At 35.7% G+C, this 127,150-nt stretch overlaps 4 protein-coding genes across 9 annotated transcripts; 3 read left to right on the top strand and 1 right to left on the bottom strand.

Annotated features, from left to right (window-relative positions):
* Positions 1–7,650: 7,650 nt before the first annotated feature.
* Positions 7,651–53,289, top strand: LOC126977224 (protein O-GlcNAcase). Of its 6 annotated transcripts, none has more exons than XR_007732176.1 (23): positions 7,651–7,944; positions 8,043–8,094; positions 9,306–9,534; positions 13,281–13,385; positions 16,154–16,316; positions 17,176–17,304; positions 18,312–18,455; positions 21,493–21,607; positions 23,827–23,912; positions 25,718–25,908; positions 26,880–27,192; positions 29,354–29,496; positions 32,943–33,031; positions 34,632–34,812; positions 35,676–35,850; positions 38,557–38,610; positions 39,458–39,660; positions 40,420–40,508; positions 42,787–42,929; positions 43,825–43,973; positions 45,702–45,867; positions 48,064–48,298; positions 49,156–53,289. XR_007732176.1 is itself a non-coding variant. In XM_050825948.1 (22 exons), the coding sequence occupies exons 1-22, from the start codon at positions 7,878–7,880 to the stop codon at positions 48,186–48,188; spliced, it is 3,102 nt and encodes a 1,033-aa protein (XP_050681905.1). In that variant the 5' UTR covers positions 7,651–7,877; the 3' UTR covers positions 48,189–53,289. The 6 variants fall into 6 exon arrangements, 2 of the variants coding, with proteins under 2 accessions (XP_050681905.1, XP_050681904.1); XR_007732175.1 differs by having other exon boundaries at positions 49,048–53,289; XR_007732174.1 differs by having other exon boundaries at positions 48,524–53,289.
* Positions 53,290–55,399: 2,110 nt separating this feature from the next.
* LOC126977272 (leucine-rich repeat-containing protein 27-like) lies at positions 55,400–62,256 on the bottom strand. The gene is made up of 4 exons (XM_050826026.1): positions 62,056–62,256; positions 61,261–61,982; positions 58,030–58,372; positions 55,400–55,514 (listed from the first exon to the last, which is right to left on the bottom strand). Exons 1-4 carry the CDS (start codon positions 62,179–62,181, stop codon positions 55,446–55,448), a joined length of 1,260 nt encoding a protein of 419 aa, XP_050681983.1. The 5' UTR covers positions 62,182–62,256; the 3' UTR covers positions 55,400–55,445.
* A 2,006-nt stretch (positions 62,257–64,262) lies between these two features.
* LOC126977240 (negative elongation factor A) lies at positions 64,263–85,986 on the top strand. The gene is made up of 10 exons (XM_050825971.1): positions 64,263–64,472; positions 69,796–70,050; positions 72,092–72,269; positions 73,689–73,841; positions 75,525–75,632; positions 76,513–76,649; positions 79,364–79,534; positions 81,082–81,288; positions 83,315–83,414; positions 83,672–85,986. The coding sequence occupies exons 1-10, from the start codon at positions 64,263–64,265 to the stop codon at positions 83,929–83,931; spliced, it is 1,779 nt and encodes a 592-aa protein (XP_050681928.1). The 3' UTR covers positions 83,932–85,986.
* A 17,918-nt stretch (positions 85,987–103,904) lies between these two features.
* LOC126977286 (uncharacterized) lies at positions 103,905–106,766 on the top strand. The gene is made up of 2 exons (XM_050826051.1): positions 103,905–104,348; positions 105,776–106,766. Exons 1-2 carry the CDS (start codon positions 104,270–104,272, stop codon positions 106,732–106,734), a joined length of 1,038 nt encoding a protein of 345 aa, XP_050682008.1. The 5' UTR covers positions 103,905–104,269; the 3' UTR covers positions 106,735–106,766.
* The last annotated feature ends 20,384 nt before the right edge of the window (positions 106,767–127,150 follow it).

Here is a 127,150-nt window from a genome sequence, read left to right as displayed (position 1 = left end):
GCTCTAACGGCCATCTGTCCGTCGCGCTATGTGCCCTGCCCACTGCCACTTCAGATTCGCATCCATCCGCGCTATGTCGGTAAAGAGTTACCGAACCAAAGGGTTAACCCGTAGATCTCCTCATTTCTGAATCAATTTCGCAGGGAAGCTCCCAGCATAGCCCTCTCCATTGCCCTCTGAGCGACAATGAGCTTCCTCATAAGGCCTACAGTTAGCGACCACGTCTGCGTTCCGTATGTTGATGACATATTTGCAACAGCAGACTAGTGTAAGGTCTTTGAATTTTTATGTTAACATGACCCTTTCTGGACACAATGTATATTAATAAGATGTATATATCTATGTATAAGTTATGTAAAATAGGTAAACATGCTTTCTAGTCACTGGTACTTAAGTCTAGCACAGCTGGTTGTATTTAGATTATAAGAACAATGACATTATAAAGGCCGGATCGCATTAGCGCGGCGCTGCGCAGCGCTGCACAAAGTGTCTAAATATTATTTCCATCACTTTGTATGGTGCATGTCGCACTAGAGCGGTGCTGCACTACGCGTCGCTGACCGCTGCGCGTCGCAGCAGAGTTTCCTCCGAGAGAATATTTTGACGCGCAGTGCGACGAGCAAGCGGTGCGTCGCTTCAGCATGAATACTGTTAATTGTTAAGTTTATAGAATTTTGTCTTTGACATTCTGAAATTAGTGTGAAATCGTGTAGAGACATTAAGAGGGTGAGGAAATAAATAGAGATATTCGCCTTCTTGAAAGCGTGACTTCCATAACTCATTTTTCTTCTGCACACAATAAAGAAATAAAGGCCAAATTCTCGTCACTATCGCTCATCTAGTATGGTGTCTCGCACTGCGCAGTTGTAATGCGATAGGTGCCGTCTAGCAACGTGGAGCGACGCGCAGCTCAGCGCCGCTCTGATGCGGTCCGGCCTTAAATTAACATAGTTGTTATAGAGAAAGTCTACGTTGTTAGTAGGTATACCTATTCACGTAAAGTCTTACCATCGAGTTGTGGCTCTAGCACTCGTAATTAATTTTGTGTGGATCCAGTTTATTTTTCATTCAATTTTGCTCCATTATTTTAAGGTGCGTATAAAAATCTTATGTTGCACTTTTGTTTGGAGAGAAACTGGTGTTTGTGATAGACCGTTGACCTATGTGTCAGCCTCATTGAGAACAAATTTCCAATCAATATTCGCACCAAACAAAAAGTTTCTCCGAAGACAGTCTTTTTAACTGAATCTCAGTAAGTATTTATAAATATGCGACACAAAAGGCCAAAAGAAACGGCCATTACAGGCCTAAAATGAATTTCTAAATATCTTTTACTTATCTAAGTTATTATTAAAGTAAAAAGGTGTGCTCTGTAAGCTCAAAAATGTTTTAGACATAGTCTCAATGTTAGTTATCTTTAGTGTTCATTCCGATAATATGTTATAGCCTAAACACATCGCCGGATTTGGTACGGCCGGACCATCAGACGGTCTGGTGGGCGCGTCGCACCAATCAGTCCGGCGTCGTACTCGGTACGGTCCGGGTGGTTATAATAATAAATTCGTGCGATGGGAACTATGAGAAACACTCGAGTATGATCAACTTCATGACCGCGTCCGATAGTTCAGCCGTACCAAATCCGATCGTGTGCTTAGGCTATTATACGCATCAACCATCGAAGGATCGGCTCACGCTGGTGGCTGACCCGTGACGCGACCGTGTTAATCGGCAACGTAACACTTTGCTACAACTAATTCGTAACTCTAAGCCGTGCGGATGGGCTTTAGTTGCAAACAAAGAGGATGTAAATACTACGTAATATGAGGCGGGACTGCCTAACTAAAAATTGAAATTTAGTTGCGTGAAACGTGCAGTGATTTGACATAAGTTTGAAATAGTAGTCATTACAGTATCGCGATTGGCAGCGAAGTATAATTCGGCTAAGTTTGAAAGCGAACAGTTGGTTATAACGTAGTGAATTTCGTCTATCTTCTTCATTTACAAGATTATAGCCGTCATCTGTCAATCTGTTAATGACTGCACGTTTCATACAATCGAGTGAATCGCTTTTTTCTTAGAGAGTTTCCCTAGGCTGGTTGCTGCATGTAAACTAAAGAATCTCAGTAGAATTAAACTAAAGATTACACATAACATTTAGATAATTATGGATTTCCGCAAAAAAAGCCTAATTCAATAAATTTTCATATAAATATAATAGTGACAACTCGCTGGCCAGACATCGTGAACAACAATGGAATACTTGTGTTACCAAAATATCACTTGGAATAAACATTCGAACAAACAATTAAAGTTGTTTTAAATGCACCCCGTTTTTTTTATTTTACCAGGCTATTGTTTCAACAATGTAACTCGAATCGACTGAGGGAATGCAATATCTGCGGAAGAACAACTAACATGGAGTCCCGCTTTCACTCGTTGGAAACCTTAGCGGTTGTTCGAGCGTTGGAGCACTTTAGGTACCTATTACTTGTATAGGCAGCACTGTATTTACGAACTGCAACTCCTTGAAAGCCTCGAAGTCTAAAACTGATCTCACACCCCGTGTCCACCGATGGTGGGCATTCCTTCAAGCCTACGATTTTGGTATTGTGCAGAAGCAGGGGAACAGCATAGAGCATGCTGATTTTCTAGAGACTTAATCGATAATTCAATAAAGGTGCACTTCCCGAATCGCTAGCCTCTACTTAAAACGACGTCCGCAAAGGGTTGCTCTACAGGAAAATTTATTTATTTATTTATTTGATAGGTACACACAACAGAATTACAACAAATACATAATAAAAAAAATAAACTATCAGCTAAATACAAGATAGGCTGCAACTCCATCAACTCCAGGGTGTGTACTCAGCATGTTTAGCATAAATTAATAACTATGCAAGTACAACAGTAATAGCGATTTTAAAACTAACTTTAGGTAATGTAGTATTATAAAAGAATAAGATAGAGAGAATATATATTTGGACAAATAGAAGTGAATAATTATGGTAGTTATATTAAGATGCTTTTTTAAAAATTTAAACTAATTAAGGAATTAACTAGATTTCCATTTACAAACAGATGAACTGTTGATGTCAGGTACTTCACTGATTTCGAGTAGTAGTGCATTGTATTGACGACATATTCTATAGATAGGGTTATGGAAGGACACGTTATTATTGCAGAACGGAATGATAAAAGGCTGTTCATGTCTTGAAGACCGATTGGGAACTCTTAGATGAATATTCGACAAGAGGGAAGTAGAAATTGTGCCTTCGAGTATTTTGTATAAAGTCGTAAGGCCATGCAATTTGCGACGGCTCTCGAGGCTCAGTAACTTGAAGTGAAATAGCCTTTCCTCATATGTAGTCAGCTCCCTTTTTAGACCAAACCTAATCGTCAATACGCAAAGAAGACGTCTTTGAATAGACTCAAGTATATCAGTATATGTATTATATTGAGGTGACCAGACAATGGAGGCGTACTCGATTTGGCTCAGGATTAGCGACTTATAGAGTAACAGTAAACTATTTGGTGACTTGAATTCTTTAGTAGCTCTGCATGTGAAGCCAGATAGCTTATTACATTTCTTGGCTATTTCTACATAGTGATATTTAAAAGTTAGTTTCAAGTCAAAAGCAATACCTAGATCCCGTAAAACAAACTTCCGCTCAAGTGGTATATTATCAATTTTATAGTCAAACAAAATTGGGTTTTTAATACGAGTGAAAGATATAATGGAGCATTTTTTTATACTCAAACTCATACTATTAGCACTACACCAATCGAGTAGAGTAACAAGATCCAATTGTAGATCAATACAGTCACTAACAGTTTTAATTCGACTAAACATTTTAAGGTGATCCGCATAAAGCAGGGAAACATTTCTTAGCCTAGGGATCAGATCATTAATATATATAATAAACATCAATGGGCCGAGATGGGATCCCTGAGGAACGCCGGATATTACAGAGACTCGTCGTGAGTAGAATCCCTTTAGAGCTACTAATTGACTACGATTGGATATATAAGTTTTTTTCCAACGTAAGAGGCAACCATGCAGACCCATAGTCTCCAACTTACAGGCCAATATTCTATGATTTACTCTATCAAAAGCCTTTTGGAAGTCAGTATAGATAGAGTCAACTTGACCATGATCGTTGAAAGCTCTACAAATAAAGTCTGTATACTCCATCAAGTTACTGGCGGTTGACCTTCCTTTTAAGAAACCATGTTGCTTCTGAGTGATATGCGGGATAAAGTGGTGGTATAGGTGGTCGTAAACTAAGGGCTCTAATATTTTGCCAAAACTGGATAAGATGCTTATAGGCCTATAATTAGTACAGTCGCTAGGGTCACCCGATTTGTGTATTGGTATGATGTGTGCTTCTTTCCAAGCATGACGAAAAACACCAGTTTGTATAGATTTGTTAAAAATCTATCAGAGCCTCTGAGCAATGCTTAATAAAGTAGGGAGGAATGCCATCTGGCCCAGCTCCTTTGTTAGGATCCAATGCATTGAGTTTCTTTAAAATATCCTCTTTAGATATGTTCACTGAAAATAGAGGATAATTAATAGTAGGCTGACTTGATAAAGAATCGTTCATGTGCCTATCTGGTTCAAAAACTGATGAAAAATACTCGGAGAAGAGTTCGGCTGCGGCTTCACCACCAGTTGCAATTTTGTCACCAAACTTAATGGTCTCGGGGATTGACGGTCCAAGTCTTTTACTTTTAATATAAGAAAAGAATAGTTTGGTTGAATTATTAAGCGACTCTTCCACACTTAAAAGGAATGAGTTATAACAAGCCTTAATCAGAGCCTTGGACCTAGAGCGTAATAACCGAAACTCGTTGAAGTCCCTCGGATTATTGGTTTTTTTATATTTTTTATGGATACGATTTTTCTCTTCTATACAGGCTTTCAAAGATTCTGAAAACCAAATAGGATAGTTCAATCGATCAATTCGCTTATATTTTGTGTTTCTTTTTATTGTGTCGTTAAGTATTTCATAAAAACATTTAACACTCAAGTTGACATCACTATGGCTTAAAATACTGTCCCATGTGTTATTATAAAGTTGTAGTATACAACTTTTTGTGTCACATTTACGAAAGTTAGGCACCATAATTGAACGAAATAAGAGAAGTTTTTGACTACCATTTGTAGTGTAGTTCTCTCACTTGGTCCCTCATCAATCATGTCCATACAGAAATCAAATATTTATATGCTGACAAGACATTAGACAAACTTTACGAACAATATTGTCAATAACAGTAAGCGTCTCATAGCCGATCAAGACAGACGCTAGAAGTGCTGAGTTTAAGTAATTTTGTAAGGACCATTCTTTAAAGCTCCATTTCATTGGCACAGGCTTGAGTAGAACGAATGGCCAAGTGGAACGAGTAATGCTTTCCTTAAATAGTTTACTCACAATAGTTAAGAACGATCCTAACAAAACGTGGCGTGATGAACTTTTTGATTTCCAGTTAGCATTGAACAGTACGAGGTCGAGGATTACCGGACTCACGCCAACGGAATTGAAGTTCGGGATAAAGGCACAATCACTGGGAATTGCTAAAATAGCCCCACCTGCCAATAAGGCAGCTTCATCAGAAATAAAGCGATGCAACCGCGGTAAAGCAATCGTGAAATCGTTCTCTAAAAGCGTATAAAAGTAGATATGTCTTAGAATAACGAGCGCAATCAAACAAAAGTGGACCAAAAATTTAAGGGAACATTCATAATCACTATAATGTTTTAGGTACGAGTTGAACAGAATCGATAGGACCAATAGGACTTACAAATACGCGCATTAAAAATCTGCGTTTAGTGCTTGGAGGTTATGATGGTTTAGTAGAAATAGCTACCTCATCATTATTGATCAGCGAGATCTGACCCTGACTCACCGTCAGGGTATACAAATCGAGCGGTATCATCGGACGACGATACGATCTGTGTGTCTAGGTTCACGCAATTTCACTGCCAGATCGGCAACCCTCTCAGCATCGGAGCGTGAAGAGGAGCTTTAAAAAGTGAATAATGCAAAATTTTGTGTCATGTTCAACATCATCACAACGCGAAGTCATGAGGGTTCACATCATGTGAGATGACGCTGGGTAGAGATGCGGGGGTGACTTCGGTATTATATGCGCAAATTCGGTGCGGGGTCAATCTGGCCGTGACGGCGTGTTTAATAAGAGTGAATGTAGTGTCAACTGTCAACTGTTACTAACGTCAGATGGTAGTTGACACTGTCGTTTACTCTGACACAACACCCAGTGCCAGTTCAGTTCCTACGCTTCTAGGCTTGAGTCTGCGATCGGTTCGCATCGAACACAGAGTACATTTGTATAAACTAGTAATACAGACATTTCTCAACTGTTAAAATTGGAAAGACAGAGTGACGCCATCTGTTAGCGTGTTTTATAGCTTTTTAAGTCTATAGCCATTAAAATACTACTATTTGATCTTACTACTGCAGTATTTTGGTAATTTTTAATTTTGAATAGTTATGCGTGTACTTTAGTACCGATGCGATACTACTAAGATTGTATACCCATCGAATTAATGCGCTACGTGTTTGGTGGAGTGTCCATCGATTCGGTGTCTTTAATTATTCAACTATCAAGTCTAAGCTATATTTGCTGTTTATATTATAATAGATTAGAGAATATTAATAACGTTGAACTATATGTTGTCTTTTATTTTCCCCGCTCGATTACCTACGCCTGTCTAAGATTACCTATAGTGATTAAGATTATATATAGTGAGTTATCTTTGATTTCTCTACAAATATACTTATGCGAATGTGAAATTGTTTATTCGTTTGTTTGTTACGCTTATACGCATTGACTACTCAACCGATCATAAAGAACATAATATTTTATACATATGATGTCAGGGCTACAGAAAAGCACATGCAGAGGGGTTGGCAGGGATTAAGGAATTTCATTTGCCACGATCCTGAGATGCTTACCTGGCTTCTCCAGCTTACAAATACTTCTTGAATATACTCTCTTGTTTTTATTAATCTAGACCTTACGAATTTAAATAATTCTTCAAAATTGAAAGTAATTTTAAAAATATTATTTTATATATATATACCACTAACCTAACTAAACAAGAATATTAAACAAAATAGATAACAAGAAGAAAAGTTTAAAGTGGACGAAAGCAATTAGCAAAGTGCTATTTGAGATCTTAAATGAAGTGAGTGCGTCTGGTTGATCAAAAATGTACATTTTAACTAATTTATTTACAAATAATAAAATACCTGACCACTAGTTTGTGGAAACTTCTTATTTTTATTTACCATGGTGGTGAGTAACGAATTACTTCTTAATAATTACACCAACAACACGTCATTATACAATTAAACAATACAAAAAAAATATGTAATCAAATTATAATGATATAAATTTATAAAAAATTAATAGAACTAAGCGTGCTTTGTAGATACATAGTTATCAAAAATGTTATGAATGAAAAAAATAGTTATTCGGCTGTGGAGCATTCTGTGTGTGGACTGTGGAGCTTCAGTGTCTCAAGGCCGATAGACGTGCATCCGGTACCATTAATAAAAAAAATATCCATATTCGATTCTTGCTCAACTTTTGATGGGTGCAAAAAAATTCCAATGTTACCTACCTACGAGTACGAGGTATATGGAACGTCAAATTACAGTTTTGTTATGTAGATACTAAATACTTTTAATGATTATTGCTTTCGGCGTTTTCTTATAAACAGTTATTCGCTAGGAAGTGAAGTTACCCATTGTAAATTCTACTTAGATTAATAAGTCCCTCTCCGTCAGTGAATGTAGAGTAATAAATTACTTTCATTGATAAGTACAAAAAAGAAGTAACAGTATAATAAAATGACGGCAAGTGCAACTGATGATGAGAGTTTTATACGGAAGGAATTCATTTGCGGCGTTGTTGAAGGTACGTTTATTTTTGGAAAACGGTTTATACGTGTGTCATAAAAGTTTGCCGCACTGTAGGTACCAAGTGTCATTGACTTTTGTGTTTCTATTTTCCAGGCTTTTACGGTCGACCATGGACTACCGAGCAAAGAAAAGATCTATTTCAAAAGTAAGTTAAACTATTAACTTGTATGCTTGAATACTGTTTTAAAATAGTCATAAAATGCATTAAGTATGTGTATTATTTTTAGTTTTACCATATATCAATGTTCTGTAGTATATATTTTCTAATAATATTAGGTAAGAAAGTATATTAGTTTTAAGATTGAATCCCTTTGTTTATGTGAACATAATTAGTCCATATTTTAAGTCAATACAGTTTTGTTTTTTTTATGATGCAGAAGAGAGCTGTAAGCTATATTTATAAAATTTGGCACCATTTTGGTCAAAGTAGTAATGCTCATAGGTACAACACAAGAAACAAGCAATTGATGATGACTTATGCCCGTAGTCTCCATAAAGTTCCCTATTAAAGTTTGTTCTAAAAGACACCAATAGTAGATTGTAAACTGAGGGTCAAAAGAATCAATTCCCGAGGTATTTCCCGAGTAGGAATTGATTTTTTTACCCGTGTTAAACACTCTACATTTCATTTTGAATATGAGGAAAATAAAACTATTTGTTTATTTAAACTATTCATGGATAATATGTAATAATATTAGTAGTACCTATTTAAAATTAATTGTCAAATAAGGACAATGTATGTCGACTTTTTTAAATATAGAACTCACCACATAATTGTTGTGGCTTATTCCGCTCAAACAAGTTTGTGCTAAGTTCACACTGGCTGTTTAGAAAGTCACATGGCCGCAGCATTTTTTTTATTAGTTTTTCTTTTACATAAAACTCAACACAGCTGACAGCAATTCTATTTTTAAAGTTCATTCTGGCCCTTGGGTGGGAAATAATTTGTATGAGTTTTTCCCTCTCTGTGGAGAGCAACATTTTATACCCAATAATCTGATCAAAACAACAATACTTTCCGAGTATGAGAAATTATATTATTAGTTTGCTTATGGCATTTCGGCGGCCCTAGTGTTATCTTACCTTTTAAGCCGTGTCCACATGCATTGTTAGAAATAGCATATTGTTAGAAAGAGTATGTGTGGCACGGTGAATGAAAGAGAAAGAAGCCCTTTCTATTGCAGTTATTAAGGCCGCTGTTGTAAACGTAAATTGAGATTGAGAGAACTTTATCACTATAATTGAGTAATATGTACTGTAAAAGTTAAAGTTTTGACATTAGCCACAAATTAATTTATACTAATAGTTTAGATATCTAGTAAAGTCCTGTGTACTTATAACGTCAATTTATTTCAGGCTAAAGAAATGGGGACTAGATATTTATGTTTATGCACCTAAAGATGACTACAAGCACCGAGCATACTGGCGTGAGTTGTACACAGTGGAGGAAGCAGAACACTTAACATCACTGATATGTGAAGCTAAGTCTAATGGCATCATGTTTTGCTATGCCTTGTCGCCTGGCCTTGATATAACATACAGCAACCAGAAAGAGATAACAGCACTGAAACGGAAACTTGAACAGGTTTGTTTTTTTTATTGATAATTCTAAATTTATTTTACAAAAGAGTTAGATTTAGGTAAATACTCAAAAAACATTGTGGTTGTCTCATCTTGTACACTAAGATCTATTGCAGTTCCAGACACTGTGGGAGAATTTTAACAAGGTCCTAAAAAACAACTGATAATAATTAAGTGCTACCTATTTATGGTTTGGTCTTAAATAAAATTTACAATTTTAAAACACAAGGCCTAAAGTTCATGTGAGAAACTGCACCGACGGTCGTGAGCCATTTTTTTATAGTTTAGTATTAATTTGTACCTGGTGTAATATTTAGTGGTCCGAGGGTCGACCTATCCCCCTGTTGCCAACACTTGATTTATTTTATGTGACTTGCTTTTATTATTAATATAATATTATTTAATTAAGATGTGTTGATTAGTTAGTTAAATATTATTATTTGTTAGTTAAGTAAATATTGTATCAGTTTCATAGTTTTAATATTGTAAAAAGGGTTCGCCCGTATATAATAAATAAATAAATAAATATATTGTTTCCTAGTGAGTCATTCACAAAAATTTAATTCATATGAAATACAGTTAACAAATATAAAAAAAAAATATAGGAATGTAATCTGAAGTTCCTGTATTAATTTGAATGATGGTTTATGTACATGTAATACAGTTTAATATGGAGATACATTCTCATTGATGTTAGTATATATATATACAGGTTGTCCCAAAACTCAACGATAACCTGGTACCTGGTACCTGGTAAAAATAAGAAAAAAAATCTATGTCACTTAGTCAAGCGATGACAGACATTTTTCGAAAATGTTAAAAATTTGACACCCTTTGTCGCATTTTTAGGTACTGTGATCGCAATTTTCACAATTTTACAGTGATTTTTTTAATAATGTTATCTCAAATAACAGTGCTATTAATGGTAACCACAAATGAAAGTAATAATCATTGTTAACTAAGTAAAATAAATTAAATTTTGACGAGTTATGGTTTATAAAATTTATGTCAGTCAACTTTGACACTCTATGTTGGGAAAAAAATGTACTACACTACCTATGGCAAGTTTTTTTAAAAGATGGCCCATTTAGTCTAGATTTCAAAATAGTACAACACTTGCCACTTTTCTTGCCAATAAAACTGCTATTTCGTATTTTTGCGAAAGGAACTCATGGAAAATTTAATCAAAATAAAACGGTAAATTATCGTAACAGTTTATTATCCTAAAATTAAAGCAGATGCTCAAATTGTTTCCCTCCAGCACGAATACAAGCTCTGCATCGCCTCAGAAATGACCTGTTCACCAGTCTTGCAAATCTCCTCGCATTGATTTCTTCTGATGCTGCATCAATTTTTGGCGCAATTCTGTTACATTTTGAATTGGTTTTGAGTAGACCTTTTCTTTTATGCATCCCCAGTAAAAAAAATCTACTGGATTCAGGTCTGGGGACCGAGGGGGCCATGAAATTTGTCCAAGGCGTCCGATCCATTTACCGGGACATAATTCGTTTAAATATTCTCTTACAGGCCGGGCATAATGTGCTGGGCAACCATCTTGTTGATACCACATTTCTCTGTAGATGTTGAGTGGTACATCTTCTAGCAATGTCGGCAAATCATTTTGAAGAAAATGCAAGTAGGTGGCGCCATCTAAATTTTCAGTGAATTCAAATGGTCCAATTATTTGACCATTTAATATTCCTGTCCTCATGTTGACTTTAAATTGGTATTGGGATCGATCCTCACGCATCAAATGCGGGTTTTCCGTATGCCTACTATGAAGGTTATGTAAGTTTAAATAACCATCTCTTTTAAATGTCGATTCGTCAGTCCACAAAACTTTATTTAGAAAATCCGGATCTTTCGCAAACATGGTTCTGCAGAAATCAACTCTGGGTGCGTGATCACGTGGTAACAAGCTCTGCACACGTTGTACATGGTAAGGATGAAAATCGTATCGTTTTAAAATTCGATGTGCGGTACTCTTCGCCACACCCGTTGCAATTTCAATCGAACGTACTGAGGTACTGGGGTCATTTTCAACTTCAGCGTCGTAGTTTCCTTGAGGTCTCCCACCAGATGTACGAGCACTGGGTAATCGTCCTTCCGAGTATGATGCGTGCACGTTTTGGAAGACACGATAATCTGGGTGCCGCTCCACATTCGGGTACCTCTCCCGATACAGTCGAGCTGCCGCAGAGGCATTACAATGGGACTCACCGTAGATAAGATGCATATTTGCATACTCTTGCGGTGTGTACAAATGCGGCATGTTGTTCACACACAGTTTGCACAGCACAAAGTCCAAAAAACAAAGCCAGAGTCGTCAAGTACGGATAGAGTATCAAGTCCAGGGTAACACAAGCCAAAGTCGATAGTACGAAAGTTACACGATTACGAGAGAAGCGCAGTAAACGAAGAAACGATGCGTACTAAATGTTATTGTTTAAATTTTATTATGAACGACTGATGAGTCGTTGTGAGTGAGATGGATAGTGACGTCTCGTTTTGACAAATACCATAACTACATTTCTTTTTATCATTTTTGTTCATTACAAACAATGGAGACTTCGAACTTTTCAAACAAAAGAATATCAGGTATTTTTTTTACTGAGGGATCCCTACGCATATCATACGAAATAGCAGGTTTATTGTCAAGAAAAGTGGCAAGTGTTGTACTATTTTGAAATCTAGACTAAATGGGCCATCTTTTAAAAAAACTTGCCATAGGTAGTGTAGTACATTTTTTTTCCAACGTAGAGTGTCAAAGTTGACTGACATAAATTTTATAAACCATAACTCGTCAAAATTTTATTTATTTTACTTAGCTAAGAATGATTATTACTTTCATTTTGTGGTTACCATTAATAGCACTGTTATTTGAGATAACATTATTAAAAAAATCACTGTAAAATTGTGAAAATTGCGATCACAGTACCTAAAAATGCGACAAAGGCTGTCAAATTTTTAACATTTTCGAAAAATGTCTATCATCGCTTGACTAAGTGACATAGATTTTTTTTCTTATTTTTTTCATAACTGGTATATCTTGGCCTCTCGCCCGGTTCCAGGTTATCGTTGAGTTTTGGGACACCCTGTATATATATATATTCCCCTGGCACATTCCCTATTTCGGGTTGGCCCTCCTGATACAAGATCGCCACTGTTTGCGTTCTTGGGTCATTGCTGGCATTAGGCCTAGCATCGTCATGTCTTTGTTAACAGTTCTAGTCCAGGTAGTTGGTGGGCGGCCTCTGCCTCTCTTCGCCTCATCCATATCGATGACTTGTCTCGTCATGTGGTGTTCGTTCGTACGCATTACATGCCCATACCACCGTAATCGGCCTTCCTGTATTTTATGATGTATAGCTGCAATTTTAAAGGTGCCTCGGATATACTCATTACGAATTTTGTCTGACCGAGTAACACCCCCAGACCAACGCAACATTTTCATTTCGGTGACATGCATTTTTTGTTCATCACATCATTCTCATTGATGTTAGCATAAATTAAATCTGAAAACAAAATTTATGAATGATGCGGGACTCAAACCAACGACCTCTCACATTCCGTGCAAGCACTCTTCCACTGAGCTAACAGTTTGAGTGACGTGTCTTGTTCAACTCTCAGGTTGTGGCTTCAACTTAAATTAATCCCAGAATTAGGTTAGCATCACCTTAAAATAATAACAAATTGTTTAGATATTATTGTGGTTAAAATAATATTGTTGTGAAAATTGTTTATTTGTAGGTGTCTCAGTTTGGCTGCACCTGTTTTGCTCTGTTGTTTGATGATATTGAGCCAGAGATGAGTGAAGCGGACAAACAAATATTTCAAAGCTTTGCACATGCACAGGTGAGTGTATTATTTGCTTTTGTAATATTAATAACTAGCTGACCTGACAGACATTGTTCGGTACATATTTAATTATATACTACTAGCTGACCCGACAGACGTTGTTCTGTAGATAATAAAAAAAATACTGTCTAATAGGAATTTGCCAATAATACTTCTAAACATCAAGAATTATTTCGTAAAATATGCTCCCTGTTGTTATAATAAAATTGTTTCACAGCAGAACTGTCAAACCTAGCGTCAATAAATTCTCTCATAGAAAATATCCATACAAAATAAGTATTGGAAATAAAAATAATTATGGGTCCCAAATCGAAATAAAAAGTACCCTATCTCTCAAGTTGGACAAAGCTGCACTCCATGAAGTAATCCCCATTAAAATCTGTTCATTAGTTAAGGAGTCCATCGGGGACAAACAACATGTCACATAATTTATATATATATATATTTTTTTTATAAATAGTTTCGTAAAATATGCTCCCTGTTGTTTTTATGAAATTGTTTCACAGCAGAACTGTCAAACCATGTGTCAATAAATTCTCTCATAGAATACAAAACAAATATTGGAAATAAAAATTATTAAGGCCCAAATCGATAATAAAACCTATCCTATTTCTCAAGTTGGACTAAACTGCCCTCCATCCATAATCTCCATTAAAATCTCTTCATTAATCTAGGAGTTCACTGGAAACAAACATCAGGAAGTTAGATTTCTTTATATTAACATATAAGGCTGATACTAAGCCTCACATGGACTGTTGTGTGATTTGATAATTTTATTTATGGAAAAATAAATGGAATAGGAATCACTAGATGGTATGTGATCGTTGTAGCACATACTCTATTGTAACACCAGAAGAAGCAAAAGGGTGCAGCCTGTGAGTTAAGTATACACAGAAGATGTAGAATGATCTCCGAATCCAATACAATAAGGCAATCAGGGTGATTGGGACTCCCCCATCATTGTAGCACATCAGCGATGTTTGTGAACGCACTTACAGACAACTTTAATACAGTCATGCGAAAACGAGTCCCATCGTCATGCACAGGGTGAGGGGGAGCACCAACACCATGGTGATGGTGGTTATTGATAAGCCTGACTTCCCCATACTAAGGCATTGGATACACACACATGTACACATAGCGAGTGCCTCAGTGTGTCGTGGCAAGTATTTAAATTAAATTAAAGAAATCAAATTAAAGACCCAACAGACGTTGTCCTGTACACACGTCTTAAATTTGAAAAATCGGTCCAGCCGTTTGGAGGAGTTCACTAACATACACATGAGCAGGAGAATTATATTATATGGACAGAATTGAGAATCTAAACCAATCTCAAATTCACTGAAACAAAAAAAAAAATCATCAAAATCGGTCCAGCCGCTTAGGAGGTAGTTTAATTGTGAATCTAAACCATTCTCGAATCCACCTGAAGACACACACCAATCTCAAATTCACCGGAACACACAAACATATCATCAAAATCGGTCCAGCCGTTTAGGAGGTAGTTCAATTGTCAATCTAAACCATCCTCGAATCCCCTTGAACACACACAAAGAGTTCAGTGACATACACACGCACACAAGAAATATATAGTATAAAGATAGTTTCTAAGAAAAACTAACGCTTACGGGCCAACAGACTGAAATAAACAGATTTTATTTATTTATTATTTATCTATGTAATGTTTGGTGGTCACCACAACACCGCATTTATCTGTCGTTAAGCAGTATTGTTTCAGTTTGAAGGGCACCTTGACATATGGGGCTAATCTAATTAACATCTTATGTTTCAAATAGACGAACCCAATTGCAAAACCGCTCTGAAATATCGTCTTTTTCAATAATCTTGAACAGAGCACTACATTTATTTATGCATTTATTTAATACTTTAATAAAACGGCGTGATCCAATTACACTATCAAAGTTAGTAATTAATTATAAACAAAGAAACTAAACATATTTCACAAATTATAGTAAATAAGATTTACTGTAATTAACTAATAATTATTAAACATCCAAATACTGTTCATCCATTCCTCTCACAAAAACGAAAGCACTCTGTTAAAATCGTTTGCTATCCATCCTCAAATATATCACGAGCAGGTTTGTGAATCTTGAGAAGATCGAGAAGAGTTGAGAGCTTCGAGAAGAGCTTAGAGAGCAGAGAGAGACCGCGGTATAGGTGAGTTGGTGCGAGCCACAGTATAATCTGCCGGTCTCGCGAACAATCTATGCCTGCGCCTCGAACAATAATTATCCGATACAAAGATTCTACATAACTCATCCTACTAATATTATAAATGTGAAAGTTTGTATGTCTGGATGTATGTTTGAACTTCTTTAACGCAAAATCTACTGAATAGATTTTGATGAAATGTTACAATAATATAGCTTACACACCAGAATAACTAATAGGCTATAATTTATAAAACTATAGTGTGAATTATACAAAATATAAAAGAAGTGTGATTGTTACTAATGAATACAACTAGCGCCATCTCTTATCAACTAGCAAGGAAAAGACCAATACAATTTATATGGCAAAACAACGTTTGCCGGGTCAGCTAGTCATTCATACTCGGTGCATCTTTATCACCTCTGAGAAGTTTGCACATAATTGTGAGCCACTGTTGCTTTCGCCTAACCTGCATTGTAATGGGCAACACATTCACTTACCAACAGATGAAGGTCTTGTGGTCTTGTCATTTTTTTTTTATAAACTTTGAGTGCAGTATAAATGCTGAATTGATGACAATTTTCCACCAGGTGTCTGTGACAAATGAGGTCCATCAGCATCTGGGTTGCCCGCGGTTCCTGCTGTGCCCAACTCAGTACTGTTCCACCAGAGCTGTTCCCACCGTCCCCAACTCGGAGTACCTCAACACTCTGGGCACAAAGCTGTCTCAGGAAATTGATATTATGTGGACTGGTAAGTTACCAACACTTCATTTATTCTAGTATTAGATAAATTTAAAAAAATAATATTGGGTAAATGCAATTCTATTTAATCTAGATCTTTACAAATCGGATCAATAGAGATAGACAATACTTCATGTCGGCCCACATTCCAGCGCTCTATAACACACAGGTTCAGTCACAAACTCTTAAGAGTAATACTCTCATCTCTGGTCTGATGCATCCCAGTTTTAGCTCGACCAGTTTGACCACAGCAATGCAAAGCTGGTTAGATTATTAGGGATACAGTGCTCTGTGTTTCATTCCACAAGTTATATATCAATTATTATTATATGAATAGGATAATATGTTATTTTTATACCTCAGTAGTGTTTGAGTGGCCTATAATTTATAAAGGTATTTTTGAAGTGACAACTTCTTTAGCATTTTGAATTTGAAAGTAGATGAAACGAAAAAGCGCGACAGTAATTCATAAGATTTAACGTGGGAGAAAATGAGATAGATATTGCATGTTTTGGTACCAGGCGATCATAGTTGAAGAAGAGATTATCATATATATGACGCGAGTATACCTTAATATATTCTGACGTCATGCGCACGACGTATTACTACATAGCCACCAGGAGAACATAAATATGGTAGCGGCGATAGTAATGTCTTTCATAGCGGTTGAAATCATGTGTCATCCGAGCAACATGTACCAGGACTTCATATGCAGCTTGGAGGTTCATGCAGAATGCAGATTTCACTTTTGACGTGTGAACTTGGTACGCACGCATTTTTTTTCCAGTTCACTTATATAATTGTAGTCTAAATATAGTATTACGAATCCTTTATAGACCTCGAAAGTTAAAGAATATAAATGTTCGCAGGTCCAAAGGTTATCAGCAAAATTCTCACAACGGAGTGTATAGAGGAGATCACACAGGTGCTTCGAAGACCTCCCGTCATCTGGGACAACCTGCACGCTAATGATTATGATCAGAAGAGAATATTCTTGGGTAACCCTTTTCAATATTCACTCTTAAATTTCTTGACCTTTCAGTTGTGTCAGCCATTGAAGATAGCCAATTTCTTGTCTCACCTACATTTCAACCCATTATCACGAAATTTTGTACCTGTCAGGGGTACAGGCACAAAGAAAAGGGTAAAATTATTATCACAATGTTGTCAGGAGTCCCCGAAGGAGAGCGATACGAATGAAACGCAGATAAAATCGCGGACAGGTTGCTAGTCATTTATAAATAAAATTAATGTTGTGTTTTTTATATAAGATAGGGGCAAACGGCTCTTCGTTTGCCCCATCTCATATGAGATGGGAACTGCCCATGGAATTCCGTTACACCAAAAGTCAATAAATACGTTGTCAGGCTTTATGTTGGAAGTATGGTCTGAGCTTGAATGTCCCTAACGTGTATCGTGATTGGTATCCTGCTCAACTCAATAATTCCATGTTAGGAAATTGACTTGAGATTTCGCTCTTTCAAATCTAAATCATTCAAACGGTTGGTAAGAGCTGTGGGACGGAACCCGAGAGGTGCAGTTTCGAGTCCCTTATCACAGTTCATAAATTTTGGTTACAAATTTAAATTGGGTAATCCGAGAAGTGAGAAATATCAGCAAAATCTGACCAAAATAACCTTTAATACACAAATAAAATTTGAAAAACAGAATTTTATGAACGATGCGGGATTCGAACCCACGACCTCCGGCGTTCCGTGCCGGTGCTCTAACCAACTGAGCAAACCGTTCGAGTACCGCCTCGTTATAAATTCGTTCAAATTTTATTTGTGTATTAATCCTAGAAGTGCGGGTTTATCACTTTAAAAACATAACATATTGTTTAAAATAAGCTATTTTTCGGTAGAGTTTGTGATGAAACGAAACTAAATCTAACAAAACTAAAAAATTCAAAATGGCTAAAGTATCATATTGACTTTATTCCCGCAATTAACTTTATGTACGTGTATATGTTTGAGCTGTCGAAATTAATATTTAATTGTGCCAGGTCCGTACTGCGGCCGGTCACCGGAGCTGATCCCGCTGCTCCGCGGGGTCCTCACAAACCCCAACTGCGAGTACAATGCCAACATGATCCCCATCAGGAGTCTGGCTCACTGGGCCAGTTGCAGTCTGGACGCGCCAGTTCACAGTAACTATCACTCGTATTTAACCAGGGTTTTCTATCTAGGGCACACAGTAACGGTGTTAATACAAAAGTGTGTGTGTACTTATGTATGCACGCAAGAAGTTATACTTCTTTGGCCTAACGAAGCAACAATCATTAAATTCTAGGTTTGTAGGAAGAACAATATTGTAAAAATAATCTTGCAAAGATGGCTTTGACAATTAATTATTAAATAACGAATACGGCTGTGTGGGCTTGCCTGTTGGTTCCTAAAATTTTCTGACGTTTGCGACATTCGTTTTTTTTTTTTTTGGTTTCTTCGTCCATTATTGGGACAGGCAAAGGGTTCAAGGTCGTACAGCCGTCTTCGTTATTTAATAATTAATTGTCAAAGCCATCTTTGCAAGATTTTTACAATATTGTTATTTCTATTGGCTTGATCTAAGAGCTTATTAAAAAACAGCAATAAGGTTAAGATGGTGATAGTAGTCATAAAGATGGTTAAATGTAGCAATATTAATATATTGAGATCTCGAATCAGAGAGAGAATAAGAGAGTCTCCAATGCGTGCCTCGCATTCTGTGTCAGTATGTAGCCTGTGAGACCTTGTTCTCAACATCCATCCACAGGTAACACAAATGCGACAATGGTGACCACTACCAGCAGAAGGAAGGAAGTCGCAGTAGATGTAGAAATAAAATTGTAAACGAATTGAAGTATGCCGAGTTAAAACATTTAATATTATTGTCGACTAAAGTAGTTAAATAGTGAAAATTTCAACAACTTATGTTGTACAAAGTAATGTAGTACATATAACCTTATAGAGTTAATATGAGAAAACGTGTAGCTAGAGTGATAAGTATTATTTTAAATTTGGCGCTTGTTTTAAGATGTACCCTGATGCGACTGTAGCGCCCCCACATATACACAGATGATTCTCTTTGCGTCTACCCTCCAAACAGAATACGAATAAATGGATGGCTGAAACACAACATAATAAAAAAATTATAAATATTAGGTGATATACAAATATGTGTTAATAATAAATATATTATTCTTTATAAATTTATTTATTTATTTATTAGGAAGCCAACGTGCATACGACTATCTTAATCTATAGATACATTTAAAAATTCTTTTATAATGTTGTATACTCCACTTACAGGCTAACTCGACATGCTTAATAGTATTATATACATCCTTTGTTAAACTAAAACTTTTGAAAACAATTTTTGATAAAAATTTTACAAATTAAAGCCACAAGCAAAAGGCTGATAAAACAATAAAATAACTATGTTCTTACTTAATAACCAAGAAAAAACTAAAGAATAAAACAATAACTACGAACAATGACTAACCATCTTGCAGTACTTTCATAATTTTTTTGATTTCTTTTTTGAAACATGGGGCAGAGTGCTGAAAAATATCTATACCAGCTCTTTTAACCAAGTTGTTGTAGGTGACAACTATTCTATACAAAGGGGCGGATCTGCCTAGGTTCGATCTAGTTAATCTAGGCCTGAACGTTAGTTTTTTGAGAACATGTGACCTAGCATTACGCTTTGGTACCGCCAATTGAACCCTACTCAACAGATTTGGGCAATCGACACCTCCATCTATAACATTTTTTAGGAAAGAGAGATCAATTAAGTCCCTGCGATCAGACAGTGACGACGCTTTCTAAAATTTTAAAAGATCAGTGTAGGTGTTACCCTTTTTTTAAATTTAGATGAAGAGAATAATTATTTTCATCTAAGAATCGGATGCTTGTTTGTATGTTTCTGTAGGTAAAATGAAATGAAATTTCATTACTGTTGTCAGGTCATATATCAGTCATTCGACCACGGCAATGTCTTGGGAACTTTGTGAAATTTCACATTTTATTGTGATTAACTCGGTATACATATACTTATATACATGTAACTTTTGTACCATGTACAACATCTACAAGTATATAAGGAATCCTAATACTAGAATATAAAATAGTTGTTCATTTTCTTTTTTAAATTTGCAACACTAGTAAGGAGGATGGCGAGAATGAACTTGTTTTGGGACCCACTGAAAGAAGTGGCTTACATCATGGAAACTTATTTATAATTGTAGAACGTAACAAAACTAAGAAAAAAGCAAATCGTAAGTAAGTCTAAAAAAGTGGGAGAAAAAAGATATACCCAAAAGTAAAATGTAACCTTAAATTATAATACAAATGATTTAAGTTTTCTTTAGTGTTAATTCCGCCAATATTTGTTTTTAAAACAATTCGACACGTGTTTCGCCTCTACACGAGGCATCCTTAGGACGTGTTGCCTCGCCAAAATCTGGCACGAGACTGCCAAGCAGTTATTGGCACACGAACACGAACGAAACACGTGTCGAATTGTTTTAAAAACAAATATTGGCGGAATTAACACTAAAGAAAACTTAAATCATTTGTACAATTATGGATTTCCTCAAAGTAACGTCTAATTCAATAAATTTTCTAAAATTATAAATCAGTATCTATTGTTCAATCAATAATTTGTATCTCGTGCCTAAAAACTGTCTGCTAAAAGATAATAGAATATATATGTGAAGATGAATGTTTTCTAGCAGGTATCGTCTTTTAAAGATACTTACGTACTGATTTTAGTATCTAAAAACGATAATAATCTTATTGAATCATATTTTGAATTACTACTGAATTACTGATTTGAGTAGGTATAGATTGTTTGATGGTGTCGGAATATCCATATAGAAAATTACTATCATATCAAAAAAATATAGATGTCAATTGCGCAAAACGTTCCGTTATTGCAAGAAGACTTATTTTTTAATACATAATAATAATTTATTTATTTTAACTCCCATATATTAGCGCCTCAATATTTTTTTTTTATAAACATCGCATAAAATTAAGTTTATAATTAATTTCTCTCCATCGTACTTTACAAAATTACACTCATACAAGTAGAAATAATCAATTTGTGTGTTCTTGATACCTAAGTTTTGTTAGTAAATAACATTAAAATGCATGATTTTTGTTTTATTGCCATTATTAAATATTAGTATTTGGTTATTGCAGACGAGGCTGTCTCGTGGGATATAAAACTGGAGCGGGAGAGCGACCAGGGCGTGTGTGACGACGACCTGAACCTCTCGCTGGGGAAGCACGTCTACCATCACCGACAGACACTCAGGTATCAGACCTGAGTAACTTACACGACCTGGATAACAGCGACTATTGTTTTATACAAGTGTATAAATTTTCGTCTTGACAATTATTATTATGATTTGGGGATTTCAATGCACTTTAATCCTAGGATCTATTGTGTCCCCTTCTTGCGCAAGCGCCTGTTCTCAAACTTAAAAGTTAAGGAGTAGAATCGAGTCTAATAACTAGGATACGTGTTACTGTGCCGAGATTTAAATGATATCCTCGAGACCTATTACTTTTAGAAGGCGTCGGATCCTCAGAGGGTCCAGGCATGGCACGTCCTCTGCTTTGAGTGAAGGTGTTTTGAGACATCCCAGCCTGATTCTGGCAATGGCTTCGCATTCCAGAAGAATGTGTATGGGGTCTTCAGTGGGGCTCTCAGTTGTATTCTGTCCAAGCCTATGCAAGTGTCGTGAAGCTAGTTAAAAAAAATTAACAAAAAAAACCGACTTCAAAAACACTATTCCAAAAATCTAGATATAATAATATGCACTAAAAAGTATAAAAATAATGGCGTATTTTTATACAATCTAATTAATGAATCTAATTCTAATTGCAATTATTGTTATTTTTGAAATCGGTGTCCTCCCGCCTCGGCCTCGCTCACGCCTCTCGACTCCTCACGTCGCGCGTACCACTCAAGCACATCTCACTTTGCATGTATGTAGTTTGCAAATCTACCTTGACGCCACACGAGAAGCACCAGATAAAAAAACAAACAAATAAAAAAGAATTATCGAAATCGGTTCACCAAGTCGAAAGTTTTGAGGTTACAAACATAAAAAAAACATACCGACTAATTAAGAACATCCTTCTTTTTTAAAGTCGGTTTAAAATAATAATATTTTTAATGGATGGTAATCCAGCTTGAAACTAGGCATACGTATGTAGGTAGACAGACAACGGTATATCAAGTATAAATAAATACACATTGAATAACATTAGTGAATTAGAAAAAAATACTCAAATCCATTATTTTTATATACGATAGCGCATTAAATGAAATATCCGGACGACCGAGCCTTGCTCGGATTTTTAAGAATGTACAAAACTTGAACAAAAAAAAAACTAATAGGACATCTGGATTCGAACCGGGGTCTTCTGCTTTCCGGATCACCCAATGTCCCATCTGAGCTATAATAGTCTTGTATATAGTGGCGAAATTTACCTTTGTATTCTAATGTTATTGTAGCTGTTTCTCATTCAAACATGGATAAAACCATTTTTTTTAAATTGAAACCTAGCTAGATCGATTTATCACCCCCGAAATCCCCTGCATACTTAATTTCATGAAAATCGTTGGAGCTGTTTCCGAGATTCAGATTATATATATATATATATATATACAAGAATTGCTCGTTTAAAGATATAAGATATTGTATTTAATTACATAAATGCTACTACTTTTATAAAAGGCATTTATTTTCTCAAAATTGATTCCTTTAGAATTCTTTTTGATGTCATTTCTAATATACTAGACACTACTACCGCTTCGGAAAGAAATGGCGCTCTGAGAGAGAAGCGGCGCAAGAAACTCTCCCAGCATTATTTTTTTGCGCTCTTTTCAATAAAAATATACAATATTGTACAGTCATTTCTATCGCTATAAAATAATCACAATCTAGTCCCAGGCTGTCCGATCTTTTAGATATTCAGCTGTGGAGTAATAGGACTTACGACAGATCCATTTTTTTTATAAAACATTTAATTTTATTTATAGATAATGCCTTAACAGTGGCTGGGACTTTATTATAGAAGTGTATACATTTACCCTTAAAGCTATTATGTATCCTATGAAGCCTACTAGAATTAGTTACAAGCAATCCCTTATTTCTAGTGTTATAATAATGAAAATCACTATTAAGAGCATAAAGATTTATTATTATTATTATTTAGATTATTCTGATAAATAAAGCAATTTTTGCGAAATTATTCCCTAACCATTCCAAAATATTCAAAAATGCCCAAAGTTAATGTTCAAGTTTTAACTATTGCCGGCACTCCCGCTGTGCAACCCGTAGTTTTTCTTAATATAACCTTTTTAATATCAGCCATACAAAAATAGTACCTACAGCAAAGGGATTTTAATATAAATTACATAAATATTAATTTTCAAGGCAAGTTAGATTTTGTAACCGCATCTCAAGCAGAAAAATGTAATATTTAAAATGAAAATATAATAGATTTGTTTCTCCATTTCAGACAGGCCATAAACGAATGGTTACCGGAGTTTTCAATACCAAAGACAGCTCAAGGTCCTGTGATAAAGCCGCAGCCACCAGTTACAGGTGATCTTTATAATTATATCTAATCTTTTTTTTTATGAAAATAAGGGACGAGACATGCTGGAGGTTCAGTTGATGGTCGCCTACGCCCTGCCGATTACAATGCAGTGCCAATACAATGCTTTGCACAGAATACCGGCTAATTATGGGTACCACAATTGTGCCTATTTTTGCCGTGAAGCAGTAATGTGTAAACATTATTGTGTGTCGGTCTGAAGGGCGCCGTAGCTGGTGAAATTACTTGGTATACGAGAATGTCTCAAGGAGACGAACGCAAGTGTGGTGCCGCTTAGAATTTTTGGGATTTTCAAGAATTCTTAGCGACACTATATTGTAATAAGCAGGGTGTATCAATTACCATCAGGTGAACGTCCTGCTCATTGCATTCCTTATATGAACTATAGACTGGCTTTCGTCTAGTCCAGATCTGAACCCTGACTACAAATAGTGGAGAAATGGCCTGCTCTGAACAACAGGACGCCATCGTCGCATAACCTTAATCTCTAGATCAAGCAGTGACTTATTGTCCCATGGAAACAGTCAAAGTCAAAATATCTTTCATTGAAATCATATTTGATCATTTTTAATCGTTAATTTTCAGTTTCTTATAATAATAAGAGCTACATAATGTAGTTTGTAAAAATAAATTACTCTAGAAAATTATAATGTTTTGTTTTCACAAATTTTAATTAAAACAGAGTTGGAGCAAGTTCATTCACAAGCATTTTTATCATCTAAGTAATCCGTTATTTTCGATTAAGCATATCATTGGGAGTTTATTATAAAAGCGTACACATTGTCCTTTAAAAGATTTTCCAACTTTATGGAGTCTGGTAGTGGTAAGAGCGAGCTTATCTTTATTCCTAATATTAAACTCATGACTGTTGCTATTTTTCTCAAACAAGTTAATTTTCATGTGTACATACATCAAACTGTCATTATACTCATCTCTTTAAAATTTTCAAGCAGTGATTCTTTGGGACCCATATTGTAATAGTTATTTATGCAACTGTTGTGTAATAAGGGGTATTAAAACATGAATGTGATAATAGTATCACACGAGTGTTTTAATACCTAATTATCAACATTTGCATACAAGACTTTATCTACGCCCAGAATATGAATCCTCTAAAAGAATCTGAAACAGTTAGCTTACAGCTAACATTAAAACACCAGTCCTAGTAGTAACCTAATATCATCCATTACTGATTATATACAAATAAACTAAGTATTAATGAAACAATTATTTACTTTAATTATTACATTTTGTATAGTTCAATAATTAAAATTCACTTGAATATTATATTCTTTTGCAACGCTTAAAATATCTGGCGGTGTGCTGTCAAAACTTGAATCGCTCATTTTTTGTAAACAAAACAATAAAAATATCGAAGAAAAATGGCGGGGATTCGAATAACCTACATTTATTTTTACGGCGCGCAACGACGTTCTGGTAGTGTGAAACACGCGTAGACGAAACTGTTCTTTTTTTTTTTAATTTATACAGATACCACGCATCGAGCAATAAGAATGTGGCTGTCTGTTGAAACTCTTTGCGCATGAATGGATCGAAAAAAAAACATAGGAGTGTTGTTATGAAATTCAGTACAACATTACAACACTCGTTTGGATGATGTAATGATTATTAGAACATTGGGTGTTTTAATGTTGGCAATATGCTAACTGTTTCAGAATCTTTAATAGAGGATTTAAAGCATGGGTGTAGATGTGTTGTCAGCTATTTGGATATCGTGAGCTAGTACACGATGGCGCGTGTTTATAAAAAATAACGGTCTATACTGTGGCAGTGCCGCCAGTGCCCATCATCCCGATCGTGCCGTCCGTGAACACGTGCATGTCGCTGGTGACGGGTGTCACTTCCACCTGCACCGTCTCCGCCGCGGACATGTCGGGCGCCATGCCCGCGATCCCCACTCTCAGCAGTACTCAGCTGCAGGCGCTGGCCGACACCTGCGCCGTGGACAGCGTGTGCTCGCCTGTGAGTATTGCTCCTATACATTAAAAACGTGGTGGCCATGGCCCGGTAATTTTCACTCTACCCTCTCGCGTCCTTAATACATTTATATCCAAGGTAATTCACGTATTATTCCTCACCACTGACCTCTACTATATACCACTTGATTGGCGGCTGTCAAAGTACTTTTGTGCCTGTTTGATATTCGCCATTTTGGCGCTGTTGGCCATGTAGCGAGAGTCTGCGGTATTAAAACTAGTATAGACAACCTTAGCAAACATCGATAGATGGTGGGAAACTATTTACAAAAAAATGTGTACACTATTTAAGTTGATTCTTGAGGTATAAATAACACGGAAAATGAACGAAATAAATTCAGAATGCAAAATACCTCAGATTATTGTACGTTCCTTCGCAGCCATTTGTATAATAAGTACGTTAAAATTAGTTCTCTGGACGCCCGCGAGTGACGCTGCAAAAAGGCACAAAAAATTTGCTGTCAAACATATGGAACAACCTGTCCAGTGGAATTTATACAGGTCAGTGTTCCTAACACATACTTTGGTATCACCTATTTATTCACTAAATATCAGTGCAAAATATTGAGCTCCTCTTTAGTTTTTATTAAAGAGTCTAAGGTCGTGAAAAATGACAAAAGTTTTATCCTATGAATATTTTTTAAACAAGGCAAAAATGTTCCAACCCGGTATTTTATTTTATTGGCCTGGTGCCGGGTCCCGACCCGTCAAATGAGAAACGCTGTTCTTAATAATTCTACCTAGGGCTAAGACAACCCAATGTGAACGTGACTTTGATCCAACAGAGTGACCGATTTCCCAAAAATACTCTATACCTCAACACAAGGCTTTTACTGTTCTAGACGCAAGCTAGACACAACCGTACGTTTGATACGAGTCTTCTTTCCTGATTCAATCCAACAGCAAGCCTTGTCGATTGTTGTCGAGCAATCTTTCTTAATTCGTTATAACTTACAGGTGTCGAGCGCAGAAACCTTCAACCCCGTAGCCAATCCCGTGATGAACTCCCTCGTGTCTCCGACGAAGGTGATCCTCAACGAGTCGATACCGAACCCCATCATACCGATGGTGAGCTCTAACATATCGGTGCCCTCCGAGATGCCGGTCTCAACCCTGCCCATCCCGATCCTCGGGCTCAAGTCCATGGACGACTCCGCCATGGAGAAGATCGAGTGCGAGCTGTCCAACGACAGTGTGGGCTTCATGAAGTCCGAGGAGCAGATCATTGTTGATGACGAGGAGCAGAAGAACGGAGATATGAGTGTTGGTGGTGAGTGCTACCCTGATTTATGATTGATTATTTACTGGTGGAAATACTCTTATAAAAGCATTTAAAGCAGAAACACTTGTAAACAGATTGGATGAATGTGAACAATTACCACAGTGTCTGAATATGAAGGTTTTCAACCAGTGTGCGTTGCTAGTGATGATTTACGGTACGCAGACGTGGTCGCTAACTATGGTCCTGATCAGAAAGCTCATAGACACTCAGAGGGCAATGGAGAGGGCTATGCTCGGAGTTTCCAAGTCACGGTCGTAGCCCAAATGATTGCGAAACTGAAGTCGCAGTGAGGAGGCACATAGTTCGACGAATAGATGGCCAGTGGGGCAGAAAAGTCCTCAAATGGCGACCACGTACCGGAAGACGCAGTGTTAGTAGGTCCACAAGATGGGCCGACGATCTGGTGAAGATCGCCGGATTACGTTGAAAGAGGACAGCACAGGGCCGATCGTCGTGGAGATCTTTAGGGGAGGCCTTTGTCCAGCAGTGGACGTCTTCCGGCTGATGATGATGATAAGGATGAACGTGGCGTCAGTCAATGTATATTTACGTGATCTATACACGCAATTACCGGGTAAAGGCGACGAGCTGGTCATGTAGCCGAACATGCTATCTGATGAACGTTAACAATCTGTTTGCAGTCTTAGAACAAACAGAACTCAGCTCACATGTGTAGGCTGCGGGCCTTTTTGCGATAATATAATGTGTAAAATGTTACGATTAGCTCTGTACATAGGAGTGAAAACATATCAAACAAGCAAACACTTATAATATTATAGTATTTTATGCAACAGTTGTATAAGAAATGTAAAAAAACGCGAGTGTCGTGGGTTGCGAAGTGAGCAGCAGACAAACATCGCAATGAAAGACGTCCCGAGCGTTTATTAACTTAGTGTATTAACAACGTGTGGCAGTTTACTAACAACGTGTGGCATACAATATTTTTTCTACGGCTTGGAAATTTTCGAGTTGCCATTTAAATGGGCGGGAAATGTATCGTATATACAGGGTGTCTCAAAGTTATGGGATATGAAGGGAAAGTACCTTAAATATCGAAGATAGGCTATTTTACTGAAAGAAGACTTTATGTTATTTTTAAAAGTGAGTAATTCTGCATTCAAAGATTTTCTAAAAATTACTTGCCTCGTCTGGGAATCGAACCGACTTAAATGTAAAAAAAAACACCCCTACTCTTATGATGCCAATCGAAATAATGGCCAAAAAGTAATATCTTCGATATTTAAGGTACTCTCCCTTCATGTGCCATAACTTTGGGACATCCTGTATAAGTACTTATCTCTGGTGAGTGGTTTTATTTCTCCTACAAGGAATGGCAAAGGTATACATACATCTATACAGCCAACGCGGGAAATGTGTGAATTACGTAATACCTTATGCTGCACATCTTCGCAATTTTTTATTAACAATTTTTTTTCGAAAGTAGACATTTAAATGTTTAGTCTAATGATATGTACCTAATATTTCTATGAACTTACCATACCTAAACTAGATTTAGTTGTCTGTGGCACTAAAAAAACTGTGCTTTTTTGGCGAGATAAAGTATGGTAAACAATGCTTTTTTTAGGCCATAGAGTACAGACTTTTTCAAAGACTCAAGGTTGTATAAATGATAGATAAAAATAGAGGAGTAGAAAAATTATTTTATATAACCACCGTCAATAACAAAAAAGGCACCTCTTATTAAAATCTATCTAGAGATATATGCAGATCATTATCTACTACAATCTACAACATGCTCGATTAACGATCAAAACAAAGGGTGTTAATTGTCCTGCATGCAAATAAATGCAAAAAAATGCAACATGCAAATAAAGACATATTGCGTTTTGTGTTATATTAACATGCCAAGATAGATTTTAGTCCACGGAGACGAAGTAGTGGGCACGGCTAGATTTACTAGAAATGCTCCTTATTTTACTATACAGCTTACATTTGTAAGGAGATCCGACTCCTCTGGGCCTCTCCTCCATCTGGTTTCTCCTCTGGTCTCCATTTAACAGCTTATTTCAATGACTGATCGGTCAGTCAGCTATAACTGAACTATTCTATGTATTGAAAATCTTGATTTTTAATTAAATTGATTGTGACCCATTTGTAGAAGCTGACACCTAATATTTTGAACTTACAGGCACTCCTCAAACGCCGAGCCCCGGGTGTAAGGTGGGGGCCCCCGCGCCTGAGGGCCCCGTGGCCCCCGAGCCGCTGGACGTTGACCCGCCATCCGTGGCCCACACGGACTCCGATGTCGTCATGAACGATGGTTGTAGCGAGGTCAGTTCGATTACGCAGTCTGACTTTAAAATAGGTACAAGAGGCGGAATAGAGTGCCCACTTGATTGTGAAGAAGCGTTTAAGTTTCATCGGCTTCAGTCCAAAGAAATCCGCCACTTACACTCCATCGTATGTCCTCAGTAGAATCGAGGAGACCTCTATCAAACTCATACGTTTTGACTACCTATTACTATGTGCTAGATGACTTAAATATCCGGATACCATAAAGATTCGGCCAAGTTTCGTTAATTTGCTCCTAAGAATTGAAGAGTTCCGTTACTTTGTCATGGATTCCATTATCAGAACATAACCAAACTATCTTTGAAGTATATCTTTTCCATTAAAAAAAAGCGTTGGCGCGATATTGAGTTATTCGTAAATTTATCATCCACTTTGCTATACGTATGTATAGCAAATTTAAGACTTATGGTTTTCTCATGGATGCCATTGTCAGATCTGGACCAAATTACAATGGGACCACACGGGAAGCACCAGCTTTCAAATAAAAAAAGAGTTATCAAAATCGGTTCACCCAGTCGAAAGTTTTGACGTAACAAACATAAAAAAACCGACAAATTGAGAACCTCTTCCTTGTTTGAAGTCGGTTAAAAATAAACACCACGAAGTTAGTATTGAAGAATCAGTTTTTATCTGTGAAATGTTTCTTTATTTTGATTGTTGCTATATGTAACCGCACAAGCTAATACAGAACACGACACCATTATATTTTTTCATTAATATCTGTTTAAACACAGTATAATAACGATAAAACACTAAAATTAAAACGCGGTCCAATTTGACAGGAGTCTGCACTCGATCTTCTGATCTCATATTTAAATAATAGCATTCAGAGGGTCGAGGTGAATGGCAGGAGATCTCCTGGGACTCCTCTCGGTATGGGGGTACCACAAGGGTCTATTCTTGGACCCTTCCTCTTCCTAATTTATATAAATGATCTACCTAACCTTGTAGAAAAAAAACACAAGGTGATATTGTTTGCGGATGACACTTCACTTATATTCAAAGTGAAACGAAGCCAAGTTTTATATGACGAAGTAAACAATGCTCTATCTGAAATCGTGTACTGGTTTAGCGCCAATAACTTATTGTTAAATAATCATAAAACCAAATATATTAAATTCACCGCGCCAAATGATAAAAATGTAGATGCGAATATTTTATCAAATGCGCGGGGGTATGAATATTTTATCAAGTGGTAAAACCAGTGGAATCTGCTATTTTTCTTGGCATTACTCTTGATTCCAAATTGCAGTGGGGCCCCCATATTGAAGGATTGGCGAATAGGCTTAGTTCTGCAGCATATGCGGTTAAGAAAATCAGGCGGTTAACTTACATAGACACGGCGAGATTAGTATACTTTAGTTATTTTCATAGTATTATGTCCTATGGTATATTGTTATAGGGCTGTACGGCCGATATTAATACTATCTTTGTGCTGCAGAAGAGGGCTATTCGCGCGATTTATAACCTAGGTCCTAAAGAAGCATTAAGAGAAAAATTTAAAGAAATAAACATTTTGACTGTTGCTTCTCAATACATTTTTGATAATGTTTTGTATGTTCATAAGCACATTGAGGAATTTTCTAGAAACTGTGGCATTCATAATGTTAACACGAGGAATAAACATAAACTTGTTATGCCTACTACTCGAGTGGGTCGAGTTAGTAAGTCTTTTGTTGGGCGATGTATATGCTTCTACAATATGATCCCAGAAAATGTTCAAAACAAATGTGTTACGAAATTTAAAAGAATTGTTAAAAAACGTTTGTGTGGGAAAGGTTATTATAGCATAAACGATTTTTTTAATGACACCACGGACTGGGATTACAGCGAACACCCTCAGGCTCTTTAATTATTAATGTTTATTGTACGATATTACATTGTAATCCCTATTTTATATAAAAAATAAAAAAAGCCCGCTGAGTTTCTTGCGCCCATTCTTCTCAGGTCTGAGGCAGTCTCTTTTGAATGGGTGGTAGATTTCGACGTTCAATAAGTGATTATAAATCCTATTTTGAATAAAAATATTTGAATTTGAAAACTAATGGTCACTAAATAGTTTCGAAACGGTTTCATGGTCTTCATCTAATCCGTCTCTTTGTCGCACCTACGTTTATATGTAAGGATAGTTATCTCACTTTCACACAGGGTTCGACTATTACGGTAGTATACTAAGTTTATGGTAATTAGATACGATGACGTATGTTTTAGTTATTTATGCAATTGTTGTGTAACAAGGGTTATTAAAACACGAATGTGATAATAGTATCACACGAGTGTTTTAATATCTAATTATCAGCAGTTGCATACAAGACTTTATCTACACCCAGAATATGAATCCTCTAAAAGATTCTGAAACAGTAAGCTTACTGCTAACATTAAAACACCAGTCCTAGTAGTAACCTAATATCCTTCATTACTGATACAAATAAACTAAGTATTAATGAAACAATTATTTATTTTAGTAGTAATTACATTTTGTATAGTTCATTAATTAAAATTCACTCGACTCATGTTCTTTTGCAGCGTTTAAAATGAATTGCTATTTTTTTGTAAACAAAACAATAAAAATATCGAAGATAAATGGCGAGGATTCGAATAACCTACTTCTTTTTTTAGGGCGCGCGACGTTCTGGTAGCGTGGAACGCGCGTAAACTAAAATGTTCTTTTTTGAAATTCATACAGATACCACGCATCGAGTAATAAGAATGTGGCTGTCTGTTGAAACTCTTTGCGCATGAATGGATCGAAAAAAACATAGGAGTGTTGTTATGAAATTCAGTACAACATTACATCACTCGTTTGGATGATGTAATTGTTATTAGAACATTGGGTGTTTTAATGTTGGCAATAAGCTCACTGTTTCAGAATCTTTAATAGAGGATTTAAAGCATGGGTGTAGATAAACATACCAAATGTATTAAGTTCAAATAATTGTAGTTAGGTACTCGCTGGTACATGTATGAAGGGATATTATTTTTTTAGTACCAGCTATATTATTTTTACAAAACAAGGCATCCAAATCCATTGGTGATAATGCTACTGTACTCAATAACTTTTGTTTTGTATAAATCTACATTTACTTTTTTGACTTACTCGTATAAGGCATAGACTATTTGACGTTTGAGTACTTATATATGTTGCATCACTTTTCATATAATATTGTTATTGAAATGATTTGTACAACGATGAAAATGTAAATCTCGATTTAAAAGAGTGGCAATCAGTTTCTTGCTACTCCTTCTCATTAGCTCAACCCTTTACGAAGTAACAGAAGATTCAATAAGAAAAATATATTTTTTTGACATTCATAAGTATCATTTCCGCGACCTACATGAATAAAGTGATTTTGATTTATTATTATCGATAGTAAAATAAAGATATGTTATTTCGTTGTTTTATTTAATGTAACGATTGTTTTTAGAACGGTTCAATGCAAGTGGAACCCAGCAACAGCCCTCTGAGTGGAGACATGATGGTGGAGGCTGTAGACCCCACCGATTTTGTAGATGAGTAAGTTGAAGTATTATAAGACATTAATTTATTTAAATGAAATGAAATTTATGTATCTGTATCTTAGATCATTTAAATGACTAGATAGACAGCTGTGAAAACGAGAACTACCCTCTATTTTGAGCAATTCACGCACACTAACACAAAGTGTCATACAAATCGCGAGTGTAAGACGTAGCTTGTCACGCACACTCAACTAATATTCCTGGCCTGTTTTTATCGGTAGTCTAACAGCAAGAGACTCTATCTAGACCATAGTTTCTCAACCTTATTTTGGTCACCGCCCACTTTTAGAATATGTTTTTTTCTAGAGCCCCCCCCCCCCCTTATCTTAATTTTACTTACCATATGTCGCGAATTTAAAACAGCTATTGCCACGATTATATTTAAACGTAAGATATTATATTATAGTATATAGTATTATATTATATTCTTTTGCATATCAATGATATGCTGCAAATCAGCAATATTCATTGCTATGCGGACGACAGCACGGGGTATGCTTCCTAAACCGGCCGTGCCAACATGTCCCGGGATAGCGTCGACGAGAACCGGAACAAACTTGTGTCTGAAATCGAAACTATGCTTTGCAAAGTCTCGGAATGGGGCCGACATAATTTAGTCCAATCCAACCCCAAGAAGACACAAGTTTGTGCGTTCACCACTAAAAAGTCTCCCTTTGTCGTATCCCCTCGATTCGAGATCACTCCTCTAACTGCCACAGCCTGTATTGGCATACTTGGCGTCGATATATCGAGCGACGTTCAGTTCCGTGGTCACTTGGAAGAGAAGGCCAAACTGGCCTCTAAAAAGCTTGGTGTACTCAGTAAGGCGAGACAGTACTTCACTAAAAGCCACCGCCTGCAACTTTATAAGGCGCAAATTCGGCCTCACATGGAGTACTGTTCTCACCTCTGGGCGGGTGCTCCCCAGTACCAGCTTCTTCCATTTGACCGCATACAACGAAGAGCGGCTCGAATCATCGACGATCAAGTCATCGACGATCAAGTCATCTCCGATTGCGTAGAGATGTGGGTTCTCTCTGCATCTTCTACCGCATTTATCACGGGGAGTGCTCAGAGGAGCTGTTCGGGTTGATTCCAGCGGCCGAATTCCACCACCGGACATTACATGCAAAGTACCATCCGCATCACGTAGACGTCTGGCATTCCACAACCGCGCGTTTTGTTCGAAATTTCTTGCCTCGCACAGCCACTTTGTGGAATCAACTACCGGCAGCGGTCTTCCCGAACAGATACGACTTAGGGACCTTCAAGAAAAAAGCATAAAGGCACAACCTTAAAGGCCGGCAACGCATTTCTTGACACACCTGTTGTTGCGGATGTCCATGGTTGCCTCACCTCTCCCCATCCCGTGAGACTCTTGCCCGTTTGCCCCTCTCATATAAAAAAAAATACGCGAACACTGGTACCCATAACACAAGTTAGTTATCATGGTTAACAGAGTTTCAATTCAACATTGCATTTTATTTAAGATAAGTTAATTTTTAAGATGTACATATATATTTAAGAGTTGTGAACTTCTGTTAGTAAAATAAAGTTTTTTATTATTATATTTAAAGCTATCTCCTCATTGACAGGCCAATAGATGAAGCGGCCCCGCTGCTGGACAAGCACAATCTCACCCATGAAGACCTGCTCCTGCTGTGCGACCTGTTCTACTTACCGTTCGAGCACGGCGCACGGGGACTGCGGCTGCTGCATGACTTCCACTGGCTGACCAGCCATGCGGCCACCATCCTGAGAGGGAACAAGCCCGAGGTTAGTGCAGCCCCGTGCGTCCAAGAATGCTTCTTATTAGCACATACCAGAAGGCCTATCATCAACTTTTAATTAGTGATTCTAAGATTCGTACCATGAAGTGCCCATGACTGGCGATTGAATCGCATATGGAAGAATGAACGAATGAAATTTGTCTTAGGTCCGCGGTGTGAGAAAGAGATGACGCTACAATCGTTGTAAGTCTATCTCTCTTACTCGAACCATATGCGTTGCGTTTCGAAACCTATAATGATACGATTGTAGCGGTTTTTTTGCGTAGAAAGTTTGTTTAGGTGTTTTCGTAAACATAAACTGATGTAAAACGAGTTATGAACGCACCTCCATTCATGTTGGAGTACAGAGTACTTTTTTTTAATTCGTTTTTGCGAACAGGCATCTTTAGTATTTTCATTTTCAATTTCCGACTTCATTTAACGTCAATCTATATTGGAGAGCTCGAATGACGTCGTGGTATGAAATATCAAACCAGTTCATTTTAGGTCGTCATTTGAATCGCAGTGAAATAAAGGGACGAAACGAGCACGACGTTCAGCTGATGGTAATTGATACGCCCCCCCCCCCCCCATATAGTGCCGCATAGGATAGGAAAAACCCAAAAATTCTGAGTGGCACTACACTAGCGCTCGTCACCTTGAGGCATAATTAAGATGTTAAGTTACATTTCCCCAGTAATTTTACTAGCTACGGCGCCCTTCAGACCGAAACAGTAATGTTTACACATTACTGCTTCACGACAGAAATAGAAACCGTTGTGGTACCCATAATCTAGCCGGCTTCCTGTGCAAAGGAGCCTCGGACTGGTGAAGTGAACGTTATATGGAAAAATATTTTATTTTGTACAGACAAGCGAGTGGCGACGACGGCTAAGGCGGTTCTCCTGGTGGTCGGGCCGTTGCCGCCGGCTACTGCGGCGGCTGGGAGCGGCCGCCAACGGCGAGTTGTACGCAGAGCTGCGGCCCTACGTGTGGGACGTGTGCGCCGCGTTGGCGCTACTCACCGCCCTGCTCGACTGGCTGGGTGATGCATAGCATATCATTATATCTACACACATGCTTTAAATCCTCCATTAAAGATTCTGAGACAGTTAACGTATTGCCAACATTAATAAAAGTGTGTGCGTGTAATCTTTACGCGCGATTGAAGTAAAACTTAATTATAATTATACATATATATAATATACTTTTTTTGCTTATCTGAAAGCTCATAGATAAAATATGTTATTTTCGTTTGCCGTTGTTCGTCCCACCTATTCTAGGACAGAAGATTTAATTTATACCATTAAATATATACTTACATTAATTAAAGCCATCTTATTAATAAATAATTGATAAAAATAATTAAATTATTAATATCACACGTTATCAATATAACGTTGTTATTGAATATTAAAGGAATATGGTTCTATGGACTGGAACTTTTGCCTGTCCGATGGACGAAGAAAAATTAACGAATGCCGCAAACGTCAGACTGAGAACTTTTATTTACTATTTATTACAAATTAGTCATAAATGAACAAATACACTTGGAGATTTTCAGAAAATGTCACTGAGCAATTTGAAATAATTTTTTAAACTATTAAATTATAAAGGTTAAAAATTGTTTCAATTGACTTTTTTCTACCGGAAGTACTTATTTCAAAAAGTCACGCCGAAAGACGTTTTACTTCAAAACACCCAATGTCCTAATAACCATTACATCATCCAAACGAGTGTTGTAATGAAATTCAGTACAACATTACAACACTTGTTTGAATGTTGCAATGGTTACTATATACAAATAAATTAAGTATATGAATATATATGAAAGAATTATTTATTTTAGTAATAATTTACATTTTGTTTAGTGCAATAATTAAAATTCACTTGAATATTATCTTCTTTTGGAAATTAATCGCTCATTTTTTGTAAACATAACAATAAAAATATCGAAGAAAAATGTGTGGAACGCGCGTAAACCAAAATGTTCTTTTTTTGAAATTCATACAGATGCCACGCATCGAGCAATAAGAATGTGGTTGTCTGTTAAAACACTTTGAGCATGGAGGGATTGAAAAAAAAATTGTAGTGTTGTTATGAAATTCAGTACAACATTACAACACTCTTTTGGATGATGTAATGGTTATTAGAGCATTGGGTGTTTTAATGTTGGCAATAAGCTAACTGTTTCTCTTTCTCTTTAATAGAGGCTTAAAGCATTCGCGCGAACTGATTGTAATGGGGCTTCCACTATAACGGAGACGTCAAACTACAAAATAGACTCAGCAAAGCGAGTCAAAGTTTTGTAAATAAACACAAACATCGCGCTTCGGACTTGCTTCGCGTCTCGAATTCGCTCTCTGTTTGACGTCATGCATACAAAGCTAGCTAATACAATTATCTCGCTCTTGCCTTTGTTTTGTCCTGGCGCGTTTCGATTCGCCACGTATTCGGTTTGCTTTCGCTTTTCTATGCGAATAGATTCAAACAATCCTATACATAAAAAAATGAAAACGCTTAGCTTTCTGTTAGCTGTCTGTTTGGCAAAATAGCATAAGACAAAGTGTTTCATGAGCAAAGTAAGTTAGGTGTATTATACTCCTGTTAAGGAAAGCCTTAGGAAAGCTCGTTTAAAGATATAAGATACACCTTTGTGTATCTTATATCTTTAAACGAGCAATTCTTGTATATATATATATATATATATATATATATATATATATACAGGGCGTCCGAAAGCTATGGGACATGAAGGGAAGGTACCTTAAATATCGTAGATAGGTTATTTTACTGAAAGAAGACTTTGTGTTATTTTTAAATTAGTAATTCTGCATTCAAAGATTTTCTAAATATTACTCGTCTGGGAATCGAACCGACTTAAATGTAAAAAATAAAAGCAACCCCTACCTTTATGATGCCAGTCGAAAGAATGGCCAAAAACTAATAACTCTTCTTAAGTAACATAGTATTTTAAAAGAAAGGAACAACGTAAAATGTTTGAGTCAATTTCAAGAAAGTTATTTACTGCCGACGACGCCGTTCGAAAACTAGCGATATTATCATTCCATACATAGCATTGATTATTTGAGGCAAGTTATTAGAATTACTAACTTTTAAAAATAACATAAAGTCTTCTTTCAGTAAAATATCCTATCTACGATATTTAAGGTATTTTCCCTTCATGTCCCATAACTTTCGGACGCCCTGTATAAAATCTGAATCTCGGAAACGATTTTCATAAAATTTTGTATACAATTTAAATAAATGTAGTTTTATCCGTGTTTACCGTGTTAATACAAAGGTAAATTTCGCCACTATATACAAGACTATAATAGCTCAGATGGTACATTGGGTGATCAGGGAAGCAGAAGACCTCGGTTCGAATCCAGATGTCCTATAAGTTTTTTTTTGTTCAAATTTTGTACATTCTTAAAAATCCGAGCAAGGCTCGGTCGTCCGGTTATTAGTAGTTGAAATATGACAATGATTGTTGAACATGTCTTAATAAACCTATTCTAATTTTTTTAAATAATATGGTTACATATATTGTGTTATTGGAAAGCTCCAGTTTTAATCCTTATCAAATTAAATACATTAGTTACTATAGGCATTACAATATCCCTACACAATTTAATTAAATATTAACATAATATATCTAGTTAGCGGATTGCTGCGTCGTATTTCGTCCCATGAACGAGACATACAATCTTTGTTTCACCAATAATTGATAATTTGTTTCTACTTTCAGAGCTCGGAAAGTTCCCGTCGAATATAGCAACCAATATGCAAGGAAGCTACACGTGTGAGTTGGACTCGTTGTTATTTTTTTAATAAATATAAAAGCTATTCTTTATCTAATAAAAAAAAGGTGTAGGTTTTATTTAAGTAGAATTTTTCCAGAAGTTTTTAGCGTGATTGTTGTTGCAAGTGTCAAAGTCGATCTTATAGTAAATTCCACCATTAGATATACTGAAAAATGGCGAATCAACGGTAAATGAAGTTGAATTTTCCAAGAGTGACCCCAGGGAGTAAAAGAACAGACACCCCTAGGCTGAAGATTTTCGTAAGGGGCGACTAAGGGCATTACGTTCCATCCGCAATTGAAGACGGACTTTCACAGATCCAAACAAGTCAAGAGACAGAGAACAACAAGACAAGTTTGAGGCTCCTTTGCACCGGATGTACCACAACGGCGCCTATGTCTGCCGTTAAACAGTAATGTGTAATCGAAATGAAAACCAGAGTTTATAACTCGTCCACAAAACCATTTTATCCTCGACATTGCTAAAAGTCTCGAATAAAAATGGTTCGTTTATGCAGTCGTTGTATAATCTACTATTTCGCTTTTTGACGTTACGGCAGTTGTTTTTTTTTTATATGAGAGGGGGCAAACGGGCAAGAGGCTCACGGGATGGGGAGAGGTGAGGCAACCGCCCATGCACATCCGCAACAACAGGTGTGTCAAGAAATGCGTTACCGGCCTTTAAGGTGGGAGTATGCTTTTTTCTTGAAGGTCCCTGTTCGGGAAGACCGCTGCCGGTAGTTGATTCCACAAATTGGCTGTGCGAGGCAGTTAATGTCGAACAAAACGCGCGGTTGTGAATGGTTTGGTTAACAAGTGATTCTCTATATGTAATGAATGGTGGCAGGGTTCTCTAAGGGATGGCGCGAGGCATTCGAGAGCGGCGCACAAGAGCCGTGGGTGTTTCGCGGAGGACTAGCGGCTGATCTGCGGCGACTGGTGCCGCTCGACTGCGGGCCCGACCTCCGTCTGCCGCCGCTGGCCTTCACCGCGCTCCACGCGGGCGCACCACACCTCGTGCGACCGTACGCGGCCCCGGACCACCGCGCGGTACTGTCTTAACAGCGCCACACACCCTTTGTTCGAATATCGAACAAATAATTCATTTAATATTGTAATTTAGGTCGATTGCTATTCGCCCGATCTGCAATCTTAACTGCGTAAGGCGACCGAGTGCTCTCTCTCATTATATCCCGCTCATTTATATCATTAATTTAGCAGCAATGGAATTAATTCTAATTATTTCATGTCTAGTAGCGACCTAATACAGTCCATTGATTAATAAGTAAACCGTACACCCTTAAAAATGTGGTTTCTTATTTTATTTATTATGAAATGTAGAAATATTAGTTACTAATATATAAAAGGTCCAGAACCACGGAAGATTGTCCAGTATAATTCTAAATAAAATATAGTATTCTCTAAGAATAGAATTTAAGATTAAATTATAAATATTTTAATTAATAATTTGCAATTAAAAAAATTAAGTAACAATAATCCGGCTCGAAGGACCATAAAGATACACGAATTTAAAATATATATAATGAACTATGAAGCATACGCGACGAACCACTGTGCGATAGATCGCGAGGAGCGCTGTATTGCAACTGATACTAAATATTTGAAATATGTAAAGTTTTATATTGAAGTAATATATGTTTCGCTGCACGTCTAATGCTAAACTACTGATTTGTATGAGTCTGGAAATGAGTTATTAGGGCATTGGGTGTTTTAATGTTGGCAATAAGCTAACTGTTTTAGAATCTAGTAATCTATCAAGTTAGTAACAGCATAATATGTAATTTGCAGGTTTGCACGATCTGCCACAAGACGTGTCGAGACGGCGCGGATTGCAGCGACCTGTTCCCCGCCGACCTCCAGAGCTTACCGGCCGATCGGTAACTATTATTGTGTCTTTATTTGTAAAATACACGGCAGACTTATACTGATCATACAGTGGCTGATAAGGCTGGACAATTAGAATTTTTGATTGTGAATTAATATAATTGAGGACAAAATTTAGAGAAACTAACTCCTTGACTGTTGCTTTTATATGTATCTCTATTTAATAGAAATACATATAGGTTCATATAATATTTATCATCTTTACACACACTGAAAAGAGAATGAAACTCTCTTGGAAGCATTCATAATCATGCACAAATGTATATACACACAAACATATTTGAAATTTAGTCTAAATAATATAGACAGTAAAAAGCAATGATATAATTAGTTAAGAGTGGGGGGGGGGGGGGGGGCAGGAGACTTATAGCACAGGTTTTACCTAGTTTGAGTTCCTGTCTCCCAACTGTAATTCTAACATTTTAAGAATAAGTATTGCTGTACTATTGTAACTCTACTACATATTGGGAGAAATATGCGTATTTGATTTGATTTGATTCTTCGAAGATGTACAAGGAACCGCGATAATAATAACTGTTAATAGACAATGATAACAATTTTTCTGCCTGCGATGATCGGAGCTTACAATCATCTGGGGGCCTACTCCTAAAATCGATATTCGATAAATCGTGGCATTAGTCGTGTCGAATCCTACTCTTAGTTACATCGTATTCAATGTCGAAACGATGATTGAACGAACGAAACATTATTCGATATTATCAGTCGTAACCCTACTCTTAGTTGAAAATGTCAGAGACGAATATTCGAATTTCACAAATAATCAAACGTCACTTTTACGATAATCTCAACGACACCTTCTAGGCTGTCGATGCTATTATCGTTTCAAGTTGTATAGATATATTTGCCATACAATATACTTACTTAATAAATATTATTGAAATAATTATATGTGATGTACTATTCAACAGGATTTTTTACTACTAAGTCATTTAATTTATTTTGTTGATCGTTTATGCGTAGAAATAATGCAAATGGCCGCCTGATAAATAGTAAGTCGACGAGAAGGGTTGAGTTACTTTTTTTTACATTTTATTATCCGCGAGTTTTGTATTATTTATTAAATTTTTCATTACATATTTTTTTTAACATTTACATTATGTGTTAATGATCAAATTGGTTTTGACTTTTGACACTTAACAGCGACGTAGCACAGATACTGTTTAGGTTTGAACATATTTCATTCACACTAACATCGTAAAAAAATCAAAATATTAGTCTATGGTAACGATAAACGATAAGGAATTCGAACATTTGTTAGAGTAGGATAGTTGCGATATATTCGGAGTATTATCGTATCGTTCCGAATGTATCGTTGTCGATTTAGACCTCCTGGTTCCAACCGACGGCACGGAAAATTGAATTTAGCAAACATTTTAAGAATAAGTATTGCTGTACTATTGTAACAATACTATATATTGGGAGAAAAATACGTATTTGATTTACTTCTCAATATATTCTTGATAATGTTCTGTATGTACATAGGCACATAAGTGAATTTGATAGAAACTGTCATAACCATAATGCACGATCGTGCGTTGGTTTTCTAGCAAGGTAGGCACTGTACATCCAATTAGAAATATACCACTTTAGTTCGACAGTATGACATAAGTTGTATGAAACGCTGCTTGCTTCGTATATGTAATCTGTAGACTTCCTACCCCAGGTAGTAAATTAACTTTTACACTAGTGCTACATTTATTTAGGTTCACAATGACGTAGGCACTGCCTAATTGCCTATATGATATGTACGCCCCTGCCATAATGTTAACACCAGGAACAGACGTAAACGTGTAATGCCTACTACTCGGCTAAGTCGAGTTATTAATTCTTGTGGGGCGTGTATGCTTTAACAACAAGATCCCAGAAAATGTTAAAAACAAATGTGTTACGAAATTCAAAAGAATTGTCAAAAACGTTTGTCTGGTAAAGGTTACTATAACATAACTGACTTTCTTAATGATACCACAGATTGGGGATGAAGCGACCGCCCTCAGGCTATTAAATAATAGTTTAATTGTACGATATTACTTCGTAAACATATTTTTTCGATTAAAAAACAGCGCGGTGAGTTTGTTGCGCCCATTCTTCTCATTTCAATCAGTGATATCATATCCTATTCTAAATAAAAATATTTGAATTATTGAAGAATGAACTAGAGTATTATCAATTGTAAACTGTTTTATATTACAGTAATTTTTTTTATATAAACACAACTATCTTACAGCACTGAAAATATATTTTGTTTGGCAGATTAGTGGAGCCGTTCCTAACTTTGGCGCCAGAATTGTGCATGGTGATTGAGGATGATGATGGGTGTGTGATGGATGATGGAAACGACGTTGATGACGACTCGGAGAGTGATAAGCCTGCTTCGAGCGATGTGAAGATCAATGGTGAGTTAATTTATATTTATTGAGACGAAACTATTATGAGAATGTACAAACCTTTTCAGTTATGAAGTGAATTAATATTTTTTTATTTTCAACTCTAGGTTGCGTACTTGCCTTACTACGTTAATCTATATTTTGACATATCCTTGCTTTAAATTTAATTGATTCAATATTTATGGATGTTAAACAAGAAACAGGCAAATTGTCTATTTTTGTTACAATTACTGACACTTACTGACATTCGTTTAAGTTCCAGCTGTATTTACATATCTCCTTGTACATTTATTAAATTTATATACTGACGTGCTCATAAACATAGTATACTACCGTAATAAACGAACCCTGTGTGAAAGTGAGATAACTATCCTTACATAAAACGTACGTGTGAGAAAGAGACGGAATAGATGGAGCGTGAAACCGTTTTGGAACAATTTACTGTCCATTAGTCTCCTGTAAAATTGAACCGTCTTTTAATTTTAGTGTTTATATATACTAGTGTCGTGTTCTGTATTAGATTATGTTGTTAGATATAGCAACGATCCAACTTAAGAAACATTTCATAGATAAAATACTGATTATTCAATACTACTTTCGTAATGTTTATTTTCGTAGAACATATGCACTAAAATACTAAATATAACATTTTATATACACAGTAAACACTCTATTTTCTAACGATTATATTAATTAAAAAAATATGTGATATAGAAAATATAATATTGTATACGTAAATATGACGCCGCTTATCAATATTTGTCATAGTAGTCACTATAGAACTAGCACACACATGAACATTTTAAGTTTAATCTCGCCGTAATGAGGAGAGTGTTTGTCTATTACGCTAGTATACTAAGTTTATGAACGTGTTTCACTTAGCAAAATCATGTTTATAATACAGGTGTAAAGCCAGAAATAATTGGATACGCCTGCGCCGCGCTGAACAGCAAGGAGTTCTACAAGAGACAGGAGGTGGCCTGGGTGCCGGAGATGTGCGAGAAGTATCCAGAGCATCTGATACAGAGGAACGACCTCTCACCCGCAGCTAAGGTACTGGAGGGCTAAGATATTGCGTTGAGTTCATCTAACAACAAAAAAAATTTGTTCGGTAATTGTTGGGTTCTGCTAGTCCTATATCAACGCACTTAAAATAACCCTTAATACTTCTATATTAAAATCCTTCTGTACCCAATAAGTGTGTAAAATTTCATGAATATCGTGCAATAGTAATTATAGAAACTTTTTTGCACTGTTATCGTTTGTAGACGATTCTCTACCAACTAAAGTCGAAAGACTGGGTTTAGGGCGTTTTTTATCGTTATAATAATGTCACTTATTAATATTGCTAGGAAATATGTATATATAGATACACATATATTGTGAGAACGGTGTTTTTTTTTTCTGTCGTCTGAGACAAACACTTTTGTTGCTTCTTAAAATAAAAATATATCTTCTAAAATCTTTTTAATTCGAAAAAATATCAAAACAAAATTTACAAATAACTTAATAAAAATTACAAAAAAAAATATAAATCGCCATTTAATTTCGATTTCCACAAGGTCGAAATTTCGGCTTTCGAAAGGATTCGCAATAGAAACCCGAACAACTACTTCCCGCGACGAATACCACTAGTTTAGGCCCTCTATCCTTTTGCCAGTGTTACTGTTGTCATTATTTAGTGCGTAGTAACATAAATTTCGAAAAAAAAACCATCAGGAAAAACACAAACCTTACAGATGTCCTTGAATATGCACTAAAAATGAAATGGGCAGGACATGTGGCTAGGGTCCCAGACCAAAGATGGACTTTAAAAGCGACAAGAAGGAGTGGTCCGTCGGGAAACACATACTGGGGTAGACCTAAAATAAGGTGGAGTGATGACCTTTTAACAGTGGCAGGTAAAATCAGGCTGGAGAAAGCAATAAATAGAGAGTTGTGGAAGAAGATGGAGGAGGCATATACCCGGATGGGATCAAGATTATAATTTAAGTAATAACATTAGTTTAAGGTATATTTTTATGTTACTAACACATTAAAATATGTAATCTATAGTCTTGAATTAATATGCTTATTATTATTTTATCTACACCCATTCGTTAAATCTTCTATTAAAGATTCTGAAATAGTCAGCTTATTGTCAACATTAAAACACCCAATGTTCTAATAACCATTACATCATCCAAACGGGTGTTGTAATGTTGTACTGAATTTCATTACAACACTCCTTTGTTTTTTTTCCGATCTTTTCATGCGCAAAGATTTTCAACAGACAGACACATTCTTATTGCTTGATGCGTGGTATCTGTATAAATTAAAAAAAAAGAACAGTTTCGTCTACGCGTGTTTCACACTACGTCGTTGCGCGCCGTAAAAATAAATGTGGGTTATTCGAATCCCCGCCATTTTTCTTCGATATTTTTATTGTTTTGTTTACAAAAAATGAGCGATTCATTTTAAACGCTGCAAAAGAACATTATATTCGGGTGAATTTAAATAAATAATTGTTTCATGAATACTTAGTTTATTTGTATATAATCAGTAATAATTGATATTAGGTTACTACTAGGACTGGTGTTTTAATGTTAGCAGAAAGTTAACTGTTCCAGAATCATTTAGAGGTTTCGTATTCTGGGTGTAGATAAAGTCTTGTATGCAACTGTTGATAAGTAGGTATTAAAACACTCGTGTGATACTATTATCACATATGTGTTTTAATACCCCTTATTACACAACAGTTTCATTAATAACTAATCATTAACATGTGGTTGTTGTGTGCAGGAGAGCATCCAGCACTTCCACCGGTTCAGCGAGATGGAGCGAGCGCCCGACAGTGTGTCGGCGGCTCATCCCGCACTTATCACGTGCTGCGTGTTGCCCGCACCGCGTGACCCGCACGCACCCGCACGCTTGCTCACCTGTCTGCTGGCAGCGCTACGAGCCAGCGGTTCGTAATTATTTTAATTGCGTTACATGCGACATAGCCATAGGATATAGGAGGCTCCTTTGCACAGGATGCCGGCTAGATTATGTACCGCAACAGCGCCTATTTCTGCCGTGAAGCAGTAATGTGTAAACATTGCTGTGTTTCGGTCTGAAGGGTAGTCGTAGCTAGTGAAATTACTGGGAAAATAAGACTTAATATCGTATGTCTCAAGGTGACGAGCGCAGTTGTATTGCCTCTCAGAATTCAAGAATCCTGAGCGGTCCTGCATTGTCATGGGCAGGGCGTATCATGTACCATCAGCTGAACGTTCTGCTCGTCTCGTCCCTTATTTTCATTTAAAAAAAAACCTGGACGTTTCCTTTAAAAACGAGAAACAAAATACAGACTACTCAATGCAGAATGGAGAGAAGCTGTCTAGGTTTACATTCGAAGTAAAACTAAAATGACCGATGCGTTTACTTTCTCCCTTGAAAAATTGAAGTCGGCGGGGCACGTGGCTAGATACACTGACAACAGATGGACACACAGAATAATTAAATGGTCCCGACCTCGTGGCATTAGAAAAAGAAGCAGGCCTTGTGGTAGGTGGACAGATGAAATAGTGGCGGTGGTGGAACAAAGTTGGATAGAGACTGCAAAAACCCTAAACGAAATGGAATTCTTTGTAGGAGGATTTTTCAAAAATAATCACTAACGTTTAAAAAAACCGACTTCAAAAACTGAAAAATATGAAATAACAAAAAATTAAATTTAATACACCTCTTATGCAAACTTTTACCTTTAATATTAATAAAATACTATTATTTATATGTGCTGCCTATTGATAGATTTTAAGTCAATGCCCAGCCCTAAACAAAATAAAACTTAAAATTATAAACTTACTTTTATCATTTAGGTTGTCTGGCCACGTGTGTCTGTCCGCTTGGTTCTAGACGAAGCTATCCCGCTCAGTCATGCGACGTTAGGTACCTTTATTACATTTGGCTTGGCACCGACTTCAAAGCTATCAATATGTAGCACATACAAATAATAGTATTTTATTAATATTAAAGGTAAAGGTTTGCATAAGAGGTGTATTAATTTAAATTTTTAGTTATTTGATACTTTTAAGTTTTTGAAGTCGGTTTTTTTAACGTAGTTTTTTTTTTATTTTTTAACAAAAAAGAATTACGTAAATCGGATCATAAATCTCAGAGTAATCGGTGTAAATACATAAAAAAAAATACCGATCGAATTGATAACCTCCTCCTTTTTGAAGTCGGTTAAAAAGGGGTTAACATACCAGGGATAGTACCTAAGAAGTAATATTAAACCATTGTTATTTTTGCGTGGAATCAAATGAAGCTTCATTATTATTATACATGCGACATAGTTACTAAACAAAATTGAAGTACTAAATTATCACATGCACCTCGTTAGGTGTATCAATGAACAACAAAGGCAGGCGTACATTCAAATATTTTTTTTTCCTCTGAGTGCCCATTAATAGAATAGCATCTTTTTCCCATTTTTTTTTAATAAAAGTTTCAGCTCAATTACTCAACTAGAATTAAAGTTCTGTCTACTTTATATAAATAAATAACATAACTTACAGAGAGCCTGCCTATTGTTGCCGAACGCATCGAGGGCCCGGTATCCACCATAGCGGATGACTGTATTTTGATAACTAATCAGATTTCGTTATTTCCACATATCTCCGCTTACTTTCGTTGGAAATGGATCAAGCGGAGAGGAGAGGAGATGTCTCATTTTTCTAACGCGGCACAAAATTGTGCCGCGTCGAGCGATCAAACGGCGCCAGCTCGCGTATATTATATATGATTTCTTTCCAGAATCTAAGTTTCCCTCGATAGTTTAATTATTAAAGAATTAATTAATTTTGAAACACAATTGTGTTTCTTAAACCTCTAATTCCTCTTCCTCGTGCAAGTTAAAATGTTACTTTTGTAACGACATAAATATAAATTAACTGATTTTAAGCTCTCACAGCTCACATCTCCTGCTTTGGTGGAAATAACCTGACAGCTTCGCGACTAATCTCCTCTCATCTCCTCTCCTCTCCGCTTTGGTGGATACCGGGCCTTAATGTTACTCAAAACATACGAAAAACGGACCCTATTACTTCGCTGTGCTCCCTCATTGTAATTTATTGAAAATACATTTCAACACTTTTTGCTGAACACTGTACCAATCCAGGTGCGAATGGCGTGCACGCGTGTATCAACGAGACGGACCATTATCTGCAGCAGTTCTACAACAAGCTTGGCTTCGTGGAAGTGTGCAGGGATGGTGGCCGCGTCTACCTTGGACGGTCGTTCTAGCGGCACCACGGACGGACCACCTGACGGACATTTCATCGGTGACTGTTAATGTTAGTTTAGATAGGACGTCACAGCGGCCGTGTCTACTTCCGTCGGATGTTACAGGGACGTCGTAGACGACGTACTAACTGACTGAATGTTGATCGGTGACTGTTAATGTTAGTTTAGATTGGACGTCACAGCGGCCGTGTCTACTTCCGTCGGATGTTACAGGGACGTCGTAGACGACGTACTAACTGACTGAATGTTGATCGGTGACTGTTAATGTTAGTTTAGATAGGACGTCACAGCGGCCGTGTCTACTTCCGTCGGATGTTACAGGGACGTCGTAGACGACGTACTAACTGACTGAATGTTGATCGGTGACTGTTAATGTTAGTTTAGATTGGACGTCACAGCGGCCGTGTCTACTTCCGTCGCATGTTACAGGGACGTCTTAGACGACGTACTAACTGAATGTTGATCGGTGACTGTTAATATAAGCTTAGATTGGACGTCACAGCGGCCGTGTCTACTTCCGTCGCATGTTACAGGGACGTCGTAGACGACGTACTAACTGAATGTTGATCGGTGACTGTTAATATAAGCTTAGATTGGACGTCACAGCGGCCGTGTCTACTTCCGTCGCATGTTACAGGGACGTCGTAGACGACGTACTAACTGAATGTTGATCGGTGACTGTTAATATAAGCTTAGATTAGACGTCACAGCGGCCATGTCTACTTCCGTCGCATGTTACAGGGACGTCGTAGACGACGTACTAACTGAATGTTGATCGGTGACTGTTAATATAAGCTTAGATTGGACGTCACAGCGGCCGTGTCTACTGCCGTCGCATGTTACAGGGACGTCGTAGACGACGTACTAACTGACTGAATGTTGATCGGTGACTGTTAATGTTAGTTTAGATAGGACGTCACAGCGGCCGTGTCTACTTCCGTCGGATGTTACAGGGACGTCGTAGACGACGTACTAACTGACTGAATGTTGATCGGTGACTGTTAATGTTAGTTTAGATTGGACGTCACAGCGGCCGTGTCTACTTCCGTCGCATGTTACAGGGACGTCTTAGACGACGTACTAACTGAATGTTGATCGGTGACTGTTAATATAAGCTTAGATTGGACGTCACAGCGGCCGTGTCTACTTCCGTCGCATGTTACAGGGACGTCGTAGACGACGTACTAACTGAATGTTGATCGGTGACTGTTAATATAAGCTTAGATTAGACGTCACAGCGGCCATGTCTACTTCCGTCGCATGTTACAGGGACGTCGTAGACGACGTACTAACTGAATGTTGATCGGTGACTGTTAATATAAGCTTAGATTGGACGTCACAGCGGCCGTGTCTACTTCCGTCGCATGTTACAGGGACGTCGTAGACGACGTACTAACTGAATGTTGATCGGTGACTGTTAATATAAGCTTAGATTAGACGTCACAGCGGCCATGTCTACTTCCGTCGCATGTTACAGGGACGTCGTAGACGACGTACTAACTGAATGTTGATCGGTGACTGTTAATATAAGCTTAGATTGGACGTCACAGCGGCCGTGTCTACTGCCGTCGCATGTTACAGGGACGTCGTAGACGACGTACTAACTGACTGAATGTTGATCGGTGACTGTTAATGTTAGTTTAGATAGGACGTCACAGCGGCCGTGTCTACTTCCGTCGGATGTTACAGGGGCGTTGTAGACGGCGTACTAACTGACTGAATGTCATAGACTAAGCCCGATAAAACGTGACCAATTTTGATTTGTCAGTGTGTATGTTAGCTAATGGTTTAATATTCAAAATACTGACGATTTATTGCCAAGCGTGTGTGACTGCTTACGAATTGAATGAATTGAATTAGGTACTATATCTCTGTTTGAGATATTCTTCTCTGTCGCGCGCTTTGTTTGTCTATACTCTATACGCTATTATATTGTAAGTCTATTCTGCTCAATGTTGATCGGTAACAGTTAACGTTAGTTTACACTTTATATAAAACGTCACAGCGGCTGTGTCTACTTCTGTCAATCGTTCTGTGATTCTAATGACGCTGAAGACTATGGCATAGCTGACTTAAAGCTGGAATCTTAGATAGAGTCTCTTGTTGCTAGACAACCGATAAAAACAGGCCAGGAATACTAGTTTAGTGTGCGTGAATTGCTCAAAATAAGAGGTTAGTCCGAAACTCAATTTTGTCGACGTTTTCACAGCTGTCATAGTCTATCTAAAAATAATGTAAATATCGAAGGTAGCTTGTTTGCTATTACAAAATACTGGAACATATATTTTGGATGAAATTATGGTTTTATTTCGATTTATCGAATAAATTTTTTTAATTAAATTTTCGTTTGTCGCCAATATATTACTTATAAGTGTAAGATGGAATATGTATGTGTTATTATGGGCTTATATTACGTCACTTTTGTGGATATCATTTTGAATATTTATTTTTACTAAATTTAGGTGCATCTTGTTACTTTAGTCATTTGTAACAATCCATTGTCCATTGAAACTTATATGTCATTATTTATTTATAATTACATTGTACATTGAATTGATATAAATAGTACATTTCATATTAGTACCTATTTAGATATAAGGGTAGTGAAGGTTTTTACATGTCATGGTGTAGCAAATTCATAAAATAACGTAAATTTTGTATGATTACAATAGAATTTATTGTATGTCATTAAAATTATTAAAATATAATATCTAGTCTTTTCGAAACATTGCTACATCATCGAAATTAATTATTTAAATGGATATGTATGTATTTTGTTAAAAATATCCATTTCATTTTATTGAATGTATTTTTAATCGAGTCGTATGCGATGTTTTATTTATAATTTCTCTGAATAATAAATAGAAATAGCAGAAATAGGTTTAATGATCACCATAATTTTGTTTTCAAATTTTATTTGTGTATAAATCCTAGAAGTAAGGGTTATCACTTTAAAAACATAATAAATTGTAATTATTATGACGGGTACGGGTATCTGTAATTTTATATATTTGATTCCGATATTTCGATCCAATTGCATGAATCGTGGTCACGGCGGAATATCGGCATCAAATATATATCGTGAGTACCCGTCATAGTAATTACAATGTTGAAGTTCCGCGATTATAAAAGTTTAAAAACAAACATAACAAAAATTATTTAGATTTGCAAGAGCGACAAGTCAAGTTCCTAATATGCAAATATTAGGGTTATCAACTGTAAAGTAGATCCTGTAGATGAAGCCACAACCTGAGAGTTCAACAGAGCATACAAGATTTTATCAATGACTCGAAACGGCTGGCACAGTTGGAAGTGCACTCGCTTTTGTTTTCAAATTTTATTTGTGTATTGGAATTAATGTTTAGTAAAAATAATTTAGAGAAATCTATAACTTAACAGAACATCACAAACGGTGCATCGAATATCTCATATATAAAGTGGCTAATATTATTTATTTTATCGCTAGTTATCACAATATGTCTTTGTTTCCGTCAGACTCAATATTTAATATATAATAACTAACATTTGTTAAATTTAGGAAAATATATACATATTACATAGCAATACTTGTCATGTATGTATTAGATTTAAAATTACATAAGATTTTTGCTTATTACATAAGGTTTAGTTTCATTTTATTAGTAATTTCTTGATTGTAAATATTTGTGCTTAGAAAGTGTAATTGTGTACCAGGTTACTGCCAATATTAGATAGAATGATAATCCAGCTTTCTCATATGCCGTTCTCAACATGAAGAGACATAGGTGAATGTACAAGTTACTTGTAAATGTTAGAAAGGCTTTCTGCGTTGTATAACCCCGAAAATCTTATTAAACGGTCCATAGAAAATTTTTAGTTGTAGCACTTATTAAAAACTCTTAGTTATGAAGACAGTATAGCATTGAGAAAAGCTAACGAAAGTCTTTCGCGACACACTTGAAGCGACGCCACATAGCACAATTTGAAAGTCGTTAATGATTTGCTATTATTGTGGGATTAACATTTTTTATTCTCATAAATGTGTCCAGTATCTGAAACTGATAAACCAGTTTCTTTTTGTTAGTTTCAACATAACGTTGTATTACCCATATTATAGTGATGTCCTATAATTGTCGATAAAATCACTCTTATCTCAAGCGACACCCCATTTTATAATTCATGTTTTTCCATTAGCAGCTTCCCTTTAGTAAGGTAAAACGTAAGTAAGACAGCCGACATTGTTTATTACAGTCAACGTTCTTACGACAAACACCCGACATTGTGCCCTTTCTTTAAAATAAAGGATTCGTGGGCTGATTGATCGGTTCAAAGTGAATCATAAACATTATAATTTGTAAGAAATAAACGTTAAGAAGACTGTATTTTGTATGATAATTTTGAATCTTCCATATTAAGTGACTCCTTGAAGTATATGTAAAATCAATAAATCATTTTATATTTTAAGGAGAGTTGGATAGTAGGTGAGTTTTTTGCGGAAATCGTAGTATGTTTGCATGTTCTTTTAGAATATTTCAAAATTTAAAAAAAAGTTTAATGTATATTTCTGAAGCTCACTTAACTAATATAGTGGTTGAAATTATGAGATAAAGAAGGTTGTGACTGAAAAGATCAAACAAAAAATTTCAATACAAATATTAATATCTTACTAAATAGACGAACATTTGTGTATAAAACGTAAAATAGGAATTTAGCAATACCCATAGATTTATCTAGATCATAGGAAAATTAATTTAAAAATAATATGAACGATGCGGGACTCGAACCCGCGACCTCTCGCGTTCCGTTCGAGCGCCCTTCCACCGTTCCGTTCGAGTTATCATCTGTAAAGTAGATCCTGTAGATGAAGCCACAACCTGAGAGTTGAAGAAGACATTAAGATTTATGAACGTGACGTCACTCGAACGGTTGGCTCAGTGGAAGAGTGCTCGCACCTAACGCTTCGTTCATAAATTTAATTTCAAATCATTTGTGTAATAATCACTTTAAAGAATTACAAATTGTTTAGACTTTGATTGTTCTCGTGTGGTTTTGCTATTGAACTGTTCACTGTGAGACCGTATGTAGTAGTATAAGTGCTAAAATAATAAACATTTTTTATGGATGTTGTGGTTTCGTTTTCCTATAATCATTAAGTTTAATCTCAACTTTGGCGGCGTTTTCGTGAAAATCTCTTGTCTATAGAATTAATAGTAACAATGGGATGTTTGAAGTAAAAATCAAATTTATTGCTTTTATTATTGAGTAATTTAAAAAAATATCAAAAATTGAAACAATGTCATGTCACGTGGTCGTAAATTGCTAACGGATGGTTTTGTGGGATGGAAGGATTATCAGGTACCACGTGGTTAAACCACACGTTTCAATCTATTTTTTATATATGCCCTTAAGTGCTACAAACCAAAACATGACTAAACTCAGTCTATGGTATGTGACTTGGCTCGCTTGTGGATATCCATGGGCGGTTGGCTTATGATTTCCATCGGGTGAGTCGCTTGCCCATAAAAATTAAAGTGCAACAGCTCAAAAGTGGGAGGCTTCTTTGCACAGGATGCCGGCTAGATTATGGGTACCAGATCCGCGCCAATTTCTGCTATGAAGCAGTAATATGTTAGCACTATTGTGTTTCGGTCTGAAGGGCGTCGTAGCTAGTGAAATTACTGGGCAAATGAGAGTTAACATCTCAGGTCTCATGATGACCAGGGCAATTGTAGTGCCGCTCGGAGTTATTGGGATTTACAAGAATCCTGAGCGGCAGTGCATTGAAATGAGCAGGGCTTGAAATAACCATGAGCTGAACGTCCTGCTCGTCTCGTCCCTTATTGTCATAAAGAAACTGGAAGGTAGGTGATGGAATTCCTACTAAGCCTCATAGAGAGCCAGTTTGTGGGCCCTCGAAAATGTTGTCTGGTTCTATTGATGACACACAGTTTATTCGAAGTCAATATAGTAAATCAAATCAGTTTATTCATGTCGGTCACGGAAATGACACTTATGAATGTCAAAAAAATAAAATATTTTTCTTATTGAATCTACCGCTACTTCGCAAAGGGTTGAGCTAATGAGAAGAAGTAGCAAGAAACTCATTGCCACTCTTTTATATCAAGATTTACATTTAAGTACATCGCGATTTACAAATCATTTCAAATTATATAGAATGTAAAATGATGCAACAGGCACACTCAAACGTCAAATAGTCAATGTCTTACACGAGTAAGTCAAAAAAGGTAATGTAAATTAATACAAAAGTTATTAGTACAGTAGCTGCATCATCCACATACACCATAAATAAATAAATAAAGGTATTCTGTGAGCATTTTATAAGCGATTATAAATAAATAAATATGTATATATCCATATATATACACACAATAACTTTTAAGAATCTGAAACCGAGTTCCCGGCAACAGGATCATCCTGCCACCACAAGCAGCGCCCGTTCACGAGCATGACGCATGAGCCAGCCATCGCCTCCTTTAACCATATTTTAGGGTAGGGGACGACTCGTCCCATGTCGCCGCCACAAGCAGTGACATTTAAGCGAGCATGACGAAACCTGTTACGAGAACTCAGCAAACAACAATAAAATAATCCTAATGTACATATCATGCAATACTCACCAAATACATAGTATATTTGTCTTCTTGCCAGGTGACTAGTACTGGCAATCTCTCCACATTCCAATACTAGGCATGACTCCTAGGGCTGTCCAAAGAAGCAACAGGTGGAATCCCAGAATATAAATGGCAGATGTTGAAGTACCTTACTATAGCCTAAATTAAAATTTAAAAAAAAGTGTGTGTTTACTTATGTATGCACGCAAGAAGTTATACTTCTTTGGCCTAACAAAGCAAAAATCCTTAAAACTATTTATTCCTCGTGTTATTCTACGTTTATAGAATGAACAATATTGTGAAAATCTTGCAACGATGGCTTTGACAATTAATTATTAAATAACGAATACGGCTGTACGGGCTTGAAACCTTTGCCTATCCTAAATTCTTATAATGGACGAGGAAACCAAAAAAAATAACGAATGTCGCAAACGTCAGAAAATTTTAGGAACCAACTTCACCCTGTTACTTTTGTGTTACACTGATGCGCGCGCTTCCTAAAATTACACTCTCATATTTTTGTCATAAGGCGCCAAAAGAAGTATAACTTCAAAATAGATTAAATTTCCCGACAAAGGTGGTTTTCTAATTAAATTTAAGTTACTTTAAATAAATAATTTTATTTGACTCAATCATAATTTATAAGTTAATCTGCTGGAACTGTTCTAGAGTTTGTCAGTGTCAGCTCCATTAGCTTTTGTTTTATTTCCGTTATCTGAAACAAAATCAAATAATTTTATTCATAATAGGATGTGTCATTATTGAAAGTCAAAAACTACCAAACTTTTCAAAATAGACTGCCTCAGACCAGAGAAGAACGGACGCAAGAAACTCAGGGGGCCGTTTTTTATAAAAATATGGATCACAATGTAATATCGTACAATAAACATTTATAATTTATATCGCTTCATTCCCAGTCTTTGGTATCATTAAGAAAATAGTTTATGCTATAGTAACCTTTCACACACAAAGAATTTTTAACAATTCTTTTAAAATTCGTAGTTAACACATTTGTTTTGTACATTTTCTGGAATCATATTGTCGAACCATATAGAGACATCACCCAATAAAAGACTTAGATACTAACTCGATTTACCCGAGTAGTGGGCATTATAAGTTTATGTCTGTTCCTGCTGTTCACATTTTGGTTATGACAGTTTCTAGCAAATTCACTTATGTGCCCTATGAACATACATTACATTATCAAGAATATATTGAGAAGCAACAGTCAAGATGGTAATTTCTTTGAATTTTGCTCTCAATGATTCTTTAAGAGAAGGTATTCATCAAAAAATGCGACTGCAGTAATTTTCAACGTGCTGTGATCATTTCAATTAGTCATGAAATTCGGCAAAATAACGTCTTATTTAAGGCGAAGAGAAAGCAGAAAACACGCAAACATGGTGTTTTTTTACTAGTTTTGTGGTGAAAGTATAGCATTTCGAGCTATGAACACTACTTAATCCTGTTACACATATCCTTAAGTCTTATTTGTAGGTTGCTAATGCTTGCTGTTGGTTATAGTTAACACTGCCGAGCCTTTTTGAACTACTACTTTTCTTTGAAGTTAAACAAGTTTTTTGGCATGGCGTGACACATTTTTTTGGTACTTCTCTCAGAAAAGTTATTCTTATAGCTTGTACTTTTTTGTGTAGGTTCATTTATTCAGATTAGTAGTGAATAACGAGGATTGTAAGCATATAAACTGTTTTCCATGCAAGAATTTTGAAAATATTGGCTTTGTTACATAGATGGCGGGTCGGCAGCCGTGAATTCATATCGCTTAAGGTCGCTGGCATTTAGTGTCGCCTTAATAAGGAATTAGTGTAACTATACAATAAAACTTAAACACACTTAACTTGATCTGTAGGTATAAATAAAACTTATAACAATATGTAGCAGACAAGAAATTGACATTTTTTTTTCAAAAATTAGTTTAAAATAAATATAATCATTACAGATTCATCATTTTTTTATATGCATCCGTGAAAAAATTAAAATATAAACAAATGCAGATAATACAGTATATATTATGTAGATGCATCAATAGGTCAGTTTCATCAAAACTAAATGATGAAAGTATGTTATTTATAGTGTTTTTAACCAACATCAAAAAAGGAGGAGGATCTCAATTAGTCGGTATTTATATTTGTTACGTCAAAACTTTCGACTGGGAGAACCGATTTCGATAATTATTTTTTTTATTTGAAAGCTGGTGCTACCCGTGTGGTCCCATTGTAATTTGGTCCAGATCTGATTTGGCATCCATGAGAAAACCATAAAAGTCTTAAATTTGCTATACATACGTATAGCAAAGTGGATGATAAATTAACGAATAACTCAATATCGCGCCAACTGATTTCGATGATTCTTCGATTCCAAAAATAACAATAATCATAGCTAGAATTAGATTATATAAAAATACGCAATTATTTTTATACTTTTTAGTGCATAATATCTATTGTTTTCGAATAGTGTTTTTGAAGTCGGTTGTTTTTTTGTTGAAATATTTTTTTGCCATTAGAAATACGAATTCAAAACTAATTTACTATAAAAACTTGAGAATTATTTATATTTTCCATATATTTCAAACAAAAACCTGTATGTCACGTGACCGAAAACGCCGACCACCATTTTGTGACGTCACTATAGCAGAAACAATTTAAATTTTCAGCAACACACCAACGATACGGACTATGAAAAGTCATTTTTATTTTTAGAAAAATCAATAAGGATTGCGCCGCTCATTTGATGTTTCTTTGTGTTATTATGACGTCACGAACATGGCGGCTCCCTGTTTGCACGACTATTTAACCTTTAAATTTAAAACTCTTTTTCTTAGGATAAAGAGTTATTTTGAAGAAATAAAAATACCCACTATTCGAATCTTTGCGATCGTAATAGAATATATTTTAAAAAAATATTCCTACAGACTGTAAATAAATAAAGGTATTATGTGAACATTTTAAAAATACAACTTGATTGACATTCAAGCGAGCTAGGCATAAGCTGTTATGAGAGCCTTGTTTGTAGATCTACTATCTATTTAAATATATTATTAATCCGTCCGTCTGCCTGTCAACGTGCTGTTTCTCGTAAACTGCAATAAGTACACATCTGAAATATTATTAGTGTACTAACAAAATAATATAACAGAACCAAAAAGCCACTGAACAAAGAGGCCACCATAATAATTCCCTTTTTTTAATTAATCCGAAGCCCATAATTACCTTCTGTATCTCGTTGAGTAGGAGCCTCTGTTCCGTACGTGGCGTCATTCCCTTCTTGTCGACATCCAGAGCTTCCAGATTCTCAAACAACTGCTTGATCTTCATCGCCAGGTGCACTCCCTCGTTGCTCTTCCTGGCAACGCTCGGTCTGCATCTCTTCACCAGCTTCTTCTTGTACTTGTCCGGGAGGTCCTTCTCGATGTCCTCTCGGGTCAGGAAAGTCATGTAATCCGGGTTGGTGTCGAACGGGATGGTACTTCGGTCCATTTTGTATGACCGCTCGCCACCGAGAAGCTGGTGGTTGCGGTAATTTGTGCGCCATTTACGAAGACCTTCCAGGTTTCTATAAACAGGCAATTTATGATGGAATTTAAAAAGATACATTACCTTTCTTTTAAGTGATCACCGCCGCCCACATTCTCTTGCAACACCAGAGGAATCACAGGGGTGTTAACGGCCTTACAGAAAGGTAAACACGCTATTTTTGAAGGTATCCATGTCGTATTAAAATACGAGAAAATTTTGTACTATTAGGTAAAGAATGGTAAATTAAATGCGATGGTAGAAGCCAAATCGTATCAAACTGTCAAGACAGTATGGTATGATAGTATTTTCTTTCATTAATGCGAGTGTTACACATTTAAATAAAACACTTTTAAAGAATTAAGACGCGTGTAATTGTAACTGTGTTTTTATACGCTTTATATTAGCTTCACCTGTATGTTTGTACCAGACTTCTTTGGGCGCGATTTTGACCCACTTTAAACGGCTAGATTTCGTTCAAACTTTGTAGATTTGTCGAGGACCGATGACATTACACTAATTCAACTAAAAAATAGAAAATAAATTTAAATAGAAAATAGTGTAAAAAAAATATATTTTATTGCAAAAAAAGCGTGGGGTGCTTTTTAAGATATTATTAAAATAATAATTCTTCTACGAATTTTATATAAAGCGTGTTTTTAGTTTTTTTTAACTATTATTTATTTCATTATATTTTCGTTTTCAGAGGGACAGTTTCAGACACGATTTCAGTCCCCCTGAAAACTAGATCTGGAAAGGTCTTGAAACGTTGGATTAACAAAAATAAAAATTTGATTTTTAGGCAAAAATCTAATGTAAAAACACAGTTACAATTACAAGCGATTTAATACTTTAAAAGTGTTTTATTCAAAAGCATGATTTGATGTGGGCACACCCACAACAGTGACACACTTGCATCAAATAATATAACTTTGAACTTTGCCTTGCAATGTTGAAGCGGGCCAGATACTAAGACACTTTGGGGGGAATTATGACGTATTATAAAGTGTATGTTAAATGATAATCGTAAGCGAACATTCACGAGTTAAAAGCCACAATAACGCCCCGAGGAAAACCTATAGAAAAGGGATGTCTGGAGGAATGTTTAGTGGTCACTGCATGGGGACCACCAGTGGGAGGAAATTACGAGAAAAATTTAAAGAAATAAACATTTTGACTGTTGCTTCTCAATACATTTTTGATAATGTTTTGTATGTTCATAAGCACATTGAGGAATTTTCTAGAAACTGACATTCATAATGTTAACACGAGGAACAAACATAAACTTGTTATGCCTACTACTCGGTTGGGTCGAGTTAGTAAGTCTTTTGTTGGGCGATGTATATGCTTCTACAATATGATCCCAGAAAATGTACAAAACAAATGTGTTACGAAATTTAAAAGAATTGTTAAAAAACGTTTGTGTGGGAAAGGTTATTAAAGCATAAACGATTTTCTTAATGATACCACGGACTGTGATTAAAGCGAACACCCTCAGGCTCTTTAATTATTAATGTTTATTGTATGATATTACATTGTAATCCATATTTTATATAAAAAAAAAAGCCCGTTGAGTTTCTTGCGCCCATTCTTCTCAGGTCTGAGGCAGTCACGGGTGGTAGATTTTGACGTTCAATAAGTGATTATAAATCCTATTTTGAATAAAAATATTTCAATTTGAATTTGAGTTTGGAGGCTCCTTTCTATAGGATTTCTGCCGTCAAGCAGTGATATGTGAATAGTGTTTCGGTCTGAAGGGCGCCGTAGCTAGTTAAATTACTGTGCAAATGAGACTTAACATCTTTTGTCTCAAGGTGACAAGCGCAATTGTGGTGTTCAAGCGCTCAGAATTTATAGGTTTTTCAAGAATCCTGAGCGGCAGTGTATTGGCAGGGCGTATCAGTTAACATCAGCTGAACGTCCTACTGCTCGTCTCGTACCTTTATTTTCATAAAAAAATGGTGTTATTCACTACATCTTTCTCAGATCTGATCAAGCAATAACAGCTTAAGTCTATTGTACTGAAGTTAGAACAATGATGGCGAAACAGGCAGAAATAGCCAACTCGTCAAGCGATCTTCACCATTATCCGTAATAACACAAGAGCTCACGCAGCCAGAGAAACGGTTATAAGACTACAGAAAATATGTTTAGAAGCCCTTCAACATCCTCCACACTAGTCCTGGGTCCAGCGATACTATAGGATAGATACTATAGGTATGTATTATTTCGCGAATTGAACAAGAATGCCTTCACAGATTTAATGAGTCCAGGTGTGACACCAAGAGTGATACTGCAATGTGACCTTCCCTTGAGATGGCAGAAATGTATAGACGACGATGCTTCGATTAAATATATATTTTACCATATAAAACAATGTTTGAATCGTTTAGTATCTAGGTTCTCAACGTGGGCGATAACGCCCCCTTGTGGGCGTTTGAGACTAATAATATAAAATAATACTATATAATATAATATAATATCTTACGTTTAAATATAATCATGGCAATAGCTGTTTTAAATTCGCGACAGATGGTAAGTAAAATTAAGATGGGGGGGCTCTAGAAAAAAAACATATTCTCAAAATGGGCGGTGGGCAAAATAAGGTTGAGAAACTATGGACTTTAGTACAAAACGGTAATTTCATATAGGTACTTTAATCCCTTATATTTACGAAAAACTGAAGTGGCAGTGGGCAGGGCACATAGTTCGACGGACAGATGGCCGTTGGGGCAGTAAAGTCCTCGAATGGCGACCACGTACCGGAAGACGCAGTGTTGGTAGGCCCCCACTAGATGGACCGACGATCTGGTCAAGATCGCCGGAATATGTTGGATGAGGGAAGCGCAGGACCGATCGTAGTGGAAATCTTTGCGGGAGGCATTTGTCCAGCAGTGGACATCTTCCGGCTGATAATGATAAACTTACTTTCTACTCTGAAGTATCTTCTCCGTTTTCGCCATAAATTCTTTACGTTTTCTCACGGCCAGATCACTAACACACTTCTCAATAATCTCTCCGTCCCGCGCGGCCTTACTACCGGTCACAATGGGCTTCACGTATTTTGCACTCTGGCAGTGAGGTGACAGAGTCTTGTATCTACTTCTCGCTAGCTTGGGACACTTCCCCTTATTCTTTCCATAATATTCTTCCTCCGAATCGTCATCTTTCTCACTAAATCTGACAGATAAAGTTTTCGTAATCTTATCCATATCATTAATATCCAATACGGAATTATAGCTTCGAGCTTCGGCTCCATATATTTCATAGTTATTAGTTTCGTTCGTTGTATCGCAAGTTTTATCAGAAACAGCGGATGTCGATCGTAATAACTCACTTTCAATAAGTTTATTATTGAGAAATCTAACAATCTTACTTGTTCCCCCGCTTACAATATCTTTTGGCGGATAACTTAAAGGGTTTCCGTTCAGTTGGAGCACTTTTAATGTACCTAAAGACCCCAGCTCGTTTGGTATTTCTTGTAATAAGTTATTTTGTAATAATAAATGTGTCAAATTTTGATGATTTCTAACAGATTTTGGGATTTCCATGAGTCGATTATTACGTAAATCAAGCCATGTTAAATAAGGAAGAGTTGGAAAAAAATCGTTGGGCAATTCTTCTATTTTGTTATCTTGTAAATATAATACCTGAAATATTTTAATAATTACCAAATAATATTCTCAATTAAGTATAGTTAAAATCGTAATAGCAATGACCTACATGCAAGTATTTGATAGTAATATCTGGAACGGACTCCAATTGGTGTGATGATAAATCCAATATCGTGTCTTCACCAGTATCCTTTCCATGCCGTTCAGCACTTAAATATAAATTAATGTAAGACATACTTATGTAATTCAATTATTTATTATAAAACTTTGGTAATTAATTTCATATTCATATGTTAGATCAATAAATTGTCAAGTAAACAACATCAAAATTAAAAAACGGCGCCACTGGTTCAACCGAAGAGAATTTAACCACTAGACTATTCACCGTCAGAAAGCAAGACCGAAGACACCATAGATAAACAATTATTAGGTTCGTGAATGAATCATACTAATAAAATGACTAATTGTTTTGAAAAGTGTATTTGCAAGGACGTAGGATTTATTTTTGAGATCTATAAGTCTACTTTACGCTAATCCATGTCGAAAATAGGACTGTTGATAAAATATCGAAAGTATTATTTAGAAATATCGATATTTATTATTAATATGTTTTGGATAATAATATATCGATAGTTTGAAATGTAGATACTTATCGATGGTCGATATTTTTTAATATTTTCTGGTTTAAATTATTTTATAGATAATTTTATCTTCAAAATAATCATAAACTTAATATTCTTATGTACTTAATTTACACTATAAATTATGTTTCTCCTTTTTTTCTAGTTTATTGAAAATCAAACGAAAGTTTATATAGAGCATTCGGCATTCGGTAATATTATGTATTCGGCAGTTAGACGCCGTGCATGTAGGACGTGCGACTGCGATCAGAGTTCAGTGTAGAATGGATACTTATTAGCTTAGTTTGTCGCGATAGTCAAAACTATCTTAAAAGTTTACTTGCAATATCAGATCTATCAAAAGAAATAATGACAGGTCACAGGACAATAAATGAGAGATAATCCTACCTAACTCTTTTATTCATTTATAATTTTATTTGTGTTACAATTATACTGAACTACCTATGTGATAATTATTATGATGAATATATATTTTAAATAATATCAACAGTCCTCAACTCCAGAAGAACAGCTTGTAGATATCTCTTAAATATGAAATATTGTCAGCCTAAAAATATACAGGGCGTCCCACACCTATGCCATGGAGGGAAAGTACCTTAAGTGTTGTAGTTGTAAAATTATATTGAAGGAAAACGTTATTTTAATTTAAAAGAATAATTTATACTGCTATCATAGATTTTTGAATAATTGCCTGATTGAACCGGGAATCGAACCCGCTACACGAGAAAAATACCCTGTACCTTCGAAAAAAATATCCTATCGATTGTAAGGCTTCATCATAAGACTTTTTTTTAAATAAAACGAAGACCATGAATTTTAACATTTGATTTAGGTAAAATTTTGGTTAGCGTTGCCTGACGTAGCCGTAAGAATGAAAATGCCGTAAAATGAAAAAAGTAAGCGAGTCAACATCTGATGCGTTGTGTAGGGGCGAAAAACTTCTTCTGATGTGAAGCAGTAATGTGCAAGCATTATTGTTTTTCGGTGTGAAGGGCGCCGTAGCTAGTGAAATATTGGGCTAATGAAACTTAAAATCTTATCTCTCAAAGTGTCGGGCACAATTGCAATGACGTTTGAAAGTTGGGTTCGATCAAGAATCCTAAACGGCACTGAATCGTTATGCAGATAACTCCTGTAATAATTAACTAATTAACTTATTACTACGGAATGAAAGAATGTTATTTACTTCCTATAAAGAGCCTAGATATATTATTCAAAATAAATGAGGTTCGAGCTTCGATGAGTTCGATGCTTCGAGCAAATCATAAAAGAACTTGTTTTATTACTTTGGTTCCTAAACAATACGTGCGTAACACTAACACTTTTATGCTGTAAGTGGAACGTAACCAATAGCTATGCAATTTACAGTGTTTTGGAAACGTCTCTCTGAATGCCACCCGCTACATTTTTTAATTCTTAAAAATAATATTAGAAAAATATAAGATTATATTTTTTTATTCTTAAGAATGACGAGTAATTCTAATAATAATATTAACAGTAATCTCGAAGCAATAATTGATACATTATTAACTCTGAGTCAGTTATGCAAAATATGCATTATAATAAAATGTAATTTTGGTTAGTCTTTGTACAATGACAACTTGAACTGTATCATAATATAGGTAATCTAAAGCGGCGTGCGCCGTGCATAATACGTCACAATTTCAGTTGCAAGATGGCGAACGTTCGGGATAGTGACACATCTTTGTGGCTTCACAATAAACTCGGAACTTCGAATGATTCGTGGACTACTGGTTCAATTTGTACACAATTAAATCCAGAAGTTTTAAAGAACATCAAGGACTGTTTTCCGGATTTGCAAACACAAGTGAAACTCAAATTGTTGCTTAGTTTCTTTCATATCCCGCGCAGAAATGTTGAAGAGGTAACTTTTCCAATGGTTTTGCGTAACTGATGGTTCTAGCGTCTCTTTCATTAATTCAGGAGGAGATAGTGGTGGAAGTGAGAAAAAGCATTGCGAACTATTTGTTGTCAAATATTTAGTTTATATTTTATTTTAATGAGACAAACTTACGTCCACGCGATTATATATATTTATTAGAGTTTTTAGTGCCACAATTAAAGAATATTTTTAATCTTATTTATACTGATTTTTGTAAGGCCGACTGTAAAACTCCATCCAATATGCACGATATTCATTTAACATTAAGTTGTTAAACTTCATATTATTTAAAAATAAATATTCTGTCTTCAGATATCTCAATTCTTCTATTTATGTAAATATTTTCCTTTCCCGCCGAGTTTCTTGCGCTCGTTCTTCACAGTTCTAAGGCATAAATTTTTCAAATGGGTGGTAGTTTTGATGTTCACTCACGTGCAACTCCTATCTTGAATTCATCATATTTGAATTTCTTCTAAATAAAAGAAAATTTTCGTTTTCTTTCTTGTGCTTTGTATGTTTATTGAGTCAAAATATACACATACTCTATATTTTTAGTATTTGTCTTTAGGTAAAAAGGGCTGGTGATCAAGTTAAGATTCACTAGATTATTCAGACATAAATTATATCTAGTACATCTTTATTTGAACTTTATCCTTTGCTGAAAGCTAGAAATAATCTTTTTATAATTAATTGTTTTGTACAAGATAAATACTTTACCCACATATATTTAACATTCACAAATAATTAAAATATTGTTTAAAATTATCACCACTCGCCCAAGAAAGTGATTACTATACAATAATTAATGCTAAGTGCTTAAATTAGACACTTTGACCACAGTTCTGTGTTTTATAAAACAGAGGGTTTGTAAAAAACACATAAATAATATTATGTTGTGTTTTCTCAATAAATTTGTTCAGGGGAAGTTATGAATTCATGAAATTAACAAGTCAAAAAACTCTTACTTTTTTAATTTTTCCTTGTTATTGATATTTAATACTATATATATAATGCCATTCTGTTTTTTACAAAAAGTTTAAAACTATAGTTTATAATGCCTTCAATTTATCTCAAGTCAGTGGTAGTTTTTAGGGTTTTATCTCCTGATCAATCAGTGTTCCTAAACATATATGTTTTGAGGCTTTCTCAGACAGTACTCAGAATATGATGAATTTATAAAGACATGCAGTTGGTGTGAGGTGGTCTTTATGATCTTCCATGTAAAAATCCTTGGTTGATTAGTGAGTTAGTTAGTTATTAGTTATCTTATGAGACATGGTTAACAAAGGCAACCACATTAGTAGCTGTAGACAAAATCCATGTTGATTCAAAACTATAATATTTTTGAAGTGCAAGGAGAGTATTTAAGATAGTAATTATTTTTCAAAATCTTAATAAAATTAATTTTGCAATCGAGTAGCAATGTCCTATGGTATATTATTATGGGGCAGTTTGGCTGATATTAATACTATTTTTGTGCTGCAGAAGAGGGCTATTCACGCGATTTATAACCTAGTTTTTTTTTTTTTTATGAAAAGAAGGGACAAGACGAGCAGGACGTTCAGCTGATGGTAATTGATACGCCCTGCCCATTACAATGCAGTGCCGCTCAGGATTCTTGAAACCCCCAAAACCTCGTCTCGTCACCTTGAGACAAGATGTTAAGTCTCATTTGCCCAGTAATTTCACTAGCTACGGCGCCCTTCAGACCGAAACACAGTAATGCCTACACATTACTGCTTCACTGCAGAAATAGGCGCCGTTGTGGTACCCATAATCTAGCCGGCATCCTGTGCAAAGGAGCCTCCCACAGGTCCTAAAGAATCATTAAGAGAAAAATTTAAAGAAATAAACATTTTAACTGTTGCTTCTCAATACATTTTTGATAATGTTTTGTATGTTCATAAGCACATTGAGGAATTTTCTAGAAACTGTGACATTCATAATGTTAACACGAGGAACAAACATAAACTTGTTATGCCTACTACTTGGTTGGGTCGAGTTAGTAAGTCTATTGTTGGGCGATGTATATGCTTCTACAATATGATACCAGAAAATGTACAAAACAAATGTGTTACGAAATTTAAAAGAATTGTTAAAAAACGTTTGTGTGGGAAAGGTTGTTATAGCATAAACAATTTTCTTAATGACACCACGGACTGTGATTAAAGCGAACACCCTCAGGCTCTTTAATTATAAATGTTTATTGTATGATATTACATTGTAATCCATATTTTATATAAAAAAAAAAGCCCGCTGAGTTTCTTGCGCCCATTGTTCTCAGGTCTGAGGCAGTCTCTTTTGAATGGGTGACATTCAATAAGTGATTGTAAATCCTATTTTGAATAAAAATATTTGAATTTGAATGCTTATATTGATCATTTTTTTATGGAAAAGGAGGACTAATGAGCATATGGGTGACCTGGTGTTAAGTGATCACCACCACCCACATTCTCTTGCAACACCAGAGGAATCACAGGACTGTCGCTAAAGGAAGGTGTACACACTCGTTTTTTAAGGTACCCATGATGTATCCTTGTGGAAACACGGTAGAAGGACGCTCATTCCACAGCTTTTTAGTATGTGTAAGAAAGCACCTTGAAAACTGCTATATTATGTAAAGTATTCAATTGTATTGATGGTAACTTCCCTCTTGTTTTATGACCTGTGTGTATAAGCATGTTTTTTGACAATTTTTTACTATTAATGAATAAGTTTAAAGCTGTCATGCATAAATAACAAAATAAAGTAGTTCTAAAATTATTACCAAATATAGTATATTGTTGTTACAAAAAATTGTGAATAACGAAAAGATGAAAAAGAAATATAGTAGGTTCCAAAATAGGTACATACTACCTACTTACTTCATTTCATAAGAGAATCATTTTTGCTACTTTAAGCTCATAGCTATTGATCGTGCCAGTTGTTGTTAGGATGGAAAATATATTAAAAGAAGATATTATTCTGTTATTTTCAAAATATTTGTGAAATCTGCATTACTGAGAATTTGTTGCCATTCTTCAACTGTAGTAGCGTCTAACAGTACCACTGCTTTAATTTACATTGTTATTCATTTTAGAAATTTTTTTTTGTATTTTAAAAGATGACCTAGGACTTGTTAGTTATAGGCTATAAGAGAATAGGGTGTTAACATCGAAACAACTACTGAAGTGGTGTGCAAAGGGATGTCATAGAATAATTTTGGTTATGAATGAGAAAATTTTTACAATTGAGCACTTAGAGCTGAAGACTGGCCGACGTCTAGTGCCAGTCTTAATCCGCTCGATTATGATTTATGGTCAGTTTTAAAGAGTACAGCTTGCTCTATCGCATGATAATTTGGAGTCCCTAAAACAATCCATAAGATTAGCAGTGAAGAATTTTCCCATGGAAAGAGTGAGTGCTTCTATTAAATCTTCTATATTGGTCTCAACGTTTAAAGGACTCTATTGCAGCCAATGACGGAGACCACTTCAAATAAGCTTTTTATATATTTTTTTATATTTATGCATTAAAGTAACACACTGTGACAGTAATAAATGTTATTATATATATATATATATATATATATATATAGTATTTATGGCAAGAATAGGTATAATAGTAAAGAATATACATTATACTATACAGTTTTTGAATTAAAAGAAGAAGAAATTATGAATTCAAATATTTTTATTCAAAATAGGATTTAAAATCACTTATAAAACATCAAAAACTACCCCATTAGTTCAAAAAAGTATGGCTGAGACCTGAGAATGAAGAGTGCAGGAAATTCCACAGGCTCTTCTTATATATAAAATTCTCATGTCACAATGTTCGTTCCCGTACTCCTCCGAAACGGCTTGACCGATTCTCATGAAATTTTGTGAGCATATTGAGTAGGTCTGAGAATCGGCCAACATCTATTTTTCATACCCCTAAATGTTAAGGGTGGTCCACACGATTTTTTTTTTTTTTTTTTTTTAATTTATTTGATTATGAGTCAGCATTAAAAAATACATACAAAATAATACTACGATCAACAGTTACTTTTGTAGTTGTCTATATAATACTAGCTGACCCAGCAAACGTTGTATGTAGTATTGATATTAAAATCGCGATACAAAAGTAACTGTTGATCGTAGATGGGTGAAAATTTGAAGTTAAAGCTGACTCATAATCAAATAAATTAAAAAAAAATGTAAAAAAAATTAAAAAAAAAATCGTGTGGACCACATTTAAAGGGATGAAAAATAGATGTCGTCCGATTCTCAGACCTACCCAATATGCACTCAAAATTTCATGAGAATCGGTCTAGCCGTTTCGGAGGAGTTCAAAGTTTAACACCATGACACTAGAATTTTATATCTATATATATAAAAATGAATTGCTGTTCGTTAGTCTCGCTAAAACTCGAGAACGGCTGGACCGATTTGGCTAATTTTGGTCTTGAATTATTAATGGAAGTCCAGAGAAGGTTTAAAAGGTGAATAAATAGTAAAATGCTGCTAAATTAAATAAAATCAACAAATTTGTTTTTCCATTGATGTGTCCATACATAATTTCTATGAGAGAATTTATTGTCGCACGGTTTGACAGTTCTGCTGTGAAACAATTTCATTACGACAGCAGGGTGCATATTTTACGATGTAATTTTTGATGTTATGATATATTTAGAAATTCATATAAAAACATTATTTTATTTATTATATACAGAACAACGTCTGTCGGGTCAGCTAGTTTTTTTTTATAAAATAACATGAAGTACAATGTAATGTTGTATAATAAAATTAATTATTTAACCTCAGGGTGGTCACTCCATTGCCAATCTGTGGTATCATTAAGAAAGTCAGGAACCTTTTTTAATAATTTTGAATTTTGTAGTATTTGGTTTGTACATTTTCTGGGATCATGTTTTAAAAAAGACTTAGTAAGTTTATATTCCTGGTGTTAAAATTATGGTTATGACAGTTTCTAGCAAATTCACTAATATGCCATGTACATAAATAACATTATCATGAATATATTGAGCTGCAACAGTTAAAATGTTTATTTCTTTAAATTTTTTTCAATGATTCTGTAGGATCTAGAATATGGCGCGAATAACCCTCCTCTGCAACACAAAGATGGTATTGATATTAGCTCACTGCCACATAACAATATACCACAGGTCATAATGAATGGATGGAATTAACTATTTAACTTTACATATTATAATATGTACATGTTGAATAACAAACTACAAGAAAGTATATTTATAAGAAAATATTAATTGAACCTTAGTTTCTTACATAAAAAAAATTAACTATCAATAATTTATTTCCAGTGGAAAAATGAACTGGAGGAAATCATTGAAGTGGCGGCAGTTGACTCAGATCTGTGGGTGGCGATGCTTGCCGAGGTCCTCAAAACATTCCCCTCCTCCGGCACCCTGAACACGGAGATAGCAGAGTTTGATGAGACGCGGCCAATCTTCAGTGATATGATCAGTGAACTCCGACGAGCTTTGGCTAAACATTCCGACCTTGGACTGTTACCTCTTGAATGCCTTTATTTAAATAAGAATGCTTTAGTATCTGTAGTAAGTACTCTTTAATTTATTTATTATTAGCTGATGCTCGCGACTTCGTCCGCGTAGATAAAGGGTTTTAATAATAAGCAAGTTTGGAATTGTAGGATATCTCATGTCCTTTTTTTTTTATGGAATAGGAGGACAAACGAGCGTACGGGTCACCTGGTGTTAAGTGATCACCGCCGCCCACATTCTCTCTGCAACACCAGAGGAATCACAAGAGCGTTGCTGTGTACGCGCTTTTTTTGAAGGTACCCATGTCGTATCGTCCCCGGAAACACCGCACAAGGAAGCTCATTCCACAGCGTTGTAGTACGCGGAAGAAAGCTCCTTGAAAACCGCACTGTGGAGGACCGCCACACATCCATTTGTCCTTTTCCAGTTCCGGTTCCCGTTTTCGCTCTCGGTCCCATATTTTATGAATCTTATTTCCAATAAGTTTGCTATGGCAAATTTAACCTTCTATTGGTATAGTTATTTCCCAAATCATTTTTTCACAAATCCCGCGTGAAACATGGATTTTTTCCGGATAAAATGACCTTCCCCAAGCTCCAGGCTATTGCTGTACCAAATTTCATCAAAATCGTTCGGCGTTCGTAAAAGCGTAACAAAAAAACTTACATTCACATTTATATTATTAGTCGGGATTTTTATATACATACTAGTAGACCCGACAGACGTTGTCCTGTACACACGTCTTAAAATTGATATTCGGTCTAGCCGTTAGGAGGAGGTCATTAACATACATACACATGGGCAGATTTATATATGGACAGAGTTGAGAATAAAAACCATTCTCAAATTCAATGGAACACACAAAAAATCATCAAAATCGGTCCAGCCGTTAGGAGGAGCTCACTAACATACGTACACATGGGCAGGAGATTTATATATGAACAGAATTGAGAATAAAAACTATTCTCAAATTCATTGGAACACAAAAAACTCATCAAAATAGGTCCAGCCGTTTTGGAGGTAGTTCAATTGTCAACACATGAACAGAAGATTAGTATTTGTGATTAATTTCTCTCTCAGCTCACCCATTAATATAAAGTATTATGTGTTCTCTATTTTCATCACTGGGTTCACAATCACTTTTGAGAACAACTAGTATATGGCTATATACCTGATCGCTACCAGGATCATTTAAACAAAACAGTGACAATATCATCTTAATTCTCAAACATCTGATTTATAAAACAACCTTTGGTAATATCTATATTAATGAACATTTGTTTATTGAAAATCTTCTGACTCATTCCAAGAAGCCTGGCCCTGACAGGGTTCTTGGAATGCTTCTACCAATATTTACCAAAAAATTTGAAAAAAGTCCTAAACCACAATTAGGTGAAAAAAGCGAATAAAAGGGGAAAAAAATTATTATCTCCTAAAACCTACGCAAAATTTTAGAACATACATAGGAGTGATTCGGATACTCATCACCATAAGGCTTTCAAATTTTAGCTTTGGACGTAAACTTCACGGCCATTCTGTATAATGCTTTTGTCCAGTCTGTTTGATATGATTGTGTGATTTGGAACCTCTATTACATAATTCATATTGAGTGGCTGGTAATATTTCAACGGTCATTCACTCGATTTCTTGGTATACAATTTCATGAATATTGTAATATATGAACAATAATAATATACGAATTTGTCTACTTACTAAATAAATCATAACAAACCTCATATAATTAATTCATTAATCCATGAACAAGACATTTATAAATCCAACGCCATCCCCTCTCTCCTCTACTCGCCTCACACTCCTTCTCTTCTCTTCTCTCCACTTCTCTTTACTCGTTACAATATTATTATGGTATTATGTGACCATTGTCACAATATCTGGAATATTTTAAATTTTTTTATTATTTTTTTTACTATGAACAAAAGCAGAGTTTCCGATGATAGAATAAAAAAGTGCTAGCTTCTGAGCATGACGCAATGACCAGCTATCACCCCTTTAACCATTACTTATGTATTATCAACTTTGAAGCACCACCAAAGACAGCCATATTATTGGTATTAAGTGGTTTCCATGTTTGCAGGTAGGACAACAACCCAATCCAGTGAAACATTTCACACTGAAACGAAAACCAAAGTCTGCAACTCTACGGTCAGAGTTGCTGGCCAAGGCAACCGAAGTACAGGCCAACCAGAAGAAAGCACAAGCACCCACGGTGCCTGTCCGGAGTAGAGGCATGCCGAGGAAAATGACAGACACAAGTATGTTCACTTGAATAAAAACTTGTATGATCATCATATTTATATAAAAAGGATGGAGGAGTATGAATTGAGTGTGCTGATTAAGAGTCTGGAATATCTGTGAACATTTACTGGAGACTATTTTTTACTACTAAAGGGAACATTTTTATTAAAAAGAGCGCATAAAAAGAATGCAGGGAGAGTTTCTTGCGCCGCTTCTTCTTTCTCAGAGCGCCATTTGTTTCCGAAGCGGTGGTAGTATCTAGTATATTAGATATGTCATCAAAAAGAATTCTAAAGGAATTAATTTTGAGAAAATAAATGCCTTTTATGCCTTTTTAACTATATTATATTAACAAGAGTATGGGGCAGTGGCTATCACTTACTAACAAAAGACCAAAGTGGTTTTGGTTCTCTTTTTTCATAAAAATGGTATAACTATGGAAAAAATTCTTAAGACATAATATATACCATGATATGCAACTGCTCCTGAGTTCTTTCCGGTGTTGCAAAAGAGTATGGTCAGTGGTGATCACTTAACATCATGTGATTTCATTCTAGAAAATTTATTGAATTATCTGTTATATTGCAGAAATCCATAACTATCCGAATGTTTTTAGGGTACAAAATAGCGGTTTCTGGTTCATTTAATTAAGTCTCGTGTCAGAGTTTGGCGAGTCAACATCTCCTGAGGATGTCTCGTGTAGAGGCGAAACACGTGTCGAATTGTTTGAAGACAAATATTGGCGGAATCATCACTAAAGAAAACGCAAAACATTCGGATGACTTCATTCTTTTTGAAATTTCATTTGATTTCATTCAAATGCACAATGCTTTGTTCAACTCCCAGGTTGTGGCTTCAGAGTTGAACAAAGCATACAAGATTTTATGACGATACGTCACTCGAACGGTTAGCTCAGTTGGGAGGGCACTGGCATGGAACGCCATAGGTCGTGGGTTCGAGTCCAGCATCGTTCAAAAAAATTTTTTATTCAAATTTTATTTGTGTATGTATCCTAGAAGTGAGGGTTATCACTTTAAAAACATAACATATTGTTTAGATTTAGAAGAGCGTCATCTCAAGTCAAATTCCTAATATGTAAATATTGGGGTTGAGCAGGTTATCAACTGTAAAGTGGATCCTGTAGATGAAGTCTAACTTAAAATTTCAATGCCAATTTGTCCTGAATAGACATTTCCCAGTCTCTTCTTTCATTAGGTTTTTTATGACATTAAGGGATGAGACGAGCAGGACGTTCAACTGATGGTAATTGGTACGCCCTGCCCATTACAATGCAGTGCCCAGGATATTACATAATACCTCAAAACAGAACCGACCAGGCATTGCAAATTTTTAACTTAAAATCTAGATCACGTAGATGCCTTATTAAGTTATCACTTAAAAAAAATGATATTAATATTGGTATCAACAATTTGCAGCCCCTCTGAAAGGACTTCCGTCCCGGTGGGCGGCTCGCACGGGGGCTCGAGTGGCCCCCGTGGGTCGCCCTCCCGCGCGCACCGGCATCAAGTTGCTGGACATCACGGAGCAGCCTGCCACGCATGCGCAGATCAAGAAGAGGAGACGACTGGGTACGTGCCCCCCCCCCCCCCACTCATTACGGCCTATCACAGACGACAGACTATCCGTGACGCACTTTTTAAGCACGGGCACGCCATCGCTCCAAACGGCTCGTGAACTCTCAAAAATCCGCCCGTAAATGTCAAAATCCCAGCAATCCAAATGGAGTGTTAAGAAAAAATGGAATTCCAAACGATTGAAACTCCATCGCGCCACGCCAATTGGCGCGGCTCGTCCGGTCGCTGTGGCTTGCTCGTGAGTGTCAAAACCAGGCGGTTAGCCGAGCCGTTAGTGCCGCTCGTGAATGCGAAAACCCGCGCGCCATTTGTCTCATACCGCTTCGAGCTGTTGAATAATACGCGCAGTTATATTAAACTCATCAGCAGAATCAAAACTCATTTTTCAAAAGGGAAATTATTGATACGAAAGCACCGACCGCTAGTGTCACTGTGTATACGAATCGGCATGGTGCGTTGGCGCGCCCGTGAGTGTGTTAAAATTTTTACAACGCTCCAAATGGCGTGCCCGTGAATGGGGGGCTTTAAGTCTGTGATAATAAAACCGAATTATATGCAGTACCGTATACGACGCGAAAAAAGTCTGACCCACATAATATCCTCGTAGATCTGACAGACCGCGCCGTACAAAAAGTGCGCCAAAAAAATATAATGTTCGCGTCAACACGCGCTAACGCAGACGACGCTCGCTTTAGTCCAGGGGAGGGACAGACGCCTTAAAGTAACGTTTTCAGAAGACTGTAGTGCCATCTGTTAGTTGGCCCGAAAATGAAAGCTATGTCAGCTGTCACTCGCTTCGTCGTCATAAAATGGCGGCTACTTACGATATGCAATAGGCTTACGTCTGTTGTATCACTACAACTTAGGTGGGAGGCTCATTTGCACAGGATGCTGGCTAGATTATGGGTACCATAACGGCGCCTATTTCTGCCGTGAAGTAGTAGTGTGCAGGCATTATTGTGTTTCCGTCTGAAGGGCGCCGTAGCTAATGAAATTACTGGGAAATGAGACTTAACATCTTATGTTTCAAGGTGATGAGCGCAATAGTAGTGCCGCTCAGAATTTTTTGGGCTTTTGAAGAATCCTGAGCGGATGCAGTGGCATTGTAATAGGCAGGGTGTATCAATTCTTATTTTCATAAAAAAAAACTAGTGTGCCGGTTTACTTGAAAGTCCGCCGTCGGCGGGCGGCCGACATTGCTCACTACCTTTTTTTATTTTATGGAGAAGGAGGACAAACGAGCGTACGGGTCACCTTGCAATAAGTGATCACCGCTGCCCACATTATCTTGCAACACCAGAGGAATCACAGGAGCGTTGCCGGCTTTTAAGGAAGGTGTACGCGCTTTTTTTGAAGGTACCCAAGTCGTATTGTCCCGGAACGCACAGGGAAGTTCATTCGTGGAAGAAAGCTCCTTGAAAACCGCACTGTTGAGGACCACCACTTGAGGATCATATCCTAACTTGTGGCGTGTCATGCGAAGGTGGAATTTGGTTAATTGTGGTTAATAAATTATCAAAAAGTAAACATAAAGCGCACAAATGATATTGTGTTCTACTTGCTTTATATCACTTTGGCTTTATATGTTTATTAGCCTTTATTTTTTATAGCCTAATAAAACACGTTAAAAAGATCTTGATTATAGAGGTAATTTAATGTAACGTAACATGGTTACAGAGATGGAGGAAGGTGCGAAGAAGGCTCCTCCCGCGCCGGCAACCTCTCCCCCGCCGCCTGACATCAACAAGAACAACTTGCCCAACAAGACTGAAGAACAACCTGCAGGTAAGGATCTGTCACTTGGGAGTAAGAATACGAATATAAACCAAAATGTAGCTTCCATCATGAGTACAACTCTTAAACAGCACAAGCCCTCATGGATACAAAAGCCCCAGTTGGATATTATTAAGAAAAATTGCGTGCGTACAAAGTACATATGTCAGAAGGGAAACCGGCACAACACATACACCTCTAAACGTCATATGAAGTCCTGGTACATGTTGCTTGGATGACATATGATTTCAACCGTTATGAAAGACATTACTATCATCGCTACCATATATGTTCTCCTGGTGTCTATGTTGTAATACGTCGTGCGCATGACGTCAGAATATACTAAGGTATACTCGCGTCATACATAAGACAATCTCTTCTCCAACTATGACCGCCTGGTACCAAAACACTGTATAATGCATCCTATCTCATTTTCTCCCACGTTAAATCGTGTCTGTCTTATTACTATCTCGCTTTTTCGTTTCATGGACTTTCAATAAGTGATGTCACATCCTATTTTGAATAAAAATATTTGAATTTCAATTATAATAGAACTTACATTTAAAATAGTACACTTCTTCACATAAACCCACCCATTCCAAAACGAATGCCTCAGACCTGAGACGAATGGGCGCAACAAACTCAGCGGGCTATTTTGTTCATCAAAAAAATATGTTTATAAAGTAATAATGTACAATTAAACTTATTATTTTATAGCCTGAGGGTGGTCGCTCCATTCCCAATCTGTGGTATCATTAAGAAAGTCATTTATGGTATAGTAACCTTTACCACACAAACGTTTTTAACAATTCTTTTGAATAACGTAATACTTTTGTTTTGAACATTTTCTGGGATCTTGTTGTAAAAGCATATACATGTGTTTGTGTTGCAGCGGGCGCTACAGAGGCGACGACGGAGGCCGAGCCTGAAGCGATGGAGACTGAGTCCTCGCCGCCTCCCGCGCAGACCGCGACTCCCGTGCCACAGCCCTCAGTGCAGGTGCCCGTGCCGCCGCTTATCGTGCAGCAGGTAAAGACATGCTAACAATAAACACACACACACACACGCACAAACACACACACACACACACACACACACACACACACACGCACACAAGCATTCTTAGAAGTTATACTTTTATTAAGCTATTGCATAGCTTCTATCCCGGGCTTTGAGCGTGGAGACCGAATTCAGAAATTCCGTAACGAAAATAACCTAACACTTACTTACTAGATGTATATAGATATTTCGGCACAGGCATTACAGTTGCCGTGGAACAGCGGTTATCAGGTATGCTTTTTGTGCAGAAGGTCCCAGGTTCGAGCCTGGGGTATTTTCTTGATTTTTTTTTTTAATTTCTCTATATTTTTTTAATTTTTATTATTATGACAAGCATTTTTATTTAGTTTCACCTGTCCCGTTGTCTGTCTGTTATCAAATCTTGCAAGTTAAATTTTACTCACTTCCCGTTTGCTTTTTATAAAATTGATTTTATCAAAAAAAAAAAAAATACTGCATAAATAAATAATTATAATTGCATAAGTTGATAAAAATGCTATGCAATAGCTTTACCGCGGCAGTTCCCGAGTGCCACACGTCTTTGACTATGTATAGGTAATTATGTCTGGTACCGAGAAGTCAATGACAGCTGAAAAACAGTTCATACTAGTTTAGCTGTCTTTGCTCCCTGTATTGTATGTAAATTATTAATCACTTGCTGACCCGGCAAACGTTGTTTTGCTATATAAATTGGATTGATATTTTCCTTGCTAGTTGATAAAAGATGGCGCTAGTTGTATTCATCAGTAACAATCACACTTCTTTTATATTTTGTATAATTCACACTATAGTTTTATAAATTATAGCCTATTTGTTATTCTGATGTGTAAGCTATATTATTGTAAAGTTTCATCAAAATCTATTCAGTGGATTTTTAGTTAAAGAAGTTCAAACATACATCCAGACATACATACTTTGACATTTATAATATTAGTAGGATAATTTAGAAACATATTTTTATTTGTTATACTATTATTTATTGCAATGTTTGGGATATTATTATAATAATTATTAATTATCTGAAGCTATTGTTCTTCCATTCATCTTCATCCATATCAGTCATGACAAATCATTCTCATAGCCAGGACTGTCTCACTCCCCGTGTCGGTATCGAAATTATAAGAACGCGCGGTGGCTAGAGGTGTGTCGTTGAGGGTTTTTAAATTAATTTAATTTAACTGTTTTTTGTCAATGGGTTGAAAAAACTGTTAAATCGTCAACGGGTTTTCAATAATCGGTTAATGCATTGATTAATAATTTAATAGTTTCATATTATACTATTACCATTGCTAAATTTAATTTATACCAATTAGCTATTTCTTCAATATCAATATCAAGTTAGTTTACGCTTGCAACTTGATCACCTTTTTTAAATTTATTACAACAAAATGTTAAAGTAAACATTTTCAAATGAAATGAAATTCATTCTAAATTCCCTTGCAAATTTGCAAGCAATAAAATCTGCTTTTGCGAAGCATTATTCATTCATCAATTTACTGGCGGAAATGCAACTGAGAAAGAGATAGGTGCGAAAGAGTCGGAATTATGCTTCATTTGTTTTTTTTTTTATGAAAATATGGGACGAGGTGAGCAGGGCGTTCAGCTGATGGTAATTGATATATGCTGCTCAGGATTATTGAAAAGCCTTAAAATTCTGAGCCACACTACAATTGCGCTCGTCATCTTGAGATATAAGATGTTAAGTCTCATTAGTTAAGCCCAGTAGTTTCACTAGCTACGGCGCCATTCAGTCCGAAACACAGAAATGCTTACACATTACTGTTTCATGGCAGCAATAGGCGCCGTTGTGGTACAAATATTCTAGTCGGCATCCTGTGCAGAGGAGCCTCCCACTGGTTGTGAGTTACGGGAAGACGTTGAATTTATTAGCTTATTATTTCAACGGATTTCTTCGTTGAAGAAAAACAGTAAATTCGTTAACGTTATAAAACTATTTCTATAATAATAATAAAACTTTATTTCAAAGTAACTACAGGACTCGTAATAATGTTAGTTAGACTTAAAAACTACGTTAGTACTAAAACATAATCTGAACTAACTACTTATTACAATTATTTGAGTCACTATCTCTCCATACCATCAGAGATAGAGCAACAGTGACTCATATATTTGCAGTCTAACCTGCTACCAATCATCTTCAGGCCACCGTTGGTGCTGAGTTTCATTCTGCACACCAGGGAACCACATCTTTTACGCATCGTTGCGTAAAAACAATCTCCCACAACCTGAGAGTTGAACAAAGCAAACAGAATTTTATAACGAGGCGGTACTCGAGCGGTTAGCTCAGTTGGTTAGAGCATCAGCACGGAACGCCGGAGGTCGTTTCCAGCATCGTTCATAAAATTTTGTTTTTCAAATTTTATTTGTGTATTAATCCTAAAAGTGAGGTTTATCACTTTAAAAACATAACATATTGTTTAAAAACAATGTATTCGCGCTGTCGCGAACATCCCCGATGCACTTCGGAAACGAGGCAAGCCCAGTAGCACCCTGAAGGCATTGTTATAATGGACGCGGTTGGCGCTGTAGGTTCTTCGGGTGTATTTGGCCTACAGACTGCCCGTTCATAAAAACAGTTTATTTATTTAACGATTTCTAAAAATTATAACATTACATCGGAGACTTTGTCATAAAAATGTTAACAATAACGTTTTACACGCCAGGGCACGGCGAAGGGCATAGTGCTGGGAGGGACGCCTCAGAACAAGCTGGTGGTGTCTGGTGCCGCTCCGGGTGGGAAACCGGTGCTGCTCTCTGCACAGAACCTGCTCAACTCTTCAGCCCTCATCCTGCACCAGTCCGGCAAGACGGTGCTGCTACAGAACATCAAACCGGTAACTCACTAACAGATTTTAAGATATTTAAATAGAGTTAAATAAGTAACACAGTGATGGAGTAATCCAGTGTACTAAATACATTAAAATATCAAAAACAATGGCAACCGTTCTTGGCTAATTGGCACCATGCTGAAGTTATAACAAAATATTCAATAGAAAAGACATGCTACAATTGTACGTTTTTTTTTATGAAAATAAGGGACGAGACGAGCACACATTCAACTGATGGTAATTGATACGACCTGCCCATTAAAATGCAGTGCCGCTCAGGATTCTTGAAAATCCCCAAAAATTCTGAGTGGCACTAAAACTGTGCTCGTCACCTTGAGACATAAAATGGTAAGTCTCATTTCCCCAGTAATTTCACTAGCTGCTTCACGGCTGAAATACTAATAATGGCTGTTGTGGTACCCATAATCTAGTGGGCATCCTGTGCAAATCAGCCTCCCATTGGTTACCTTATGTAATTATATATTCATACTTGAAATCAGGAGGGCTCTTTAACACTGATAAAAACAGCATTTCTGCTTATAGTTTACTGATTGCAGACACAAACCAAACAAAAAAATGGCGTAGCCTCGTAAGACCGACAGTATGTAGAGAGTGGGTTGTAATAATGACCGACGAATAACCCCAAGCACTTCAACTAAAGATTTTTAATAGTTATAGATATTTAATTGGCTTGAAATTACTATCTACTTAAGTAGGGGCATTGATTAAGATGTTTTGAAGAGATTTTTGATAAAAACAAAAGAGTAAAAAAAATAGTTCTTTTAGAAGAACTTCAGGTTTTAACCACTGCTTTATGCAAAAAAAATCATTTGAAACTCTTAACGCAAAATTTTAACTTCAAATTCATATATATTTAAGCATTATAAATATGGTTATTTTAATGCATTTCTAAGTATGGATATTAAATAATTCTTTGAATTTATTATATGGCAAAATTTATTAGAACCTTTGGAAGTACTAGGAAGTAGTAGGATCAAAATTACCTAGTTAGCTCTAGGTTTTGTATGAAAATGTTGTAGAAGCATATACATCGCCCAACAAAAGACTTAATAACTCGACCCAACCGAGTAGTAGGCATAACAAGTTTACTTTTGTTCCTCGTGTTAACATTATGAATGTCAGTTTTTAGAAAATTCCACAATGTGCTTATGAACATACAGAATATTATCAAAAATGTATTGAAAAGCAACAGTGAAAATGTTTATTTCTTTAAATTTTTCTCTTAATGATTCTTTAGGACCTAGGTTATAAATCGCGCGAATAGCCCTCTTCTGCAGCACAAAGATGGTATTAATATCGGCCGCACTGCCCCATAACAATATACCACAAAACATAAACTACAATATAAAGAACATTATTTCTCTTATACAACCCATGGTCAAATATGTTGTAGTAGGTTAAGGTCCTAAACAAAGTGTAGTGGAAATCTTAATGTGAGGGGTAGTAGTGTTAGAAGCATCCTAATAAATCTCAAATGTACGAAATATTATTGTCGATGTGCGGTGGAATTCATAAGTTAATTTGTGTTCCAGGTGACGCAGCAGCTAGTACAACAACCTCCGCAGCCCCTGCAGCAGGGCTCCCTGCCCGTCCAGCTCCAGCCCACACAGCCCGCGCAGGCTCCGCCCCCGCAGCCCCCGGCGCAGGCGCAGCCCCCGGCGCAGGCGCAGCCCCCGGCGCAGGCGCAGGCGCAGGCTCCGGCGCAGGCGCTCTTACCGCGGAGAGGACTGTCACTTACTGTTAGTCTACCAAAAATATATTCCGTACAAAAGTCGTGCTTAAACATAATTTATGAAAATAAGGGACAAGACGAGAAGGACGTTCAGCTGATGGTAATTGGTATGGTCTACCCCATTACAATGCAGTGCAGTCACCTTGAGACATAAGATGTTAAGTCTCATTTGCCCAGTAATTTCACTAGCGACGGCGCCGTTCTGACCGAAATACAATAATGTTTACACATTACTGCTTCACGGTAGAATTAGGCGCCGTTGTGGTATCCATAATCTAGCCGGCTTACTTCTTCTTCGTCGGATTACTCTTGACAGAGCAGTCGTGGTCGCTTCGAACGACGAACGATTCCACGCCAGTTATCCCTGGCTGTTGCTTCTCTGGCACATGTGTTGACGGGGGAGTGTTGGTTAGGGCTTTGATCTGGTCTGTGCAGGGCATAGGGGAGCGTCCTCTTGACCTACTGCCATGGACCTTTTCCTGAACAACAAGTATCTCATGCTCTCCACGTCACGTGATATATCCTAAGTGTCTGAGGATACGCGCTCTGACTATAGATGTAGAGTTCTTCAGGTATCGAGACGTTTGTGCGGCGTTGTGTCCAAGATACTCATAGCATTCGTCACCAACACCACATTTCTAGTGCGTCAATCCTTTGTATCTCTCCTTCTTTGACTGTCCATGTTTCGGCACCGTATAATAGTATGGGAAACACTAGAGATCTCACTAACTGGACTTTAGTAGCTTTGGTGATATTCCTGTCCCGCCATATCCTCGTCAACTTCCGCATTGCAGATCTGGTAATAGCAATTCGCCTTTTAATTTCGTCTTCCGAGCCACCAGTATTAGCGACAAGTACTCCTAAGTATATGTATGACTGTACAGTGTACAACCTCGCAATAAGCAATTGTTGTTAATACACATAGTTTATTATTCAAGTGAAGAATGTTATATCTAGAGACCGAATTATATGCTTTTGCATATTTAGTACAAATTAGAGTATAGCGGTAGTTGCATATTTTAGAAATAAAAATTTATTAATTATCGATCTTGCTCATCTTTGATGCTTTTCATTGTAAGCCCAAACATTGCACTCAAATTTAAATTCTACCCAGTAGACGTAGAATGCTCCTTTTCCGCTTACAAAAATTTACTAAGCGACCGTAGACACAATTTGTTCACAGAGCCTTTAAAACAGTTCTTAGTAGAACATATTTTAAAGGTAAATCTTAAATTTCATTGTTACCTAAGAAGGTATATCTTGTAATAGTTTTTTTTCACAAATACAATTACCAGTACAAAGCCTTTATAAAATAAAAATAAATATCTAAAAATATGACTTTATTTTTTCCAGTTTAATTGTATGCATATTTTGGCCCTTTTTATGGATTTTCGTGCATATTTTAGCTATTTTACTTGCATATTTTGGGCATTTTTTGTAGCATATAATCCGGTCTCTAGACTGTACCTATGTCTTATAAACCTATCCGATACTCTACCTACCTACTTTAATAAGAATGCCGAGTTCTAACGGTCTGGCAACTATTACCGACTGTTCTTGGTCGACGCCGCACCCAAATATGTGCTATTATAAAATGAAAAATTGCCTTCGCGAAACGTCAATATGCTGCTCTCTCCTTTGCTCTACAATAAGAACCGCGAGAAGACTTTTCTCTACACACTAAGCAATTTTGAGTCTTATTATCATATTCAGAAATGGAAAGTCTACTGTAACCTACTTACTAAGAATTAAACACACACACATTTTATTTTTACTTATTATAAATTTGTTTCACTTGTCATTGTCATTTGTTGAGGAATCACTGATCTCTCAAGATACAGTTTTAACCAGTTTCGGGGTTTTAAGTACTCTCAAAGCAAATGCTGACTACACATAACTAAAACTTGGCATTGCAGATATCCATGGGCAGCATTTTTATTGTTCTATCGAGTACTTAATGCAATTTCCCCTTTGCCCCATGTCATATAATATATACCAGTGTTGTTTTCTCATAAAACTATGTATTATTCCAGCGAGAACAAATGTTGGAAGCGCAGGATATGTTCCGGAACGCCAACCGGGTCACTCGACCAGAGAAGGCGCTCATTCTGGGCTTCATGGCGGGTTCCAGAGGTGAGTACGACGTGCACTGATATTGGCATTGTAACTGAGACGAAACTTATATTTTTTCATTGATAATTTTTACACCTATACACCAAATTGGCGCCAAAATGAGAAAACTCAATGAACCTTCATATAAAAATGACACATTCCAAATTCAAATGTAATAATAATTTGTTTGTTTTTAATTGTAACAGTATTTATGGCCAGACTAAGTATAAAATGTTTGGCCGCAAATCGTATTAACTATCATCTATCTATTTCAACAGACAACCCGTGTCCGAACCTCGGCAATATAGTGACGATAAAGCTGTCGGAAAACATCGAGAACGTTCTGCAGTCGGACGACACGTACCTCACTATGCTGTCGGAGATGCACTTCCAAATGAACTACAACAACGGCCAGTGGACCAGGCTGAAGAAGTACCGGCAGATAGACGGCATGGTGCCGCAGAAGATCCCGCCCGGCTCCACCGTCATCTCCGCAAACAACCAGCAGCCAGTCGTCTCCATAGCCAACCAGGGCTGAGTTCAGGCAGGTTAACAGGCTGGTCCCGTGTTAGATCTCACCCGGTTCTACCGTCGACAGTCGGCCATGTTGGTAGTCGACCACATCTGATCAATTTTTACCCGGGCTTAGTTAGTTAAAAACATGTAAATATAGCAGTAAACGTTACAAGAAGTACACGGCGTATCTAAGATGACACCACCTTGTTCTAACGTCATCATCAGTCATAAGGCTAATCAGCAGCTTTCCCGATAGCAAAAAATAACTTATAATATATGCTTTCCGTTCTGGGAAACTGTAATCGCGCGATATGCCTCAGATCGGTGTGATTTTGGTACGTTCTGTCAATGCATGTTATTTTACGTGTAGCAATAGATTGCTTATAATTGGGATGATTTGAGTGAATGTATCTGAAAGCTATTGAAACAAGCTTTAAATCGATGCAAAATAAACCATCTTATAAACAAAATAAGGGTCAAAACTTGGTGAGGGAATAGTGTGCCGTACGGCACTGAATTTGTGTATCTGAAAAATTATTGTTCGGGGCACTGACGATTTGTCGTAGGGTACATACAACTGATAAGGAAATCGCAACAGATTTTTTGAAAAAACAGAGAGCTAAACAGACTGTAATGTAACTTTCTAGTTAATGATTAGCTAGGGTAAAGAAATTGTGTGGCCTTTGGAAATATTGTAGTACAGTTTTCATATGGTGTACAAACAGGGCCGCAGTTGTTTTACTGAGGCGTGACGTTATTAAGTTGGCATGAGGGTGTACTGTCTACCATTTGGTAGTATTTCAACCATAAACTTAGTATACTAGCGTAATAGATAAACACTCTCCTCATTACGGCAAAATTAAATTTGAAATGTTCACGTGTGCTAGTTTTACAGATGTGTTTGTGTAGTATTTTACTTTTAGACAATCCCTATGACAAATCTTGATAAATGACGTCATATTCACGTATACAATATTTTATTATCTAACACATAACAAATTATTATAAGCTTAAGAAAATATAGTGTTTACTGCGTATTTAAAATGCAATATCAAGTATTTTAGTGCATATGATCTACGAAAATAAGCACCACGAAAGTTGTATTGAAGAATCAGTATTTACCTATGAAATGTTTCTGTAGTTGGATTGTTCCGATTTGTAACAACACAATCTAATATAGAACACTACGCCATTATATTTATTAATTAATATCCGTTAAAACACAAAGCTCTACAAAGCACAGGTCCGGCCACACATAGAGTATTGCTGTCATCTCTGGTCTGGTGCACCCCAGTATCAACTCGATCCATTTGACCGCGTGCATCGCAGAGCAGCTCGAATTGTCGGGGACCCAGTGCTCTGTGAACGGCTGGATCACTTGGCGTTGCGTAGAGACGTCGCTTACTACAAAGCTACGGAATGAGCTTTTCCTTGTGCGGTGTTTCCGGGAAGATACGACATGGGTACCTTCAAAAAAAGCGCGTACACCTTCCTTAACCCAGATAAGCCTGAAACTAAAATTTCCTGAAAATTTTGAAAAAAGTTACATTATTAAGTTTATTAGATCTTATGCAACATAAAAAAAATTATGAAAAAAAAATTAAGTGTAAGGCTTTCAGGGAAACAGCCGTCCTATATGTAGGACAGTAGGATAATAAGAGGAAATAAAAGACCATTTATGACAAAACAGAATGTAATCAAAAAGTGTAGTTTATTAGATAACTATTGATTATATTACCCATTGTTATATGTAATTTACTAGATTAACACTATTTATGAATGATATGTTTCAAAACACTTGACACACACTCCAACATCACATTTCTTGCAACGTGTCAAACATTTTTTGTGACATTGACGACAGTGTGTTTGCTTCGATTGAGGAATAACCAGATGATTCATTTGGTCTTTACGACTATCAGCATGTTCATGATGGGAGGGTCGGCTAGGCCCTCTTTTGGCATTTTTTCTGTTTGATTCAATCAAAGCAATTGCTACCCTTCTGCGAAAGCCAAGATGATCCAGTTTTCCATGATTTATTTTATATAACTGCCATGCATTATGTTCGGCAAGATCAATCATGTGTCTGAGCAACGGCATGTACCATTTCTTACCTCGTATACCAATTCGGTAATGTGAAATATTTTCATCAGACCGATCCACTCCTCCCATATATTTGTTATAGATGGACACCATATGTGGTTCTTCTATGACAATGTTTCTCTTTTCACTTTGTGAGAAGCGTTTGGCAGATTGTTTAGGATTTATTCCTACAGCATTAGAAGCAATACTGAATATATTATTGTCATGCCATTTAGCAATAATGAACGTGTTGTCATGTGTCGTTCTGTAATCGACAGCACCACGTTCCTTTTTTTTCAGTAACTTCGATGTAATCAGAGGACAACTAGATGTCCTGTTTTCTCGAACTGTCCCAGTGCAACGAAGGCCTTTCTTTGATATCTCTTCCAGCAAGGGCGTCCCAGTAAAAAAATTATCAAAAACTACGTGGTAAGGAAGGTCGAAGCCACGTGAAATCAGCACATCGCAAAAAGTGAGAACAACGCTTGCACCCAGCCCCAATTCTTTATATATTGGATTGCACATAGTTGTAGCACCTTGGTATGGTTCCATCCATAAAACATAACCTAACCGTGTAGCACCAACCCAAGCTTTGAACCCGTACCTAATAGGTTTACCTTTTATGTGCTGTTTGCAGCCATGTCTACCATAGTAGGGGATCATGGCCTCATCTACACTGTAATGCTCTTCAAGAGGAGAAAACTCTAAGAACTTTTTATTTAGAAGTGTAACTAGGGGGCGTACTTTTGTGTATTTGTCTTGCAAATCCAGATTATCATTGACATGAAGGTGGCGAAAAATAAAGTCAAATCTATCCCTAGTCATAGCCGAGCTGATCAATTCATTCTTTGTATCAGGGGAGTTTTCCCAATACATTCTTCTACGGGGGAGCCATGAATAACCACTAACCAACAATATGCCGATGAAACATTTCATATCTTCAGTGGTTATGTCTCCAGGCAAATTCTTTTTGACAGCATATTTATTGCTCTCTGACACCAACAACGAAATAACATCTTCATCTAAGAAGTTTTCAAACCACTCAATTGGGCGCTTATCTTGGCAAGCGGCTTGAACATCTGGCCAATTCACGGGATTTTTTGCCAAGTCCCGTTTTCTCCATGCGTAGGTACGCCTACGTTTAGTTCGACCTGTAGAATCAGAAGGTTCTTCTTCTGTATCACTCACCATAATCTGCCCTTGAATCATTACTTCAGCCGGTTGAAGCAGAATGTTTCGTGGCAAATTATTCAAAGTTACATTATCTTCTTCACCCGAATCTTCGTCAGTGAGACAGTCAGGATCAACAGGAGGAGGTAGAATACATATCAGTCGTTCACTATAATCTTCTTCATTATCAGAAACATTTTCTAAAGCATCTAAAATTTCATGCGCAGCTAACGGTCTGTAAAGAAAAAGTTGTATTATTGTACTAAAATCATGTATATTATCCTACTGTCCTATATATAGTACGCTAGTATTTGTAACAAGTTATACGTAATTTATTTATATTATTTTGATAGAATATTTATTTAGTACAAAAGTTAAGGTTATCAACTAGATATTAACACAGAAAAAAACAACTCACGAGTTAAATATAACTTTTTATACATACCTGTCATTTGCCATGTCTGCAACGCACTTTTATTACACACTTATAAGGTAAAATATAAGGTAAAAACTGTTAAAATAACTGTCTTTTTATTTTTTCTAATAAAGCTGACACGTTTCTTACTGCAAATCATAAGACTAAATAATCTTAGATAAAGAGGGTATTCTGATATTTTTGTTTATTTCTACTGTCCTAAATATAGGACAGTAGGCATATCTGGGTTAAAGGCCGGCAACGCTCTTGTGATTCACCAGGTGACCCGTACGCTCGTTTGTCCTCCTATTCCATAAAAAAAACACAGAATAATAACGATAAAAATACTAAAATTAAAACGAGGTCCAATTTGACAGGAGACTAATGGACACTAAATTGTTTAACGTTTTCATGGTCTTGATCCATTCCGTCTCTTTGTCACACCTAGGTTTTTATGTAAGGATAGTTATCTCACTTTCACACAGGGTTCGTCTATAACGTTAGTATACTAAGTTTATGATTTCAACACCTTGTAAATCTTTTTGTACTGTATTATTCGTAATTAGGCTCTTTGGCCTCAATTGTGTAAATAACACGGCGCCTCAATCCTCATACATAATGAGAGCTCGCGGGTGAAATTGCTAAAAAATGCCACGTGTTGGCGCGTTAAATGATTGATTTCCGCCCTACAATGGGTTGAAATTTGTTTTTTTTTTGTGTGCAAACGGCACGCGTTTAGCACCACCGACCATAATAATTTAATGTTTTAAATAAAACACTTTAAAGGAATAAAACGCGTGCAGGTGAAATTAAAGAAGATAGTATTTGTCACAACAGATAGTTGTCACGGTAGTTGCCTCAACAAATGACGCTAAACTTCATAATTACAAATATTATCTTGACTCATTTCATCTGCAGTCCGTTAACTAAAATAATAATGAAAATATTACAATTGTTCGCGTTTTAATCTTTTAAAAAGTGTTTATATTTAAATGTGAAACAATCGCGTTAACCAAATAAGCTGAGCGGATCTCCCATCGGGTGAATCGAATTGATTTCTCTGTTAAATTGTTTCTCGGCCATTTCTGGACCGATTTAAAAAAAAATTATAACAAATAGAAAGCAAACATGATTTACAAATTATCCTAAATTAGCACGCGCTGTTTTTATTTATTAAAAAAAATATCCTGTGACGAAATAAGGTTCTAATTCCTCATGTTTAAACATGGCGCCAAATTCCAAAACATTATTTTAATCGTTTTTGTTTGGATTTTTTTGTTCTGTTTTTGTACACAGACTTAGATTATCTCGCTTCGCTCAAATATACGCCGCAGCGAAGCGGTACGACGAGCGATCTCGGCATTCTAGTATTTGGTATTTTGTAATAACTGAAATGTTGACCAATTCTGTGAATGAGATTTTAATTTTAATAATGTAGAGTTAAAGTATCGACTGGTTTGGAAATGTGATCTCTTTTCCCCACGTTGTCACGAGCTGTGGCCTTTTTCTGCAGATTACTTATATCAGTGTTGCTTAACCTTTTTAGGCCATGCCCCACCTTAACATTTCTAAAATTTTTATGCCCCCCATAAATACCATACATAATTTTTATCCTTTAAAAGTTGTTTTGTGAGTAAGAAATATAAATGATAAGTTTTAGGTAGAAATCACTATAAAATTGTCATCAAAACATCGTAAGTAGAATTTCAAAACATATAATGAAAAAAAAACATCATAATAATTTTAATATTGATTTTTCCTTGTTCATTTAGTGAGATTTTATATTAGGTTCCAATGTCTCAAGTCTCCGCATTGTGTTATAACAAGTCGATTTTTTTTTAGTAGTAAGTCATTTACAGCACTAAATCTACATTCAGCTAAATATGAAGATGGAAAGGGTAGTAAAAGTTTATTGCACATTCTTGGAATTTGCCTTTTTTATATATTATTATATCATCGACATCTAGCATTGCATTATAATAACCCAAAGGTTTAGAGTCGTGTCGAGTATTTTTAAATTACCCCCCTTAACTATCAAATTGCCCCCTTTAACTATCAAATTGCCCCCCTATAGCTCTCCACGTTACGAAATACTAGCTTATAGGATAATTATTAATTCGATACAGTTTGTTATTTTGTATCAACAGTGTGCCAAATTCGAAGTATTTAAATTATTTATAAAGATTCTTCTTGAATCATGATTTTTCTAAATTTGACGGAACATTTTTCATGTTCAATAAGTGAATTGTTAATTTCGACATTGAACTACACATTGTAACACTCTGTATACAAACTACAGTGGCAACGGTCTGGTTAGAGGTGTGTCATTGAAGGTTTTTAAATCAACCTGTTGACCATTGACAAAACTGTTAAATCGTCAACGGGTTTTGAAAAATCGTTTAATGCATTTATTAATAATTAATTCGTTCGCAAATTCGTCAACTGTTTTGTATTACGCTGTTTTAGTGAGGCATTCAATTTCTTCATTTATTGCGAGTTACAGGTTAAGACGTTGATTGAATTTATTAGCTTATTATGTTCAACTGGTTTTTTCGTTGAAGAAAAACAGTTAATTCGTTAACGAATATAAAACTGTTAATAAAAACAGTTTATTGATTTAACGACCACCTCTAGGTCTGGTGACAGCTACTCTATACTATCAGAACTTGACTCGTTGTCAAAGCTAATATAGCTTGTCAGAGAGTTTAGATTAAGGATTGGTCTCCGCTGCGCTCCAACTAGATACCGCACTACCTAAGAACAATTAAGCTTTTTTATTACGGTAACTATTAGATGCTTGTGTGCGTGGCATCTTGACACTCAATGGCATTTTCCAAATTTTGTAACATACGCTTCGTGTTGTTTTACATTGAAATTAATAAAATACAAAATACTTATTGATGATATGTGATCCCAGTGTCTTTCTTCTTTCTTGTAGTATTATGTTTTTTGTAAGGTTTACTACGCAACCCGGCATTTGAGTTTCAATTATTAGTCAAGTTTAACAGAACATGTGGCGCGTCAACGCCACACATTGTTCGAGACGGGTTCTTGAGTACGCCCACTTAGGCGTAGCATTATTTGCCGCACTTTTTCGTCTACGCCTGCGGTATATAGTTGGAGCGCAGCGGACACCAATCCTTAATATAAGTTGTCGAGCTTATTTATAATTACGTAGACTCTTTCTGTATTGTTATTTATTTTGTTAAAATGTGATTAACTTATATAATTTATATGGATATAACTGCTTGCTGTTAGACAACCAATGAAAACAGGCCAGTTTTAATACTTTACTGTGCGTGACAAGCTACGTTTTACACGCGCGATTTGTATGTCACTTTGTATTAGTGTGCGTGCATTGCTCAAAATAGAGGTCAACTGCCAACCTCAATTTATTTCGACGTTTTCACTGTCGTATCTTAACGTATAAATGATCATAGATTTTGTAAGTATTTTGTCGTTCACGAAGCCCGCTTTGTATAGCAGAGTCTAACTCTTCATTGGCCAGATCTAAAATGTAACGCCATCAACTCAAACAATAATATTTGCCTTATTGTTTTCTTTGATAACATCAGAAGTATGTGTGTTTAAAGTAGCAATGTTTATATTTTTTCTTTCATTTTTCACCAAATATTAACACGGGTGTTCAAAACGATTACTATAATGACTACCAGTGTTGTTCACAACGCTGTGGCTTGCGTCCCACGTTGGACTGTGCGCCACACAGACACAGTCTTATCTCTGAAACACTCTCGAGACGCTAACACAAAGCGATGTTCTCATTACCAGAGTGTACTCGTATGACTCTTCCCACACTACCTAACTAGTACGAGCGCTTTCACTTTACCAGTGGGAGGCTCCTTTGCACAAGATGCCGGCTAGATTATGGGTACCACAACGGCGCTTATTTCTACCGTGTAGCAGTAATGTGTACGCATTATTGTGTTTCGGTTCTGAAGGGCGCCGTAGCTAGTGAAATTACTGGGCAAATGAGACTTAACATCTTATGTCTCAAGGTCTCAGGGAGACTAAATGGACACTAAATTGTTTATTGGTCCATCTATTCCGTCTCTCTCACACCTTTTCATGTAAGGCTAGTTATGTCACTTTCACACAGGGTTCGTCTATTACGGTAATATAATAAGTTTATGGTCGTAACCCATCGTCGTTGGACTATTGTTGCTTATCATAATAGTTATACCAAAACGACTTTTTAGTCGCAATTGTGTGGTTTTATGAAACCACGATGCAAGTGAAACTTTTTTCACAAAATAACATAGGTATTAATCAGCATAAAAAAAAACGAATTTATATATTATGCTTTACATTTTCATAAAATAAAAAAAAACTTTATCATGTGTGTGGGGTTCGAACATACTCTTCCGATACCGAACTCCAATTGCATCCAATATGCGAACTATAGGCTCCGCCCGACCGTCACGCGACATGCAACACACAGACGAAAAAGTTTGAGATGATGTAATAAAAGTTTCACTTTAAAAACACTTGCCTTATTGTAGCAAAGTTATAGATTTTATCTGTTAGGGTGTGTACACACCAGACAGTCTCAATAGGAACACGGACTCGCAACATTGTGCGGGACATATTATAAATGAATAATTGTTAGCTAAAAGTTCACTAGAGATTAAATAATAAAAATCGATATTAATAGAGAACTGAGTGGTACCTGGGTCCACAAGATATAGAGATAATATTAACAAAAGCTCTCATGTTTTTTTTAACTTTATTTAATTAGGCTTAAATCCTAGGCGCTTTTGAATAGTCACAATAAGTATTTCTTTTAAATGTCTGAATCTGCTATCTGTTCGAAAAAAAGTTGAGCTCGTGAGAAGAACATACAAGAAACTCAACGGCTACTCTTTTAAATCAAATTGTGTGAAAATATTAAAAAAAATATTCAAAATAGGATTTAAAATCGCTTATTGAACGTCAAAAACTACCACCCTTTCAAAAGAGACTGCCTCAGACCTGAGAAGAATGGGCGTAAGAAACTCAGCGGGCTTTTTTTTAATATAAAATATGGATTAAAATGTGATATCGTACAATAAACATTTATAATTAAAGAGCCTGAGGGTGTTGGCTTTATTCCCAGTCCGTGGTGTCATTAAGAAAATCGTTTATGCTATAATAACCTTTCCCACACAAACGTTTTTTAACAATTCTTTTAAATTTCGTAATACATTTGTTTTGTACATTTCTGGGATCATATTGTAGAAGCATATACATCGCCCAACAAAAGACTTACTAACACACATATGACATATAAGTTAGTATAACGATCACTTATGTAGGTACCGAGTGAATCACAGAATACAATTCGGAAGTTACGATTACATTAAAATATAACTCTTAACGGATTAAAATAAGTATTGTAAGAATTGCATAATTTTTGTACGTTGTTAACATAGAGTTTTGTACGGAAGTATTTAAATAATTGTCACCGCAAGCGCCTTTGATAGTCCGAAGATTCGCAGTAAAGGTGCTTGCACACTTGACTGGAATAAGTTCATAAACATTTGTTTTTATCTGATTGTAGTTTTTGATGTTGTTATTGTCTAACGTTTAGCTTAGCGTTACTTAAATTAATTAATTGTTATCAACTCTAATCGATCATATAATAATAATAATATTGACACACATTTTACACAAATTATCTTGCCCCAAATTAGGCATATAGCCTGTGTTATGGGTTGCAAGACAACAATATATTTAATACAGTATACTTACTTAAACATACATAAATACATATAAACATCCATGACTCGGAAACAAACATCCACATTCATCAGATAAATGCTTGCACCTACCGGGATTCGAACCCGGAACCCTCTAGCTTAGGTAGGATCGCTAACCAATACAGGTCGTCATATATGTCGGACATATGAGAAACACCTGAACCATGCAGTTGGATTGCATTTTAAGAGTTTTCCACCTATATTCACTCATCACGATATCTCTGACGTAACCTGAATGCGTAGTGTCTTGAAATTTGGTAGGAATATTCCTTTTGCCGAGTAGTAGCTGAGAAATTCATTCTTTTTATGAAATTCCACCCGCAAGAGTTTTTTTTATTATGAACAGAGCGACGTCTGTCGGGTCAGCTGGTATATTTATATAATACATCGCTCGTTTGTTCCATGAAATAAATTAGTAGTAAAAACCAGTCCAAGTGTAGGATTTTTTACAATCGCGTGAAAGTTAACTTCGATTTGTATGATGCTATGATGCTTTCCACTACTGTCACTAGATGGCGCTCTATCGACGCCATACAAATCGAGGTTAACTTTCACGCGATCAAATAGGTACAAAAAAACTCACACTTGGCACTTAAAGAGAAATGGAGAAAAATAATCATAATTTTCTAAGGCGCCTCTTAATTCTGACATGAGCCACGCCCCAACCCCCACCGCTAATTGTGATAAAAGTGTGATCGAATCTCAAACATCAATTATTCTAAAGTTATCTATCATTTTGGCTGAGTATTGAGTTTTTTATGAATTTATTGACAGACATAAAGTCAACACAGGGCGGGCTTGAAAGCGAGACAGTACATTAACATCAGAATAAATCCAATTTCCAAACATTTTTTATGTTTTTTAAAGTGATAACCCTCACTTCTGTGATTAATTACACAAATAAAACTGAAAACAAATTTTATGAACGATGAACCTGAGAGTATGCACAAAGCATACAAGATTTTATCTACGATACGTCACTGGAACGGTTGGCTCAGTTGGAAGAGCGCTCGCACGGAACGCGACAGGTTCGAGTCCCGCATCGTTCATAAACTTTATTTGTGTATCTAATATCCAGTTTGATTATGTATACAGTGCTACAGTAGATACTGTTAGAGAGTAGTGCGAGTTGCGTGTAATACTGTTAATTGTTTTGTGATGACTACCCCCTCGCACTAATTAAATATAAGTCTCTACACTTTCCACTTACGTGTTACACTATCAGCGTGCTCTAAAACAATTATTCTGTATGTAAATAATGTTTGTTAAATGTGATATTGACTTGGATAATATATACGTCTAGATAGAGTCTCTTGCTGTTAGACAACCGATAAAAACAGACCAGGAATATTATTTTAGTGTGCGTGACAAGCTGCGTCTTTCACTCGCGATTTGTATGAGACTATGTGTTAGTGTGCATGATTTGCTCAAAATAGAGGTTAGTTTTTTCACAATTATAAAAGTTTCATAAATTGCAAAGGAATGACAAAAAACAACGAGAGAAGTCACTATTTTTAATTAGATATACATGCCGCTACGAGGTTTAAGAACGCGGCTGGAATAAGAACTAAGGAAGCTATTTTGTGAGATGTCTTCACCTTTTATATATTATGGCGCTATTGTTGATCTTACGCCTTGTTCACATATCAGAAACAACGGAAAACAAAAATCTTCCTTTTTCTCCCCTCGCCGCGCCACATACTCTTTCTCAATGTGGATCCGGCCTTAGGCGAAGCTACACGCTATAACATGTTACTTTTTTGTTTTCTAAACAAAAAAATTAGGCCTAAACTGTACTTTGAATGTATTTGTAACAAGATAACATTCGGATAATCTATACTTATTAATAATAAAAAGAGTTAAATACTCTTAAACACTGACATCAAATTTCTAAAAACAATGTTATAGGTATTTTTCCATGTTGTTATTGGGTAATATGTAAATGAACGAAACTAATTGTATTATTTAATGGGGATCTTAAATTTAAGATTATCGTTTGCAGACCGGGCGTTGTATATACAGTCAGCGTCATAAAAATAGCGTCACCCATTGCATTAAAAAATATGGCAAGAACCATACCATATACATCGATTCACCAAATTTGACCGAATAGTGCTACGAAAATTTATTGAAGTAGGCGTTACTTTGCGGAAATCCATAATTATACAAATGTTTTAAGTTCTTACAGTCTTTTCTTGCAGTCTCGTGCCAGATTTTGGCGAGACAACACGTCCTGAGGATGCCTCGTGTAGAGGCGAAACATGTGTCGAATTGTTTAAAAACAAATATTGGCGAAATTAACACTAAAGAGAGCTTAAATCATTTGTACAAATAGTGCTACCACAAATCACCAAAATATAGAATCATCCAGTCTTCAAAAATTTGGATACATTTGTGGAAAATTAACTTAGGTGTGAGGATATAGGATTCAAATTAGATTGGTAACAAACTTTAAATTCATTTGACACATTAATATTAACATTTTTGACGCTGACTGTACCTGAAAGCTCTTGGGTACTGCAAACTGATTCCTATTTCCGTGTGTAATAAAATTAAGAAAAATTATTGTATGTACTTGTAGCATCTCGTTTTTGACGAAAACGTGTTAATACGCCTGAATCCCCTACGTTGTTCAGTCATGGGGATAGACAGGACTAAAAAGTATAGTTCATCCCCAAGTATTGTAACTGGAGACATGGGGATAGGTATATAAATGGTTTCTAGATCGTAATACTTGGAGGCGATGGACGGAGTAAACAATTATTGTGTTAAATCAATTTTGTGTAAATCTTGAATTATATATTTTGCTTACATAATAGTTTATTGTAATAATTTAATATGGCATAAAATTAGTTAATTCGTGTCAAAGTTGGTGTTTTCGCGAAGGAACAGATTGTCATAATCCTGAATGCGTAAATGTTTTATCGTAGGAGAGAAGTTTATATTATGTTAAGTTAGGTTTATATTTTGTTGTATGATGTTTCTAGATATATAATATTCACATTGTATATAGTAGATAGTACAAAATATTAAATGAAAACTTATATAAAATTATAAATTGTTTTATTTACATTTTTAGAAAAGGCTGTTCCTGACCGTACATTAATCGGACGACTAATATAAAAAAATAATCGTCCATAACTTTTGAAATAGCTGACTGTTATAGTTCCTCGGGGATGTACGGTGCGAACACCAGTGAAAGGCTCCTTTGTATCGGATGCCGGCTAGATTATTGGTATCACAACGGCGCCTATTTCTGCCGTGAAGCAGTAATGTGTTAACATTACTGTGTTTTAGTCTGAAGGGCGCCGTAGCTAGTGATATTACTGGGCAAATAGACTTAATATCTTATGTCTCCAGGTGACGTCTAGGCGCAGCACTGCATTGTAATGGGTAGGGCGTATCGATTACCATCAGATGAACGTCCTGCTCGTCTCCTTATTTTCATTAAAAAAAACAGCGAAGCGGTGGGTGGGACGACCATCTGCACAGTGTGAGGACTAAGGGCAGTCACGTTCGCCGCCGCGATTAGATCAAATCAAATTTCATTTTGATATTTCTTAGATAGTAATAGTTTTATTTTGTTCAAAACGTAATATTTGGAAGCAATTGTGGAGGACATGATTTGAATAGGAATCGGGGTGTAGATGGAGAATTCCACAAGAAGTACGAGAAATACAGATTTTTTTTCGAGTATGCCGGAATGAGAAACTATAACAGGTGGACCTGGTACCACAAGCAGTACCCGTTCACCAGTTGATGCACGGACCAGCCATCATTCCCTTCGCACATATTTGAGGGAAGGATACGACCCAGCACACGATGCCGCCGCAAGCATTGCCATTTCAGTGAGCCGACGAACCAAAGCACTATAAGTCTGTTGAGGGTAATAACAATTCTGTCAGCGATAGATAGTCTTTCAGGATTTTTTAAAAATTATAACACAAACTTAAATATTAAGATTTATTCTTGGTATCTTATAAATACCTACTTATATTAATAAAAAAAAATATCACATAATTAACCTTTCAGCATTAAATGACATAATAAAAAACTCCAGAATTAAAATTACACCATTCTTCAAATTATTTACTAAAAGTAATTTCACTCGTATCGATCCGTTTTCGATAAGTGTCCACCAGGGGGAGGCACCGGTAGATAACTGCAATAAAAATGGTATTATTGAAACCAAAAGAGTTTTCACCTGTTCTTCCCACACTACCTAACTAGTACGAGCGCATTCACTTTACCAGTGGGAGGCTCCTTTGCACAGGATGCCGGCTTGATTATGGGTACCACAACGGCGCCTATTTCTGCCGTGAAGCAGTAATGTGGAAGCATTATTGTGTTGCAGTCTGAATGGCGCCGTAGCTAGTAAAATTACTGGGCAAATAAGATTTAACATCTTACGTCTCAAGGAGACGAGCGCAATTATAGTAACGCTCAGAATTTTTTGATTTTTCAAAAACCCTGAGCGGCACTGCATTGTAATGGGCGGGGCGTACCAATTGCCATCAGCTGAACGTCCCTTACTGTCATAAATAAAGGTTAATTACATACACGCCGAAATAATTAAGTGTTCGACATATATTTTATATTTGCAAGGCTTTTTTTCTAGTAGGTACCTAATGAGGTATTGTGAAGTAGTGTGTAGGTACCTTGCCTTATAATTAAAGACAATTACTATGGCCCGCCGTGATTCTGACTTTCAAAGAATGAAATATAATTTTTAATAAAAAAATTTTTCATTACGTCGAAGCCTGCAAGTTTTCAAGCAGCAAAGTTTTATATTAACATGTGTTTATTTATTTTTATAAGGGTTGTGTGTCATGTTTTTTCTTGTTCAATTACATGTGAGTCAGCAAATAAGTATTTATTTTTAACCGACTTCAAAAAGGAGGAGGTTCTTAATTCGATCGGTATTTTTTTATGTATGATGATGTAATTGTAGTTTGTGTACGGTTTTTTTAGGAGTTCTCATTCAGGTTGATTATATATATATATATATATATAGTCAGGTCAGCTAGTTATAAATATATATATATATATATTTATAACTAGCTGACCCGACAGACATTGTTCTGTATATAATAAATAAAATAATGTTTTTATATGAATTTGTCAATAATATATCATAACATCAAGAATTACTTCGTAAAATATGCACCCTGCTGTCGTAATGAAATTGTTTCACAGCAGAACTGTCAAACCGTGCGTCAATAAATTCTCTCATAGAAATTATGTATGGACACATCAAAGGAAAAACAAATTTGTTTTTATTTAATTTAGCAGCATTTTCCTATTTATTCACGTTTTAAACCTTCTCTGGACTTACACAAATAATTCAAGACCAAAATTAGACTAAAACGGTCCAGCCGTTCACGAGTTTTAGCGGGACTAACGAACAGCAATTGATTTTTATATATTTAGATTATTAATATAACTGACACGAAAAAGTAAAAATGTATAAACACACACATCATATGCAAACCTTTACCTTTAATATTAATAAATTTGTATTATTTGTATGTGCTACATATTGTAGGTTTGAAGTCTGTGCTACATTTTGATAGGTTATGTTGTAAGTGCATATCAAAAGCTTAATTTTATAATTTGTTAAGTAATTGAATACACATTTGTATACATTAACGATGTTTGTTGGAGGTGTCGGAAAAGTAATGGTGTCTAGGAGCTTTCAACAAAAACGCTGTCATATAAACCCATTGAGATATAACAAAATAATATGTACAGAAAAGTCCGCAATCGCATATGTCTATCTCTTAAGGATAACTTTCTATATCAATTTTAATACTTTAAGAAATAGTAATAATTATTAAGCGGTAATGTAAAAGCTGTTTACAAAAATACGATATTAATCCTACATATTATAAAATCATTAATTTCCGATGGCTTTACAATACTTATATACTTAGATATATAAATTTTTTTCTATTGACAGAACAGCGTCTGTTGGGTCAGTTAGTTAGGTATATTTTAATGCAAATAAAAAAGCTTCGCTGAGTTTCTTGGGCTCATTCTTCGCAAGTCTGATGCATATATATTTTCGAGTAGTGGGTATTTTGGCGTTCAATAATTGATTTACTAATAGGTGTTCTATTTTGAATAAAAATATTTATTGAATATTTATCTTATTTGTCTTCATCTTCAGTTCAAGAATTCTCGTATTTAATATGTTGTGAGTGAATATCACAACACGTAGGTTCAAATTTATCTACTTTGGATAGAAAAAAGTGTGTGTATATTTATGTATGCACGCAAGAAGATATACTTCTATGGCCTAATGAAGTGAAAATCATTAAAATGATTTATTCCTCGTGCTATTCTACGTTTATAGAAAGAACAATTTTGTAAAAATCTTGCAAAGATGGCTTTGACAATTAATTATTAAATAATAAACACAGCTGTATGGGCTTGAACCCTTTGCCTGTCCTAATAGTGGACGAAGAAAACAACAAAAAAAAAGCAACGAATGATGCAATCGTCAGAAAATTTTAACCAACTTTGTAACCAACTTCACCCCGTTACTTATGTGCTACAGTGATGCGCGCACATCTTAAATTTCACTCTCATAATTTTTTCATATCGCGCCTAAAGAAGTATAACTTCAATAACAATTATTATACTTACCAAACAAGAATGCGGCCTCGGGCACAAACACAAGGACACTCCAGAAGCCCTCCTCCGTGGCCCGAAACAGGAACTCCAGGATGACCACAACGAACCCGATCGTGATGAACGCCAGCGCGTACCACAGGTATATTTGCAGTAGCAACGCGTTCTCCTGAAGTTGCAATCTCAAGTAATCCCACCTCTGGGTTCATGCGATTCTGATGTAACGCTGCTGGCAGCAGAACACTCACTGACCTCTACTATATACCACTGGATTGGCGGCTGTCAAAGTGCTTTTGTGCCTGTTTGATATTCGCCGTTTTGGCGCTGTTGGCCGTGTAGCGAGAGTCTGCGGTACTAAAACTAGCGATGACAACCTCAGCAAACATCGATAGATGGTGGGAAACTATTTACAATAAAAATTGTGTAGTTTATTACGTCGATTCTTAATGTTATAAAAAAACGGAAAACGAATGAAAATAATTCAAAATGCAAAAATACTTCAGAGTATTATAAAGTTCAAGTCAAAATTAGTTCTCTGGACGCTCGCGAGTGGCGCTTCAAATAGGCACAAAAAATTTGCTGTCAATCATGTGGAACAGCCTGTCCAGTGGTACAGGTCAGTGAGAGGACTCGACTATCGTTTGTCATTATAAAAGAAAAAACAGTGAACCAATTTATTTGTATGGAGGATCTCAAGCCATATCGCCAAAAATGGTACTTATGAATATCAAAGTTATACCTATGTACATTTTACTATTCGGAACCAAACGTTTCGGAAAGTAACTGTCTTGCAACTAAGTAATCAAGTGACTAGTACTACTAGTACTATCGAAATCTTGTCGATAGTAGCAAAGAACTCAAGAGGGACATGTCCCTAACAAGATCTTTGTCCTTCGGTAGTCTGAACTCAAAGAGACCAGCCGATGAAAACATTGAACTTTGGCGTACACCGAAGATGTATGCACCGCAAAACAAACAATCAAGTTTGATGGCAGTCGTAATCTTCGCACGAGCAACAAATATCAAGATCTACCTGTTGATTTTCTCTACTCGGGGAACAAGACATCCCTAAGTGTAAAGGTCGGCAACGCTCCTGTAAGTCCTCTTGCGGCGGTGACCACTTAACAACAGGTGACAATAACGCTTGTTTGTACTCCTCCTGTCAAAGGCGAATCGGCTATTCATGTTATGCTTGAAAGTACAGGAGTATACTCCTCAAAAATAAGAGGCCGCCGCGAGAAGTCATTCCGGGAAGGTTCCAATCTTCTAGAATATGATATAATCTTCAGCACAGTACCGTCAAAATAGTTTAATATTAAATAACTTACGACAATAGAACCGAGTAGTAAAAGCGTGTTCGCCATTTGGAACAGCGACAGAAGATAGCACCGCAGAGATACCACGTGGGCGCGAGCGATGCAACACTGCTCGGTCGAGTCGTTCGACGCCACGTCTAGTATACACGCAACCTAAGAGTGTGTACAGATATAAGTAGTTTAGTAGGCGAGTCAAAGCTATGCTAGAACTTTCTAGCAATCGACGATAATAGCTGCATCATAATAGCTACCTACCAAAGGAAAAATGACAGTTGCTGTCTAAAACAAAAATAAAACCAATGATGTAACTAATCAAAGGCACGTTTCATCTCAGTTGGTACCTAAAGCAATTATATAGGTACTTGTCTATGTTACTAAACAAAGCTACGATTAATACTAGAACCTACCTATCTACCTAAAAAATCCGATACCGCGGTCTACATTAAACGTTTCGGGTAACCACTGTGACGTAGTGGGTTTCGTTGTAGTAGGGAAATAAAACACACAGATCAGCACGAGGAATTAATTAACAGTGGTAGAAGATTATGAGTAAGAGGGGCTGGTAATTTTTTTTTATGAAAATAAGGGACGAGACGAGCAGGACGTTCAGCTGATGGTAATTGATACGCCCTGCCAATTACAATGTAGTGCCACTCAGCATTCTTGTAAACCTCCAAAAAGTCTTTTGAACAACTGAAACAACTGCGCTCGTCACCTTGAGAAATAAGATGTTAAGTCTCATTTGCCCAGTAGTTTCACTAGCTACGGCGCCTTTCAGACCGAAACGCAGTAATGCTTACACATTACTGCTTCACGGCAGAAATAGGTGCCGTTGTGGTACCCATAATCTAGCCGGCTTCCTATGCAAAGTTGGATTTTTCCAGATTTCACCAGTGGGATTTTTCCACTTTTGTAACTAAGCTAGTAATAGGGGGTATTTCCCTGTTGCACCGTGCGGTGAAGTCCCAGATGACAGTGGAACGCGAGATGGTGATGGCGGCTGTTGGTGTACGCGCTGGTTGATGGAACTGTATGTGATCCGTGACACCAGAAGAGGTTGCCACGTGTAAGCGTTACCCCAGACTAAGAAACCGATTTCACGAGATTTCCAGCTTACACTAATGAAATAGGAACGTTACACCACGTTAACACATTCATTGCTAACCACAGAAAGGGAACTCATTGCAGGGCGGCAATTGTTCGCGGTGTGTGTTTCACGCACCACTGCTTACGATTTCGTATATGTCCTCGACAGTCATGCGTTCAACACACGTACCGCATAATATTTGCCATCTATTATATTATAGAGGTTGCTCTTTGCGAGTTCGTCTAACGTCACAGGCGATTATTTTCTTTAATATTAAACCTTTTCTTTCTTTTGTGTAACATTTACACATTTACAATACATAAAAATATATATATCCAATTACCTACTAAATAAGTTTAAGATAGCGCTCACTAACCGTTTAGTAATTAATCAAGTAGTGATAAAGTAGAAGCTGCATGATAATTGCTAAGTTTGTGTTTATTATTATTATTTTAGTTACGAGTTATAGTGCGTCTTGTCTTTTCTTAACAATTTGTTATTTTTTTTTAAAGTGATAACTCTCACTTTTAGGATTAAGTAAACAAAATAAGTTCAATAATTGTGTAAACAAAATTTATGAACGATGCGGGACTTTAACCGCGACCTCTCGCGTTCCGTTCGAGTGGCGTATGTTCATAAATCTTTATATGTGTTCAACTCTCAGGTTCTGGTTTCTAGGGTTCAATATTCAAAATTTAATTTAACTTTTCTTGACCAATTATTAACTTGTAAGTATTCAATAACTTATAAAGCTAAGGGTTTCATAATAGAGAGTTACCAATAAAACGAACCCAGGAACTAACCAATGAAATTATAGATATGATGGCAACACTCCCGCGTGACGAGAGACAGCAACACGAACCGTCGTCACATATTGTTAAGAACGAAAGATTCTCCATAAAACTGATATTACATAACGTATCTGTAAAAAATATAATATATAACAGCATTCGGAAAAGTGTGTGTTCTTATGTATGAACGCAAGAATTTATACTTCTTTGGCAAAAATCCTTAAAATTATTTATTCCCCCTGCTATTCTACGTTTGTAGAAAGAACAATATAGTAAAAATCTTGCAAAGATGGCTTTGACAGTAAATAATTAAATAATGAATACGGCTGTATGGGCTTGAACCCTTTGCCTGTCCTAATAATGTACGAAGAAACCAAAAAAAAAACGAATGTCACAAACAACAGAAAATTTTAAGCAACCGCCAACCAACTTCACCCTGTTATTTTTGTTCTACAGTGATGCACGCGATCTTAAAATCTCATCATAACGCGCCTAAAGAAGTAAAACTTCAAAAATACTTAAATTTCTATGCTTATCAGTTTTTTGTATCCTTTTTTAGCTACGTAAGTCATCAAAATCTGTGATGTAATTGATTCAACACGGTGGATTCAATTTATAAATAGATTGTTTTTAATTCCAGTGCCGACGGTTTATACAGAAAAAAAACAATTATTACCTGTAACTTACTTCTAAAATTCTAATTTAATAACTAGATATAGGTCTAGAAAGATACATTTATATTAAATCATACTTTATTTAGTTATGCCAAAATTATGTCAAGACAATCACGACAATATTAGAACAAAGAGTAAAGTAATATACCTTCGTAAACTGTATAGTACTATGAACAGTTGCATAAAATGTAGTGGATTTCAGCTAGCTCCGTTTTTTACAACACTATTATAGCCGTCATTAGTCAATCTATCAATGACTGCACGTTTCATACAATCGACTGAATCGCTTTTTGCTTAGAGAGTTTCGCTTGGCTGATTAAAGCCTTCAAACTGTAAATGGCCATTAATTCAGGAATCTGACAGAAAAAACGACTAAAACTTGTCAAGTCTGTCAATTACATTGCTGTTAATAAAAACGGGTTTTAAAATATAAAGAATGTTAAGCTTAATTTATAATATAATATTATTATTTCTACTGAATAACAGCTGCTATGGACATAAGGAAAATATATTAGGTATTGTATATTATGGAACATATTTACTCTTAGACCGTAGGTACATTACTGAACAAGACATTCTTTAAAACTGTGGATTTGGGCGTTTTTCCGACTTTATTAGACTAAAATCCGGGGGCTGATTTCAAAAGATGAAAAAGATGAATGGCTATCAAAATTTAATGGCATGTACAGTTAATAAATAAAATTGTAATTTATTTAGTTCCAATTTTGATTGCCCATAACTTTTTTTACTATTTATTTGTCAGAATACTTTAAAAAATAACAAAGTGTGCTATACAACCTTTACAGGCCTCAATTGCCGCATTCAATTTGGCACACATTCCATCGCTATTTTATTCATTATTCATTTAAATTAAGTTTCAAATAGTAATAGATGCATGCAGAATTCAACACACACCAGTCGGAAGCTCCTTTGCACAGGAAGCCGGCTAGATTATGGGTACCATAACGGCACAACAATTATTGTGTTTCGGTCTGAAGGGCGCCGTACCTAGTGAAATTACTGGGAAAACGAGACTTAACATGTTGTCTCCTGAGCGGCTCTGCATTTTAATGGGCAGGGCGTATTAATTACCACCAGCTATACGTCCTGTCGTCTCGTCCCTTATTTTCATAAAAAAAAAACTTATCTTGTAGGTTCTGAGTATACCGTGATTAGTGATTTTGTTTTGATTTATTAGAAACTCGAATACGAGAACACGATGTAAGAACATTTTGTTTCAGCAATTGAAATGAAATTACTTAGCAAAATCAAGTCAAGCTAGTAACATAATTTTGTTAAATTAAAGGATCATTTACCTAAAATACGACACTCCTTTTTAAGATTCGATATGCTGTTATTTTTCACATTGTCATTGCGTGGCGTTGAATTCAAAGCGCGGTCGAAACACAACTGGACGAAAATTCTGCCTAATAGACGCGTAGGCTGAGTTTTGCTACAGATAATTTTTGAGCGTGATTGTCTAGTTATTTATTGTACATCAATGCATCTAATTTAGCGCCATTTATTGCCAAAGAAGTGTTTTCGCAGTAGATGGACGTGTTTTACAAAATGGTATGACTTACGGAGTCCTCGTATATATAGCATGTTCTCCAGTTATCTCTCTCTCTCTCTGTTCTGAAGCGATGTTTGAAGATATATTGATGCGCTGTTTGAACTTATATTACAAATATTTTTGTTTTTACTTGTTGGAAAGAATAGCGAATAGCAATAGCAATATTTTATATATATTACGCTCAACAATCATAGCGTCAGTGTTGCCACGCCAGTAATGCCACAAGCTCACAAGGGAGGAGAGAAAGGTTGCCTGCTAATATTGAACGAACGCATTTAAATCTTATAAAAATAGAGAGTATATTTATATATATGTATGTTATAAATAAACTATTTATGTTTTGTAAGCTAACAGATTCATAAATTTCAGTTGAACAAGGAGCCGAGGAAAACGATAACACTGATTTGGACAAAATAATTAATAGTATAGAGCAAGCCACTCTTATTGCTGACAAGTCTAAAAGAGAGGGCATACTGCCCGAGGAGCACATTGAAACTCTCTACAATGATATAGCAGTCCTGTTTGAAGAACTGCTCGACTTAACAGAAGAACGAAACAACGCTTACAAGTTTCTGAAACTGAACGGCATCGATAGAAATATAATTCCGAATATTAGACATACATACAAACCTCTACGAAAACAGATATTACTTCTAATAAAAACACTATTCAATACTATACCTGCTACTGCAAATTTGCAGATACCAAACAATATTGTCGACTTATTGTTAGACGTTTTTGAACACGATGATGATTTAGCTCTGAAAGCTCATTCGCTCGATATTCTTTACGCGTGGTTGCCAAATAATCCCAAGCTACAGGCAAGGGTTATGAAGTTGAAAGGGCTTGAACCGTTTTATCAGCAAATGTATAAATTAGACACGGGTGTTAACTACAAACTACTCGATCTTTTTAATAAAATTTTAGAAGAGCATATACAAATTAGAAACGATAAAAAACAGAGGAATAAATATGATTATGAGAAATTGAAAACATATCAGATAATTGGTTTGATTGAGAGAATGTCGACGCCAAGAGTTTGCAATGGGCTATTGAATATATTTGGGGAGATAGTCCACGCAAATAAAAACATTGAAGTAATTAGTATGCCAGTGTTTCAACTTTTGAAAACTATAGAGCCGTTTTGTGCAAAGTTTTTTGCCGGCAAAAGTACTGCTGCTAAAATTTTGAGTGACTGGAATGACTATGTAACAGATTCTAATAAGATTAAAATGTTTGAGGAGCTCGGGGTCAACCTGTCTGATATTCAAGAGACGATCAACAGATATCTTTTACAAGCGCGACATGAAATAAGAGATGAGTTTTAAGACATTATTAAATAAATAATATTTAAATTAAACATTGTGGTATTTTTGTGACCGTTATTATAGCCCTTATAGGGTCACCTCGTTGTCTGTCTGTTTGTCTGTCATTCAGGAATCTAGTTAAATTTAGATGAAATACTAATAAAAATTAGGCCAATTTACAAAATACCAAAAAAATTTTAACAAAGAAACAACCGAATTCAAAAAACATATAGCACGTCAACGTCACACATTATTCGAGACTGGCTCGAGTACGCCCACTTGGGCGTAGTATTAGTTGCCGCACTTTGCAAATACCCCAGTGGTTTCTAGTTGGAGCGCAGCGGAGACCAAACCGTAATCTAAGATCAATAAGATATATATCAATATGAATATCAAAAGATATATTTATTACGCAAATATCACCGTCAGTATATGACAACAGGTAACTTTGCAAACAAAGCAAGTCATCAGAGCACTGCAGATTTTTTTATTCAAATTAAATTTGCGTTGTCACAATCAAGCAAGCAATTCAAGTTTTGATTTAATTTAGAAATTTCTTTATTAGGTATATAATTCCTCAAAGGTGTTTGTAGTAACGCCATCATTCATCCGGAAGACTGCTGGACAAAGACCTCCCCCATATCTATGGCAAGATTGCCATGACGATCGGTCCTGCGCTATCCTCATCCAACCTATCCCTGCGATCTTGACCAGATCGTTGGTCTATCTTGTAGGGGCCTACCAACACTACGTCTTCCGGTTCTAACTTATGGTTTTATGAAAATACGGGACGAGACGAGCAGGACGTTCAGCTAATGTTAATTGATACACCCTGCCCATAACAATGTAGTGCCGCTCAGGACATTCTTAAAAACTCCTAAATTCTGAGCGGCACTACAATTGCGCTCGTCTCCTTGAGACATAAGATGTTAAGTCTCATTTTTGCGCAGTAATTTCACTAGCTAGGGCGCCCTGCAGACTGAAACACAGTAATGTTTACACATTACTGCTTCACGGCAGACATAGGCGCCGTTGTGGTATCCATTGTCTAGCCGGCATTCTGTGCGAGGAGTATTTGTGTAATCATGGTATTCAAAGCCTTCCGAAAAATTTCTGATAATAATTGTATTCCATAACTAGTAAGATATAACATTATATTAAGAGTTTGTGAACAATTATGTACTTACATAAAAGTTATTTTATTCATAATGATGTTATGAATAGTAAAGCTTAGCATACAAGGGTGCTATTGTGTAAGTATTCGACAGATATTGAAATTGGACAATTTCCAATGTGGCTGGCGGTAAACACATTTAACGATATTTATTGATAGATAGATATATATATGATAGATAAATAGGTATTTATGATACATTTGTAAGGGTTCCGTAGTTATTATTCAATATAATACTAAGCAATATGAATCTTCTGCTACAAGCAGATCAGTTCCAACTACCTGTATGAACAGAAATTAAAAAGACTACAGACGAAGGTTCCTTTTTAGGAGATATAATTCATTATTAGAGAGTGATAGATCGAAATTAACAACACATTTAGATAGATCTAATGTAGCCAAATTATCTAGGCTAATTAGAAGTTCTTGTTTTAGGTAATTAAAAAGTACTCCGCTAGGTGAAGTTTGACTTAAAAAATATAATTATCGAAAATACGGCGGAAAACATTATGATTATGTGCGATGCGATGGAATATTATCGATTGTATTATATTTTTATTATTATCGATATCTTGCCGATAGTTATTTGTTAAATTCAATATTTGTCAGTCGCACCTACGTCCGCTCAGGATTCTCGAAAACACAAAATAGATGTTGAGTCTCAGTATAGCAGTGATTTCACTGGCATCTACGGTGAAATGCCCTGTAAAGATCCCGGAGGACCTCTCAAAAAGGGGAACTCTCTGATTTCGAGGAGGTTTTAGTGGGTATTACCAAACTTGGCCAACTTCTACCTGAGTAGAAGATGGTCTAAGTGGCTGAGTCCCACCCTCCCTGTGCCACACAGCTCACAGGGGTTGTACGTAAACGTATTTCCTCCTCGTTAAAAAAAATGATTTCACTGGCAACGGTGTGGGTGTGGCTGTTAGCATGCTGTACCTGTTCGCTTGTACTGTAGTATTCTGGTTTATTGCGAATGAGTACCTTGTTTAACTGTAAACTGACAGTAATTGTCCAGAATGTAATTTAAATGTTTACAGAACAAAAGTTTAGCCATTAATCGCATTGTTTGTCTTACCCTTCATAGTTACAAGAAGCCACTGACCTGTATAAATACTACAGGCTGTTCCATATGTTTGACAGCAAATGTTATGTGCCTATTGGAAGCGCCACTCGCGAGCGTCCAGAGAACTAATTTTGACGTATAATACAAATGGCTGCGAAGGAACCTACAATTTACATTTTGAATTCATTTCGATCGTTTTCTGTGTTATTTATACTTTAAGAAACAACGTAATAAAGTACACAATTTTTTTTTGTAAATAATTTCCCACAATCTATGTTGTCCACTAGGTCGTCATCTCTAGTTTTAGTACCGCAGACTCTCGTTACTTGGCCAACAGCGCCGATATGGCGTATTTCAAACAGGCACAAAAGTACTTTGACAGCCGCCAGTCCAGTATATAGTAGAGGTCAGTGTAACTACTGACTATCTTGTACGGCCTGGTCTCATCCTTTGTTGCTATAATTGATCCCATAAAAAAAAATCCGAACAGCTCAGTATTTGCCGAGATCACAATGTGACAGCGACATAGCGATAAACGCGACCCTCCACTGTGGTCCACGACTCACCGCAAATAATTTTGATCCGCCATTGTGTACAATATATAGCGTGATTTATGGAACGTCGACTGAAACTGTTGATTCACAATTTATTATTTAACTATGTGGATGGCTTGGTAACATGGCGCGATTACTTTTGGTGTCTTCGCTTTGTTCAACCTTCTCAGTTTTGGCTTACAAAGATCTTTTAATGACAGTTTTGACAGTATTGTTAGGGTTGCCCTAATGTCGTGTACTCAAAACTTTTCTGACAGCACCAAAAATCTTATTTATAATTTGACGTAGTTCCTGAAAAACGTTCCAAGCCACAAACATCACATTTTAGGGAATTGGTGTTTAAAGTTTAATAAATATTAGTATAGTCCATACATGTGGGGTGGGCTACTAAGTCATGATGTCATTTAAAGAGTGACATTTTTTGTCAGTCCGTTTATATGAATCATGTGAACAGTTTTGTGTTCTTAACTCAATTTCGACATGATTGTGGAATTACGTTCAATTAATCGAGGCATGACTTTTTCTTGAACGACAGAGAATGTTAAATATTAAAATCTGATCGTCTATAAGGCCACAGTATGTAGGAGGTAAAATTTTGGTCGAAAGCGTAATCACCCAAGTAATGTTGAGTTAAGGCGAAGGGTAAGCTAAAGACACGCAAACAAGGTGCTTTTAGACATGTTTTGTGGTGAAAATATAGCATTTGGAGCTATGAACACTATTTTATCCTGATACATATACCCTTAAGTCTTATTTGTAGGTTGCTTATGCTTGCTGTTGGTTATAGTTAACACTCCAGAGCTATTTTGAACTACCTCATGTCTTTGCATTTAATTAGTTTTTTCTCGGCATGACGCATTTGTCTAGTAGTTACTACACTCGGAAGAGTTATTCTTATAGCTTGTACTATTTTTGTGTAGGTAATTTTATTCAGATTAGTAATCAATAATGAGAATTATAACCATATAAACTGTTTGAGCCTGTTAAAATGTTTCGTTTTCCACGCAAGAATTTCGAAATTGGCTTTGTTACATAGATGGCAGGCCGGTAGCCGGGAACTCATATCGCTCAAGGTCGCAAGCATGGCAAGGCATTTAATGTCGCCTTAAACAGTGGAGTGGGCTCCCTACGATAAATATATAAATATTTGAAACCCAGAGTAAAATCTGAAACTCAATCTATATCTATGTATATAAAAATAAATTGCTGTTCGTTAGTCTTGCTAAAACTCGAGAACGGCTGGACCGATTTGGCTAATTTTGGTCTTGAATTATTTGTGGAAGTCCAGGAAAGGTTTAAAAGGTGAATAAATAGGAAAATGCTGCTAAATTAAATAAAAACAACATATTTGTTTTTCCTTTGATGTGTCCAACAATATTTTCTATGAGAGAATTTATTGACGCACGGTTTGACAGTTCTGCTCTGAAACAATTTCATTACGACAGCAGGGTGCATATTTTACGAAGTAATTTTTGATGTTATGATTTATTATTGACAAATTTATATAAAAACATTATTTTATTTACTATATACAGAACAACGTATGTCGGGTCAGCTAGTCTATATATATAAAAGAGAATGTATGTTTGTATGTTCCCTAATAACTCCTAAACTATTCGACCGATCTAAATGAAATCTTTTGTAATAGATTCGTTGAAGCTCAAAGAAGGTTTACATATATAGTTTGTCGTGTCACGATCCCACCACGCATTTACCATATCTCTCCAACCGTTTATTGACGGAACAACGTCTGTCGGGTCAGCTAGTATAACAATAAAACGTTAAGTCTGAAACTATGTTCAAACATGGTACTGAATCAATTTCAGTTTTATTACAGTAATATTATTTAAAAAAAAATAAAAAAAGATACTCGGAGAGATCCTTGCGTTGTTTCTCTTCTCTCAACGCTTCCGAAACGGTGTTGGTAATGCTTTTTTTTTATGGAATTGGAGGACAAACGAGCGTACGGGTCACCTGGTGTTAAGTGATCACCGCCGCCCACATTCTCTTGCAACACCACGCGCGCTTACGCGCTTTTTTTGAAGGTACCCATATGTATCGTCCCGAAAACACCGCACAAGGAAGCTCATTCCACAGCGTTGTAGTACGCGGAAGAAAGCTCCTTGAAAACCGCACTGTGGAGGACCGCCACACATCCAGACAATGGGGATGATATCCTAACTCGTGGCGTGTCGTGCGAAGGTGGAATTCGGCGGCAGGAATCAGGTTAAACAGCTCTTTGGAACACTCCCCGCGATAAATGCGGTAGAAGACACACAATGAAGCGACGTCTCTACGCAACGTCAAGTGATCCAGCCGTTCGCAGAGCACTGGGTGCTTTAATTGAATCTGGGCTTGACCAGGGCCAGTCTGTAGCTCTTATAAAGACCGGATCGTTGAGTGCCAGCCGAGCTTGGCTACTGCCTTATGACCAGGTACAACTGGATTTGCTGGAAAGTCTATAGTACATTTTTAAAAAGCGATTGCAAAGAGGTTTCATAACACGATCTAAGCCACTCTCTTGGTATATCTCATTGTGATTATAAAATCTAATATCCAATTAATTGAAAGTCAATGGTCTTGTGGATATTATGAAAAGTCGTAACATTTCGGTCCTTTTAAATTGAAAACTGTTTTAAATTAACAGATTTTAGTCTTATATCTTTAAATGAGGAATTCTTTGGCCGAAGTCTTCAATCCTTTTACACAATATACACTATGACTTACGTACGTTGCGTTGTTCTTCCGACCACTTGTGATACTTCTTTGGAGCTATGAGAGTATACTTTATCATTGTAATTCTATTCAAATATTAAAAAAAGTAATTAGTGGAAAGGATTCTGGACTTTAAATCCGCGTATCAGGACTTTTGCGAGCATTTTGATCGAGGCTCTCTCTTTTACTGTAGGGATAAAAAGGCATTTATTTTCTCAAAAAATTGATTCCATTAGAATTCTTTTTGATGTCATTTCTAATTTAGTAATTAGAAATGATAAGCGATAAGCACCATACATGCCATTAGATTTACTTTGATGATACGCGAAACAGTCCAAGCGGGAATCTTCATTTCTCGCGATAACTTTTTTGTTTCTATAAGGATTTTTTTCTATAGTATTTTGGCGTATTTTGGCATTAACAGCATTAACAGTCCTTTAAGTTCTAAAACATGTACATTTGACGACCTATATAGCCGAGTGGTTAGCGATCGTACCTACTAAGCTAGAGGTCTCGGGTTCGAATCCCGGTAGGTGCAAGCATTTATATGGTGAATATGGATGTTTGTTTCCGAGTCATGGATGTTTAAATGTATTTATGTATGTTTATATGAATTTATGTACGTTTAAGTAAGTATATTGTATTAAACATATCATTGTCTTGTAACCCATAACACAGGCTATATATGCTTAACTTAGGGCAAGATAATTTGTGTAAAAAAGTGTGTCAATATTATAGACACATAAGTGAATTTGCTAGAAACTGTCATAGCCATAATGTTAGAATCAGGAACAAACATAAACTTATAATGCCTACAACTCGGTCGACATGTTACTCGGTGATTTCGTAATAGCCTCGAAAAAATATGTTTCTAACATAATAAAAGCGATTCTTATTTCGATTAATACAATATTTGTGCTGCAGAACAGGGCTATTCGCGCTATTTATAACCTAGGCCCTAAGGAATCATTGATAGCAAAATTCAAAGAAATTAACATCTTGACTGTTGCTTCTCAATATATTCTTGATAATGTAATGTATGTTCATAGGCACATAAGTGAATTTGCCAGAAACTGTCATAACCATAATGTTAACACCAGGAACAGACATAAGCTTATAATGCCTACTACTCGACTTAGTCGAGTAAGCAAGTCTGTTGTGGGGCGATGTATATGCTTTTACAACAGGATCCCAGAAAATGTTCAAAGCAAAAGTATTACGTTATTCAAAAGAATTGTTAAAAACCGTTTGTGTGGTAAAGGTTACTATAACATAAATGACTTTCTTAATGATACCACAGATTGGGAATGGAGCGACCGCCCTCAGGCTATTAAATAATAAGTTTTATTGTACAATGTTACTTTGTTACTTTGTAAATGTTACTTTATTTGTAAAACATATTTTTGATAAAAAAAAAACCCACTGAGTTTGTTGCGCCCATTCTTCACAGGCCTGAGGCATTCATTTTGGAATGGGTTGTAGTTTTTTGACTTTCAATAAGTGATTTCACATCCTATTTTTAATAAAAATATTTGAATTTGAATTTGATTCAAAAATATAAAAAATACTTAGATGTTTGATTATGGTCAGACTAGTTATTACATACACCTTTAATATCCGGACGACCGAGCCTTGCTCGGATTTTTAAGAATGTACAAAACTTGACCAAAAAAAAAACTAATAGGACATCTGGATTCGAACCGGGGTCTTCTGCTTTCCGGATCGCCCAATATCCAATCTGAGCTATTAACAGTATAGTGGCGAAATTTACCTTTCTATTCTAATGTTATTGTAGCTGTTTCTCATTAAAACACGGATAAAACTGCATTGTTTTTAAATTGAAACCTAGCTAGATCGATTTATCGCCCCCGAAATCCCCTGAATACAAAATTTTATGAAAATCGTTGGAGCCGTTTTCGAGATTCAGATTATATAATATTATAATAATATACAAGAATTCCTCGTTTAAAGATATAAGATTAAAAGTCTGTTAATTTACAACAGTTTTCAATTTAAAAGGACCGAAATGTTATGACTTTTCATAATATCCCCACAAAACCATTGACTTTCAATTAATTGAATATTAGTTTTTATAATCACAAAGAGATATCGTCGTAGGTAACCACAATGGCGAATAGATACAATATAATATGAATGGTAATGTGTGCCATCATTAGCGCGGGGACAAATCTGTCTCCATGGGTGGTATTATGGTAACTATTGGTTGTGCATGAGGGTACCTTCCTGATTGACACTTCCTCTTCCTGATGGTGCTGTCAAGTAGAATTCCTGAGCTTTTTTTATAATAAATAAATAGTAGCTAATTATTTGTTGTTATTTTGTCATGAAAATAAGGAACGCAAGGCGATCAGATGATGGTAATTGATACGCCCTGCCCATTACAAAGCGGTGCCGCTCAGGATTCTTGAAAAACCCAAAAATTTTCAGTTTCACATAAGGAGACATAAGAAGTTAAAGTTACATTTTCCCAGTAATTTCACTAGCTGCGGCGCCCTTTAGACCGAAACACAGTAATGCTTACACATTACTGCTTCACACCAAAAATATACGCCGTTGTAGTATGTACTCATAATCTAGCGGGCATCCTGTGCAAAGGTGCCACTGCTTTATCTGGCATTTAATTGATAATATTCATGGTTTTACGAATGATAATGAGACACAGACAAAGAAAATTTTATATGTACTCGTATATTACAAATAGTTTTTTATTTAGAAAGTAACTACTCACATGTTGATATTATAATATATAATCTTTTAATTAAATTATATTTTAACCATATAAATTTAAATTTCTATTCAATTTATTCAATTATTTTTAATCAGTAGTCGATTTAAAAAAAATCTGAGACATGAATTTCAAACTTTGTAAATGTAGATCTTGTATCTAGTGGTAATAAGTTATGACTTTTTTGTTATTATTTGCGTCTCGCTGAACGGTTTTGGTTAATAAATAATTTGGCTTCCGTTGTCCAAAAAAAACTTGGCCGAATGGAAAAGAAGATGCCCAAAGAAATCAAAACGGAGGGGCAGAAACCCGCACCGGGGCTGGGGTTCAACTAAAACCTAAAGGCTGATAAGGGCTTAAACACAGCGCCGTGCATGGCCTCCACGTGTACAGCACAGCACGCGACGTGAGATAAATATATTTTTTCCTCTTTTAAAAATTCATTGTTTTACCAAGTACTTCCTATCATATTATAATCGTAATCTTAGGCAGCATATTTTTAGTAGAACCTTGAAATTCACTTAAAGATACAAAATACTTCCTTAGGCACCTACCATTATACGATACGTTTCGATATTTAAACTGATCTTCAATAAATCAGATACATAAACAGCCCACAAATTCTTTAATTCCATGGGAGTTTTACAAGGTGCATTTTTAATATTAGAGTCAATAAACAAATATAAAAATCGTATCGAATCGATCAAGTTTTGCGCGCGCGCAAAAAGTTCTGTCCATTCAGATGTCAAGTGTCAGTTTTGGCGGGAACGTAACCTGTACCGCAGATAATTGAATAAAAAATCAAGTGTCGCCCGTGAGAATAAATCGATACATTTGAATGGTGTAGTGTAATAGATATAGTAATAACCTTATTTGTATTGTACACGCAATCTTTAGCACTTTAAGTTGTATGGTGACCATGTCTTGTGCATTAAATCAAATTTTATTTCTTTATTATTTTTCAAAACATAGTGTACATGGTTGATTTATGACAACACCTGTTCGCTGTTTTTTTTAAAGAAGCTGTCGAATCAAATCGATTGTATTAATGCTTGTACACATGTATCATATGTACTTAAAAATTTCAACAAAAACAAAGCAGTATCAATTGAGAAGGTTAATTTTACTAAATTGAATAACCGCTGTGCTGCATTATATTAAAAAGTCATAAAAATATATTTTCTTCATATTTTAATGTCTTGATAATCCAACCAACACTACGTCTTGCTAATCCTGTTTGATGTCAATTAAAACACAATCCATCACCACGCGGGATATGTTAAAAATGTTATTTAGTGAAACTATAGGTTGAACTGCTGGCAATCTACCTCAAAATTGTTAGACTACGATCGATCGACATTGAGAGGCTTCAAGTACTGTGTGATGGATTGTCGTCTAAGTATTGTGTCACGGTGACATAGATATTAGTTTTGCGCACTATAATATGCATTTTTTATTCAAGGTAAGTGTAGATCTGCTCTAAAATGTCAATTAAAAAACTAATAATTATTAAAAATTACGAATTTATTGGTTCTTACAAAACAAACGCGTTCTAGTGTCTCAAGTTCTAAACTTAACTAAAGAATGACTTTGGATGTTGAATCAGCATGACACTGCATGCCCTGAGCATACTTTTCATAAGATGGTACGTAATTACCAATTTTAGTTACCTAAAACAAAATCTGTGAATAGTTCTATATCGGATTTTTTTCTCGAGATCGACTCAAAAAGCGATCGACCGTTTGAGCACCCCTGCTCTAAACTAAACCATATAATATTATTTGATGGTGTCACTAAGGTTGTAACGAGTAGCATGGATAGTGTGTAGCAGGTAGTAATTTGTGAAAATGTATAAAGCCCTGGTGCGGGCGTGACAATGACCTCCTGAGCCACGTTCCCAGGGACATTAGTGCTATTAATTGTTGCCCATAAATTAATGTCACTGCATTATCTAATGCGTTGCGGATTGCTTCATAAATTTGAATCTGTACAACTATATCAAATACACAACCTGTGAAAGTAGGTAAGTAGACGCCCAAATACCTTGGCTTGTTCAAAATACCTTTTCATATTGCATTATATTATTTATAATATACCATTTTATCACTGAGGTTTGTTAATGATCTTATCTTACTTAAGTAAGTCAAAACGCTTTGAGTAATTTTGATGCATCACTTTGCATAAATTGTATAAATTATAATATAAAATGCTGAAACTGTAAATATAGATAAAAAGAGTGGCAATGGGTTTCTTCTTTCTTTCTTCAACTTTATTCGAAATGGTAATAATATAAATGGTAAAATATAATGCGGCTTATGGACATGCATCCCGTGCCACTAAATAAATTAAAAAAATATATATAATGCATCGTAAGTTTTGACGTGAATTCATAACAGTAGTTTTTCGACTTAAATGAATAAAGTAATTTTTGATTTTGATTATATCTTTATCTTAGCTATGAAATAAAATATATTATAACCATTAACAGTTGATAATGATAAATGATTAGTTCGTATTTCCCTTATGAAATGGCATTTAAATACTTACTTGACAGTCTATATATAACGCATAGTGCACGCGAACGAGTATGTGCCACAGACAATCTGATTAACCTTGACACCTGTCTATCAATCTACTTGGGCAAATTTTTAAATACAGAAATAAAATTTCTACTTATTATCAAATCAAAATTTTAAAATTTTATCCAGTATTGCTTACATCATAGTAAAAGTAAATTTTACAACCAGCTTTGTAGCCTAAACCAATAAAGAGAGCAAGGTTTTTTTATTTACAAAATTGGCGAAGGATGAATGAAATTCCACCGTTTTCCCACAGACAATAAATGTTTACATTGTGTCATTCAAAAAAGGTTTTATTCGAATCCTACACCTGCTTGTATAGATTTTTATTTTATGATATCTGTAATAATTTATCTATTCAAGAAATTTGTTGATGTAGGCGGGTTAAACATAATTTATAATAATTTTTAACTTTTTTATGAATGAGCTCAGAATTCTGTTTCGAACTGCCATATGTGGCAATATGTTTCAAGTTTTTTTCTAAGCATCTTTCTTGTACAACCATCGTTGAGTTTGACGTAAATATTTTTTTTATTAGTAGCTTCTTGTATATCTACAGAATTTTGACTTATTTAGTTAGGTTTTTTTAAATATTGTTTTCTTATATTTTTCTAAAGGGATAGTCTGTTTTAGTGTATAAATATAATTGGAATATACTTTCTCTAATATTTTTATTTTTTGAAATAGTTCGTATTTAAAACGCTTTTTAACGACGAACATGATTCATATATTGGATGCAACGGCTCACAAACTGATTTGTTATGTATATTACAGCCAATGTAAAATAATTTATTTGATTTAAAAGAGTGGCGGTTGAGTTTCTTGTATAATATATTCTTCGCACGTGCTCTACTTTTTCTGAATAATTCAGTAACTTAAATTAAATATTTTTTACAACTGGAAGGCTTCTTTGCACATGATGTCGTCTAGATTATGGGTACCATAACGGCGGCTATTTCTGCCGTGACGCAGTAACGTGTAAACATTATTGTGTTTCGTTCAGAAGGGCGCCGTAGCTAGTGAAATTACTGGGAAAACGAGACTTAACATCTTATGTCTCAAGGTGACGAGCGCAATTTTAGTGCTGCTCAGAATTTTTAGTTTTTTCAAAAATCCTGACGGGTATTTTATTGTAATGGGCAGGGGGTATCAATTACCATCAGCTGAACATCCTGGTCGTCTTGTCCCTCATTGTCATTAAAAAATAATGACGATCCAAAAGCGCTTAGATTAAACCTTGCAAAACTTTGTCTTTGAAAAAATTTTTTTTTAGAGGTGAGGCAAGAGTGTTTCACCTACAACTTTACTTCATCACTATTCTTTGCTTAAACTAATCATTTGCGTTTAACTAATCGCCCGGTGCATTGTCATACCAGAGATCTAGACTTCTCTCGCCCTAATTCGTATAGGTTCGCCAATACAGTGGCCGGCAGATGATACCACAAAATGGCTGTGCGAGGCATAAAGCTTTCTAGTTAAAGTCTACGATATGTTAAAGTAAAATGAATAAAGTTTAACCTATATTATTACAATACAATTCTTGAAAAATGGCAATCGTATTATGTTGTACGGAAGCCGGTTAGCTAAAGGGGACAGTATCCACTATCCAGGTAATTATCAGCAAATTGCAGTAATATATGTTGACGGGACTCCCTGCAGAGCGGACGTCCGATATAAAGATGTGTTCACACGTGGGAACCGAGCTCCTTACACAATGCAACAAAAATTGTGCAATTACATCTCCTCGAGCATTTTCTTTGAGTAACTAATTGAAAAATTATTATTTCCATACACATATTTTATGAAACAGGAATACCAAATACTCGCAGCTATTTCGGCCAATAGATCAGTCAAACTGTGCAACGCGGAAATGCTGCCAGTAACCTCATGTAGTGATTATTTTTCCTACTTATATTTTATTACATACTTACATACATACAACTATATAATGTTTAGTAAATAAATATTTGGTGGCTAGATGATCCAGCTATCAGGCACTCTTAAACGGGTACGTACGTACGTACGTAAGTAGTACGGGTCACCTGGTGTAAGTGATCACCGCCGCCCACATTCTCTTTCAACACCAGAGGAATCACATGAGCCTTGCCGACCCTTAAGGAAGGTGAACGCGCACGTTTTTTTTAAGGTACTCATGTCGAATCAACACACCGCACAAGTAAGCTCATTCTACAGCTTTGTAATACGTGGAAGAAAGCTCCATGAAAACCGCACTGTGGAGGACCGCCATACATCCAGATGGTGGGGATGATATCCTTATTTGTGGAGTGTCGTGCGAAGGTGGAATTCGCGCGGCAGGAATCACGTGAAACAAAAAAAAAAACAAAAAGTAAAATGTTTAATCTTCTCCTTGTAGTCTGCTAACTTAAAGCATTGCTAATTCTCACTCTGTCTTCTTCTATTGACCTAAGTCAGAATGAGAAAAAACACTCCTTAGCGGCTGTTCAAAGTTAGCGGACCATTATGAATAAGGATACTTAGATTGATGCATCTACTGTACTGGTAAAGCTCTGCTAATCTCCTCGTACCTTATGCAATGCAAAAATAATCTTGAATTTAATGTACCTTAGACGTAAAAACTGTTATGTAATGTTTACTATTTACAATGCTATAATCTAATATATAAAATTCTCGTGTCATGGTGTTAAACTTTGAACTTCTCCGGCTTGACCGCTTCTCATGAATTAATGAGTGCATATTGGGTAGGTCTGAGAATCGGACAACATCTATTTTTTATCCCCCTAAATGTTAAGGGTGGTCCACACGATTTTATTTTTTTTATTTTTTTTACATTTTTTTTAAATTATTTTGATTATGAGTCAGCATAAAAAAATACATACAACTTCAAATTTTCACCTATCTACGATCAACAGATACTTTTGAATCGCGATTTTGATATCGGCAATACAACGTTTGCTGGGTCAGCTAGTTTAAATTATAAAATTAAAGATCTGACTACTAATTGGCAAAATAATATGTAATATTTGCAATTTGGCAACACACACACGATATGAGACGAAATCAAAACTCTTAATTATAAGTACATTTTACGCTGTTATAATTCTTAATTTTATATAAAAACTCTTTTAAAAGTAGAAAATTATTATTAAACATGGTGATTACAGTGTATAGCAATATAAAGTCCATTGGTGTATTATATATATATATATATATATATATATATATATATACCTATATATATATGAGATTTCCACAAATATAGTCACTCATCACGATATCTCTGGAACCATAAGGCGTAAAGACTTGAAATTTGGTAGGAATATTCCTTTCGCCGCGTGGAGGTCAACTAAGAATTTACGAAATTCTACCCGCAAGAGTTTTTTTATTATAAACAGAACAACGTCTGTCGGGGCAGCTAGTAATTAATAAAATTGTGTGGACTTACTTAAAGTGGAGTTAAGTTTATTTAGGTAGATTACATATAATTTAAACATAAACTTGAGATTAATCAACAAATAACCTATTTTTTATTCGTTTATGAGGTTTTTTATAATGGATGTATTGTGGCTTAAATTTGATCAAAATCTTTTATTATTAGTCTCAAATTATAGAAATACCACGGTTATGTAGTTTTTACTACAAAAACCCAGATATTTACAAAGACTATTTTATAAGGAATCGATTCCGCGACCCACTTGCAAGATACGCGTGTGACAAAAACCCGTCAACTTTCAAATTAAATGTTTAACTATTGTGTCATTGCAACACCCTTAAAGTCCGTTTCGCAACAAAAGCACAGAGTCAAAATATTTTCGCGCAGGACCGGAAGTACGTACTTTGAGATCAATGAGGATGATGTATCGACTGCCTCCAAGCAGCCAACACCGAGGGCTGACGATGTCTTACAGATAAATTATCTTTTATTCGAGAATTTACTTCCTGCTGTGATGTTTCAATATTGGACTTTTTGCCCTGTTGCACAATTGCCTTGCGAAATTGTTATAATGACACAGTTATTGAATTATAAAACATTGCTAGACGGCGGGATTACAATAAACTTCGAAATGCAATCGCATTTCATAGAAGTACGGAAAATATAGAAGGAATCGAACCCGTAACTCGCTTGCAGTCCTGTTGAATGTCTGACCAAAGTACCGTCTTAGATCATTTATTAGTCTAGGAAGACTATAACAGCTGTGAAAACGTCGAAAAAAAATTGAGTTTAGAAATAACCTCTATTTTGAGCAATTCACGCACACTAACACAAAGTGTCATACAAATCGCTAGTGTAGGACGTAGCTTGTCACGCACACTTAACTAATAATCCTGGCCTGTTTTTATTGGTTGTCTAACAGCAAGAGACTATCTAGCGGTATAAATTATATAAGTTTCACGTTTATATTTCCGTGATTTATAATTAGTATCATTTTAATAATATTATATATATGTCATATACTATATGTTTTGATTGAGCTATATTATTATTAACACTATTATTATATAATTGTGTTATAATAATAATTGAAGGGAAAATTTTTAGTATTTTTTTTATAAGACACATATTTCGATGCATTGAATCCGAACGTGCGAAAAACAAATACGCCCAAGCCAAAATGACGGCCTCAAAAAAATCAACTTTGTAACTCAAATCAAATCAATAAATATTCATTAACGTCAAAGTAATGTCACTTATGAATGTCAAAAATTATAAATTTTTACCAATTACTACCATTTCGGAAAAGGTTGAGGCATAATGTGAGCTGGCAAGAAAATTATTGCCTTTCTTTGAAACATTTAATAATAATAATAATAATAATAATAATAATAATAATAATAATAATAATAATAATAATAATAATAATAATAATAATAATAATAATAATAATAATAATAATAATAATAATAATAATAATAATAATAATAATAATAATAATAATAATAATAATAATAATAATAATAATAATAATAATAATAATAATAATAATAATAATAATAATAATAATAATAATAATAATAATAATAATAATAATAATAATAATAATAATAATAATAATAATAATAATAATAATAATAATAATAATAATAATAATAATAATAATAATAATAATAATAATAATAATAATAATAATAATAATAATAATAATAATAATAATAATAATAATAATAATAATAATAATAATAATAATAATAATAATAATAATAATAATAATAATAATAATAATAATAATAATAATAATAATAATAATAATAATAATAATAATAATAATAATAATAATAATAATAATAATAATAATAATAATAATAATAATAATAATAATAATAATAATAATAAAACTTTTTATTTCTCACCAACAACCAAAACTACAATATAGCGAAAACTTAAAAATACAGGGGATACATAAGTTTTGGTCGTGGATCGCTGGTGCCTGTGGTAGGTAATAAAATACCTGTATTTCTGTGTATTTCAGTGACTAAAAAGCTTGAAATTCCAAAGTATAGAGGTAAATGTGTATATGTGTATGTGTGTGCGTGTGTGTGTGTGAGAGAGAGAGAGATGTGTGTATGTGCAAACATGCGTACGATAGGGTGTTCTCGGTAATTTACTTCTACACTATGTTTTACAAGTATATATATATAAATATAGTATATAATATATACTATATTTATTACAATTTATGTATAGTGATAAACCATAAAATACTCGAACGTCGTTTACTTTATGACTTACAAGCGTAAGTTAAAAAAAAAATGTAATTTAATAAAAAACCACAGGAGTTATTGAGTCCAGTAAAGTAAATAAACTTTATTCAATTAGACTTAAACGAAGCGCTTTTGAATAGTCACTATAAATATTACTTTAAAAATCATTTTTTATTTCTGATACAACATTACAAAGCGATATATACATATTATTCTGCCAAACTACGCAGCAGTTTGTCGGCAGTTATAATTCTCGTGTTTCGCAAATTATCAAATAAATATTATGTTTTTCTGTGTGACAATTTAATAGTACTATCAGTATTTCTTAAGTCTATTTATTATGGACATTGTGCTTAGTAGAACTTTCACAATAAGTTTTTTACCTAATTTTTTGTTTTACAATTCGACAATTGTGACGCTATATGGGTAGTTAATTCATTTATTAATGTAGGTATTACCCATTGCATGCTACGCATACCGTAATAATTACATACTTTAGGTACCACTAGCTTGTTTTTGTTAGATAGCCGAGTTGAGTAGGTATGCACTCTCTGTACTACGAATTTATTTATATCTCGATATTGTTCGATTAACGTTAATAATTTTACCTTTTTATCAATTGTAATAATATTACATATTTTAAACAAGCGTTCATAGTTCCCGTTAAGTTTGTTTTTTATATTTCTGTTCACTAAGAGTTCACTGAATCTACAATTTGTTCGGAAAATGTAGAGCTCGTGAGAAGAACATACAAGAAACTGAACGGCCACTCTTTCCAATCAAATACCTAATAGTATTTTATTAAAGGCTGTAATATACTTAAAAAAATTGTTGGTAGTTGGTTGGTAACAAGGTGCTAAACATCCAATATATGAGTCGTGATCAAATCAAATATTTCATTCAATTTAATTAAATCATTCTGGATTCATCTGGCGGTCCTCCACAGTGCGGTTTTCAAGGAGCTTTCTTCCACGTACTACAAAGCTGTGGAATGAACTTCCATGTGCGGTGTTTCCGGGACGATACGACATGGGTACCTTCAAACAAAGCGCGTACACCTTCCTTAAAGGCCGGCAACACTCCTGTGATTCCTCTGGTGTTGCAAGAGATTGTGGGCGGCGGTGATCACTTAACAACAGGTGACCCGTACGCTCGTTTGTCCTCCTATTCCATAAAAAGAAGTACTATAGTATTAACTATATAAATATAAATTATCGTATATTGGATGCATCTGGAGCATTTTTTGCAGATTTAAATACATTGATACATAAGATACACAATTTTTCAAGATACACTTTAAGGGTAAACGAAACGAGAAGAGAAACGGAGAGACGACGAAGATATAACGTAATCTATTATAGCTGAGTAAAAGCTTTGTGAAGTGAAACTGTAGTATGCCTACAACCAACCTTCATAAAATACATAATAGCTTTAAGGGTAAATGTATACACTTTTATAATAAAGTCCCAGCCACTGTTCAGGCATTATCTATAAATAAATTTAAATGTTTTATAAAAAAAATGGCTCTGACGTAAATCCTATTACTCCACTGCTGAATATCTAATCATTTAGATCCAGTCAGATTGTGATTATTTTATATCGATAGAAATTACTGTACAATATTGTACATTTTTACTGAAAAGAGTGCAAAAAAAAATGCTGAGAGAGTTTCTTGCGCCGCTTCTTCTCTCTCAGAGCGCCATTTGTTTCCGAAGCGGTAGTAGTATCTAGTAGTTATTAGAAATGACATCAAAAATAATTCTAAAGGAATCAATTTTGAGAAAATAAATGCATTTTATACCTTTTATTGGATCATTCGTGAAGTCGTGATAACTGTCATAATTATTAGTAATCTCATCCAAGAAATACAATTATTCATTCACTATAACAGGTCTACCACAAGCAGCATTCGTTCACGAGTTAACGCATGGACCAGCCATCGTTCCCTTCGCACATATTTGAGCAATGCCATTGATGCATCAATCCACACAGATTAATTTGGCACGGACATCTCAATGTTGTAGAGTATAATATAAAATTTTTGGTTGGCTTGTTTGAAACAAAAAATGCGAAAAAGACTATATTTTTTTTATGAAAATTAGGGACGAGACGAGCATGACGTTTAGCTGATGGTAATTGTTACGCCCTGCCCAAAACAATGCAGTGCCGCTCAGGATTCTTGAAAAATCCCAAAAATTCTGAGCGACAGGCCGAAACACAGTAATGCTTACACATTACTGCTTCACGACAGAAATAGGTGCCGTTGTGGTGCCCATAATCTAGCCGGCATCCTGGTGCAAAGGAGCCTCCCACTATGGAAAATATACCCTATATTTGTTTTCGTATTTTATAGAAAAGGTAATATTCACAAATTATTATTTTCATTTTCTTTTTTTTTATGGCAAAGAAGGACAAACGAGCGTACGGGTCACCTGTTGTTAAGTGATCACCGCCGCGCACAATCTCTTGCAACACCAGAGGAATCACAGGAGCGTTGCCGGCCTGTAAGGAAGGTGTACGCGATTTTTTTTGAAGGTACCCACGTCGGTTCGCCCCGAAAACACCGCACATGGAAGCTCATTCCACAGCTTTGTAGTACGTGGAAGAAAACTCCTTGAAAACCGCACTGTGGAGGACCGCCACATATCCAGATGGTGGGGATGATATCCTAACTGTTTTATCTTCCTAGTTTATGGAAAACGTATAGGCTATAAACTTACTATTAATACTAAACTTAAATTAAATCTCGCATCGAAGGAATGTGACGTCATACAACGTGTTCACGATCACAGAATGTAATATCCCAACTAATAGATAAAGTTTTAACTGGCAGATATGACAAGCGCCGCGCTAACACATAAATCTCAACGTTTATGATATGAAACCCACTTTATGTGATACGAGCTTCTGCTGTCGACTTCATCTACACGGAATTTCTAAAGCATTTTTGACATGGTCTTAATTAAGTCCATAGTTAAAAGGCATAAAAGGCATTTATTTTCTCAAAATTGATTCCTTTAGAATTCTTTTTGATGTCATTTCTAATATACTAGATACTACTACCGCTTCGGAAACAAATGGCGCTCTGAGAGAGAAGCGGCGCAAGAAACTCTCCCAGCATTCTTTTTTTGCGCTCTTTTCAATAAAAATATACAATATTGTACAGTCATTTCTATCGCTATAAAATAATCACAATCTAGTCCCAGGCTGTCCGATCATTTAGATATTCAGCAGTGGAGTAATTGGATTTACGTCAGAGCCATTTTTTATAAAACATTTAAATTTATTTATAGATAATGCCTGAACAGTGGCTGGGACTTTATTATAGAAGTGTATACATTTACCCTTAAAGCTATTATGTATCTTATGAAGCCTACTAGAATTAGTTACAAGCAATCCCTTATTTCTAGTGTTATAATAATGAAAATCACTATTAAGAGCAAAAAGGTGACGATTTTATAAAGGTAATATGTGTTTTCAGACTATTTCTTAAATTATCTAAATATACATACTTGTAATTGTGCCGACGTGTACATTAAATAATAAAAAAATACAATTTGACTTGAATTGAATTTGAATATCATGTGACTTGAAAAAATGCGAGTCGGACTCGCCCATTGAAGGGTTCCGTAGCAAGCAAGTAACATAATATAAAAGATCTTGTAGGTTTAGGATTTATGACGTATTAAAAAAAAACTACTGACTAGATCTCGTTCAAACAAATTTTTGGTGGAAGTTATTACCATAATGTACATCATATATTTTTTTAGTTTTATCTTTCTCTTATTTTAGAAGTTACAGGGGGGGGGGGGGACATTTTATTATCTTGAAAGTGTCTCTCGCGTAAACTATTCAGCTTAGAAAAAAATTATATTAGAAACCTCAATATCATTCTTCACCTATCCACAGACACGTCTGGGTTTG

This window comes from Leptidea sinapis, chromosome 44 (assembly GCF_905404315.1).
Source record: "Leptidea sinapis chromosome 44, ilLepSina1.1, whole genome shotgun sequence".
Classification (NCBI taxonomy): Eukaryota; Metazoa; Arthropoda; class Insecta; order Lepidoptera; family Pieridae; genus Leptidea; species Leptidea sinapis.
This window is presented reverse-complemented; position numbering and strand designations above follow the sequence as displayed.

Bases quoted from the DNA above. Each gene is read 5' to 3' on its own strand.
- LOC126977224 (XM_050825947.1), top strand. From the start codon at position 7,878: ATGACGGCAAGTGCAACTGATGATGAGAGTTTTATACGGAAGGAATTC. The intron at 29,497-32,942 runs GTCAGTTCGATT...GATTGTTTTTAG, and splicing joins TGAACGATGGTTGTAGCGAG to AACGGTTCAATGCAAGTGGA. The intron at 43,974-45,701 runs GTACTGGAGGGC...TGTTGTGTGCAG, and splicing joins ACCTCTCACCCGCAGCTAAG to GAGAGCATCCAGCACTTCCA.
- LOC126977272 (XM_050826026.1), bottom strand. From the start codon at position 62,181: ATGTCTTACATTAATTTATATTTAAGTGCTGAACGGCATGGAAAGGAT. The intron at 61,983-62,055 runs GTAGGTCATTGC...AAAATATTTCAG, and splicing joins TTACTATCAAATACTTGCAT to GTATTATATTTACAAGATAA. The intron at 55,515-58,029 runs GTAATTATGGGC...ATTTTGTTTCAG, and splicing joins TACTCAACGAGATACAGAAG to ATAACGGAAATAAAACAAAA.
- LOC126977240 (XM_050825971.1), top strand. From the start codon at position 64,263: ATGGCGAACGTTCGGGATAGTGACACATCTTTGTGGCTTCACAATAAA. The intron at 72,270-73,688 runs GTATGTTCACTT...AACAATTTGCAG, and splicing joins GAGGAAAATGACAGACACAA to CCCCTCTGAAAGGACTTCCG. The intron at 79,535-81,081 runs GTAACTCACTAA...TTTGTGTTCCAG, and splicing joins TGCTACAGAACATCAAACCG to GTGACGCAGCAGCTAGTACA.
- LOC126977286 (XM_050826051.1), top strand. From the start codon at position 104,270: ATGTTAAGCTTAATTTATAATATAATATTATTATTTCTACTGAATAAC. The intron at 104,349-105,775 runs GTATTGTATATT...CATAAATTTCAG, and splicing joins ACATAAGGAAAATATATTAG to TTGAACAAGGAGCCGAGGAA.